Source organism: Pelmatolapia mariae, linkage group LG14 (genome assembly GCF_036321145.2).
Source record: "Pelmatolapia mariae isolate MD_Pm_ZW linkage group LG14, Pm_UMD_F_2, whole genome shotgun sequence".
NCBI lineage: Eukaryota > Metazoa > Chordata > Actinopteri > Cichliformes > Cichlidae > Pelmatolapia > Pelmatolapia mariae.
Genome location: NC_086239.1, coordinates 38,339,622 through 38,483,800, shown reverse-complemented (window position 1 = coordinate 38,483,800; position 144,179 = coordinate 38,339,622). Strand labels below are relative to the sequence as shown.

At 43.1% G+C, this 144,179-nt stretch overlaps 5 protein-coding genes across 7 annotated transcripts in view; 4 read left to right on the top strand and 1 right to left on the bottom strand.

Moving 5' to 3' along the window:
• si:ch211-137a8.4 (neurofilament heavy polypeptide) overlaps positions 1–37,740 on the top strand; it is a 40,183-nt gene extending 2,443 nt beyond the window's left edge. Inside the window, exons 2-4 of the mRNA XM_063492426.1 lie at positions 28,758–30,334; positions 32,208–32,735; positions 36,857–37,740. Coding sequence (XP_063348496.1) covers positions 28,972–30,334; positions 32,208–32,735; positions 36,857–36,879 — 1,914 coding nt within the window. The 5' untranslated portion in view covers positions 28,758–28,971 and the 3' untranslated portion in view covers positions 36,880–37,740. The remainder of the gene's footprint in view (positions 1–28,757; positions 30,335–32,207; positions 32,736–36,856) is intronic.
• A 19,436-nt stretch (positions 37,741–57,176) lies between these two features.
• On the bottom strand, positions 57,177–79,719 carry zgc:162698 (Transmembrane protein 87A-like). 2 transcript variants are annotated; one of them, XM_063492713.1, is made up of 21 exons: positions 79,396–79,719; positions 73,392–73,464; positions 72,844–72,938; positions 71,283–71,387; positions 71,118–71,174; positions 70,818–70,871; positions 69,736–69,774; positions 69,513–69,633; positions 68,677–68,738; positions 68,387–68,570; positions 68,202–68,301; positions 64,410–64,503; positions 62,876–62,944; positions 62,376–62,484; positions 62,238–62,296; positions 61,988–62,091; positions 61,827–61,900; positions 61,348–61,409; positions 60,671–60,723; positions 60,551–60,581; positions 57,177–57,754 (listed from the first exon to the last, which is right to left on the bottom strand). In XM_063492713.1, the coding sequence occupies exons 1-21, from the start codon at positions 79,531–79,533 to the stop codon at positions 57,713–57,715; spliced, it is 1,725 nt and encodes a 574-aa protein (XP_063348783.1). In that variant the 5' UTR covers positions 79,534–79,719; the 3' UTR covers positions 57,177–57,712. The 2 variants fall into 2 exon arrangements, with proteins under 2 accessions (XP_063348783.1, XP_063348781.1); XM_063492711.1 differs by lacking the exon at positions 62,876–62,944 and adding an exon at positions 64,264–64,338 and having other exon boundaries at positions 79,396–79,713.
• Positions 79,720–81,854: 2,135 nt separating this feature from the next.
• On the top strand, positions 81,855–91,520 carry LOC134641214 (calpain small subunit 1). 2 transcript variants are annotated; one of them, XM_063493504.1, is made up of 11 exons: positions 81,855–81,986; positions 83,506–83,564; positions 83,648–83,684; positions 84,084–84,176; positions 87,662–87,719; positions 87,854–87,918; positions 88,069–88,137; positions 88,235–88,313; positions 88,489–88,605; positions 90,336–90,394; positions 91,201–91,520. In XM_063493504.1, exons 2-11 carry the CDS (start codon positions 83,518–83,520, stop codon positions 91,225–91,227), a joined length of 651 nt encoding a protein of 216 aa, XP_063349574.1. In that variant the 5' UTR covers positions 81,855–81,986; positions 83,506–83,517; the 3' UTR covers positions 91,228–91,520. The 2 variants fall into 2 exon arrangements, with proteins under 2 accessions (XP_063349574.1, XP_063349575.1); XM_063493505.1 differs by lacking the exons at positions 81,855–81,986; positions 83,506–83,564; positions 83,648–83,684; positions 84,084–84,176 and adding an exon at positions 84,299–84,571.
• A 7,440-nt stretch (positions 91,521–98,960) lies between these two features.
• Positions 98,961–109,158, top strand: zgc:101731 (SNARE_SNAP25N and SNARE_SNAP23C domain-containing protein). Its single transcript, XM_063493725.1, has 7 exons — positions 98,961–99,044; positions 102,815–102,856; positions 104,382–104,430; positions 105,902–106,013; positions 106,977–107,123; positions 107,400–107,544; positions 109,093–109,158. The coding sequence occupies exons 1-7, from the start codon at positions 98,961–98,963 to the stop codon at positions 109,156–109,158; spliced, it is 645 nt and encodes a 214-aa protein (XP_063349795.1).
• Positions 109,159–110,514: 1,356 nt separating this feature from the next.
• Positions 110,515–121,995, top strand: LOC134641516 (uncharacterized). Its single transcript, XM_063493972.1, has 7 exons — positions 110,515–110,730; positions 114,281–114,550; positions 115,252–115,346; positions 115,794–115,950; positions 117,068–117,247; positions 117,520–117,567; positions 118,072–121,995. Exons 2-7 carry the CDS (start codon positions 114,409–114,411, stop codon positions 118,962–118,964), a joined length of 1,515 nt encoding a protein of 504 aa, XP_063350042.1. The 5' UTR covers positions 110,515–110,730; positions 114,281–114,408; the 3' UTR covers positions 118,965–121,995.
• The last annotated feature ends 22,184 nt before the right edge of the window (positions 121,996–144,179 follow it).

Here is a 144,179-nt window from a genome sequence, read left to right as displayed (position 1 = left end):
CACACAGGATAAAATATAGATAGTTGTGGTCTAACGCACATGTAGGGTTATTTTATCTGCTTGGAAAGTCTGACGTCATACATTTACGGGTCCAAACGCTCCTTCAGGTCCTAAAATCAAACCAACCCTGAGACAGCACTCCAAATCCTTTCAGCTCCCTCTGACTGAAAGATGCTAAAAAAGAAGAAATTAAAGCATACAGCTGTGCTACAACTCTGCAGTATTTTTATGTGATTTGCTCAACACTGTTGCCTATTGTTACACCCATTTTTATGTATTTTAGGGTGCCGTCAGGTGGTCTGGTGCACTGCTCCTAGCTAAATGGCGCTAGGAGCACCGAGTGTCTCCTCGTTCAGTCAGACGGTTCAAGTCTGAAATGACTGATTTGTCACAGCAGCAGATTAAATTTAGAGTTTGGTGTTTAGACTCCGGGCATGCTGTTTTTTTATGATGGATGTAAACATTGGTGCATGATGAGTAAACGTCTGCCTGGAGGCTACAGGTGGATGCTGGGGTGGTGGAGGGGTTGAAACAAGTCTGAGAGGAAACTTTCAGTGTGAGTGTTTTTGGAGTTGTGATGAAAGTGAAGTGTGTTGTAACACAAGGCAGTATTTTCTCTGTATTTTGTACTAAATTTAGCTTCCATAAGTTTATTAAATACATTCAGTTTTAGTTTAGTTTTTAATAGATTATTAGATTATATATTGGTATTTATCAGGGAAAAAATGTAGTAGATACTTTAGTCTGAATATTATTCATATAAACTGAATTCTCACATAGTTTCTCCTGATTCTGTTATATTTTTCTTTATATTTCTTATTTAATTTAAATGATACTCTTCTTATTACACATTGTTTAGTTTTATTTTGTTCAGCTTAAATGTTTTTAACACCTTTAGTTTAGTTTCAGTTAAATAGATTAACCTTCCTCACACAAATGTGTCAGTATATCCGTCCAACATCTATAGATTTATTGATTTTAGCGCCTGATATTTACCTGATGTTGCCTGGATTTTGTGGCTTTATAATATTTGCACATTACATAAAGAAAGAAGTAGAAGTGGAAAAACTAGAAAACCAAAATAAACATAAATAATCAGAGCTCAACAGTCAAAGTTAAAATATCAGCATCCAACCCAAACTCATAGTATTTACATTTACAGGTTTAGTTTGCTTTTGCCGATGGGAGGAAACTGTTGTACATACCAGTATGAATAATTCTGCAGAATATTTGTAAGTTTGCTGATATGGTTAAAGAATAAAACTGATGTCAGAATCTGACATTTATCACATACATTTTTCATGAGATAAATGTTTAAAGATCTGAAAAAGCTAAAAGGCTGCAGTTTGGTGTTTTTACATAACGATCAAAGGGAGGAAAAATGTCGCCATTAGCTTTGGTTGTTTTAAACATCGATGCTGGGACAGAATTCATAGTAAACACTGATTCATTGACGCACAGAAGATGGAAATCTGGACTAGAGCCCAGTGTTTTAATCGGTATTGGCCTTGTCCACTGACATCGGCACAGAATAAAACGGCATTTACTGAAGTCAGAAGCCGATGTCTGTTGCGTTACATCAGTTTTTCACCAAATTAATGGCATTTAGTAATTATTTATGATTAAGATTTCTCTGTTTGTCTGCAGGAAAGGGGGATAAATAATAATCACTAATAGAGAGAGAGAGATCGGTGTCAGCTATTGGTCCAGTTGTGATGTCACACCCAGTTCTGATTTTTCTTACAAAAATCTGTGTATAACATGTCGAACGTTTAGTTTGACCTTTGACCCTAGGCTGCTCATCGTTGCACAGTCAGTATAACGTTTAAAAACATGACATATTTTAAGTTTTGACTCAGTACCAACACGATATGGTCACCTTCAGCACACACGCAGTCCCAGCTTGTGTCAAAAAGAAGACTAATTAGCTGATAAGCAAAGGTTAATGGGCTGAATGATGAATGGGAGATAAATGAACGACCGCAGGAGACGAGAAGACGGGACGACAAAGATGAACGATAGACAAAAAAGACAAATTATTGTTGGGGTTAAAATGGCGAAAGTAAGAAGAGAAATGGGCAGGAAGCAATGACGAGGAGAAAAAGGATGGATGATGGCTTATAAGTGGAGGAACATGCATAAAGGAAAGGAGAGACCGATGCAGAGGATGGCACGGCAAATTAAAGAGAAAAAGAAGAAAAGGGTAAGAATGAGGAGAAGAAATGAGGTTAAGAAGGAGAAAGAAGGCACAAAAGGAAACAGGAAGATGTTAACATAGAAAGATGGAGCAGAAGGATATTAGGAGCCAAAGAGACAGTGAGGAAAGGAGTGAAGAAATAAGAGAAGCGAAGGGTAATAAATGGAAGGAAGGGAGGAATGAGATGTGGTGAAGGAGGTCGCATTTAAAGGAAAATTAAAGGAGACAAAATAGTTGAGGTTGATAATGATTAATCAGTGAATGAAATATAAAGAAGATAAAAAGGAAAATGACAGAAGTTTTGTGGGAACCCAGGAGGTAGTGTTCAGCATCACGTATCGCAGCTAACCGCGAACAATCAGCGAGGAAAATGGATGTATAGATGCCGAACGCGGTGAACGCAATGGGAGAGCAGAGGAGGGGATTGTTTGGTGACGTACAGCGTGTTTCCTCTGGTCATGCGTGGATCATGTGGTCGTTTTAAATTCAGTGAAATGCACAACCAGCATGTGCAAAGTCTTCGCTTTACTGTCATGCAAGACTACGATGAATCCACGAGTTTCTCCGTATATGCTCATCTTTATTGTTAAAAGGTCACATGTTTAGCATCGATGGGAAATCATTGGGATACGGCTGCACCCTGATTTCTGATTAGCTTAGTCATGCTCATTTTTTTAAATTTCTCACCTTACAGCGTGTGTTTTTTTTTTTTTTTTTTTCCCAGTATGTTTGATTTATGTACTGCTCTGCATGTCTGCAGCGTGTATCTGCAGCATCGCTCTGGTAGGTCAGAAAAAGAGTTTATGATGTGAAGTGTCTGACCAGCGCTGCATTTCTGGGTTGGATGCTGGTTGATTGATATGTTAGCTTATGCATTGCTCATTTTTTGGTATTAGCATTGTGATTGCGAACTAGTTGGCACATCACATACTCCCCCTGAAGTGTGACATGATGATAGCTTTTGTCAGACTGTGTCTTAGCAAAGGTGCCAGCTGACACAGCAGCATTGGATGCAGGGAGACCTACAAGGTGCACAGTGGAAAACTGTAGTAGTGGTGAGGAAGCTTTGGCTCTAAAAACTGCCTGGTCAGGTGGAGGAAACAGTACTGGGTTAGATTGTAATGTTGTAGGCTGCATATAAGAATTGGACATAAACATTAGAGGACCTGCATTAGCTTCATTTTTCAGTCAAAAAGGTTGCTGTTTGATTCAAATCTGCCCCTTTGATGAAAAATGATGAGTTTGGAATGACCGCCCTGTCACCTTAACTCCCCAGAATGAGAATGGGCTGGTTAGCAACTTAAGGTGAAGACGCAGCTCGACTCAGTGTCGTCTGAGCTGTGCTGCAGATTCCAGCGTGTGCTGCAGACAAGTTAAAGTTAAAGAGTTAAAAACACTGAAGTGAATGGACAACGGATGTGACAGCGCCATTTCTAAAGCACTCCAGTCATAAGGGTTTTATATTGGCACATACTGGATGACACATACACTGAGGTGTCTGGATTTGGGCTATAAATAAACTGGATTTTCAAAGCTAAAGAATATATGAGTAAGGAAATATTTAACTTAATTTAACTAAAGTCCAAACACAATGTCTTTAAGGAATGCTCTGCTGCATTTTGTTCACATTTCTCTGAGAATTTAACATTTTAAGAAGAGTTAAAATCTTTTGAAGAGATAACATTAGACCACCACCCATTTTTTCTATACATAAAGACATTTCCATGATAAATTGATGTAGAAAAGGTACAGAATTAACCAGAAATGCTCAAACCTTCTTTTAATAATCACCCCCCTTGTTTCTTTGAATATTTTTGGTTGTTGAGAATGGTCATCCAACAAAACAAGTGATTTGGGAAAGTTTTGAGATGTTACAGAACAAACTGGGAATAACTAAAAACAACAGCAACCTGCACCTCCGCAGCGAGTTTTGGCTCGTCGAGGTGGCTGTTGACTTGCATATGTTTGTGTGTTGATGCTGAATGGCTGATATGAAGAGATTATTTGACCAGAAAATAAAATGTGGAGGAAAAAAAGAAAACCTCTGCTGGAAAGACTTAAGAGATAACATCAAATCGGTATTAAGCTACGCAGACAGATAGCGCTGCCATGGATAAAATATTTAGCTGGATTTCCAAATCAGCCTTTTCCCCCCACATTACTCTGAGAGTGTGTGTGTGTGTGTCTCCCCCCAAATCCTACCCAGCATGCCTGCGGAAAACAGGGTCAGGCCGGAGAAAAAAGAGAACGAGAGCGAGCACATGATGGGCAGATAAAGGCTCGTCTGTGTCAGAGGGAGAAGAGAGCGAGGAGGAGGAGGAGGGCAGGACGATGAAGGGGCCTCTCTGTTGAAGGAGGGAGTTCAGGCTCTATAGAAATCTCCCATGGCGGACAGAAACAAGGCATTTAGTCTGTGAGTCGGCCTCTGGAACGCCATAATAGGCTCTTATAATGATGCCACTATGGACAGGGACGAGAAAACACAGAATGTCCCTTTAAACTGAGCTTTTGGTGTGAAATGCCTGTAGTGTGAAGGAGGTGGATGAGCTGTTGGAGGGCCTGCAGTAACATGGACTCTCTGTTAAAGTCGACTTATCCTGCTTTTTCTTACTTCATGGGCAAAGTTTTAAATACTGAGGTCAGAGTATGTACACGTAATCCCTGAAACCGAAGGTCAGACTTCTCTCTGCTCCCAGTGCTCAGTTTCACACAGTGTTTTTTACTCTTAGATGTCACAGACAGCGGATTTCCTCAATATGGTCATCTCAGGCAGAGAAGCCCCGCCCACCTGCAGTATAGACTTGCTTACGAGGGGCAGCCAATGAAAGGAAAATATGTCAGATTTTTCTCCCAGGATTCAAAGTTTAGAAAAATATGTGAGTTATTAATTATGGGTGCCTAATGAATGGGTTTTAAGAATGCATGGTGAGTAAAAAGTGGATTGAAAGAAAATGATTATAATCCCAAAGGAGAATACAGTCTGAGGAAAAACATAAATCTACCCAGATTAAATTTATCTGTAAGTGCATCAAAGAAAATTTGCTGATTAATTTCATGAGTTGTGCTGAAATAACACTGAGTGAAGAAAAAATCTTAAACCATTAAACCATTAAATAAACCGAATATGCTTTTCTCTGTGATTTTTGTGAGGCACAGCCAATCAGAAGACAGTCGGCTTAAAGGAGGAGGAGCTAAAACAGCTTGTTTTAAATAGAATGAACTGAGTTCACTCAGAACTGAGAAGGATTATTTTGAACTGTGAATCATGCAGAGTTACTCTATTAGGACTTCCAAGCATTGTTTGGGGATTTTGGTTAATGCTCACACGTGAGTTCTCATATATTCACTTAATGAGCAACTGGTCTCTTTGGAAGAGAACTTAATTGGAAGTTAATAAGTGTTAATTGGAAATGTTATAGGTTTGCAAAAATTACATATTAAGTTTGGATTCATGTGTTGAACCTTGAATATAAATCATTCTGTCATTAAAGAAGAGAAGCAGGGCTGATGGTTAGGGAAACTTGCCTATTGTTCAGAAAATGTGGGAAGTAGTTTCACAGTTGGAATTACAGTGGATGTTTTTCATTGTCCACGATGCATCTGTGCTTCCACTCGCCCACGCTTCCTTCACGCCAAGCTTCAAACAGAAGATGCTGTCGTTTTGGTCTTTTCTGCAGCTTCGAATTTGAAGATAAAATAAAAGGCTGACTTCTGAGAGAACGTCACATCTGTACAGCCTGGATTTCATTTTGACTTCTATAAAGAAAAACCTTTATTCTTCTCAGACTGTCAACAAATATCTGACCAGACAGAGGAAAATTCCTTCTTCCCAACTAGTGAATGATATGTTTTATTAGGACGAGCAGACAGCAGCTTCAGATCCAGGTATCCGTTTATATGAAGTCAGGAAATATCCCGACTTATTATCAGTCACGTATTTCCTATTTAATTCAATTCAGTTTGGTTTAATTTACACAGCACCAAATCACAACAACAGTCGCCTCGAGGCGCTTTACATTGTAAAGTAGACCCTACAATAATACATACAGAGAAAAACCCAACAATCACATGACCCCCTGTGAGCAAGCACTTCCAGGTGTGCCTTAAGATTTTATGACATATTCATTATAATGCATTTTAAAGATAATGATATATGTATAGAAAACATTGTTTAAATTACTTCTGTCAGAGGGACGTTTGGTCTGTTGGTTCACTGTTGGATGGTGGGAATTATGGGAGGGTAACACACATGCTCTGACCCACAAATAAGGTGCAGATGATCCACTGCCTAAAGAATAGAAGAATAGGAAAAGGTCACCAACATGTAGCCACACATCTGAAAGCATATTGATTTGCTCTCCTGATATTTAGACTGTAGTATTGATATTTTAACCTTTGTAAGTCCACTAAAATGGAATATAAATGCTTTGATCTGACATTTGAATGGGATATCAGTCCGATCCTGACTTAAAAAGTTGGTTCAATTGACATTATTTGACTTCGTCACCTCGGATCAGCTCCTCTGTGAGGAGCAGTAAAGGGAGGTAAACTCCGAGTCAGAGGAGGAAAGTCAATAACAGCAGTTTCCTAATGACTCTCAAACTGAGTTGAAATCAAACTATCACAAGTAAATTTGTTGAATAAGATTAAAATATTTTTGTCCTATCATTCCTAGTCTCTGCTTCACAGTCAGGGTTACAGCTTTTTAATTTGACACCATTATTACAGAACCCAGCATGAGCAGATACCAGAAGCAAAGGTATCAGTATTGGACCTGGGAAAAAAATTGGATTGGTGCATCTCTAACTTGGACACCAAACATCCTTTCTGAAAGAAACTTTGCCTATTCATAGGAGGGCTGAATCTGAACCAGACACAGGAAGATTGTTAATTAGACTGTGTCAGAATGTGAGGTGATGCAGGCAAAGAGGAAGGCATCAAATTTTGCATATGTGAGTACTGGTGTGATATGGTCAGAAAAGGTTTCACCTTTGTTGTGTCAGAGTTTAAAATATTTACAAATGATTAACAGCAAAGACGGAAAACACCGGGTCCAAATTTCAAGAGGGTCCATGCAGAGTGTTTGAGTCGGCCTTTTGGGTTATTGAAGACATTTCAGCTCTCCTGTGAAGGACTTCATCAGCTTCTAAAGCTGAAGATGCCGTTCGGATGAAACTTTTGCAGAGGACGTAAGAAGTCACCCAGTTTGTCATGAGTCAAGCATATTAGCCCATCATGACCTGCATGAGCCTACATACATATGTCTACAAGGAGAACCTCACACAGCTCTAACAGATCAATACAAACAATGAGCCGACAGCTCCGATGTTTCTTTTTTTTCTCCCAGACTGTGTGTTCATACTCTCCGGGTGTGGTGCAGGTAAAATAAAACTCCTGATTTCAGCTTGTGAGAGAACCAGGAAGTAAAAACAGACCTTAAACTCTGACTTCACTGTGCATGGACACTTTGGCCTCTGAGACTTCCTCCACTTGGCTAAATTAATGAATAACTTTCTCAAACAGAAACCTTCACTGTAGTTCTTCGGTTAAAATGTAAACCGTGCTGTTAATCAAGCTGCAAGTGAAACAGCAGAGTCCAAAGTTACAGCGGTGCCCCGGGGATATAAATTAATCTTAAATACTGTCCTTACTCCTTGCTTGGCATCAGCCCAAATTAGTCTGGATTAGGACTGCTGTCTCCATCCATCTTAAGATAGTGTGACAGAGACTTCCCCCTTTTAGGTTTTACTGGCTGTCAGAAGATTTCAGAGTTCAGACTCTAATGTCTGTGCCATCTCCAAAAACGGCATTTTTCTTTTAGTGGGTGCACAACAGTAAAGGTAATTATTCAGTTAGCTTTACTGGTATTCAGTTATTCAATTCCATATTTTTATTCATGGACTCTACCAGAGCAGCTTTGCATTATTCACTGTTCAAAATAATCCTTGTGTGTCTTGTACTCGGTCTATGTGCAACCACTCAATTCATCTTCTGTCTGAAAGAAGTTGTTCTAGTCCCTCCCCCTTTTGGGATAACTTTTTTCTGATTGGCGGTTCCATTTGTGCCTGAGATGACCATATTAGGGATATCCCCTCTCTATGACATCATATAGAACCAAAAGTCAAAAAAACAGTTATAAATTGAGTGTTTAGAGCAGCTTGAGCTTTTCGCTCACTGGGATTGTTTTCATGTTAACCTTTATGTTTAATATGAGAGTTGACAAGTGGAACAAGATGCATATCTCCATAAACGGCTGATAAAACCAAGCTTCTACTTGGCCTCCACCAACTTGGCTGAATGCTCTGTTTGTGCACTGTGCAGTAACAGTAACTTTGACTAGTTTTGATCATTTTAAATGGAGGCACAAGGCTTTTATATCTACATACCCGCCAGTCCAGACAACAGTGTGGTTGAGCTGATGTATCAGTGTGTCCCGACAGCTAATATGCAACAAAAAGTCATTATGTCCGATGTTCTTCGCCTTTCTCAACAGAACTCCAACTGGAACTGATTTAAACACAGAATGACTTAAAGTTGCAGCTTTTCAACCTCTAAGTGTCGAATCACTGCAAAAAATAAACGCAGCACGACACAGATTTCTGTGCCATGGGTCTGAGTCTGGACACTGGTGACATTAGTTTGACTCCACTGTGGCCTTTTCTGCTGCTACCAGGGTCACAGCTGCCACAGAGGACTTCACGTTCATGTCCTCTGAAAGTTTCTGGCAAAGCGAAAATGATCCATCGAGGTTTTTAAAGATGGTGAAACATGATTAAACAAAAGGCATTTTAGTGTTGTCTGCTAGGATAATGCGCCTGGCTTTGAAGACGAGCCCCTTCTCACCAACTTTTAACCAACCTGCAGGCCCAAAAAAGGAAGCAAACACTGAAGTGCAGTTTCTCTAATGACCACTAGAGGCTGCCTCCAAATCTTCAAAATGCTGCCCTTCGGCCTTCTAGTAGTTGCACCTGTGGTATCAATTGAAAGTCCTAGGGAACCTTAACACAGCTGAAGTGCTAAAGTTCAAAGTAATCCTTATTTATCATCACATTAAAGGCTTTAATGGACCTTCATGAACTGCTGTGAGAGTTTGTTGGAATGAACCTGCTGCACAAATTTTCAAGCAAGCTGAGCAAGGGTCACATGTCAGATGATTTTTGGAAACATTTCGGAGCAATTGTGTTTGTTAGACTTGATTTTGATTAAACCAGCAGAAACTGCTGGTTCTGCTGCAAATCCATTTAAACAAGTTTTTATGTCGTCCTCACACAGGCAAACCTGTGTGAGGACACTGTGTGTGGTCTCTGCTGATCCTGCAGATGGATCTTTTTTTTTTTTTTTTTTTTTTTTTTTTTTTGTTTTTTGTCTGTCCCATTTGGATCTTTAGCCATCAGAATTGTTGTCTGAAGACCAACAAGGATACCAAATGGATTTATTTTGCCAAATGGATCATCATGGCATTGCTGTATTGGTCCATTTGATCAAACTTTGTTGTTATTATTTATTTTATTTTCAGTTGTTACAGATGGGACAGACATGATTGGGGGATAGAAAAGGGAGAAAGAAAGAGAGGAAGGAAAAGAAAAACAGAAGGGAAGAGGGACAGTGAGAAAGGGCACTTACAAAGACAAAGAGAGAGAAAAAAAATCTCCTGGATCACCTGTTGAGAGAAAAAGAAGAGAAAACAAGCAAAAAAAACCCAAAACAAAACAAAGCAACATACTAAACACAACACCATCACGTTAATCTAGCTAAGTGTGAACAGCAGTAAATACTAAATATTGAATGTTGTTGTGCAGCACGCAGGACAGACAGCGCACAATGTGCTTTGAAGTAGCAGCTAAGAAAGGTGTAGTTTATGTCTACGAACAGTGAACATCCATGTGCACACCCGTGTGGATCAGCGCGCTTGTATACAAAAGGTTTCCCCATGTAATGGTCTGCTAGAGGGTGTGGAGGGCCATAGCCCCGTCCCCCAGGGCATGAAGCAGGCATGGAGGAGATCCAGGCTCCAGACATCCAGAGGCCCCAGAGTGTGGGAGTCCAAGGAGTACCACCGGAGGGGCATCCGTGCCACCCTCCTGGGAAGGGCTGGGGAGATCCCCAGACGAGGGGTCACCCAGTAGCCACGGAGCAGAAGCCAGAGGGGGCTGCACCGGCGTGCCCGCCGGCTCTGCCGGCAGCCAGCTGTGCCAGAGTGAACCGAGCTGCAGGCCCCGAGGCCGGAGGCCCGAGGGCCCCCTTTGCCCCGGAAGAGGCCTGACCGAGCGACAGGCACCAGGCCCCGCCAAGTAGCCACCGGGAGTGAGCTGGTGCATACCTGAGCGCCCAGCCCCGGACACCAAGAACCACCAATGCACCGACCCCTGAGGGCATCAGTTACCGGCAGGGAGTGTGGTGAGGGGAGATAGGCCTCCACACTTTGGAGGGCCTGGGAGTTCCCAGGGAGGTGGAGTCTAAGACCTGACCTGACATATAGACACAGACAAGCAGGCACACACAGACACAAACATGCTTTCCCACCCTCATGCACACATATACAAACACTCAGCACTCACCCGACGTAGGGATAGACATACATGGACATGTACACACAATCACACTCCCCAAACATACTCTATACCCCGGGTCCAGGTACCCTCACCCCCAGAGGGATGCAGATGGATCTAACATGCTTAAAGCACGTGCCGTGTCATTTGAAACTTTATGGCTCAGCGAAATCGTCCTGTCTCTTGACCCTCTGCACTCCGTGGTCAGAGATGAAGATTAGTGTCAGAGCCAGACACCTGCCTGGAGTTGAACTGTTTTACCTTCGGCAGACAGGGTGGAGGTGACGGTGGTCCCGCGGCCCCGCCGTGCATCAGGGAAGCTTTTACATCAGAGAGCTTGTTTCATGGTTTTAATTTTAACGGCAATAAGGTCTGCGCTCAGTGGCTGTAAGGCTGGTGGTGGGGTATAAGAATAAGTCGCAGATTATTCCATTTCTGTCCTTTCTACTTCAGGTTCACCAGAGGCTTTAAAAAAAGATGGTGGTCTGGGTTAAAACAAACCCCGTGTCACAAACCTAATCGTCTGTATGTACGTGTGGTTACACACGTATACAGGTGACATGCAAAACAGCACTAGCGTAGCTTTTTAAGAGCCAGTCTTCTTCATAGACGTGGCCTTTTCAGTTCAGTTTTATTTACATAGCACCAAATCACAACAGCAGTCACCTCACGGTGCTTTACACTGTAAGGTAAAGAACCTGTAATAATGCAGAGAAAACCCCAACAATAAAAAAGGGGCTTCTATTGAGCAAGTCAACAGCGGGACAGAAAAACTCCCTTTTAACGGGATACACCTCTGACTGAACCAGGCTCAGGGAGTCATCTGCTGCGGGACAAAGGACACAAAACATATTCTCTCATATCTTCATTTTCTTTGGTAAAACGTTGGCTCTGCTGTGCAAAACTGGCCCTGCCTTCCTGGATTTGATTATTTCTCACTGAGAGGTGTTGCTATCAAATCCAACAACCTTGAGTTTCAGGGCAAACTGTTTAACATGTCAGCATTCGGGGGATATTTACCCTCTTTTGTGGGCTCTTTTAAACTGAAGGATGAATCAGGAGGACAGCGGTGTCTTGTTTTTCTCTGCTCTTGTAGTGGTTGAATGGGTTGCTGTGTTGTTATTGCATCACTGCAGATGTCACGGCCCTGTGGAGACTTAACACTGTACGTGTGATCTGTTTTTAATCCACAGTAGTAATGTGTTTTTCCTCTCTCTCTCTCTTTATCTGCCTTGTAGCTACTCTCCTTTTTGCAGCTCTTTGGCAGATTGAGCTGAATTGAAGGTTTTTTTTATTCAGCGTTGTGCCCTCATTACCATGCAGACCTATATTTTCAAAATACAATTCCCTAATTATCCGTGCTGTCGTAGTTCTGCATCAGGAGCAGGAGGGGTGCTCTGAAAAGGCTTTCATGTGCAGCGCAGTGAGGGTCCCTTTATTCTCAACTCCTTCATCAAAAAAGAAAGAAAGATTTGTGTGTGCTGGTTCAGATGAGAGCGTTTGTTCCTGGTTATTCAGGGAAAGAAAGAGCAGGAAGTCTCGCATTTTTGGGAGGATTGTTGAAGAACTGCAGCTGGTTTTTTTTATTTTTTTTTAAAGGACCACCTATGAAAGTACAAATGAACAAGGGCCCAGCCAGCGGTGCATTACAGTGGATGGATGGCACTAATAATTGATAACGGTTAACTCATTGGCCATGCTTCTTCTTCTAAAGCTGCTCCTATAAATGCAACACCCTGAGAACTTTCTCATTTTCCTGACACGGGTGGATGCAAGGCTAGAAGATGAGCAGCCAACTGTCCTGCATGGTGGTGTGACCCTTTAAAGGTTACCCAGAATGCATTTTTTGAGGTGAAAACAGATTAAATTGGGTGACAATGCTTGTTTCTATTCCTTTGCAGACATTAGGGGCCAGATTTACTAAACGGGGCAAAATATCACAAAAAGCCCAAATAGTTGTGATTTTTGGGGGATTTACAGAAAGTGTGCCGTTGTCTAAATCCAGGTACAGTCAGTTCACTTCAATATCAACAAATAAGTATTTAAATCAGTCTGCACACTGGATTTAAATATTCTTCCCCTGATATTTCGCAGCTTGAGAAAGGAAGTCCCAGAAACACACATCCAACAGGGTCAGCTGCAGAAAGCTCTGAATTCTCAGCTCTTACAGTCTTGTAGCTGCGCTGTCTTTGTAAATACAAACTTCTGCTTTTTGTCCTGGCACAGTACGTTAGGAAATCCTAAACATTGTTCTTGTTGAAACTGCGTTTCAAACCAACAGTGTGCTCCTCTGGTATTCACATGAGAAAGCCCTTCTGGGTTTCCTGTTGCTTTTCATTCTTGCTGTTGAATTTACAGACAGGACATCACCACACATATTCTTACAGTCAAATATTCAAAAACAAAGGGGAGATAAAGACATAAATGGAGGCAACTCTCAGACAGCAGCAGAGAGACAGAGATGTGTGGTCCCATGGGCTGAATCCAGTTTAAATTGGCTGCTTTCCTAGCTCAGGATTAGACCTGGGCTTAATACCTTTACACTAAAAGGCCTTTCCTGTTCTCTCCGAGGGCAATCTGCTGCAGGAACACAACCAGCTTTTAATCCACAACAACAACAACAACAAGTGCGTGGCTGAAGCTGGCGGAGGCGAATCGCACCACGACGAGCTCAAAGTCTAGTTTAAAAAAATAACAGAAATCTGGGAAATTATTAGACAGAGTAAATCGGTTCTTATGCAAACGAGGAAGTGGTTTCTGTTTCTGGCAGCCATCTTTGTTTTGGTCAAGGAAGGTGCAGCTTATGGGGAGCTTTCAAGTTCTTTAACAACAACCGGATACAGGAGACTGGTGCCAATTAGATAACTTCATTGACACAGACTGAATCAAGAACTGGTCTAAAAGCAGATTATTTCTTCTTCTATGGTTCTTTAATGTGAAGGTGCTGTTTTCCTCGCTGGTAACCGGAGTATCTTTGGATTTTGGTTGGATAAAATGGAGAATCTGAAGACTCCAGTTTGTTTTTATTTGATTTTATGATTGTGTCATGCAAAAACACCACCATGTCCAACTGTAAAAACCCCCCAAGACACAATCAAGAAGAAACTGCAGCCATGCTATGAATTTTACAGAGTACTCACACAACCTGCATGTTTTTAAATCTGATGATTTTATGGGTAAGAGGAAGGATTCCTGTTACAGACCATTATCTTATTAAGAACTTGCTATAACGTCACGTTCATGGCTGAAGTTTTACTTGATCCAAGTACGTTTGTTATGTTGTTAAAAAATATTTCAACAAGTTCTCTTAAAACAAGTCAATAACTTTATCCTAATTATGTTTCATTTTAAATTATTAACACACTGTAGCAGAGCAGTAATGTTGCTGCGATTCACGCTCAGCTCCCAGGCGACCTGTGAATCCTCCAAAAAAATAAAGACTTGCTGTTTTACGTGCTTTAAATGTTCACATTCATACACTCGTGGGCAGCAGCCTACAGTTAATTGCATTACTGACTAGTGACGTGAACTAGCCTTCGAAACATTTCAGAATCGTACGAAGCAAGCGAGCTATGCTGAGCTGAAGTCCGAGTACCGGAGGAAGCTGTGCAGTAAAGCTGCAGCAGTGCAAACTGGAATATGATTGAATTTTTATGTTTTCATTTGATAACTCAGAAAATGTATATTTACACTTTTCTGTTTGGTCCTAATTGGCTGTTAAGCCTGTTTGAACATGGATTAGAAAATGTGTTTGTCTCTTTCTTGCCCGTTTATCGCAGAGAATATTGAATCTGCATTTCACGTTGATCTTGATCTCCACGTCTCCATCTTCAGGCCCTCGTCTGAATCGCAGCAACTGAGCTGGTTTTTTGCTGTTATAATTTTAGTGGTTGTGATGTTTGTGAAGCGGGCAGCACTCAGTTATTTTGCAGGTGAGCAAAATGATGTCAAGTCCTGCTGTTATGTGAGCGTGCTCAGAGCCTGAGGCCCGGGTTAGCAAAGAAAGCCGATGCTCATGTTTGGGGTGCCGTCATCTTTGACTGGGTTTTAGATTTCAGCAGCAAACCAGTGTTTGAAATTATTACTGAATATATTACCAAAATTATTCAGACTAATTATCATAAACAAATAGTTTCAAATGTATTAAATTAACCAGTAATGCTAATCCAACCAAAGCAGACCTTCAGACAGCAGAGGCAGGGTTCACTTTCTGTTCAGACTTACAGGAAACACCTTTGAGAAGCCTCCTTACCTGTCCTTAAACCCTTCCCACTGTAAAATCAGCTCCTGGCTTTACAATCAATTAAAATCTGCTGCTTTGTGTTTTGCTTTGATCTGATTGGCTCACAGTCTGACAGTATGGTGGCCAGCAGGGACAAACTTTACAGCCGGCAAGGAACAAAGAAGTAATTAGTCTCAATCAAGTAATCAAGGTTATCAGAGCAGGTTCTGTGTTTCTGATTGAATTAAAATTCTTCTGTCATGTGTTGGGACGCGGTGTGGGATTTTTAGGCTCTGATTAATCCACCAAATGCTCTGATGTTACCTGCCGACACACGAAACCAGGCAAAATGAACTCCTGAGGTAAAGTCCTTGTTCTTGTTCAAATAATCCATTCGGTGGAGGTTTGCAGGTAAAGCAGAGGACACGAGATGTTCCCGACGCTCTAAGGCGTGAACGTGACAGCGCAGAACGGACGCTTTGGGCTGAGAATGAAAGTGTGCAGCAGGTGGAGAAACTCCGTCAGAAGTTCTCTAAAACCCTCCGAACAGATCTGTGATATTTCACCGAGTGCTTGGCCTCGCACCAGGGAACCATTGATTAGATTTTCATAGTGATTTGTGTCCGGGGTTTGCTCTGTAGCTATGAAGGGAGGCTTTTTGGTTTCAGTTTCCCTGGTCCTGTTTTCTTCACTGATAGAATCAGTGAAGAAATATGGCTCAAGTGTTTGGGTGCAACAGTAAGCTGGGTATTTGTGAAGCGTGATACGTTTGCTGCTCTGAAGCCAGAAATGAAATGACCACATGTGTGCCGGAGCCGGTTTTATACACACTGAAGACGGCACACTTCTACTCCGGCCGCTGGTTTAAGCCCAGGTAGCTTCGCTCTACGGTAGCTTTCAGTCGTTGTGGACTACTTCTATATTTTCTGTCTTGTTTAACAAGTGGACAAAACAACACTTTTATTCTGTTTAATATAATAAAAATGAAAAACAGTTTTCAGTTCTTTATCTGTGGTGAAAACACAGAACAGTTTCTTTCTTCCACGTGATCCCAGCATCCTCCTCCGTCACACCAACCCTCAGCACGTCCTCCATCACTACATCCATCAGTCTTCTCTGAGGTCTTCTTCTTTCCCTCCTGCCCAGCTGGAGTCCGGTATATCCTCTCTCCCTCCTCCGCACATATCCAAACCATCTCAGTCTCTCTGACTTTGAGCCGTCCCTGTGATGGACTCATTTCTGATCCCGTCCATCGTGGTCATTCCTAATAAAAATCTGGACATCTTCAGCGCTGCCTCCCGTCTTTCCGTCAGTGCCGCCATCTCCAAACCTTCCCTTTCCTTTTCTTGCTGCCAGTCACAAATCACCCGCTCCACCCTGCCTGCATGCTCTTCTTATCTGAATTAAAAAATTCAGTTTTCCATTATTTAATATTTTATCTATAATGAAAACAGAGGAAACTGTCTGGTGTTTGATGATGGATGCATGGTTAAAAATGTACACCTTTTTATTTAATGGAATACTAATACCATTAAATCCCACCTCATCCTTGGGTTTTTAATGGTATGCGTGGAGTAAAAATACAAACCTATACAAGCCTGTGATGATACGAGGTTTTTGCATGAGGGACAAATCCACAGCCTTTAATTTTGACTTTACATGTTCCCTCTGTAATCTGTCATCCTCAGGCTGTTGATTCAGCAGGCGCCGGAAATTTGTTATCAAATGAGGTTGAATTGGTTTTGTCTGTACAGCGTTCATCATATTAAAGACAGAGTTTTCTGTTATGTTATCAAGGTTAGTTCCTGATTTTTGCCACTTTTAATGCATCACGCTGTGTAAAGGCTGCTGTCCTGGGAAACGTCCCTCCCTGATCATCTCTCTGTCGTCGTCTTCCAGCTGTTTGTCTGAAGGCTGCTCAGTTAAATTGTGAATGCTTTTGCCTTCGTCTCAGCCGCTATGCTCGGCCTCCGTCTCAGAGGTCACAGGTTCAATTCCCTCGGCAGCTACTGTGTCCTGGAGGAAGATTTCGGCTCTTTATCGCTGTAATTCTGTCAGCTCTGTAAAGTGGACCTTTTCCTGCAGGCCTGGTTTCATTTAATGGTTTTTATTACAAAGCGCTGCAGACTGCTGGAGTTCAGGGCTCGATATTTCATGAGTATAACCTCACATCACCTGGAATGTCACCTTCACTGGCACTTTCACACAGTGAAGCTTATCGCTGTTGCATGACTTAACCTGTGAATGTATGCTTTCAATGATTTCTAAGTACATTTCATATATACTTTGTCATACTTTCACTAATCCAAACTGTTGTGGAAATAGTAAAAGTAAATGAAAGCGAAGGTTTGCTTTGTTATCTGTTATACTGTTACACGTCTGGTTCCTCACAAAGTTTCAAGAAATCAAACAAAGGTTTTTTTCCCTGACCCTGCAACCTGATATCTTAGACAGTGGATTTTACTAATATGGTCATCTGAGACCCAGAAGCCCCGCCCACCTGTTTTTCAGACTGGGCAGCCAATCAGAAAAAAGCTGGCTTTCACTAAGGGCATGTTTTATAAGAAGCTTCTGCTTTTTTTTTATCAGAAAGTTTATTTTTTCTACCCCAACATATCCACTGGACAGTAACGAGTCTGCACCACATGATTCTGAAATGTTTTCCAATGAAGTTACTCTGCTGGTGTCAAACTGAGTAAGCAGAGGTTTTTACTGCTAAGTGTGTGATAACTGTTGAAGAGCCGTGTGCTAACGTCGCGCTGTCAGACTGGGCTTTTGTCACTTTGGACTGAATAGAAGTGTGGTGTTTGTGAGCAGCAGGAATTGTGGCCTTCAGCTGTTGGAGATGTTTGTGTTTGTGTGTCAGACATTTTGCTTCACATGCAGCTCAAACCAAATTACAGTAATTTAATTTGCTGTAAAACCAGAAATAAAATTAGGTCAGGGGTAAAATCTACTCAATTACTAACAGAATTATGTAAATTAGCAGTGTGATGGGTAAAATGGTGGCGCAGATCTCTTATTTTTGCTGTTGTTCCCTTTAACAATAACTAACCTCCACAAAAGCTTCCAAGTGATTCCTCTGTAAAGCGGGCGACTGCTGAGTCAGTTATTGGACAGGAGCCTGTGTTTCCATGTCATTTGTGACTTACTAAATAGATTACCCACAAATCCTCTCTGATCAGACGTTGAGCTGTGGACCATCTTTGTCACCGATAACTAAACAATAACCAGACAAATAAGAGAGCGCGTGACGAGCACCTGTATAAATATATTTAAAAATCAAAGGCAAGTTGTAAAGTCCATAAAGGAGAGTCTTCAATGATCAGCATGTTATTTGTTGAGATTATACTTTTGAGATTGTCCAACATAATGTCCCGGGGACCGAAAATGAATAAATAAAACTTTATGTTAGGGCTGCAGCCTTCAACTATTACAGTAATTCAGTATTATTTATTCTATCAATGAATGAGAAAGCAATAATAACTATTAAAAAGAGAAACACAAGCCTTTTAACATCAATTAAATAGTTTAACTGCACATAATAGCTGTTAAAAGCAACTAAACCTTTTGTTGTTACTTAATATTTTTGAAAGAGAACATTTTCTTAAATGCAAAAATAATGACAAATGCAGTAAAATGAAATGGCCATTACTTTGTCTTCTTGGAGAGCTTTCTTACTAATGCAGGAAAGCATTCCAGGCGTTCGACTGTTTTCCTGGTAGGAGGCTGTTGTACCTCATGAATGGGCTAGATTGCTGTGTGCTTTTATGCGTGTGTGTGTGTGTATATATCATGAATATTTTATATTAATCTAAAAATTGCAAATAATGTTACTAAAGCCTTAAATGAATCCAGTGCACCCCGTGCCCCCCTTTAGATGCTCCCCTGATTATTGGAGGTATGACAGCGATGGAAAGTGGGACGGCTGCTGGCAGCCTGATTTAAACACGTAACAGTTCATCTACATACATGCACTTATATTCTACTGTAGGTTTACTGCAGAGTTTTCACTGTGTAAAACAAACAGTAACGTGTACACAGACTCAGCCTTGACATTAAACTAGTTACAAGGTGACAACTGAGTCGTTTGCATCAAGTTTTGTTTGTTTTTTCTTTTTTTAAATAGCTGAGTAATTCAAGTCACGCGACGAGTCGTTGGAGCCTTTTTTATATACTCAGCGCTAGCTTTATGTATAACATTAGAACATACTGTAGATTTATGTTGACTGTTTAATCTGTGACAGCTTTATAATAAATGTGAAGGCTACACCGCGCCCTCTTTAGATTCCCTCCTGCATGCTGCTGTCTTCTAGAAAAAGAGAGGAAGGACATCTGTATTCTTACGTTTACAAAAAATAAGATCAATTTAAACTAAACCAGCAGTTTATCTGAATAAGCAGAAGTTTAGTTTCAAGTTTTACTTCAGGGTTGCCGTCTCTATAAAAGAAAGCAGTGCTGAATGTGAAGCGGCTCCACCAGAACGGACAGCTTCATCTCCACTGCTGCTGTGTTATCAACCTTTCTGCTGAGCAAAACTAGGACTGTTTGAATCTTAGGATATGTCCTGGTCACACATGTGCCCCTCAATACATGTAACGGTCCATCTGGTTCAAATGTGAGCGAAACGCTGTACGGCCCTGAATCATCAGCGTCGGCTTCCTGCTGTGTTTTCTGCTTCACTAAGAACAGTCTCTTTATTTCATTAACCTCAGGCATTTCCTTTAATGTGACAGTAGGAAAATCTACTTATTAACAATGAAACTCTACTTAAACTTAAATTGGACGTTGAATTTTAATTTTATATAGCACCAAATTAGAACAACAGTCACCTTATATTGTAGTGAAAGGTACAGACTTGGTTATGCAGACAAATCAAATCATAATCAGCAATCAAACGACTAAACATTTGGCGACAGTGGGAAGGAAAAAAACTCCCTTTTAACAGGAAGCAACCTTTGGCAGAACGAGGCACAGTGGGCGGAGCCATCTCCTGCAACAGGGTGGGTGTGGACTGAGATTGCTATGCCTACTTAGGTGTTGCAGGTTGGAAAATGTCTTGAAAGTAAAAGCTGGTTTAGTCTTTGTGGGCAGTATTTGTGTTGTTGATCATGTTCATACAGATCAGAACAGAATCGGAGTGAATGGTAGCTGCAGTAAACCATATTTTTGTGGGGATATCGTTACTGGAAGTAAAAGTATCCATGAGCGCTTCAGTTCCTCAGATAACCATCAGTGGGTTTAACCCTCTAAAGCCGGTCGGAGCGGGCACGCTCCGTTTTGCATAACTATTTTTAAACCCCTGTAGACCTGCAACCACGTAAGCTAGCGCAATAAATTTTTTTGCATATGAAACCGGAGGAGTTGTACTTACATCTTATGCCATCAGCTTGCCCTAGGTCACGGTTTCCTTCCACATATAGCTTTGCAAAAATTGCATGAAAAGCACTTGCAGCAACAAAAACATAATATTCCAGAAACAGGCTTTGCCGATCCGATCAGCTGTTCGTAACACTTCCTAGGTTGGAATAGACGTCAGCGCGAACTATCGCATGCCCGCCATTACCTGCCCGAAACCGGAAGTGACGTCATTTTCGCGGAAATGTAGTTTTTTTTACCTTCAGGGCCTTATAAGCCTATACTGGTGTTTTTAAAAGTTATGTTTGACTTTATGACTTTCTGTGTCGTTTCTGGGATGCTTAGAACTCAAATTGCACTGCTAGAAATAGTTTATTTTGATGCATATGCTGTTTTTTTGCAAATTTGCATTATAATATTTATTTTCATTTTTTCTGCAGTATATAAAAATTGGTGTATTTCAAAAATAAAACTATGAAGACACTCAAAATGAATTTCCTATTGTTGCAAACTATTTTGTGCAACTTTTTTGTATTTACAGTTTTGAGGGATAAGCCTCTTAAATTTCTCTAATTAGAAATATATGTTAAAAAAACAAAAACGATTTTAAATTTGTTTTGTAGTTTTGCATTTAATGCATACATATTATTAAAACTTGGGCTATAATGGTTGTATTGATGTATAGCAACTTGAAATGCTCCCAAAAATGGCACTACAGCATGTAAAAATATAATATAAGCTCTGGCGGACTTGGTTCTATGGTAGGTCTTAAAGGGTTAAATGTGGAGCTTGACAGTGAGTGTGAAACCTGCGAAGGGTTAGATGAGGAAGTTGAGTGGTGTATTTGTGTGTGGATGCAGCACTGAGTGTTTTTATGTGTCCATGTTGATATCAGGAAGGTGTGAAGAGGAGGGCTATTATCGCAGTGTGAAGTGGAAAACTGTGATTGGCCATTCTGACGCTTCCCCATTGACCCCCATTATAGCTGCATTAACGGGCGTCCTGCAGGATTAGATTGCCATCACAGAGGGTGAAAACACATGCAGCTGGAAATGCACCCGAGAGACGCCGAAGGCCCTCGCATGATGACAAAGTTATCTGCGCCAGCGAGGGTTTACCTCCAGAACTTTCAAACTTTCTAATATGAACAGAGTAAATCTCTGCAGACAGGTGAGAAGGGAGACAATGGTATTCACTGGTACATAAATACTGGTATATAAATATTAGATTTCTGCTTCAGTTGGCGTAGATGATGGATTAAATGTTCCCTTTCTGTCAGGTAATCTACAAAATGTACATACTGAACATGGACAGAGCCACTGATTAGCAAAGTCCAACCTCTGACTCCTTAACTGAGCATTTTCACAGCCGCCATGTTTGTTTTGTGGTAATCTAAACCAAAATGTATAAAATGAGGATCATGTTGTTTTAAATAAGACTTGAAACCACCAGCTGAAACCATAAACCAGGTTTTACATAAACCTTCTTTGGCTTATTCATTGATTTGGACTGGTTAGCGTGAGCGTCTTACTGCTTTCAGTTCGAGTCACATGGTTTTCTCCTTTCCTGCTCTCAGTCTCACTGCGAGCACACCTCCATGCACACAGAGTGGAGCAGACAGGAGAAGTGAAATGATTTTAATCACAGTGAAGATGCAAGAAAACCTGTTAGCATATTAGTGTGAAATGCTTTCTAACTGCTGATGCTTTGCTGTTAGCTTCCGTCATGCAGTGTTAGCTCTCCTCTCACCTACAGCATAATCATATAAAGCTACAGAGGCAAAATTGATTCATCTTTTGTGTGGAAACGCGTTTAAATGTTGTGTCCGGCTATCTTGCCCTAACCCTAACTGTGCATCGAGTTGGCTCTGAAATAATAAAGATGTTTGTTGCAAGTTGCCAAAGACTCATGGAAAACAAATCAAGTAAATTGCTAGTGAACACTACGCAGCTTTCAGATGTATTCATTAAAATGTTTTCTCATTACGCTGATAAAAATGAATTCATTACATCCTCCCAAACTGTATTTGCTGTTCCAAATTGGTAGTTCATGAATTAAAAATATGCTTCAGCTCGCAGCAGTGTTGCTGTGTTTACGGTTACAATACAAAGAGGTATCGAGTCTCATGCGTCTCACTCAGTCAGTGTTGTGCTTTGACTCCACATATTATACACATCCTAAGCTCTGACTGTGCAGCTGTGCTTTTGCTTTCCGTTGGAATTGAAGTGCAGTTGTGTGCTTTCGGTCTTTTGCATGAAGTTAAACTTTGACTCCCGGCCGTACAGTGCTCACAGACAGACTGCATCATACTGAGTGTGCCTGTACCAGCCCGCGTAGAAGGTGACTCATCCCAGCTGCTTCATGTGCCTAAAATGTATTATTATCGACAATGCTCAACTTAACTCACAGCTGCACAAACGCAACACATCTTGTTGGCCCTTTGAGTCTTCACTTGACCTTGACAAACTACACCACATCCACTCCCTTCGTTTAAACCTTTCCAAGATGCCGGCATCACGATAGCAGTCATTGCTCATGTTAAACGAAGACGGTCGTTTTCTCGTACCAGTCAGCAGTGTAATCAAAATAGATTTCATTTTTTTCTTCATCTTTTCATATTTCCCCAAGACCTCAGAGCAGAACGAGGCAATGACAGCAGATATGATATTTATAAAGTCGGGAACAATATTTTAAAAAGAGACGCTGGGGTGAGGTGGGCTGCAAAGCTGGTTGCAGATGTGACTGTAGGTTAAATGAACATAAATAGATCCCAACTGTAGCAGGTCTGAACCAACACTATGGTCGATTCCATTCTCTTTACTTCATTTGACCAAATTTTAATTATTTCTTCAAATACTTTCAGGAGAGACGAGCTTCAGGACTCTTCTCAGTTTCCAGAACTTGTGGTGTTGAGTTTTTACGCAGTGGTGTGGAGGTGGATTGCCAAGCGGCTTGCAGAAGCAAATGTAGGTGGTCTTAAGCATCTTGGCTCAGTGTCCTATATGATATTTGCCATTGATATGTCTAGAAGGAAGTCAGCTAAACCACCAGATGATGTGGGCTGGTACCAGATGAGATCAGCTGATCTGCCGGGCTTGACTTCATGGCCTGCCTGAGTGAAGGTTATCCTTGATTGAATCAATTAGATTTTAAATGTTGCTGAAATGTGTGGCTGACTCCTACTTCCTGTGGCAAAAATTGAGGACATCAGCATTTAAATGTATCATTTGACTAGTTATGGGGACATGTGCTCGGCTCTGTTACAATAAATAAAAATGGTGAATTTGGGTCTAACAATCAGAAAGATGAATATAAAGCTGATAAACCGGGAGAGATGAAGACTGACAAACAGGTTGGAGGAAAAAGATCAAGTCAGAGATGGAGAGACAGATGGAGACATGGGAAGGTGAACGAGAACAAACGTGATACAAAAGATGCCGAAAGAAGAAGTTGGCATCACAAAAGACACGAAGGCAAAAACGAGACAGTGACGGAGATGGCAGGAGAGACGGAAAGAGTGAGAGGAATAACTGAATGTGGCTGAGAGGAAAAAGGAAGGAGGATGAATTAAAGTGAAAAGGAAGAGACAGAAGAGAACACAGCATGAAAGGAGAGGCAAAAACACCCAAAGACAAAGATTTAATGAGAGGGAGAGAATAAAGACGAGTGCAAGAAGAGAGAGGAAAACAAACGAGAACGAAAGAGACAGACGAGAAAAAACCAGACGGACGGAGGTGAATGGTAAGAGGCAAACGAACAGAAAGAGACGATTCACAATCAGCCCATGTCTGCGCCACTCCTCCTCCTCCTCTTCCTCCCCTTCCTCGCTCCCTCCCTCCATTTTGTCGTCGTCCTCTGTCTGATGCTGTTCCAACACCTCGGGGCTTCAGCCTCACATCCACCATCCAAATGCTCCTCTGCTGCAGCGTAATCAGACGCCAGCAAGAAACACAACAAAAACACAATCCATCCAAAATAAAGAGCGACTGAAACAAAGACCCGGCTCGTCTCATGTGGGCGAACGTGCCTCAAACATCGAGGTAGAACCCAGCAGAAAGTTGGATCAACTGATGCTATAATGTCTGTTTAAAGCTGCAGTGATGAGGATTTCTATTCTCCTGTGTCACCGTGCGATTAATCCTTAAATCCTGTTTAATGAATCCGTGGTTGAGATGATCGGTCACCTCTAATTCACAGCAGAGCAACTTTTTCTCACCGGTCCTGTTTTATTTAAAGCACTTGTCCGCTCTCTGAAGGCCTTGGCTGAATGCCGATGTTCAGTGTTCTTTGAATCAGTTTATTAAAAATGTAAAAAACGGTCTGTTAGGTTATGTCAGTTTTGAAGCTCAGCGTTACGGCAAATGAGGAGCGTGACGAGACGAGTTTCAGACTTTGTTAGAAGCTTTAAAGACGGGATTGAAACGGCTTTCAGATGCAAACATGAAGGGTTACCCCAAACCCTAAGTTGGCATCCACTCTCTGGTCTGCTTAAACAATCAATAAATAACAATTAATGTGTGGCCCAGGTGTGCCCCACATCTGCATTTTGGTAAGTATTGAGACCTTTGTGCCAGACCTCACTCACGCAGGTAGATCCTGTAAACCATCAAGTCCAGCTCCTGACTTTTTAGGGCTTGTCGGACCCTCGTGATACCTGCTGTATTCCAGCTCATGAAATCTAGGGTAGGGGTACGTACCATAACCTCATGTCATGTCACTAAACACATAAATAACCCTGTAGGCTAGAACACAAAACCAGTGGCTGACACTATTACTCTTTGTTTAAAGATGAGTCCAGTGGATTTGATTCGATCCAAAGAACATCCCTAAAATCCTACAGGTCTGATTCTTTGGTAGATTTTGTAAGACTCACTTAAATGATTAATAATGATCAATATTAAAGTGAAAACAGCCAAAACAAAGCAGCCTGCAATGGAAAAACAGATGGTGGTGCCAGTGTCCATCAGTCTGCATGACTTGTTGTACTTTGGCATAAATCAGCGGCGCACCAATGAAATTATTCTATTTTTCATCCTGCAAAAACACAGAACTGAAATGACATATCGAAGTAAAATGGACCCGAGTCGACGCTTGCTTGGGAAGTATTTTGATGAAACCAAGCCCATCGGCGTCTGAATTATTGATAAGCAGAATATTTGATCAAGAGCTTCTTAATCTCTGTCCAAACTCAGCTGCTAATGTGATGTTTCCAAACAGTCTGAGCGAACGCGTCGCCAGATGAATGAAAGAAGCAAACAAATCAATTATTGGAAGAACGGGACCCAAGATGGCTGATATTTGAAAACCGTGATAAAGTCCAGTGAGCTGGAGTTAAATCAGTCAGCTCCAGCTGGGGGGGGGGGAATAGTATAAAGGTGAATGCATGTGCTGAGCGTCATGTGGCTGCTAGCCTAATTTGTGTTTATTTCGGCTAAATGACGCAGTGATTTTAATATTGTGTGATAGCGGAGGTGTATATGTGTTTCTATCCCTAGGCTACGCACATTCATAGCTGTAAACCAGAGGCAGGAACAACCTTCAGGGGGTCAGAAACAAGCCACATGGTCACATTTATTTCTGTGAATGCTTTTATTTTGTCTCTTGGATTTTAACTCTAATGTTGTTGCTTTTTCCAGCCACTTCATATAATTTGTGTATATTTTTTGTTTTTATTAAATGCTGCCCTTCTTTAAAACTCACCAAATAAATGAATAATAGCCAGTCAGGCCCATTCGTGTGCTTGACATTGGTAAAGGTGAAAAAATATTCACCATTTGAGCTTCCAGATTCAATAACTGAGACATGAAATGATACAAAACCTCTTTCTGACTGCGGTAAAGTCCAGTACAGCATGAAAAATACGAGTAAGAAGTGACCATTGTGGCTAAGGCAGCCACGGCTATAAAAGTATTTATTCAAATATATTTTTGCATAATTCAGGGCAGTTTTTATTCATTCATTGTCATTGCCCAACTGTACGGCCCAACCCCACAGCTGTACACACAGTCTGGTGTCAAGCTTCCTAGCTGGATAATTTTGATGTCGATTGTTACAGCTGAGGCTGGAACAAGGTTGATTGCTCCCTCTCGGTTAAGTTGTTGTCCCAAGCAAGGAGCTGAAGTATCTTGAGTTCTTGTTAATGAGTGATGGGAAGGTGCAAGACTGACGGACTGACGTGCTGCCCGGAGTTCGCAGTCAGTATATTTGTGGCAACGAGAGAACTGAGCTGAGCTCACACATGACCACCAGCTGTGGGTCGTGGCCAAAAGAGTATAATCTCAGATAAGAGTGGAAGAAAGGAGCTTCCTCTGAAGGGCGTGAAAGTGACTCTGAAGGAGATGGTAAGAGGAGATCCGGGCATCTCTGCTGAGACTGCTGCAAGCAGCAAAAAAATGATGCATGGATGGAGCACTTCGACGCCGTCCTGTGTCGCCACAATCTTTTATTACAACAATTAGTTTAACAAAAAAGGGCTTTTATCACCCACTCTCACCAAACCTTTGAAGCGTCAACACTGGCAGGCATGAATATATAAACGAGTGAGTCGGTCAGCCCGGGACACAGCACTTTGGTGCAAAGCCACATAATGTTGGTATCAAATGTCACAGCCAAGATAGTAAAGATAACACATGTCATTTAGATGTGGCACTATATAATTGTAAAATTTAGTCAGCTTTGTAGCCTTTGATCTCCTATCAGGACTTTCTCGTGGTCGCAGGGAGCTCTTTGCTCTTCCCACAGATTTCCTTTCGTTCGTATTTCCTCCGAGCAATGTCAGCAAGGTCTGTCGCAGGTGTGCAAATGTGCACACATCATTCAGTAACTCCTCTCTGTGATTGCCTTCCGTTATATCTGAGAGCCCTCGTGGTTTTTTGCTGCATTGTTTTGTTTCTAGTTATTGTTTCTGCATAATGACGGGGTTTCACTTTTTGTGTGCGTAGGTATGAAATTGAACTTGATTTGAACTAAAACCAGCAGCAGTTTATGTCTTTCATTTCTAGAGTAAGATGGTTGTAACAACGTGCAAAGGTAAAAGCAGTGCTGTAAAATTAGTGATTGGGGTGGATGGGTAAACCAAGCGTCTAACACAAGAAACGCTTCGTATCGTCCTCACCGGGATTTATTTATGTAAATCCAAATCTTTACTACAGAGGTGTTGAACAACAAATCAGACGGCCCGTAAATCTGCCTCTCGCGCCGCTCAGCCATCAAGGGATAATGAGCGCAAGTCATCCATCCCATCAGCAAGCCAGAAAGACAGGCAGTCGACCAGTAAGCCATCCAGTTGGCCGGTCAGTCAGTTGTGGCAACAGCATAGTGCGAGATTATCTGGAGCATGTGATGTATGTGTTTACACCTCGCTCCCTCCGTCTGCCTCTCCTCTGTGTGATTGTCTCTCCACCTGAGTGCCTCTCCATCGGCGTCTCTCTGCCTCCTCCAGTCTGACTCACTCTTTTCACCTTCTCCTCTGAGAGTGTGCGACTGTGTGCACTAAACGTCTGGACTCTCAGAGCTGAAAATTACTCTGCGTTGGCACTCGTGCACACGTGTGTGTGTGTGTGTGTGTGTGTGTGTGAGATTCATTGATCTGCTGATTCATTCATTAAACTGTCAAAATGTGTTACAACCGAGGAATGTTTGGAAGCAGCAGTCTGGTCGTGTTTTATAGTTTTCCTCAATGAAAACAAACCACACCAGCAGCACACTGATCTCACCAGCAGGTGTTTTATTTTATTTATGTTTGCAGTGTCTAATTGGTGCCACGTACCAAACTTATAAAATACGCGATGATTACCCAAAATGTACTTTTTGACCTTTTTTTTTATCATATTATCATAAAACAGATGAAACAGCTGAGTCAGTGCTTGTGTTCTTATACATCATAGAAGAACACAATTGGTGTCAATTTATTATTGAAACTAACATCCCGTCCCACTATCCTGTGATACTGATGGGGTTATTAAAAAAATAACAAATCGTGCTGAACGACAACAAGCAAAGCAACAAATGCGTTACAAGAACCTGTGAGCGCGACACCGAGGCCTTCCACTTCTGTGTAGGTTTTGCATTTCATCCTTTTCGAGGTGTGTTGCGTGTATTTATATCTTTGTGTGGACCAAAAATTGCAAGTTTACTGTACTTATAGGGACCAAAATCCCAGTCGCACAAGTTTGAAGGCATTTTTGAGACAAAATGTGTGGTTTTAGTGTCAGGGTTACAGTTAGGTTATGGTTAGGGTAAGGTTGGTGTGTGTGTGTGACTGATTAGGAAACATACCTCTATTTTGTGTCCTGCTGAGATTTCTTATCATGTTACACTTCATTCCTCATTCGGTGCACAGTCCAGACCAGACTCATTGAGCTCCTATGGTGTTGCTTCAGACTATTAACCATCTGTCTCTCGCTCTCTCTCCCTTTTTTTCCTCCTGCAGGAGTTTGGAGGTCTAGTAGGATGCTGAGTATCTTTCCTCCTCGCCACTGCTCTCAACCCTGCTCTCCATGACCTGAGAGCGCCACCACAGCGGGAGGAACGAAACACTAGAGAGAGAGAGAGAGAGAGAGAGAGGAGGACAGAAGGCCAGGGAAGAAAGGCAGGCCGGAAGGAAGAGACTTTTTTGTTGTTATTGTTTGGTTTCCCTTTCTGAGATGGCGGCAACGGAGGCCAGCACAGCACCAGTGGTCCAGGAAGATGGAAAAAGCACCGAAAATAAGCCAGCAGAGGTGGAGCAAGCGGCCAAAAACACCAACACGAGCTCAGAGACTGTCAAAGACGAGGCTGTCGATAAAGACGGCACAGCCGTCAACAGCGAGGTTGTCGAAAACAAAGAGACTGTGAATAACGACACAGCGGTGGCGGACACAGTGGGAACTGAGGAGGGGGGAGCCGCGGCAGCAGGCGAGGATGCGCCGCCGCCTCAGAGCTCCGAAAACACCACTTCCTCTGAACCCAAGACCTCGTTCCTGGACTCCTTCCTCAACAAGAGTGGCCTGGGAAAGGTGATGGGTGGAAGGAAGAAGAAAGAGCAGAGCGCCCCCGCGGCTGGAGGCGAGGAGGGCGCAGCTGAAGGAGGGGAGAAAGAGGCCGACAAAGGAGGGGAGGAAGCTGCAGCAGCAGCACCGGAGGGAGGAGCAGAAGGAGGTGCAGAAGGCGAGGCAGCGACAGAGAAGGCTGCGGAAAATGGAGAGAAGGAAGACGAGAAGAAAGCGGAGAAGGGCAAACCAGCGGAGGCGAAATCCACAGTTCGAGATTTGATCAGGAGGCCTGTGGCGAGAATCTTCTCCCATCGCAGCACTGAGAAGAAGGAGGGCGCCGCTGCAGAGCCCCAGAAACCAGTAAAGGTCCGGTCCAAGTCCCTGGACCGGCTGGAGGATCCCGAAGCACTTAACACCACTGCAGACTCCATCGTAGAGGAAGGAGGAGCAGCGGGAGGTGCAGAAGGGGAACAGAAAGCCTCGGCCTCTTCGGCAACCACTAAGCACATGAAGCGCTGGCACTCCTTCAAGAAGCTCATGGCTCAGAAGGCACACAAGAAGACTGGAGGTGGTGAGGATGGGAAAGAGGAAGGAGCAGAGGGAGAAGGAGGTGGCGGAGACTCCTCCACACTTGACTCCAAAGAGTCAGGCCAGAAGAGGTGGAAGCTCAAACGCTCCTGGACCTTCCAGGGCTTGAAGAGGGACACCTCCATGTCCGGCATCAGCGGCAAGGCCAAGGGCTCCGACAAAGACTCCGCTGAACACGCCAAGCCCGAGGAGCCTGCAGGAGGAGCTGAGGGAGGAGAGGAAGCAGCTAAGGCAGAGGGAGGAGCAGAGGAGGGCAAGACAGAGGGAGGGGAGGAGAAGGACAAAGCAGAGGGAGGCGAGGAGGAGAAGGCGGCAGCAGCAGGTGGAACGGTGACACAACACGCCAACGAGATCTGGACCTCCTTCAAGAAGCGGGTCATCCCCAAGAGCAAACGCGCCAACACGGAGTGCCACCCTGGAGGCGAGGAGGAGGCGCCTGCGGCCTCAGGTGGGTCAACGCAGAGTCGAGCGCGTGAACATAACTGGTCTTTATGAAGTCTTCATCTGACCTCAGTCACCCTGACGCCAGCCAGTCAAAGCAGTCGCAACCGTCTTTATCCAGGCTGTCTGTGAAGCATGTGCAGGTCCAGTGGCTGCAGGTGTGTAACCACATTCTGCATGTATGTGACCGTTAATGTGGGAGGAGCCAAGGCTGATAACGTTAGCCACACTCGGCAGACTCTTGCTTTAATTTAGGCGTGTTTTACACATAAATGCAGCCTTTTAACGGCTTCAACTCACACATCACTCACACTCGCACATCAAGATGTTCTTCTAAAGGACAGGGTGTGAGCATCCGTACATGACGAGCAACCATGTTGGTGGTTGTTACGCTCATCAACTCTTGAAACTTTAGAGGTTCCTCTTTAAAATCCCTCCATCCATCCATTCACTTCTGCTCATCCAGTTTTTAAAATTATAACCAAATGAAACTCATTTAATATCTCGCCAATTATCACATGATCTGCACTGGGGGTTTTGCCTTTAGATTGAGAATCGCTGCACTTTGGGCGTCGTCATTTCCAGGTTTCTGCTTCATGATCTTTTGGAGGAAGTTAAAGTGAACAGAGATGTATTAAGAGTCTGACTGCAGGTCTTAAGCGTTGCTGTCTTTTTGTCAGCGCTACAGTTGGACACCGTTTAAAAATTCAGCTTCTGAAGCCGGCAGCTTGTTTGCACTCGTTTCAGTCTGTCGCTGTCCACCGAGTACACGCAGGAGTTAAAGGCTTGCTAACTCTGGGGGAGGTAATGTAATTGAACATTGTCCTAAATAAAATATTCAACGGGTGATGTGAAATTCAAATTACAGCATAGCTTAGGTCAACAGAAGAGACTAAATTAAGCTTTACTTTCTGCTCTTTCTGCACACAAAAACACAGCAGAGTGAAAATGGGACGTTCTCTCTGAGAGGAGATTTGTTCCTTTAATGGCTCAGAAAATATTCCACCTTCTTTGGTTCAGAGTTGAAATTTCATGTTGTAATTTTAAAAATCTCAAGGTTGTTCTTGTTTTTTTGCTTTAAGATAAGAAACACTTTATTTATTGGGAAACATGGCAGCCCAAATATTCACCACAACCTGAAATGACATGATGTCATTGTTATCCAAAAGGGCTTCTTCCTGTTCCTGCATTTCACAATAAAGTACCTCAACAGAAACAGTGTAATGATCCTTAACGTAGAAGAAGGAAAATCTTAAAAAAGAAACCAAACTACAGAAATATCAGAAGCACTTTACAAAATAGACAGGACAGCTTATCTTTGGTTTTACTACTTATCAACTGTTTTCTTAAAAAGGAAATGAATATTTGTCTTTTTGTTTGAAGAATGTGATTGAATGAATTTCATGAATGTTTGCCAAGTGTAAGAAAGGACCACATTAGCAAAAATTAATGAAATCATAAAACAAGAAGAAAGGGATGTATTTGATAGGACCTGATATAATAAGGACGTATACGCGTTTTTGCACATGCGCAGAAAAAATCAGTTCCTGGTACCGCCTACAGCCTTCAGTGTAATTAGATTAAATGTTGGCACCCCGCTGGGCGAGCGGCGGTGTGAATACGATAACGTGAGAATGAGGCTACATGGGATTTTTACATTGATGCTGTAGGTGGAGCTACTAAAAATCTCGGACAAGTTAGAAGCTTAGAGATGTGGACCTCAAGGACGAGGTCACACTAATCAATAAATTTGTTTCTAGTAATATAAATATTTGCTAACACTTGATAAACACTTCTTCCACTCACCCGCTGTAATCCTGTGCGACTAATTGATGTGCACCCTGATGAACTTTAACCTCAAACACTTTTTTCCACTCCAGGTGAGGAAGGCACCACAGAGGACGGCAAAGACGGAAAGTCGGCCAAAGCCAAGCGCTCACATTTTGGCCGTGCGGTTTCCCTGAAGAACTTCATCATGCGGAAGGGCAAGTCCACCAGTGTGGACACGGGCGAGGGCGCCAAGGAGGAGGAGGCCGCAGAGGGAGGAGAGGCAGCGGCGGCGACAGAGGAGGGAGGCGCTGACGGCGAAGCTGCCGCAGCGACCGCAGAGGCCAACGACAAAGATGCAGCAACAGCAGCTGAGAAGACACCAGCGGAGGAGAGTGGAGCGGAGGTGGCGAAGGAGCCGGAGAAGGAGCCGGAGAAGACAACGGCCGAAGCTCCGGTGACCAACGGGGAGAACGGCTGCTCCAACGGCACAGAGGAGGAGAACGCCACACATAATCACCAGGAGGAGGAGGAGGAAAAGACGACGGGGAGCAGCCCCATGAAGAAGAGCAAGGAGGCGGGAGGGGTGAAAGATGAGGCCAACGCCAAGATCATCAACGCCACGGCGGCCGTGAACAGCGGTGAGTTAGAGCACGCCGACTGGGACTCTGACGAGCCTCAGAACAGCAGCAGCAGCAAAGACGGAGAAGCTAACGGCAAACGCCAAGAAGCGCTAACAAACGATAGCAATAAACATGCCGCACACAGGGACCACCAGATGCAGATAGCATTAGCTGTTAGCGGGGAGAAGGGGGAAGGGCAGGGGGAGGCGGAGTCTCCGCAGAATGGAGGTTGTCACGATGCTGAAGATTCACATGACCAGAGAGAGGAGGGAGAGGAGGGTGAGGAGGAGGAAATGAGGAAGAGGGATCTAAGAGAGGCGGCCGTGGTCATTGTTCAAAACGTGATGTCAGCAGCAACCGACCAATTAGAGAAGGAGCTGTGTGTGGACAATGGGTTAAACGGGTGCTATGATGCCGACGCCAGATACTAGGAACACACACGCGTGATACAGTGAAATGTGACAATGTAAAGTAACACACACGTTAGCACAGATTAGCATAGACGTGGTGATCATGGAGCTGTGAGGGGAGGAGCATATCTTTGTGCAACGACTGAAAGCAGGAGGAGGAGCAGTCTCCTCAAATGTCACAAATACAAAAAAATCTGATTCAGAATGAAAACAAATGAAAAGCAGGAAAACAGCTGCCTGCAGAGAAGCGGGGAGATCCATTAACTCAACAACTGACGCCTACAGGCGCTCCAGAGTTTAGCACTGATGTAAACTGAACTTTGTCTGCGGCCGAGGTGACTTAACAAACATGCAGTTACTGAATTTGAAACAGGATTTCCTTTGAATTTTGAAATTCAATAAGAAGACATGATTTGAAAGAATTGAATCTAATTTATTTAGTTTAAGTAATAATTTTTTTGCTGATTAGACTCAGATGAAGCTCCACAGCAGAGTCCTGATGAAAGATTGGCCTGGAGCAGAGTCATGAAGACTTGGCTGAGTTTAATAGTGTGGTCAGAAGAGATGATGTATAGTCTAGCAGCTCAAACACCTGAGAGCGCAGGTAGATGAGTGAATACAGATGTTTCTTACTGAACCTGTACAATAAGAGGTTAAAGAGCTGGAGGTGGTGGGAGAAGTTTAGACCTGGAATAGGTGGATGTGTTTGACTGTGAAGCCCCAATCCAGCCAGCTGCTGGCCTCCGTGGTGACAGAGACCTGCACCGCAGCTGGGGTAAAATCTAGCTTATGGTCACCGTTTGTGTTACACTCTATGATATCACCACAGCTCTGTAACACTGGCGCTCGACTCACTGCAGTCTCCTGCTGAAATACAGGTGTGACAGCAAACTCGAGCTGCTGATTTTGGGACTGATGGTTCAAAGCTGTTTGAAAGGTTACCACTTCACCCCGCCTGCATTCAGTCGTTAAGCTAAGCTAGGCTAACCGTGACCAGCTCCATATTCAGCCCACGCACTGACTGACGCTGTTTACCTGTACGTTGAAAGGTGCACGCACAGAACCACACACTGTATTTATAGGCATGCCAGCTTTTCTGGGCGATCGCTCGGTAAACATAACGCAGTTCTTCCTGAATCCCTTTAAGTAAGTCGTAGAGTAGATGTTTGCTCAGCAGCGAATCACCTGCGAGTGTTCAGCAGAGAGAGAGAGTTCATGCACAGATGAGCAGCAAAAAGCTTTCAACAGTGACCGGGACTCAGGTGGCGAGCGCGGGAGGAAGCCGGCTGCTCGTGGACTTGTATGAAAATGTAAATATCAGATTATCTGCTCTGCGGCACATCCTGTTAGAGCTAATTTGATGTTGAAGTCGCTTTGGTAGGTTTTGACCCATACACGAGAGGATCGAGGACAGGCAGGAGGAAGTGTGACGATGGAGGTGAAATTTAGCATCTCCTGACATTTGGAGCCTTTTCTCTTCTTTACATGGGGGCGGTCTGCTCCGTGGACTTGCTCTTTTCCTTCCTGTTCCCACCACTTCCCCCGTTCCCACCAGGGAGCCGGCAGGAGCTGCTGGACGCTGAGCAGTAGGAGGTGAAGTGCCTGCGAACCAGAAGGTGCTCTGTTTCCTCCTCCATTATTTATCACTTTCAGCCTCCTCTTCATTCAAGCGCTACGTGAGGCTCGGTGTCCAGCGAGCGCCTCGCTTTGATCTCTTGCAGCCCGGCAGATGCTCGCAGAGAGGATCGCAGCTCCTCCTGCTGCTGCTGTGCAGTTCACGGGGAGTCTCTTTGAAGCTCCAAGTCTTTTGCTAAAATGAGCTCGGTTTAACGGCCAGTGTTTAGGACAGTGTGCCGAGCTGTCTGCGACACCAGCAGCTGGGCTCTGCTGAAACGCTCAGTAAAGGGTTTTTATTTGGTGGCACAAAGAACAAAGAACCAGCATGGAAATAAATGCCATACCAAAACACATGAAAATTTCAGCTCTAATAATTAGTTCAGGTTTTTGGATGAAGCATCTAAAATTTCACTCAGCAAAACTGGAGCTCAGACTTCATGGACAGTCTGCTAGCATGAATGACCTCACAGCAGCCATATTATTGGTCACATGATGCCATTAAAAATACTCCAAAAGGCTCCAACAGCACAAACGCGACCCAGAGGTCCAGTTCAGGGACTCCAGTTAGCTGAGGGGAAGTCTAGCAGACCACTAGCACCACAAGCGGCCTGTGTCACCGTCCACCTGTCAGTCAAAGAGGCCACGCCCCTAACCCCTAATTGGTGGTGAAACCAGTATCTGTATCAGGCTGTAAACGTGCTTCTTTCTGATGTAAAGTTGCACATTTTAACACCGACTCTGTTTTTGGCACTTCGGTGTTGTGCTTTCAGTTTCCATCCCTATAACTGGCTGCTTGGTTGACATACTTGTGGAGCTTCCAACTGAAAATGCTGCAGCAATTTGGCAGCTTTTTAAGGCTCAGTATGTGATAAGCAGAGAAGGTGAGAGGTTTGGAAACCAAATAAATATCTAGTTATGATGTGGCACAGCTCTTGGAGAAAGAGTCAAATGTCTTTACATCTGTAGTAACAGAATTACCATGTTTGTGCATTTAAACCTCCTTTCTTCTCCGGCCAGTACAGAATTGGCTTCTCTGTTATTTTCCATATGGATGCTGTGCAAGTCCAAGCTGCCGAAATGATCGATAACGCAGGAAGATTAATTTGTGGAAACTATCAAGTTCAGTGCATGAAGTGTTATTGTAACCGTCACTGCATTGATAATATAAAAAACTGACACTTCTTTTGGGTCTGAAGTGAAGCCAGTGCACAAGTGCCTTAAACCTGCATTCTTTCTAATGACCAGCAGGGGGCTGCAGCTCACACTTTGGGAATCAGTGATGCAGAAATGTTTTAAAAGCTTTTTAACGTTGTCAAAATAAAGCAAGGAGTTGATTTAGTAAATTATGGCCACGTTGGACTCAGAAAAGGATGTTAATCCAATGAGCTCGCTCACTCATCACATCCGGTCTCAAAACGCAGAGATGGTGACGGTGAAAAACGTCTCGAGGCGTTAAACAGGACTTGATGTGCTGAGTCCGTCTTTCGTATGTGTGCTGGATTCGGATCAGATTTCATACCGTGCTGACTCGCGGCTCCATCTTGTGGTTCAAACTGGAATTACATGAAAACGCAGCTCCGTGATCGCACAAGCTTCTGTGCATCCTGCTGGTAGTTTTACACGAATCACATTTAAGGCACCGGTTTTGTCACAGCGCTTCGACCTCTGACCTCGATCCTCCGGTGGCTCCTAGCTCTCACTAGTTATAGTTGAGACAGCAACGGGAGAGAAAAGCTGGGTATGGACAGACTTTCCTCCCTCGCTCGCTCTCGGAGGTTTTTCCGTCTGAGCGAGGCAAAGACAGACTGCAGTGGGTGGTCGGGTTTATTTACTAGAGGGCAAACCTCCTCCTCAAGGTCAAGAGCACAAAGAGCACAAGCACAGGTAGAGTAGCTGTCACGTGATCCTCCATGATGTGACGACTCATTGTTGTCCTCGTCAGCTGTTGTTGTGTTGTGTTGTTCTGTTCTGTGTGCGTCCTGCGAGACCAACCTCCTCGTACTAAACCACTGAACACACGTGCAGCATTTAACCCTTTTATGTGACTGTTGCTTCTTCTTTTTTCCAATTTTTTAATCCTTTTTTTCGATCTCTTCTGTTATCATTTACCAGACAAAAAGGCGGGAAACGTGTGAGGCCACACAAAGAGGATTAGAACTGCCCGGGATTCGCTGAGCAAGGAGCTCTGAGCCCCACCCCCCCAACTCCTCCAACTTCCTTGTCCTCTTATTTCCTCCCCGTCCTCCTCCTCTCTCCCTTCATCCCTCCCAATAAATGGAGTAATCACATGTTATCAAACCAACATGGTGAGAAACGAGAGACGGAGAGAAAGATGCAATTCATGTAGATGAGAAGAAAAATGATTACTCGGAAAGCAATAATTCAAGCCCTTCTTTTTGTCCATCCATCCTTCATCCATCCATCCTTCATCCATCCACCCCCCCTCTGTCCGATACAAACATCCAGTCTTTTCTTTTCTTAATCCTTTCTTTGCTTGTCTGTGAGATTTTATATTGTCTACGAGAGAAAATGAAGAATAAAAAATGAAAATTGAGACATTCCACTTTACTCCCCCTTCTCTTCCCGAAGCTCTACCGACTCCTGATTGGTGGATTACATTAAAAAAAAGAGAGAGAGAGAAAAAGACTGTTAGTTTTATATCGACGGCCATTTTGGTTTGTAGTCCCCCTCTCCTCCTCCTCCTCTTCCTCCTCTTCTTCTTCTTCCCCATCTTTGCCCCCCGTAGATATTTGACAGTACAGCAGGACCATGTTGCTTCCATATATAAACCGCCCCGAGGACTGCCACTTCCCCACCAACACTGCAATGTCTTCAGCTCTGTGTGTTTAATGTTTTTAGACTGTTATATTGTGTACATGAATTTAAAACAAAGAAAAAAAAAAAAAGAAAATCCATCACTGAATATTAAAGTCAAACTGTTTCTTTTTGTTTGTTTGTTTTGTTCCCGTTTGGTTTAAATTCTTCTTTTGTTTTTATTTTTTAAAAACATCTTCTCACTGTTACCGACGATTATGCTGTAATTAAAATAATAATAATGATGTTTTGTTGGTCCAAGTTTTCACATGTCCGCTAGCAAATTGTCAAGAAAAAAAATAGTACAATAAAGACTAAAATCTAACAACTAAACTGGAGGTTTCTATTTTTATCTGCACGCCTGAAGGCTCGTATGGTTTGGGGGGAGGGCGGGGCGATATGCTGAAATATGATTGGGCGCTCGTTAATCTGCATATCGATAATCTCATCCTTTTACGTAACGGGTGGAATAATACGAGATTTCTTTGTATTAAAGTAGATCTGCGTGTATTATCTGGCAGCAGGCGGCTGCTGCTTCCTGTGGACGGTCCAGGACGTCCATATGCCGGACGCTGGTGTCGCACAGGTGGATCAAAACTTTATAAAGGACTCAGCGACCTCTGCAGCATCTTCATTTTAAATAAAGGATCACGTTTGTACAAGTAGAGTGAAAGCAGTCCACGCTGTCAGTAGCCATTTAGCGTATTCATTTTAGTACTAGTTAATGAAGTTGTGCAAAGTTTAACTGTCACGTTCCCTCAGTTACACATAAGGGCCTGATAATGCCTGAAATCCAGAAACAATACACATCAAAACGTAGGATGAAGCAAGAATGCAGATCATAAAATAATGTTTGTTCATGAACAACAGAAGCAGAATGAATGTGTTTTATATAAACATGTGCCTTAAACTCATCAGGTACCTACACAACAGGTGAGGGTTTGCAGGAACTGATACCATCACACAACAGGAAACTGAGGCTAGTTCACGATCTTATCATTTGGGGGTTGATACCCATTCTCAGGGTGGGGGTGATGGCGTCTCCCCCCTGACCTGCCGTCCTGGCTCCTCCTTGCCGTAGCGTGATGTACCTCATCAATCTCTAGCCATGAGAGCGGTCCCCTCCTCCAAACAGCTGGAATTGAACTTGCAACTCCCACTCCAAAGGCATGTAGTCTTACTACTACACTATCCAGTAGGATCCAGTCGGGTTCACCCTGAGGGAAAACTAAAGGACATAAATGTAATTTTCCATGACTGATGCTGGATTGTGATAACTGCAATAAAATGCAGGCTTTGGTGTTTTAAAGCAGGAATCATTACTGAAATCATTTTAGCTCCATTCACTCTCATCATCGAGGATTTGGTTCTGCTGAGTTTCAGCCAATATCTGAGCAACATTTATAAAAGAAAGTGGAATGTCCGAGCAGCAGTATAGATCCCCTTTGTAAGAAAAGCATTTGACTTGCCTGATGTTGTTACTCCTAAATCAAATAGGTCTCAAAGGGTGGAGGGGAGGGGCTAAGAGACGAGGGCCGTGCAACAGAAAAAACGCGTTCTGTATATATTTAGAAGGTTTACTGATGGAGATTAGAGAGTCGAGCTTCGAGTGTCCGGGTGAAGGTCCGCGGGCCAAACGTTGACACTCACGGCAGCAGTAATAACACATGTCTCGCCATCTGTGAAGTGTGTGATGATGATAATTCCCCGCTGTCAGTTAAAATCGGCAGCATACTGTCTCGCTGTCAGGCCAAATCTCTGGGATTATGTTATTACAGCCATAATGTGGGAGTACAGTAGCCGAGCGTGCACGCACACACACACACACACACACGGAAACACCCTGAGGAAAACTGCTGCTTTGTCATTTAAAGACATCTTAATGGACAGCGTGTGATAATACCCGCTCATGTTGGGAACAGCTCTGAATAGCAGATGGAGAGGATGTCGGAATAACAGCTCGGTGGTTAAAGTTGTCTTTTTCTGGGTTCAGGTCAAAGACGGAAAAAACCAGGCCGAACAGACGGATTACAAATCGGGATTATAACGTAGAGACACCAGCTGCTAATTACAGAGCAACACCTACATGAACGGGGCCCACAGGCCTCTGCTTTTAGGATTAAAGTAACATCAGTGCACAGACTAACATCCAGGCTCCAGCAGCCGTCCTCTGAACAAGTTTGGACAAATTCTATTCTTCATTTCATTAAAGACAGATAACGTAATCCAAATTTGAATGTTTTATTTAAAGAAACCCTTTCTGCTCATGCTCAGTGCCAGTTTTTCATTCTTGGAGTCTGGAGCAGCTTTGCATGATTCACAGTTTGAAACTAATTGAGGCTTTACTGGCTTTTTAAAAGTGGAAAATATTCTTTTGTGTACTTGGACACAAATTCTTTAGCTTTCTTAGTTCGGACTCTGCTAGAGCAGCTTTGCATAAGTCCTTGTTCAAAACAAACCTTTATCTTATTCTGAGGCTCGGTGTAACTTTTTAGTTCATTGTCCGGGTTCTCTGCGCTAACTGTGCCAGAATAAAATAGAAATAGCAGACAGCAGGAATAAATGACATACAGTGTAAATATATACAATCAAGGAGGAAACAAAATAGTTGTGCTCAGAGGCGAATAAAGTCTGTGTGGGAGTGGCCTGAGTGATGATTCGTGGGTGGGTGGAGAGGGGTGGGGTTTGTTAGCAGTCTGATGGCCCAGGGGAGGAAGCTGTTAGTGAGTCTGGAGGTGTGGGACCAGACTGACCTCAGGTGCACCGGGTCAAACAGGCGGTGGGCGGGGATGCCAGGGCTCACCTGTGATGGGCCTGGTTTACCTGAGACAGGAGGATGGCGATGGTCCAGGTTAGAGCAGGGGGATATGACCAAAAATATTTATCACGATATACATTTGAAAATTTGCGATAGCGATATAACTGACGATATAATTGACACTAGACAAAATACTTTACAACTCCACAACTTTATTAGTGCAAAAAAACCATCAGTGTATTTTCACTTAAACAAGCAGCTGTTTTTTATGTGCATTAAAGTTATATGAAAAATTTTACAGTGCAAATGCAAATTCCTTGCTGACAGTTTAACCAAAAGGTTAAACGACATATCCTCAGCATAACTATCACTTCTACCTCTTCTTAAAGTCAATAAAGAGTTCTTTTACTGATGGCATGAAGTTGGCTTTAATGTTAGTTGTAAGGTCTTGGGGTTGTTACAGCTTCACCTTGATCACAAACTACGCCACCGTCGAACTAAAACATAACATAAAATTCAATGAAATAGTAAGACGAGTGAAATAGAGACATAAAATGATCTATATATACATACAAACATACCTCGCTGGCTCACCCATGCCTTGAGGCAGAAATGAGCACTTTACAGATACTTTTAAGAAACAACTTTCTCTGAATTAAATTGGCTTCTCTTGCTTCAACTTGCCATGCTCACACATCAACATGGGCGTGCATCTCCCTCACGTGCACCAGTGGAACCAACATGCAGTACAATAGTTCCTAAATGAGAATTTTCACAATAAATGACCTAATGGCATATAAAATATGCATAGTGCAAAACAAAATACATTAACTGAAAGTAAGGCAGTAAAAACAACCATGTATAATATCCACAAAACTTAAAAAGAGGTTATACACACGCAATACGGTAATAACAGGGGTCGACAACCCCGGGCACGACCATAGCTGGACTGTGATTTTTCGTTTTTATGGGTCGATGATTTTTATTTTATTATTTTTATTATTTTTTTTTAGTAACGGTACAAACAATGAGAGGTGGTGGATTGTCCAGATGCTGGCAGATGTGTAAAAATAACTCAGTTGTTTGGTGGTGGCTGTGGCGGAGCTTCCACCGAGGCCAACAGGTGGATGAGAGTAAGGGGATGCAGGAGGAGGAGAGACCCGAGGCGGCCGCCTGTCCGAGTGTCAGGTGAACTGAACTTCAGGTAAGAAGTTATGACCTGCAGTCTGTCTGGGTCAGATATAAACCAAGTTTAGGTGGAGTTTATTTTCGTTGTGCTGACTTTTTACAGTCAGTTACAATCAGTGTTGGGGAGTAACGGAATACATGTACCGCCGTTACGTATTTAAAATACAAAATATGAGTAACTGTATTCCGTTACAGTTACCGTTTAAAAAGGTGGTATTCAGAATACAGTTACTTTGTTGAAATAAATGGATTACACGGCGGTATTTTCCTGTTTCATATTGTCGCGGGTCAGGACTGTTTGGGTTTGTTTGACAGCTACGTTCTGTTGTTCCAGGCGGCAGTGTTACGGTTGCCATGGTTACAGGGTGACGCTCTCTCTGCGACTGTGTGTTTCCTGGGTGAGAGAGCGCTTTTTTGTTGTTGTTGCTGTGCTAAGCTAATAGGCAGAATGCTACAGGCATAGCCCTAAAGAATGTAGCCTCATGGGCAGTGTAGTCCGTGCTGCAGGGAGAATGGACTGCCATACACGTTATGTGTCTGTGAGCGAGGGAGGGAGAGAAAGGAGAGTGGAAAAGTACGAGTTATCATCAAGCAGAAAGGGAGCTGGAAGCATGTAAATATAATCAGTGGCGGTCCTAGCCTGTTTGGCGCCCGGGCGAACACGCCCTCTGGCCATTTCTTCTTGGAGGAACTGTAACCCACATAATTTCCTTAGGGATTAAGAAAGTATTCTGATTCTTAATGTTTTAGGATACATGACCTGCCATTATCCAATGACACATCTGCTTACATGTATCTTTTGCTCGTTTCTCCTTGTAGGAGCCATAATTAAATGTATTGAATTTTAATGATCACTGGGTTTTCATTTGTTTGGTTGCTATGGTGATGTGTAACGGGAGTCACGTGGGTGCTAGCGGTGACATTAAGAGGGCCTTGTCAGTCTGTCTTTCAGTGGTCCGAACTGTGATGTTTGAATCGCGAGCCGATCACATTGCTCTGTAAACTTTTCAAGCACTTTAACAAGCAAGCAATTGCACCTCTCGCATTATTGCGTAAAGTTGACAGCGCGTCAGGCAAATAGGCAGGCTCCATCCCCGGCCTCTAGCGACTGTGGAAGTCGCTACACTCCTCCTCTTCTTTTTAAACTTTAAAAACGGGTTGTGTGTGAGACTTTAAATCAACAAAATATAAAATATACATTTTAAATTGTTATTGATCCCTTTACCCCGAGTCCTAAAGTGTATATTTATTTTCTTACTCTTCTTATATTTATTGTTTGTTTACTTGCACTGCTGTAACTGGAGCCTCGTCGTCTCGTCTCTCTATATACTGGATTGTATGTAGCGGAGATGACAAAGTTTACTTTGACTTCAGCAGCGAGCAGGCGCACCGAGGGCTCTCGCGCTCACTTTTCCCGTATAGAATTTCGAAAAAACATCGGTGCAAATTATAAGTCTGTATCATAATGTCTGCTGTTTTCGTGTTGTTGGTTTGTTTTTATTTTGTTTTATTTTGCGAGTTGGTTATTAGACGCTGCTCCAGCCAGCCAGAGAATCCCCCGCCGCCCCGCCCTCTCCTCCCTGTGCCGCAAGCAGCAGGCGCACCTCGCAAACGGAGGGCGCCCTTACTCCCAGCAAATGGGCGATAGAAAACCGATCGGTGCCTATGCCATCCCCAATATGCGCTGGCTGATGTCGGGGCAGCATGAGTACGAGCAATTTTTTTTTTTGCCGATGCCCGTGATGCTGCCCTCCACCACGATGCCGCCCTGGGCAACCGCCCATGTCGCCCGTATCTAAAACCGCTACTGAATATAATAATAACCACTGCAGCCAAGAAGAGTGCCTGACGAGCCCAGTTGTAAGTAAGCTATTAAGACTCGACTGTACGCTGTGTTCGTGTTTTCCTCCCAAACAATAAGTTCCGTTGGAGCAGCCTTTCAACGCCTCTCTCTGTCTCAAAGTTGACCCAGACAACAAAGTAAAGCTATTTTTCGGCTACGAGCCCGACACGGAACCCGACGTGTTAGCCAGAGGTCCCTTTACTACGGTTCGGAGCCGCGGACCTTCAGTAATAGTAATAAATCACAGCAATAGTACATTCACGTAGTTGTAAAAAGCATGATAATATATTAAGTAATCCAAAGTATTCAGAATACGTTACTCTCACTGAGTAACGTAACGGAATACGTTACAAAATACATTTTGGGGCATGTATTCTGTAATCTGTAGTGGAATACATTTTAAAAGTAACCTTCCCAACGCTGGTTACAATAACTCGTACTGCGTACTAGCTAGCATGACGGAGTTTCTATACAGCTGGGTGGGTGCTATGATGTTACTGATAGTGAACTTTATTTTATTCATAAGGTTAGTTAGTAGAGTTGCCAACTAGTGATGGTAAATTTGATTCTTTTTACTGAATCGAGTTTGAATGAGTCACTCACCAAAGTGAATTGGGATTTTTGAGTCATTTGAGTCAGCGGTCCTCAACCCCCGGGCCTCGGACCGGTACCGGTCCATGAGTCGTTTGGTACCGGGCCGCGAGAGTTGAGGCTCAGGTGTGAAATGTATGGTTTTCAGGGTTTTTATTGGTTTTCAGCATTATTTTGTTGTCGTTTTTATCGTTAACTCGGTTTTCCTGTGTCTTTTCACGTGTGTTATGAATAAATCTTCTTTTTTCCGGTACCGGTACTAGTTTTATTTTGTTGTATTTATCCGCGACACCTTAAAGGCCGGTCCGTGAAAATATTGTCAGGCATAAACCGGTCCGTGGCGCAAAAAAGGTTGGGGACCGCTGATTTGAGTCACTGAGTCAGTTGACCAGAGAGTGCAAAAAATGTACATTTTCACTCAAACTTAATTTGTTTCTCTTTTCATATATATCCTACTGCTAAGATGATTAATTCTAAAAGAAAACAACTATTTTTTAGAGCAAAAAAGAGCAAAAAAAATTCTAAAGGGAACATTTATTTTGTTTATTTTTATTTTATTAGTATTTTCCTTAAATCTGTCAAATATATATTTTCTCATCTAAATGTCCACTGAGCTGTGAGCCAGGGGGCGGTAATGTGCCTTAACATTGGTTGCCAACCAAGAAGAAGAAGCTGTGTGCCAAGAGGGAGGGGGTGAGTGAGTGAGTGATTCGATCGCACTATGATTCAGCACAGGAGGGAGGGGGTGAGTGAGTCCTGAGTGATTCGTTCGCGCTATGATTCAGCACTAACAGCAACAGGGATGAGTCAGTGAGTCAGTTGGGCTTGTGAATCATGATTCATGAGTCAGTAAAGTGATTCTCGAGTATTGAACAATTCGTTCATGATTCGCACATCACTATTGCCAACCGTCCCGTACAAAACGGAATCGTCCCGCATTCAGAGAAAATATTACACGTTTCATATTGAGCTGAGAAGGAACACAGTTTGTTCCGGACTTCAGCTAGAATGGAAAAAGACACAAAGCTGGATTTATTCTGTCGTTACGCTGCAGCTGCCTCTTCTTCTTCCCTCATTCTCTCCCCTTCCTCTCCTGTTGCTACTTCAATCATGAAACTGATCACTGATCAGCTGATCAGCTTTTCTCTCTTGTTTGTTTATCGCCCACTTTGCGCCAGAAAGAGGAAACCAGCAGATGTCGCACTAAACAACAGCAGCACGTTTAAGCTTGATCAGCTGTTGTTAGAATTTATTTAATATTAATTTCTAGTATCAGCTGATGTTTGCAGGAGCCACAGCTGTAAAAGCTGCGCGCGTGCACAATTGCGCACTGCTGGCACGGTCTCTGCACACAGAAAATCTGCATTGCGCACAAAATTTTTTTAACCTGAATTGAAATTAAAATTAATACTTTAACAATTCTGTTTTGCAGTGTTAGTCAGTAAGTGACTGGCTGCTCCTGTATGGGATTAGAACGATGCCACCTTATCCCATAGTCCAGCCAATGATGCGATTCACATTCGTATATGCGCAGCTAAATCAACGTGGTTGACAGGCTATGACAGCGTCCTTATGTGCCGACACCGGTGTTTTAGCTAGCAAAGCGGCGTGGCTGATGTGGAGTGAAGCCACGTTAATGACAACGTGTACAACTATTGGAGATGTGAGCAGGACAGACGGAACAATTGACGGAGAAAGTGTGGACTTTATACCAGTTTTTAAATTGTGTTGATAGGCCACGTAAAACCAGAGTTATGATAAAAATATCTGCAATGTTTGGTTTTCTTCCTGAATACTATCATTGTTTATATTTACTGCGGGAAGAAACGGTAAAAACGGCGTTTTATAAGGAAAACTACGGTGGCCCTGAGAGGCCAGACGGACTGCAACTTCAGAAAACACTTGCAAAAAGAAAAATGCTGCAAAAAGAAAAACGCTGCAAAAAGAAAACCGCTGCATTGCAACTTCAAGAAAACCGCTGCACTGCAACTTCAGAAAACACCTGCAAAAAGAAAAACGCTGCAAAAAGAAAAACGCTGCAAAAGCACACAAAACACAACGGAAATAGGAAAAAACACAATGGAAATGTTTCTGGGGAGACAATAACCCGACAGACCAGTTGCACGAACCAAAACATGCTAACAAGTGCACTGGGACTGGGAGACACTTCAAAGAAGTGGAGGAGAGGTAAATGTGTTGTAATCATATGATTTTAATAATACTACAGATATCTGGAATATACATACATGTTTTGGTTCATGCAACTGGTCCGTCAGGTTATTGTCTCCCCAGAAACATTTCCATTGTGTTTTGTGTGCTTTTGCAGCGTTTTTCTTTTTGCAGCGTTTTTCTTTTTGCAGGTGTTTTCTGAAGTTGCAGTGCAGCATTTTTCTTTTTGCAGCGTTTTTCTTTTTGCAGTGTTTTTCTTTTTGCAGCATTTTTCTTTTTGCAAGTGTTTTCTGAAGTTGCAGTCCGTTTGGCCTCTCAGGGCCACCGTAGAAAACGCCCAAAAGCGCTCTCCGCCTGTGAGCAAAACCAAAACCAAAAAAACCCCACCCTTTCCTATTGGTGGAAAAATGTACCATGTCGACCAATCAAAATATGATATGGCAACATGGCATTTAGTTGTTTAGGAAGGGGGAAGTTTTAGGAGTGACGGCGGTGTTTTGAGATGTGAGAGATTTGCGACGTTTAGCGCATATCTTGTGTAGTTAGTGTGTAGTGTAGTCAATAGTTTTGTTGTGTGTGTCAGAACAATGAGGCGACTGCTGAATGTTACAGGTGTTACAGGCAGTGTTGGGAAGGTTACTTTTAAAATGTATTCCATTACAGAATACCGAATACATGCCCCAAAATGTATTCTGTAACGTATTCCGTTACGTTACTCAATGAGGGTAACGTATTCTGAATACTTTGGATTACTTAATATATTATCATGCTGTTTACAACTACGTGAATGTACTATTGCTGTGATTTATTACTGTTACTGAAGGTCCGCGGCTCCGAACCGTAGTAAAGGGACCTCTGGCTAACACGTCGGGTTCGTGTCGGGCTCGTAGCTAAAAACTAGCTTTACTTTGTTGTCTGGGTCAACTTTGCTAGCGAGAGACAGAGAGAGGCGTTGAAAGGCTGCTCCAACGGAACTTATTTTTTCCGGAGGAAAACACGAACACAGTGTACAGTCGAGTCTTAATAGCTTACTTACAGCTGGGCTCGTCAGGCACTCTTCTTGGCTGCGGTGGTTATTATTATATTTACATGCTTCCAGCTCCCGTTTTTGCTCCATGACAGCTCGGACTTTTCCTTTCTCTCCCTCCCTCGCTCACAGACACATAACGTGTATGGTAGTCCATTCTCCCTGCAGCACAGACTACACTGCCCATGAGGCTACATTCTTTAGGGCCATGCCTGTAGCATTCTGCCTTTTAGCTTAGCACAACAACAACAACAAAAAAGCGCTCTCTCACCCAGGAAACACGCAGAGAGAGAGAGCGTCACCCTGTAACCATGGCAACCGTAACGCTGCCGCCTGGAACAACAGAACATAGCTGTCAAACAAAACCCAAACAGTCCTGACCCGCCACAATATGAAACAGGAAAGTACCGCCGTGTAATCCATTTATTTCAACAAAGTAACTGTATTCTGAATACCACCTTTTTAAACGGTAACTGTAACGGAATACAGTTACTCATATTTTGTATTCTAAATACGTAACGGCGGTACATGTATTCCGTTACTCCCCAACACTGGTTACAGGAGAGATACATCTCCTGTTGTCAGGCCTGCAGGTATCAGGCTGTTGTTCTCCTTTATCTCATAGTGGACAGAAATTATTTTTTGGAGTGGTACAAATAATTTGTGTGGCATCAAATTTGATGCCACACAAATGGCATTACCTAAAAATGCATTGGCTGCATTTTTAGGTAAACAGCTGCAAAAAACTTTGTTGTTTGCAAAACTCAGTTACTTTTTTGAAGAAGTAACTATATAATTAATTGCCCAACATTGGTCATTATATACTGTATCTTGCAGACAGAGTTACAGGACTCTTTCCCAGACCACAGACTCAGACTCATAATACTAGTCAGAGCTTTGCTTCCTTTGCTTCCGGCGCCGCTCCGAGCTGGCAGCCAGTATCAGCAGCTCCGACCTGACCGAGTCCCTTTTTCTCTTTAATATATGTTCCTCTGTTGTTTTTGTGTTTTTTGTTTTTGTTTTTCTATTGTGGAGTGCTGTCCCCCACAATGGAGCTCAGAATTCTATGTACAATGGTATTCTTTATCACATTTTTTACGGCGTCTTTGTCCGGAGAGCGCGTGGAGGTCCGACCTCCCATTGTTTACAGCAGGGATCAGCTGTTAGCCCTCGGAGCCTCCGCTGCCATGCCTACCGCCGAGCAAGCTAACATCCCCCGCGAAGTGAGGAGGAAGAGATGCGGTACTCGGGCCGGGATCGGGCGTCGCAGTAAAGTTAGGAGGTACCGGCCAGCGATTCCATCTATTATTATGGGGAATGTGAGATCTCTCCCCAATAAAGTAGACGAACTGGCAGCCCTTACCCGACATCAGAGGGGCTACAGGGAGTGCAGCCTGATGTGCTTCACAGAGTCGTGGCTAACTGCGCTAACTCCGGACTCACATGTAAACATGGATGGTTTTCATCTGATCCGGGCCGACAGAACAACGGAGAGTGGTAAGAAGAGAGGAGGGGGTCTGGCTGTGTTTGTGAACGATAGATGGTGTAACTCTGGGCATTTATCTATCAAAGAGACGCTATGCTGTAAGGACATTGAGCTGCTAGCGGTTAGCATGAGACCGTACTATCTACCGCGAGAGTTTACACACGTGATTATGATAGCTGTGTATGTCCCGCCCTCTGCTAGCGCTGCAGCAGCCTGTGAGATCCTGCACACTGCAACCAGCAGACTCCAAACACAGCACCCTCAGGCCCTTTTCCTGATCTCTGGGGACTTTAATCACATCTCCCTGTCCTCCACTCTCCCCACCTTCACCCAGTATGTTACCTGCCACACCAGAGACAATAAAACATTGGACTTATTGTATGCCAACACCAAGGAGGCATACAGCTCATCACCTCTCCCTCCCCTGGGGGGCTCAGATCACAATCTGGTTCATCTCCAGCCTGTGTATAAACCTCTAGTACACAGAGAACCAGTAGTGAAACGCACAGTAAGGAAATGGTCGGCAGAGACTGAAGAGGCCCTGAGGGACTGTTTCCGTTCTACTGTGTGGGACAACCTCTGCAGCCCCCTGGAGGATGACCTCAACAGCATCACAGACGGCATTACGGATTACATGAACTTCTGTGTGGACAACACCGTACCCATCAAAAAGGTACGGTGTTTTTCTAACAACAAGCCATGGATAAATCCTGAAATTAAGGCTCTCCTCAAGGAGAAGAAGAGAGTCTTTAGAGCTGGAGACAAACAGGAGCTGAGAGTTGTTCAGAAGAAGCTGAAATGGAAGATAAGGCAAGGAAAGGAAAACTACAGGAGGAAGATGGAAGAGCAGCTGCAACAGGACAACATCAGAGGGGTTTGGAACAGCCTGAAGACAATCTCAGGACAAAAACCAACCCCCCAGGCTGCAGGAGACTTGGGGTGGGTGAATGACCTAAATAAATATTTTAATAGGTTTGATCAACCACCCACCCCTCCCACAGCATCGTCCCCCCTGCTGCAATCTCCTTCATCTTCAGGGACTGCCTGTCCTTCATCTCAGGACTTCACACCTCTCAGCTTCACACCTCCCAGCTCCCAGTCATTACACCCACCCCCGGCTTCTGTGGACTCCAACATACACACCCCTCCCCCAAAACCCCCTCTCTCCATCTCAGCACTTCAAGTGAGGAACGAGCTTCGCAAGATCAAGTTGCGTAAGGCTGCAGGTCCAGATGGCGTCAGCTCCAGACTCCTGAGGTGCTGCGCAGATGAACTGTGTGGCATCCTAGGTTATCTGTTCAACCTGAGCCTGTCACTGGGGAAAGTACCACAGCTGTGGAAGACCTCCTGTGTGGTACCGGTACCAAAGACCTCCCATCCCAAGGACATCAGCAGCTACAGGCCGGTAGCCCTGACATCGCATCTGATGAAGACCCTCGAGAGGTTGGTTCTAAACCATCTGCGCCCCCTGGTGAGGTCTTCATTGGATCCGCTGCAGTTTGCTTACCAGCCTGGCATCGGGGTGGAGGACGCCATCATCTACCTCCTGCACCGAGCTCTGACTCACCTGGAGAAGCCTGGAAGCACTGTGAGGATCATGTTCTTTGATTTCTCCAGTGCTTTCAACACCATCCAGCCACGACTTCTGAGGGACAAGCTGGAGCTATCGGGAGTGGACCACCACATGTCCCAGTGGATACTGGACTACCTCACAGAACGTCCACAGTATGTGAGGTCACAGGGCTGTGTCTCTGACACGCTGGTCTGCAGTACGGGGGCCCCACAGGGAACTGTGCTGGCACCGTTCCTCTTCACCCTCTACACAGCAGACGTCACCATCAACTCCCCACGCTGCCACCTACAGAACTTCTCTGACGACTCTGCCATAGTCGGCCTCATCACAGGTGAGGACGACTCGGAGTACAGACAGTGGACTCTGGACTTTGTGGACTGGTGTCAGCAGAACCACCTGCTGATCAACGCCGGAAAAACCAAGGAGTTGGTGGTGGACTTCCGGAGACGCAGACCCACCACACTGACACCGGTGAACATCCAGGGAGTGGACATTGAGATAGTGGACTCTTATAGGTACCTGGGTGTTCACCTGAATAATAAACTGGACTGGAGCCACAACACTGATGCTCTTTACAGGAAGGGTCAGAGCAGACTCTACCTGCTGAGGCGGCTAAGGTCATTTGGAGTACAGGGAGCGCTTTTAAAGACCTTCTATGACTCTGTGGTGGCATCTGTCATTTTTTACAGTGTGGTATGTTGGAGCAGCGGTTTATCGGCAGCTGAAAGGAAGAGTTTGGATAAACTCATCAGGAAGGCCAGCTCTGTTCTGGGATGCACCCTGGACCCAGTGCAGGTGGTAGGAGACAGAAGGACTCTGGCCAAAATAACATCTCTGATGGACAGAGTCTCCCACCCCATGCATGTAAATGTTGCTGAACTGCAGAGCTCCTTCAGTGACAGACTGCTGCATCCTAGATGCATGAAGGAGCGTTTCCGCAGGTCCTTCCTCCCTGTAGCTGTCAGACTGTACAATCAGAACTGCTCCCAACAAACACAGATGTCTACATCAGCGCTGTAACAACTTCTACTGTTATAACTTGCACATTACCTTTCTCAGCTTATATATACACTAACTTATTGGAAGTTACATGTCTACTTTTTAATGCACAGGTACAATAAACAATCTGCACTTTTCTAATTATTCTAAATATTCTTAACTATTTAAACATCTTTCAGTATCCTGCTCCGTTTGCACACTATGTGTACGCTAATTTAAGCAACTGTACAGTACTCTGCTCTGGTAACTATTGTCCATGATGTAAATATGTAAAAATTGTGCTTCTGTTCTGTGTCCTGCTCTGTTTGTATATGTGTGTTTTTGCTGCTGATACAACCAAATTTCCCCTTGTGGGACAATTAAAGGATTATTCTATTCTATTCTATTCTAGCTTTACAAAAAAAAAAAAAAAGAAAGCTGTGTTTTCAAATTTGGAGTTCAAGTTATTTTTACTTCCAATAGTGTTAACATACTACACAGGTCATGAACAAAATTTATTTAAATTTTCATTGTAAGTGGGCTAAAGCAGTTTAAAAGTCGTCTAACATAAATGTAAATGCTGTAATTTGATTATTTTAATAAACCATGTAACTTGGATGGATTCGATGCTGTCGTGACCACAGTCCACACGTCTGCTGTTGCTCACAGTGGTCCAAGGGACCGCTCAGGGAGTTTGTGTGTTCACTCACACACATGAAAAATTAGAGAGAACATTGGTCATGATGTCGGTTTGGATATCTGGTGAGAGGGAAACATGAAGATGAAACCAGGAGATGTCCTTACTGAATCATCAGAGCTGAACAGGTGATGGAGAAACAGGTTTACCTTTTAGGTGACATGAATGAGTTGAAGGGAAGTTATGAACTGTTTCTGAGAGACAAATAACACCAGGATCCTTTTCTGTGTAGCTGACAGCTGGTAACTGTGCAGGGGCGGGTCTAGCAAAGTTTTGCCAGGGGGCCAGGTAGGGCATTAACAGGGAAAGGGGGGCACAAAGAAATACTTTCTTATTCTCATTTAAAATGTCTCGCTTTTAATAAATAATTATCTGAATCTTACAACCAAAGTTTTTATCTGATGTAAAATGCATAGAAATCATACGTATACCAACAAGACTGTACATCACTGTCACAACAGTGTTTGTTTTCATTCAAAGGCTTTATGGCTTTAATACCTGGTGGGCCGGTCTCTAGTCAAAATGCCCGGGCCATTTTTTTGTCCCAGTCCAGCCCTGGGCACAACACGCAGGGAGTTAATCTGAGAAGGTGCATTAAAAAATAAATGGCCGGGCCAGCGGTGCACATCGCAAATTAGCTCGCATAGACACATTAGTTGTGCCGCTTCTTAATGACGGTATCTTAGGTAACAACCCCAACTATCAGATTCAGCTTGTAATTGGCTAAAAATAACTTAGCCTACCGGTGAGAGGGACGTTGCTAGCTGGCAGTTTTTTCAAGCGATGTTGAAATTTCCACCTTCCGACACTTCAAATGCTTCAGGAGCTGTCTGCTCAGCGCAGCATCAGCACTGCGGAAATACACGGATACATCCGTAGACTGAGACAGAATTCACAATGGGTTTTCGGGACTTTCAGGTGTATGGACCAATGTTTTCTTTTCTGATCAAACCAGAAAGCTTTAATGAGCAGCTGGATTTGTCTCGCATTAACTGGCTGAGTTAATGCCAGTTAATGTGACATCGAAATGCAGCTGATTGAACTGAAAAGCTCGACTCTGTGGGGGTCAAAGTTTGCAGAACTACGAACACAGCTGGAATCCACAGCTGTGCGTGTTCATGGAGCTTGCATTTTCACCTGCTGGACATCACTACCTGACAAGTTTAACTGTCTTCAGAACATTGCAGAGGCCTTATTGACAGTATTTGGCTCTACATATCTGTGTGAGCAGATTTTCTCTCACATGAGTGTCCTCAGGTCTGAATGCTGGACACTCGGAGACCTGTGTCTCTGAGTGGGAGACCAGAGATCACATTAACATGTGTATCCCTGTATTAACAGACATGCCATATTGGCCCAGTTTATTTTTCTTATCATTGTTGTGAGGAGACCATAAATAGCATTTTTATTTTCTCTTGTACAGTTCATTTGCTGTTATGGATACAAAGTGTCTTTTTTTGTTTCTAAATAGCTGATAACTATTCGCTGATGTATCACTCCGCGAGGCTCCTGCCTACGATAGCCGTAATGCTTCGACAATCCATCAAGCTGTGCGGCTTCGTAGCTTAGCAAAGTCGTACTGAAACATTTGACAGATTTTCGAGCGCCATGTACCACGTAAAATCGTTTCGAGGTCAGTAAACACAACCAGAATTCATACATAAGGCACACGGGATTATAAGGGGCACTGTCGATTTTCAGAAAAATCAATGGATTGATTTTAAGTGTGCCGTATTTTCCAAAAAACACGGTAATAACGACGGCCCGCTAGCATGCTCTACATGCTTCTATAGTGCTTTGTTGTGTATCTGACGGACGAAAGCTAAGCCAGTTCCACACCACTGAAGTTTTCGCATTTTTACAAACCAGTTCTGGTTCATCTGTTTCATTCAACGATCTGCTTTCGCCCTTCTCATTCTCTGTCGCCGCCATGCTTTGTCTGCAGTGTGCGTATGAAAACAAAGGCACTGCGCATGCGCGTTTTACCAATATTCTATCGCGATATTTCATTTTCTTATCGTTGCCCAACATTATACCGTTATTACCGTGAACGGTATGATATGGCCCAGCCCTACTCCAGGTGAGATCATATTCCACCTGTTCTCCATTTACAGTGAGAGTTGAGTGGACCTGTCTGTGCCTGCTGACGTCCATTATGAGACGTTCAGCTTCAGGTTATTCTCTTTGCAGCAGCGGGACAAGTTCTCTACCTCCACCCTGTACGCTGTCTCATCTCCATCAGAGATGAACCCAACCACGGTGGTGTCATTGACATAGTTGGTGATGACGTTGGTTGAGTGGGCTGGTGTGCAGTCACAGGTGCACAGTAGGGGGCAGAGAACGCAGCTCTGCAGGGATCCGGGAGGTGCGGGCCGAGTTTGTTTGGAAGATCCAGGAGCAGATGGTGGTGGTGGCATCCTCCATGGAGGACTACCCGGTTATCCCCCTCGAGGGAGGGGAGTAGACGGGTAGTCTGTTCTGTATAAAAGTCATTAGACAACCAATCAGAACAACCAATAAAGCCAATAAACAATAAATGTCATAAGATGCAAATATCAATAAACACATACGAATTGAAATATGTGTGTAAAATCAGAATTTAGGGGCACACAAAGCTCATAATTTACTTTTTATTAACAACTTCTGATTTTTTTTACAAAGCAAACAGCAAAATTATTTTACAGACTGAAGTGGAAAACAAAGTTGCTCCCCAACATCACTGCTGATATAAAAACACACTTTTTTAATCGCCGCAGACGACTCTGAGCGACTCCTGCGTCCACAGTTCAGCAGGAACAGATGTTTGGTTTTTACTTTTCATCTAAATTTAACGGCCCCGTAATCACACTCTGCTGCGCGAACGCTGCGCCACATACTCCAGTGTAATGCTCAAAGCCTGCATTACATGGATTTTATTTATGTGACGCACTTTTCATCTGTAACAGCTGCTGCTCGCTGGATTTAAAATGAGACAATGCTCGCTGTCAGACCCGTCTTATCTGCTCAGGATTTGCTGTAGGTCCACTTTATGAGAGCAGCTGCATTATGTAAGAAAACACAAAACACTGAATATGACTCGGGATCAGCAGCCCTCCAAAATAAAAGTCCAGCCTCAAACCTCACTGAGAAAAAGCTGAAAGTGGAGCTGATTTCTGTGAAAGCGAGCGAGCGCTGCAGGCTGATGGGAGCGGGTAGCACACAGGGAGAGTTTTCCTGCAGCTGATCCGGGCGATTCATGGAGCATTTAGTCCATCCAGACAAGTCAGCGTCAACACTTTAACTGAAACACACACACACACACAGGGCTGTGTCAGGAGTGTGTGTGCCTGAGAGAGAAGACACTGCAGGCAGCCGAACAGACAGATAAAAAGATGGTGCAAAGTTTGAATATGAGACATTTTCCCGGGGCTGAAGCACAGACTGGATATCTGGAAACAGGAAGAAGCCTCCAGGGTTTCTTCCTGTTAAAAGGGAGTTTTTCCTTCCCACTGTCGCCAAAGTGCTTGCTCATAGGGGGTCATGTGATTGTTGGGTTTATCTATTTATGTATTATTGTAGGGTCTACCTTACAATATAAAGCACCTTGAGGTGACTGTTGTTGTGATTTGGAGCTGTATAAATAAAACTGAATTGAATATAAAAGATGGATGCAGCCATTGTGACATCACTCATTAGCCAAGTCCTCCAAAAGCTGCAGTTCCTCCAGGGTCCACTCGAGGCTCCAAAAGTGAGTCAGCGGCAGTTTCGTTTCAAACACTTTGCCTTTAAAAAAAAAAAAATTCTCTTATGCAGTGAAGACTAACCAGAGGTAATTTTACCGGCAAACAAATCAATTTGAAATATACTGAAAGAATCCTCAGAGACCGACTTCCTGCAACTATACAGGAACAATCTGCTGACAATCTGTGCACCTTCCAGCATGATGGAGCTCCATGTCACAAAACAAACATGATCTGAAGTTCGCAGAAATCTTGAAACTTTGGATTCATGGGCAGGAAAATTCCCGTATCGTAATCTGACCCAGAATCTTTGGTCGGTGGTTGGACGAGGAGAAGCCGACAAAGCGACCAACAGGCTGAAACACTGATCGGGCAAGAATGGATCTAACAAGTCGTGACAGTGAACCAAGTGTGGTGACTGAACTGGTTTTTACACTGCACACTAAAGGGCTTCATCCAGCGTGTCTCACTGACACAAGCACCGTTTCTAACATTCACACTGCCGTGGATGCATCTGAGAGCACCTTGGGGTTCGGTGTCTTGCACAGGAATACTCTGGCATGCAGACTATAAACCTTCCAGGTAGATGACCATAAATTTGTCGATACAACCAGAGTTTGGAGAATTTACTACTTTGGTGTGTCTGAGTATTCGCCAGGTTCTTTTAGACTTGTAAAAAAATCTGACAGGGGCTCCACGGGGCTGTGATACATACATTCAGTTGGCAGGAGAAAGGTCGCTGGGTCAAGCCAGAGCCACAATTCCCCAGTAAGGTTGCATCAGGAAGGGAATCCAGCGTAAATCTGCAAAATCAAACCACCTGCTGTGAAACCCTTATGGCAGAGGACCAGCAGAACTAGCTTTAAACTTCTCACAGTCTGACAGAAAACACTAAAAGGAGCCGAAACAAGTAAATCGACAAGTTAAAAACTGCCACAGGCAGCTTCACCCTGGCACCCAGGCTAATTCCAGTCCCTGAACTGGACCTCTGGACCCAGTCTGTACTGTTGGAGCCTTTTTAATGACATCATCTGACCAATGATATGGCTGCCGTGAGGTTACTGTAGTAACCGTGAAGTCTGAGTGAAAGTCGAGGACTTTATTTGGATGTGACTCAGCGCTAATTAGCAGGTGTCTGTGATGTGAGCGTGTTAGCCATGTTAGCTAATAATGCGGCACCTCAGCTCTCATCCAAATACAGTCCCCGCTGGCTCCAAACAGACAACATGGCTGCCAAAGCGCCAACATTTATGAAAGCATCGTTTATATACAGTCTATGATTTTACCCCCAGCCAGACTCTGAGGTCTGATTTTTGGCATTATGATCGAAGAATAAACCTAAATTATCACTAAAACCAAAGACAGACCGCGCCGTTTCGTTTTTCTGCTCATTTCTGTGCAGTAACGAAACCCTGTGCGTCGGGGTCTCGTCGCACGTTTTACGGCATCTGAACCGGAACCTGCAGAACGCGTCAAACTCAAACAAGCCGTCTCAGCACAGGAAGGACGTTAAGTTATGAATTAATAATGAGAATTAAACAAGCTGCACGAAAACACAAAACTGGCATGAAAGACAAACTTCAGCTTCATCAGAAATACTCGATGTTTACTCACATTTTACTTTTATGATTCACAATTTAAGTCTCTGCAGGTTGAAGAAATCAAAACACAAATTTTTCATTCATCTTAAAAAAACCAAACAAACCAAAAAAGCCTCCAAAACCCACTGCAGTGACAACGCAGAGTGACGAGAAAACCTGCGCGTGTAAACGTGAAAAATCCAACAAGCACAAAACATTTAACGTTAAATCTGTCAAAATATACTGTTTGTGTATGCAGAGTATACAGAGAGAGGCGTATAAGTACAAACAGGAAATAAAAAGAACCAAATAAAAGGATCTGAGCATCGCTGCCGCTCGACTCTGCTCCCAGCGTATGTACAGGTCAAGGCTTACAAAGCTCATAAGTTCAGGGATGAAATCACACGTCGACAGTGAGCTCTCGCTCCCATCGGTTCACTCCTTCATCCATCGCTTCATCTCTCCCTCCTCCTCGTCACGTGGGCGTACCTCTTGGTGATGCCACAGTCTCTTGGTTTTTTTTAAAAAAGCTCCTCTTTTGTGCTTTACTCCATCTTGGACATCTCAAACTTCGTCGTCATCGTTTCCTGCAACAGAAAACACACCAGCACGTTTATAGTTTCAGGAGCTTTAACCGAAGTGAGAAGGTGAAGTTTGCGCAGGGCTGAATAATGAATGAAGCTGCCCACAGACTGTTGAAGCGTCCACCTTAGAGCAGACGCACGGCCTCAGAGCTCCTGAAAATCATCGATATCATATCTTACAGAAAGGCAGATTTAGGAAGGATTTACATCCTTTTGACTCGATGCTGGAATATCGCCTGCAGGCTGTTCCACTCCTGCATCGCCACACGGGGAATTTTGTGCTTTTTTAAAATTACTGGAGTTGACCTCGCTGAAATTTGCAGCTTTTGCAGACTCAGCCCGGCGAGCTGAACTGAACCCTTTGGTGGTTCTGGTCCCACGTGACCCCCTGCTTTATGTTCTCAAGCAGTCAAAATGTTTCCACAGCAGGACAGTGGAGCTCAGCGTGGACGTAAACAGCGATGGTCCTGAGTGGATCTACAGCCTAAACGTTCTGCTCAGAACCGGCCTTTCTGACAGCACAGCTCGGTGTACTCTCTGAGAGACAAACTGCAGAGGTCAGCACCATTTACAAATATTAAAAAGCTCTTTTACATCAGGTTATTTCAGGCTGAGGGATTAAGGAAGGTCAGAGAGCAGCTTCTGTCTTCACCTCCGTGTTTTCATGAGAGACACTGAAGAGCGCCGAGCGTTTCAAACAAAGCAGGAATCTTCACACGCTGGCTCGGCTGCCAGAATCCAGGTTAACAGGATTTATTCAGGTAGCAAAACAACACAAAGTGGCAGGGTGACGGCAGGTGAGGCAGAATTTCCTCCTCAATCGTGATGAATTGCGTAATTTACCATAACAGGCAGGTTAGGTTCAGATTCAGCCCTCATTTATCTCTTAAATAACAAGGACGCGTTACATAATCTACCAAAAGGAGGTGACGAGCAGGGAGTTAAAGGCATTATTTCCCCTTAATTTAACCCTTTGATGAGCCGGCTTCATTACGTACACGTCCATTATCCTCGCTGGCAGAACGCAGCCCGCTCGCCCTGCGGGGAACACAGAGCGTGTGCACACTTCATATCTTCTGTGGGTTTTAATACCCCTCTGCGTTCATATGGCCGCTTATGTAAGAAATTGATTTTACATAAGAGGCACTTTGTTGATTGCCGGACGCCTTAAAGAGGCTCGGTTTGGAGACGAGAGAGTAAATAATTTGGAAAATGGTTTGAATGAACAGCCAACAGAGGACACGAGGAAAAACACAAACGGATATTAAAACGAGCGCAGCGTCTGCTGGACGTCAGTCTGAGGCCGCTCCGGAGGATTTTTACTGATCACACAAACAATGATGAGAAAAAATACAAATATGTGTTTTTGTTTTTATTCAGAGGATCATTAACAGCTGCAGCACACACACACACACACACACACACACACACACACACACACACACACACCCCGTGTGTCTGTCGCGTCACATCTTTCTGCTCACCATGACAACACAGAGGACGATAAACAACAGTATGACGTACCCAGCAGCACAGGGTGTCTACTGTGGGTCTGCTGCCCCCTGCTGCTCATAAGCTGTGTGTGTGTGTGTGAGTACCTGTCTAGACATCTTTGTGGGGACTAAAAATTGGAACGTTACTAAACTTGTGGGGACCAACAGTGACTTATGAGGACAAAAGTGGCCGCCCTCACGAGTCTGAAGGCATTTTTGAGACTCAAAATGTGGTTTTAGAGTCAGGGTTACAGTTAGGTTAGGGAAAGGTCCAGGCTGAGGGTTAGGATTAAACATTCATATCTGATGGTTAGGGTTAGCAGCTAGGGAAAGCATTATGTAAATTAGATGTCCTCACAAACAAAACATGAAAACGAGAATGTGTGTGTGTGTTTCTCAATAAGTTCGAGTTTATTCACTGAGCTCTTCGAGTAAACTCAGTAAGACTGCAGGTGAAAACAGTTTGACACTTTGTGGTCTCCAGAGGGAGATCCAGCCAAACCACCACAGCTTTCCTTCACAAATTAATATAAAGTGATAATGATAACGTGGAGTTTCAGGGTGAATCACAGGTCCAGAAATGAAAACACTATTTAAACCCTGCGGCTTCGTTCCACTGTTTCAGTTTCTCTTTTAAATGCAAATATATCTAATATGTTAAAGTTGATTTTAAAACCAAAGTCGAAAAGGCCTCTATAATAGAAACATAGTTTATCATAGAAACATCTGCTTGACTTTGGACCTGATCCCAGAGGAGTTGGGCACCTTGTCCTCTAAAGTATAAAAGATGTGACTTTTAAAAATGATATATTCCTGTGGATTTCAAAGTGGAAAAGAAACAGTTTATTGACTATAAATGACCTCTGATGGCTCAAATGCGATACCTCGCAGCCCATGAGGGGACCCACACTCTCTGGGGACCTTTCGGGCCTTCTCATGTCCAGAGACACTTCCTGCATTTCTCTTTAACGCAGATAAACAGACCCAGGTGGTAAAGCTGCGTGCTGCTTAACTTTGTTGTAATGTTGTTGTTACTTGCAGGTTATTGTCAGTAACGATGATGTCTCATTTATTATTTATCTGTTAGCGGCCTCAAACACAATTTTCAAACTGTGATAAAGTTTAAACTTAAATAACTTTGGTAGTTTAAAAAAAAAAAAATCTAAACCATCAACTGGTAAGATCCCAGTGAGTCTACTCCGGGTACCATTTGTGCCTTTGTGCTCCAAATTCTCCACAGTGACGGATAAAGTTTCATTTTACGTTTGAAGTGACGTCAAATTTTTCCAGTGAAGTGAAAGTTTACCTCGTCAGAGTCCAGCAGGGGCGGCAGGGCGCTGCGAGGAAGAGAAAACACTTTCAGTGTCAGGTTTCTGATTTACAATAATCAGCAGATTCACACTGATTAACGTTCGTGATGACTTACACATCTGCCATAGATGACGGGATGTTCTCCTCAACCCACTTCAGGTCCTCATCCTAAGGAGATTAAACATGAGGGATGATGCTACATGATGCAAATAGAAGATTTTCCTTTGAACACTAAACATGGGTTCATCAGCTGTTACAGAAACTGTGATTGAATACAGTAAAATAAGCAGCTACGATCACTGAACAATAATCAGTTTAGTAAAAACTTTGGTGAGTAAAGTTAAAAAAAAGGATATAAAATAAGAAAAAGAAGTTTTAGTTTCTAATCCATTCAACGGATCCTAAAAAATTAAGATAACGCTGGAGGACCAAAAGCTGCAGTTCCTCTGACGTCCACCGGAGGCTCCAGCTGCAGACGGTCATGTTAAAACTTTACAGCACAAATGAAGCACGTTTACAGCCTGATACAAAGAAATACGCTTTTGTCTCCACAGCTAATTTCCTCCTTCATTACTGTAATTTTTTTAAATAAATCATTAGTTTGCATTTTATTTAGCAGCTTTTCTGGACTGTGTTTGTGCTGTTGGTGCCTTTAGGACCATTTTAATGCCACAATCTGACCAGTAACACGGCTGCTGCGAGGTTCCTGTACAAACAGATCATCCAAATGCTCTGTGACCAAACCACTAACACTGGCTGATGTCTGGCGGTGTTCGGATTCCTCTGACTCACCACTTTGTTAGCTTTGGCTGAGCCGTTGGCCTCATTCTTCATGCCCCTCATCTTCATCCCCTCTGGAGACACAAAGGGGTGAAAAACAAACAAACCGTGAGAAAAATAATAAAACGTAGATGATCATTTACCAGAGGTACCTCACACATGTGCAGCATGGCTCCTGTTCCAATGATGGAAACATATTTAACATCGTTAACGTGTTAAAAATGAGTTTCTAATAATGAGGTAACAGCTGCTCTTCAAAGCTCTTGTTAATGAGGAGCATCCAATCAGAAAAAGGCTGGCTTAAAGGGCTAAAAGCTAAAACAGCTCGCCTTAGACGGAGGATGAACTGAGCCAGAGTATCAGATAACGGATTATTATGAATAGTGAATCATGGAGCTGAAGAATAAACCGAACGAATCCATTTTAATGGATTCATTTCATCTCAGGTTAAACAGAAAGAGGAGAGAAGTGAGGCAGGTGTGCATTCTGACCAAAAGCGTCGTTCATCATGGGCTCCTTCTCCTCTTCATCGCTCTCTTCATCCACCAGAGGACTGAAGGCGTACCTGTTACAGACACAGAGGACACGGCTTTACTTTACAGACACAAACTGGAGACTGGAGATTAAAAAAAACCCCAAAACAGCATCCTACCTCTGGTTATTGGCTGACGGTCGCCATAGAAACATAATGACCAATAGGATGATGGAGAACAAGAAACGCCAGAAAGCGTCATCTATCCACAGCTCCCTCCAGTCCTGCAGGGAGAGAGAGAGAGAGAGAGAGATTCAGCAGTTCATTCAGCAATATTTTCCAATGAATTTTACCAACCAAATGAAAGCAAGATGAAAGAGAGAGAAGCTGGAGAGCAGCTTTAACTGAATCCAAGCGCTGAAGTACTTACAGACTGACATTTGGACATCCTGAAGGTCTTCGTGGTCCAGATGATGAAGATGACCGACGCTAAAAAGCACACAAACATCACAGCCTTAAAACAAGGACCTGAAAATAAAATGTTAAACACAAAGAGAACTTTAAATACCTATGACAGCAAAGATGAGCGTGTTGGTGAAGTGTCTGTAGAGCGAGAGCTTCACCACGTTCCTCCTGAGGCGCAGCAGCTTCATCGTCTGAATCAGGCTCACAAAGATGTGACGACACGGTCAAGGAACTTCACCAAGAGGAACACGGAAACCTTTCATGCAACATTCACTTCACACGCAGGACAATTTAATACTTTAACTCTGTCCCACTCAGCTAACATCCACTTCCTCCCTGCACTGCACAGGTAGGAACAACCCAACAGCAGACGCACCTGTCTGATTTTCTCTGTGCCGATCACACTTTCAGTTCTCCTGGTGCTTCAGGGTAACTCTCAAAACGGACCCTCTGATGTTTAAGGACACCTCTGATTCAAGGGTCCATGTATCAGTTAGCTCTGGCTAAATATGTAACAAAGCAGCAAGGTAGAAACAAGTGAAAAAGAAAGGGAGAGAAAGCCAAACTTTCACTAGAAAGGGGGGAAGGTGCAGCGGCGGATATCCACCAGCAGAGGGTAGAGTCGAGCACAGCCAGAGGAATAGCAGCCAGGAGCACTACATCATCTTCAGCCTGGAGAGGGAAAGAAAAGGAAGACAGGAGAAGACACGGAGGATGAGGCGAAGGAGACAAAATGAAGAGGAAGAGGAGAGACGCAAGAAAGCAGGAAGGGAAGGAAAAGAACGGAGGAAGTAAACAGAAAAGAGAAGGATGAGAGGAAGAAGAGAAATGCACACACAGCCCACCCACATGCAGCACAGCGAACAGCTTCTGTTCAGTCTAAACGGTTTGTTTTGCTCATCAGGGTGCAGCAGGTGGGTGGAGTTTATTCATCATCCCTCATGTCGCTCCATCATCGGATATTTTAGTGGGTCGGACGCATTTACATCCCCCAGCAGGGAAAAACAAACAAGAGGACCCGGTGTGTTCAGAGATTTATCGCCCTGTGGCGGCTGCAGCTGAAACAGCCGCTTCGTTTGGACTTTAAATTTCGACTTAAATGTGTCATAAAATATTAAGAAAGTCAGCTGAATTCTGTGGGTTTTTTTGCTTTGCTGAATTTTTTATTATAAATTCAGTTTTTACTTTAATTTATGCTTATTTTAGTTTATTGGATGGTCCATTTTTACCTCATTGACGTTTTCATTTTGCTTATTGTTATTTCTATCTGATTGGACTATTTTCAGCTATTTCTTATACGTCTGGTGTGTTTTACTTCATTTTGACTGCTGTAACTTTTCCCCCAACAGTCGAAGACTTTTGGTGACTTGGTGACCTGCCACTGACGAGGGCTCAGGCTTCTAAATAAAATAAAATCTTGTAAGAAAAGTGGTTTGTCCAAGAAAAGGCATGAAACAGGAAAAAGAAACCTTCACTGCCGATGCTCCCTGGATGCATTTGACACCCAGTTTAGCTCCATGTAGTTCAAACGAGCAGAGCAGAAACATTTGGGGCTCAGCTTTAAGCCTGCAGAGATTTGCAGGACCGAACCAAAGCTTTGGCACGGAGCTCGCAGCTTTGAGCCGTCCACTCAAACCAATTATGCACTGACACCTCGCTCTGACATTTCAAATAAATTAACGTTCCTAATGGAAGCTAACACGGCCACAACAGGTGCAAAAGAGACTCTTGTCTGCATTAAATTAAGAAAAACCCTCGGTATGATTCATTTCAATACTCTCCTCCCAAAACGATGACTCTGAGAGGAAAACTCCTACAAACACAAAAAGATGCCTCCCCACTCCGATGCCTCTTTATTAAATCCTGACAGTGTGGTTATGAATACATTTTTCAGTGATTTATGTGCACTTATGTGTGACGGATTTTAATTAGTTTTCAAAAAATTAATTAAGCGTGAGAGGATGATTCTCTAAATACATGTTAAAGGATATCCACCAGACAACACAGGAATCAGTGAAGGCCAGCACTATGTCACACAAAAATCTACTGCTGGTGTCTGCTCGATCCTGCAGAGAAAAACATGTCAGACACACACACACACACACACATAGAGTACTGCAGTGCTCTTGGGACTCACAGCGTTGACTCTTAAGATTCCCTCGATGATGGAGAAGATCAGGTAGAGCAGACCAACGCCAACGACTCTGTGCAGCAGAGCACCGAGTCTCGGCCTGCAGGAGAGAAACGAGAAACGTCACTCTGTGTGTGTGAACTGTATCTGGAGATAATGACCGCTATATAAAGTGAGTTGGATCAGGTGGCAAGGGATGGCGCTGGACAGACCTGTCACGCCAAAATGTATAGTGAGGGTGTGTTGGTAACGCCTAGCAGAGGCCCCAGACCGCGAGATCTTCAACGCACACCTCTGGCAGAGCTTCAACAGCATTCTGAGGGAGACTGGGGACATTGAGTCCGGATGGACCATGTTCAGCATCTCCACTGTCGAAGCCGCTGCACTGAGCTGCGGCCGCAAGGTGGTTGGTGCCTGTCGTGGTGGTAACCCCCGCACCAAATGGTGGACACCAGATGTGAAGGGAGGCACCAAGCTGAAGGGGGAGGCCGCTAATAGGTACTGACAGGCCAAGCGGAACACGGCTCGGGCAGTGGCTGAAGCAAAAACTCAGGTGTGGGAGGAGAGGTCATGGAAAAAGTCTTTTGGACTGCCTCGAAGAGATTCTGGCAAACCGTCAGGCGACTCAGGAGGGGAAAGCGGTGCTATATAGTGCGCACTGTATAGTGCGGGCGGAGCGCGCTGCTGACTTTGCCTTAGAAAATCGTTGGGCGGTGGAAGGAATACTTCAAGGACCTCCTTAATCCCACTGGCACGTCTTCTGCTGCCTCTGCTTCCGTGGAGGAAGCAGAGTCTGGGCGAAGGGGATGACCTGCCAATCTCTGGGGGCGAGGTCACTGAGGCAGTTAACTCCTTGGTGACAGAGCCCCTGGGGTGGATGAGGTCCGCCCTGAGTTCCAGAGTATCAACCTCAGCCAGAGGTTGATACTCCTCTACAATGTTGCATGGAGATCAGGGGCGGTACCTCTGGATTGGCAGACCGGGATGATGGTTCCCACCTTTAAGAAAGGTGACCAGAGGGTAAATGGACTGATTCTTATATAGCGCTTTTCTACTCTCCTGGAGTACTCAAAGCGCTGTATACAACACGCCACAAAAACCCATACACACAAGCACTCTATGCTTTGTCAGTGCTAACTAACATACACTCATACGCATTCATACTCCGATGGGAGTATGAATGCATCGGAGAGCAAGTGGGGGTTAGTATTCGGCATGCAGACAGGATATTCGGCATGCAGACAGGAGCCAGGGATCGAACCACCAACCGATCAACAGATGGCCTGCTCTACCTCCTGAGCTACCCCAGTTGTGTTCCAACTACAGGGGGATCACACTCCTCGGCCTCCCTGGGAAAGTCTATGCCAGGGTGCTGGAAAGCAGAGTTAGTCCATTAGTCTAACCTCGGATACACGAGGAACAATGCGGTTTTCATCCTGGTCATAGATCACTGGACCAGCTCTTTACCCTCACAAGGATACTTGAGGGTGCATGGGAGTTTGCCCACCAATCTCCATGTGTTTTATGGACTTGGAGAAGGCATTCGACCGTGTCCCTCGGGGGGTCCTGTGGGGGGTGCTCAGGGAGTATGGAGTGTCTGGCCCATTGCTACGGGCCATTCAGTCCCTATACAACCATTGCAAGAGATTGGTCCACATATCGGCAATAAGTCAGACTTGATCCTGGTGGGTGATAGGCTCCACCAGGGCTGCCCTTTGTCACCGATTCTGTTCATAATTTTTATTGACATGATTTCTAGTTGCAGCCAAGTAGCGGAAGGCTTTCACTTGGGTGGTCTCAGAATCTCATCTCTGCTTTTCGCAGATGATGTGGTTCTGTTGGTTTGACGACCTCCAGCTCGCTCTGGAATGGTTTGTAGCCGAGTGTGAAGCAGCGGGAATGAGAATCAGCACCTCCAAATCTGAGGCCATGGTCCTCAGCCAGAAAAGGGTGGAGTGCCCACTCCGGGTCAGGGACGATTCCTGCCCCAAGTGGAGGAGTTTAAGCATCTTGGGGTCTTGTTTACGAGTGACGGGAGAAGGGAGCGGGAAATCGACAGACGGATTGGGCAGCGGCCGCAGTGATGCAGAAGCTGCACCGGTCTGTTGTGGTGAAGAGAGAGCTGAGTATAAAAGCGAAGCTCTCAATTTACCGGTCGATCTACGTCCCTACCCTCAACTATGGCCACGAGCTGTGGGTAGTGACCAAAAGAACGAAGATCGCCGATACAAGCGGCAGAAATGAGCTTCCTCTGAAGGGTGGCTGGCCTCTCCCTTAGAGATAGGGTGAGTACGGCCATCCAGGAGGGGCTCAGAGTAGAGCCACTGCCCCTTCACATCGAAAGGAGCCAGTTGAGGTGTTTCGGGCATTTGACAAAGACGCCTCCTGGATGCCTCGTTCCATGCATGTCCCACCGGGATGAGGCCCCGGGGCAGACCCAGGACACACTGGAGAGATTATATCTCTTGGCTGGCCTGGGAACATCTTGGTCTTCCCCCGGACAAGCTGGAGGAGGTGGCTGGGGAAAGGGAGGTCTGGGCTTCTCTGCTTAGGCTTCTCTGCTTAGGCTTCTATGCCCGCGAACCCGTCCCGGATAAGCAGAAGGAGATGGATGGATGGAATCAGAAACACTTTCAGTGGATCTCAAAGTTCTTTCAGTTCGCCGCTTGACTGCATTTCCACAGTGGTAACATTAATAGAAATCTATGGGAGGATTCCCCAACTGCAAACATGGCGGTTATCCCTTAAACCGCGAAACACAAGCAAGTTCTGGGATCTGCTACAGAGACTCTTATCTTCCTCCTTGTTTAAAGCTGGAATCAAACTTTTTTTGTTTAGTGAATGAAATTTAAAAAATGCAAAGAAAATACTTTTGACATGACATCGATTCTGAGCCAGGTAAAAAAAACAACAACCTGTAACCCAATCATGTAGCCGCACTGATCTGAGGATGGAGTTTTGCACCATTTCTTTTTGGGTTATCTAACTTTACTTGATGCATGATATAAATTTTAATGGAGTCCGTTCAGTCCTCTGGTTGGATCAGCAGAACTGACGATAGCATCAGCGGTCTGCATTTAAAAGTAATGTCATGTGACGCTGCACGCTGCACAGAACAGAACAGAACAGGGAGGAAATCGTATTTTTGAGCAAAGTCAGCAAAATGTTTTGATTATTTTATGAGACTTGACTGGAGACTCAACACAAGCAATTATTATATCCTATTATTATGTAACTAAAGGTAAGACTTTCTCCTTTACGTAGAGGATTCAAAATAATACGAAGCACTCTGGATCGAAGTGACACCATCGCATAAGAGCCTCAAACCTGCACTCTTTCTAAAGACCAGCAGGGGGCTCCTCTGGTTCCAAAGACTTCTGATTACATAGAACAGGGTTTCCCAACCTTTTGGAGCCACAGCACATATTTCACATTAGTACAATCACATAGGACACCACCAGACAAAAATGTCACAAAAAGCTTTTTTTTTCCCAGTACAACTTTTTTGCAACAACAACAAAAAAATTTCCAGGCCTAAATTAACATTTATGGTATTTTTCTACGATGATGCTGGGCTACAGCTCCATCTGGTGGCAAACGGGTGCATAACATTACCGGCACTAGGCTCGTAAATCTGCTAACTGGCTTCAGCGAAGCTGCTGGGTTTTTAACTACACAGCTGGAGGTTTTCAGACACATCAGCCTCAGAGTTGGTCCTTCCTTCTCCTACAGAGGAGGTTCTCACAGTGGGAACATATAAAGCACCCGCCAACCGTCAGTAACAGCTGTGAAACTCACTTGACGATGCCGTATCCCAGACTGGCGATGATCACCAGCACTCTGGCCAGAGTCCTCTTCACTGCAGAGAGCACCTCAGCAAACACCACCGCCCCGGTGACTGCAGGAGGACACGTGACACAGGATATTCATCACAGCTCTGTCGCGCACCACGTGGGCCACCGCCTGTGTGTGTCTGCATCTACCTGACACGCCTTCATCTCTGAGGCTCTGGAACTCGGCATAGTAAACGGCTTTCTCCAACATGCCCAGGAAGATGACGCCTCCGATCCAGAACTGAATCCGGAGCAGGTCCCTCCAGTAACACGCAGACAGAACCAACCACAGCACAGCGAGCAGCACGTACACGATGCACATCACCATGTAGAACTGGAAGAAAGGAACGATAGGAAGTAAATGACTTATTGCTGCATTTTAAATACCTGAGCAAATAAATATCATTTTAATTTCTCTGCGTGCGCGTGTTTGCTCTTACCATCATCAGAGGCCATTCGGACGCTGATATAAAGCCATGTGGACCCTTCATACTGATCTGGACTGTAAATACAAACAGAGTGGGTATCAGACGGAGACTAAAAGCATTATCTAAAGTAGCCTCTGCTCACTGAACATCAGAGCAGAGACCATCCAACTCCTCTCAACATAGCTCCATGTTACAGTCCTCTACTCAACCAATCAGCCTCCATTAGCAAATGCAAAAAACAAACAAAACCCCCAAAAAACAGGCAGAATCAGCCTCACTCTAAAACAAACTGAAGGACATAAAGGTCATTTTATTTCAGTTTGGACATGTTATGGACGCTGGATTTGAGAAAAACCAAATCAAAGGTGTTCTTTTGTTGTACAGAAGCAGGTTTAAATGGTTGTTTTTCACCAGTTTAGTTTCATTTACACCAGGGGTGTCCAACTCCAGGCCTCGAGGGCCGGTGTCCTGCAGGTTTTAGATGTCCTTGATCCATCACAGCTGATTTAACCCTGGAGAACCCATGGGGTCAAATTTGACCCCATGGTTTCCCTAGAAAACCAATGAGGTCGGCTCTGACCCCATGGGTTCTCCAGGGTTAAATGGCTAAATGACCTCCTCAACATGTCTTGTAGTTCTCCAGAGGCCTGGTAATGAACTAATCATTTGATTCAGGTGTGTTGACCCAGGGTGAGATCTAAAACCTGCAGGACACCGGCCCTCGATGCCTGGAGTTCAACACCCCTGGATTTACGCTTTTGATTGAGGACCAGCTCTCGACTAACTAATCCTGAGACTAATGCAGACAGCTGTCTGTGTTTGTGTTTTATGTATGAGCGTGCACTGACGCTTCAGATTCCATTGACTGTTGGGATCAGACAGCTGGCTCTTGTCTTCGATTTTGAGGATGAACATGTAGGGTCCGTCATCCCAGCTCCGAGCCACCGCATCGAAACCAAGATTCCCAGCCTGAGCAACAGCGGAGAGAGAGCAGCTTTTACATCAATTTAAAGAAGCCTCCATCTGGATATCCTGGGATCACAAGATAATCTTTCAGGAATAGCAGCTGACCTGTTTTTGATCTTTGTTGGTTTCGTTCGTCTTCGCTGGCTGTGAGACAAAGAAGAACAATGTTAGTTAAACAGACTCAAACACTCGAGAAGAAAAAAAATCTATGGATTTAAAATAACCAGAATAACTTTAATCAGTGACGTGACCAATAACAAAGTCCATCCACATCTGTTCTCCTACATTATTCTACATTATATCTTCAAATCTTACATGACTCATACAGAGCTCTTTTAATATTGACAGATCATATAAGTGGCACACCTGCTCTAACAGAGGTGCTTCTATTGTTGCTAATGACACCTGTGCTGTTTCCACTGTGAAAAACCAAAATATCTGACATCCAAAACAAAAAATCTAAAAAATGTAATATACTTTAAAAAGTGCCTGAACAAAATTCTATCACTTAAAATATGACAAAGCAAATACTGTAAGAACACCGCAGTGACTTCATCCCATGAAGCGTTTCATAATTTGGTCTAAAACATGCACAACATTGACATCATTTCCTGTTCTTCCATTAACTGAAGACAACAGATAAGCAAACACACAAATCAGAACATCACAAAGCTTTGTTTGCTGCCAAAGCAGAGAAAGTAAAGGTACTTTCAGCTGCTCCCACTATTATTTAAATTTATTATCAACATAATTTCCTTAAATGTGAAAGAGCCCTGGTTCCAGACCGGGCAGAGACACAAACCCAGGCTCAGAGGGGCACAAACTAGTGTAGACCTCATACTGATCCTAGATGAGGAACAGGAGCGTGGGGTTAGAAAGGGCGTGAGGTAGGGTGCACAATCTGTGACAAATCAAATGTGTGGAGGGTGAAGCTGAGAGCAGCAGCTGTTTTTACAAGCGTGGAAAGAGGTTATCTCAGCTTCTGCTGTTCATTATTTTGCACATAAACGTCCCTGAAATTCAACTGTTGGTCTGACACTGTGTATTTATTCAGGCATGCAATTACATTTCCTGCATGCTCCCCTTTATGCTCAGTGAATGTGCATTCATATCTTTGTGGGGACCAAAATCCTTGTTCCCACAAGATATGAATACCCAACGCGCGTGCGTGTGCATGATGTGCTCACCTTTGGCTGTGGAACCTCTCTCTTTCGTTTCCCTGAAGCTTTTTCTGTGCTTGGCTGAAATACAAACAGCAGCTTAAACCAACCGGACAAACCAGAAAGTGTGTGTGAGCAAAGCGACCATGATGATTCTCATCAGACCTGCAGAGCATGTAAAACACTCGCAGTCTGAGACACACCTCAAAGGGTCAAACTGAGAGTACAGTCAGTACACAGAGCTGAAGCTAGCTGAAGAGACAAAGGGCCGTAGTGCTTCAGGTGTTTGGATTTTTTGATTGTGAAGAACAGAATAAAAAAGCTCACCTGTGCCTGCTGCAGTGGTTTCAGCGGATGTATCAGCTCAGATTGATTCAGGTTGAACTGAGTCATAAAACAAACACGCCCGTGTTAGCGTTCAATCACCACACAGACACTTCATTCAGTATTTGCACTGTCTATGTGTGTGTGTGTGCGCGTGTTTGTGTTCACCTTCTGGCCACAGTGGATTTTATCATACTTGTGTGAAGAATAGAACCCAGTTCCTCCTTCTCTCTTGACGTCGGGCGACATGAAATAGGTTTGAGCCCACTTTTCCTGCAGATGGCACACATGTGATCATTTGACATGTTGGATCCTGAGACAAGACTCAGTGTTGTCACACTTATAGCAATCCGAGGATTATGAGTATAAAAAAACAAACAACTAAAACTGTGGTTTTTGTTCATTGCATTTCAGTGGGAAAGCAACTAGATGACAGAAAAAACAAAATGAAACGTGAAAACTGAATCCTGATTATTTGGGAACGCTCCTGTGTGGAGTGTAAACAGAAGGAGAGCAGGACAGACGCAGCGAGGCCCAAAGGTTTGGGGTAGGGACACCGTTTTTGTAGTCTTCACCCGCAGACCATCAGACTACACGTATATGTGGGGTGTGTGTGTCAAATCAAGCATATCAACATTCTCTGAGGTTTGCAACACTTCCTGTTGGAGAAGTGTTGCATCAACTCGTCTGCAGCAGAGCCAAAGTTTTACTGCCCTTCAAAAAAAGCATTGTGTTTGTATTTTAAAACATGAATGCAAATTAACTAATAGAATATATTCTTTCACTTTAAGTCAGAATGTTATGACATCCTGGAAATAAATATGTCTTATGCACCCCATACCCACCTTTAGATTCACCCCTGCTTCTTGCAGGTATCACTGCCGTAGACAGTTTATCATATCAGAAGAAGTTTACAGCTCATCTGCATATTTTAATGCAACTTCTGTAATTTTTCTCTGTGTGGATGAAGCATCTACAGAGTTCTCCTTCCTTCATGCTGAAGCTGGTGGATCAGGTGCTTTGCTTTAAAGGTGACGACAGGAACAAGCGCTGATCGCTTGGATCACCTCTGCTTCCTCGCTGTGTTTCTGTGTGTGTTTGTGTGTGACTCCACATTAACGTGCTTGCTCATAGGGGGTCACATGATTGTTGGGTTTTTCTCTGTACATATTATTGTAGGGTCTACCTTAAAATATAAAGCGCCTTGAGGCGACTGTTGTTGTGATTTGGTGCTACATGAATAAAACTGAATTGAATTAAACAATGACAACATCATCCTCACTGCTGATGTTGTGTTATCAGTGTTGCTGTTGAGAAACTGGAGCCTGTGTGGTCAGAGCCATAAATAAAGCACTAATGCAAAAAATGTGCATCGAGGATCCATTTTTTGGGTCAAGTTATATATCACCTCTTTACTAATCCTCTCCCATTATTTTTATTATTCAATGAATAATGGTTGGAGTTAATACGTCTGTTAAACCCTTAAAGCTGAACGTCTGACTCGGAGTAGTGCACAAAGGCAAAACTGTCCACAAACTTCCAACCCTAACTGTTAATCAATAATGATGTTCTTATTCGGACTCTGTGTTTTTGAGCGTCTGTGTGCGACAAAGTTAAATGTTAAAAAAAAATACTCAGATCATCTGTAGAAGTTTACAGGAGTCCAAAACATGGAAGTAGCGAATACTCCAAATAAGCAGTTTCCAGAGAAGAAAGCAGAGCGTCTTACGTCCAGGTTGAAGACTTCGTCATTGCAGCGCGAACTCCTCAGATACCAGGAAATGTCCAGGCTCAGGGGAGACGAGATGCAGTCTTTTGATACAACTGCACACACAAACAAACCAAATTAACTCACTTCTAGGCCACAATGCTGTTCCACTTGTTATTTTCTTTATTTCACTTCATAAATTTAACCTGACTGTTTCTGTCCCAGTGTTTCTGAACCAATGCTCAAAGTCAGCTTTCTTCTGATTGGCTGTCCTTCATTAACAAAACATTTGAAGAGTGGGTGGGTGGAGCTTCTGTCCTCTCAGACAGACACACAGGTAAACCTGAAAGTGTCTGCCTACATTTAATATGAACATATGATATGTTCTGTAAAATAAAGTTTAATAAGTCCACTTTAAGTAAGCTTTTTGTTTCAGAGACATTACAGTTTCTGCTTCTGCCTGCACAGCAAACATAAACTGGACTTGTCTCAGTGCTCGCAGACAAACCCAAACTTTATTATCCAACTCTGTAAAATAAAGATTTAACAAAGAAGAAACATCTGCTTACATTTGAGACTGATCATGCTGTTATTGAACAGAGTTTTACTGTAGAAGAAGTACATCTCCTTCTTCAGGGGATCCTGAAACAAACAAAAAAAAATCCATTTTTAATCTCTGACAGTTAATAAAGTCACAACTAGGGCTGCCACAAACGATTATTTTGATAGTTGACTAGTCACCGATTATTTTTGCAATTAGTCGACTCATCAGATCATGTGTCCATTGGAAGTAAAACGTAACGCTTATTGCACCAGCAGCATCTGCTCTTATATAACTATTATTAGCTTACAGCTTTCAGTGTTTAAGGTATGTGCTAACTAAAAATAAAGACAAGATGACAGTTTATTAAACTTTTTAATGACATTTGCAGATTGTCTCGGTGGAGTTTAATAAACTCGGCCGTCTGTTCTTTCTATCTAAAATATAACAGGACACCGGAGTAAACTCTCGACCATCTCACACTTCTGTTTAATCAGTTTTCTGTTTGACGTTTATTCAGCTGTGTGAAAATTATAACTTTAATCTCAGCCACGCCGATTTTTCAGTAAAACAAAGCCAAACAATAATATTTTTAAGTTATCTAAGTGACTTCTATATCATGTTTAACCTGAGTAGGCACAGACCGCGGGGGATCTGAAAACCATGTGCCGGGAGTTCGCTGTTCTCGCCGGCTCTAGTGAGGCTTGAACCCCGGCTAGCTACGAGCTGGTGGGTAACAGACGTCTCCGTCTGTTTCGTCCACATTGTCGTGTTTGTCGGGGAGAAAACTTACAAACATACAGTACAGCACTAGAGTCACACTGCTAGCGATTGATGTAGCGATTCTGTACTGTACAGGAGAGACGGCACGGAGGAGATCAACAACGATCTACAGCCGATCAGGACGCACAACACAATGCGCTTTAAAAAAAAAAAAAAAAAAAAAAAAAAGCATGCAAAATTGCACTAAAAAAAAAAATCAGCAAAACAGCGAGACCACGAAAGATGAACTGTGTTACAGCGAGGGACCGCTGTAATTGTGAAGATAAGTCACAACATACCCTTCATAAATACTAACATGTAGAGACCCTGACCAGCAATCATTCATGTATTTTTTATATCCTGTGGTTTTTAAACACTTTCATCACTTGGTCAGGACTACATATCTGTTTTATTATGTTCTGATGTGAAAAACCTCACAGCTAACACAAGGTGGGCTTTGTTTTTACATGACTTGTAAAATGTGTTGAAGGGTCACATTTGCTGTGAGACTTGAATCTAAGTTTTTAATTATTATCTTTACTCATCTCCTGGGAGACTAAAGCCTGTAACCTGTAGGTTTATTGTTTGTCTTTGTAAGCAGTCCCAGTCCGATATCTCCAGCTGCCCACAAACACAGTGACCTCGATCCAGCCGTGGTCCCTCCCTAAAGTGGATAAATTCAGGGTTTTTCTGCATACAAGTTCCACCAAAGGAAAATCACCAGGACTGTGATAAAACTATTTTTCGCTATACTCCTAAAAACACTCATTTGCAGCCCCCCTGTGTGAAGCATTAAAGGAAATATAAATTTCAGCCCCTGAGCTGGGAGATTAAATGCCTGTTATCGTGTTTCTCGCTGTTAACCAATGATCTGAGGCCCTCGCTTTGGCAGTTGATAATAACATCAGTGGTTCATGTTCCTGTTTTTGGAAACGTGGCTTACAATGTTCGGGAACTTTGTGTATTTAATTCCACACCACTGCTGGTTGTGCAGATTAAAAACAGTGGTACAGTGTTGTCTTTGTGTATCAGCTTTGATATTAACCCGCAGCGTTGATGAGTCTGGTTTATCATTAACCTTCATACTGTAAGTCTGGTTTTCCAGTGCACAGTCACAGCTTTACAGTCTTCTGCAGACTAATGCATGTAACAAACACTGGCCCACCAAACAGATATGCACAGAATGTGGACAGACTGTGCTTACAGCCCAACCAATGCAGGATTTCTAAGACCCACAGCGATTAAAAATCTGATCTATCAGCAGATATTTTTTCCTTTAACTTTCTAGGACCTGGCGTTCACATATGTGGACATCACATTTTGGGTTGTCTACACCAAAATACAACATTTTGCTCTACAAGGGCCTGATATCCACTTACGAGGACATTATACTCCCACTGTTCTATCGAAATTTACAACACATGTCCTCATATGTGGCTCTCATTTTTCTCAGAAACAAAAATCAGGTAAAAAAAAAAATAAAAAAATCAGGTAGTTCTTTGTTTTTACGTTCATCAGGTCCCAATCAGCCCAAATAGCAAAGAGAAAATAAAAATGCGTCACATGAAAGAGTTCAGGTCTTAGGAGGTTAAGACACACAAAACTTTGTCTCCTCATACATGTCCTGCAACACCCTCTCATACTTCTCTGTCACTTCCTCATGCAGTTCTTCTGCATCTGCTTTTCTGGCTCCACAGACTCAAACATCACATCTGTGGAGCTGTTTCTCAGCATGAAGCCATACTGCTGCTCACTGATTATCACCTCTCTCTAACCTGCTTATGACTCTTTCCCATACTTCTTATTGTTTTGTCTCATCAACTGTATTGCACTGTAGTTACTGCAGCTCTGTGCATCACGCTTGTCCTTAAAAAGTACCAGCACCACTTCTGGATTCCTCAGGCATCCTCTGGTCCTGCAAGTCCTGCATTCAGTAATGTATATACCTTTACATATTGTACATATATTTATTACTTTTTAGATTAGCCATTTTTATATTTTGCTTGTTTTACATTATTGTATTTTGCACAACTCTGTTGCTTGTGAAGCTCGCACACAAGAATTTCACTCACATGTACTGTACCAGTGTACCTGCACATGTGATGTGACAATAAAAGTGATTTGATTTGATTTGATTTGAGACTGTGTTGAACAGTCTGGTTAAAAATAATAATAATAATAATACATTTTATTTATAGGCGCCTTTCAGACCCTCAAGGTCACCTTACAGTAACACGTAAAGAATACCATAAAAACATAAGAAAAATGTATATATAGCAAACATGGTAAGATAAATTTAGACATAAACAGTCATAAAAGTATAAAAACAAATATAAAAACTGAGCAAGGTAAAAATGGCTTAAGTCAGATCAAGTGTATGCAATTCTAAACAAATGAGTTTTGAGTAGTGATTTAAAAGTGGTGAGACAGTGTGTGGTCCGTAGAGCAAGTGGAAGTGCATTCAAAGTCTCGGGGCAGAACAACTAAAGGCTCTGAGTCCCACGGTGTGGAAGTGCATCCAAAGTCTCGGGGCAGAACAACTAAAGGCTCTGAGTCCCACGGTGTGGAAGTGCATCCAAAGTCTCGGGGCAGAACAACTAAAGGCTCTGAGTCCCACGGTATTCAGGCGAGCAGGTGGAACAGACAGAAGGGAAGCTGAAGAAGAGCGGAGTGTACGAAGGGGTGAGTATGTATGGAGAAGATCAGATAGATATGGAGGAGCGAGGTTATGAAGCGCTTTGAAAGTGAGAAGCAGGATCTTGAAATTGACACGGAGGTGAACTGGGAGCCAATGGAGCTGTTTAAGAACAGGTGTTATATGTTCAGCGGATCTAGTTCTGGAAATAATACGAGCAGCTGTATTTTGAACCAACTGCAATTTATGGAGGGATTTATGAGGTAAACCATAGAGAAGAGAATTACAGTAATCCAGACGAGATGTGACAAGAGCATTGACAAGTATGGCGGTACTGTGTGGTGTGAGTGAGGGACGAAGACGGTTAATATTACGGAGATGAAAGTAGGAAGACCGAGTGATATTATTTATATGTGCTGTGAAGGACAGAGTGCTAACGAGGATGACACCAAGACTCTTAACCTGAGGGGAGGGTGTGACGACAGAGTTATCAATGGATAACGAAAGACTGGTTGGAACTGTAGTCAGTTTTGATCTGGTGCCTATTAAAATTAATTCTGTTTTATTGCCATTAAGTTTAAGAAAGTTGTGAGTAAACCAGACCTTGATTTCACTTAAACAGTCAGAAATGGATGTGGGTGGGAGAGTAGCTGTGGGTTTGGAGGATAGGTAGAGCTGGGTGTCATCTGCGTAGCAGTGAAACTGGATGTTATGCTTCCTAAAAATATTACCTAGGGGTAGGAGATAGATGATAAAAAGTAAAGGACCCAGGACAGAGCCTTGGGGTACACCGGAATTAACTGGAGTAGATACTGATCTGTGAGGGAGTAATTGAACAAACTGTGAGCGGCCAGAGAGATAAGAAGTAAACCAGGCGAGTACTGTACCATTGATGCCAATAGATGCTAATCTGTGAAGGTGGGAGATAGTGTCAAAAGCTGCTGTAAGGTCAAGGAGAATGAGGATGGATATAAGTCCAGAATCAGCTGCAAGCAAAAGATCATTGGTGATTTTTACTAGGGCTGTTTCTGTACTGTGACATGAACGGAAGCCGGACTGAAACTGTTCGTACAAGTTATTTCCAATGAGATGATGATGAACCTGTGCAGCCACTATCTTTTCAAGAAGTTTTGCTAGGAAAGGGAGATTTGAAATTGGCCTGAAATTATTTAGATTGGAGGGATCTGAACCATTCTTTTTCAGTATTGGAGTTATTATTGCAGTTTTAAGAGAAGAAGGAACAGAACCAGATATAAGAGAGGAGTGTACGATATTAGCAATCAGTGGGGCAAGAGACGGGAATGAGAGTTTAACAAGATTTGTCAGCAGTGGATCAAGTTTACATGATGATGACTTTAAGTTAGTAATTATGGAAGATAGCTGAGTTATTGTGGGAAGTTCAAAATTGGATAGAGAGGATGACAGCGGAGAAGGACAAAAAATGCAGATAGAACAATTGACCATTTCAAGGACGAGGGCAATTGTTGATGAAGATTCTCAATCTTGGTGTAAAACAAGTCCATAAATTCGTTGCAAACTGTGGCAGAGTGTGTATGTATGGCAAAGGTATCTGGGGGTTTAACAATATTATGCAATGTAGAAAACAAAGTGCGAGTGTTTCCTTCAGTGGATTCAATAACAGAGGTGTAGTAAGCAGATTTAGCATGATGAATAGCTTCTTTATAGTGTTGTATATGACTGAGATACATGTCCTTGTGAATAGTAAGTCCTGTTTTCCTGGAGAGACGTTCCAGGCGGCGTCCAGTAGCTTTAAGTTGGCGAAGTTCAGATGAGTACCATGGCGCAGAGCGAGAGAAAGAAACAGTTCGAGTTTTTTGGGGAGCCAAGGTATCTAAGAGGTTGATAAGTTCATTGTTATAGTGAGATACCAGGTCGTCTATAGAAGCTGAGGCATCAATGGTAGGTAAATTATTAATGCCATGGGAAAGAGCTGATAGATCAATGCCCCTAATATTTCTAAAAGTAATTGAGCGGTTTTGTTTATTTTTGTATAGTGGGAGACTAGTATTGAATAAAACTCATTTATGGTCTGAAAAAGGCATGTCCAATACAGCACAATTCTTAGGGGTGACACCAATACAGCAAACAAGATCCAAAATGTGTCCTTTGCCTGCTGCCCTCCACATGTGTCATCTGAAGCGTCCACTTTTGCAGTCTTCAAAGCTGCCGTCACTTCCTCCTTAGTAATCCTCTTCCTGAGTCACCAACTATCCTCCAGTCTTTCTTCATTCATGATAACTCAAACACACACGTTAAATCACATATTACCGGCATCAGATGAGCGGCTGGTTTCGTCCTGTTTCACATATATGCGCGTTACTGGTGTGATTTTATTGATATCAAACGCCTTTATGGCGCAGCTGGTTATCACAGGATCGTTCGTGTTGAGTAACGCGCCACTTGCACACTTTCACTTTAGCTAACGTTAGCCGTTAGCGGCGTAACGATTATGGCGCAGCGCAAGCAGAGCGGTATTTTTAGCGGCTGCTTCGCCCGAATTTCCGCTGAAACACTTTTTATCTGCTCAAAGCTCCTCTCCTCTCCAACCCGTTCATCACAGAACCTAAACGAACCAGCACAGAATCACAGCGGGAGGTACGAGCAGGAAACTCACGCTATTGATGTCCAGGTCCCACTTCCCCTGTTCCGACACGGCCGCCACCGGCCAGCTCGCTTCCGCCAGCATCAGCAGGACCAGAGCCCAGCACCGGAGTCCCGGACCGGTCCGACCCGGACCCGCGAAGCTCGCCATTTGAGCCAACAGGAAAACGAGACCAACAGCAGCAGCAAAGCCTCCACGACAACTCAAAACAACCTCCTGAACACTTCCTGCTTCCGGGTGACGTGACACGTAGCGCAATGACTCTTCGGGGAGACAAAATAAAATAAAATAAAATAAAATAAATGAATTTGTATTGTTTCTTTTCAAGAACGCGTTGTTGTTTAGGACAGGGGAGATCTTTTTTTTTTACTCATCCGACAACATTATTAATGAAATCGTAATAAAATAAATAAATTAAAAGTTAGAAATTAAGAGAAATGACTACAAGAGAACGTAAAACATCCAAACTAACTGGTAGCGACACCCACTACAGGGCAGCCACAGGCGTTGTTGTTGTTGTTGTTGTTTTACACGTGTCACTGCAGTTCTTTACTTTCACCACTGGAGGGCAGTGAAAACTCTTTCATTACAGTTTTGTTAAACAGCCCATTGGTTCATTTTCCTTACAGACACTGGATTGCCCAATCAGATCTCTATAATTCGACCGGCTGTGCGCTCAGCAACTTGTAGACAAAGTTTGGTGTGACAATCTCCTCATCAAAAAACACTAAGGCTCTCAACACTGTTAACATCTGTAACCGTTTGAAACTGCTAACTTGATTTTGGCTCTTTCAAACTTTTGTTTATTTATGTTCCCCTTAATTTATTTTATTTTTGTACTCACTTTTGTTTCACTGTCCCTGTCACTCTCATTGTTCCTCATTGTAATACCACAATGTCATCTTCTATGTGATTCCTGTTCTACCTAATTGTATGTCTAAAATGTGATAAATAAAGTTTATAAAAAAAAAGTTTGGTGTGGAAAAAGTTGTGAGAAGGTGGAGCTGAAAGCTAAGAGAAAACAATACAAAGAAACTAAAAATAGATGCAGTAAAATGTGTCAAATTAACGACACGTTAGCTGTCGGTGCTGCTGCACCCTGAACAGTAGTACCAACAACAACCAGTAACTGATAGCAACCAGGCCTCTCAGTGACAACAGGCTGGAGCTGCACCGGCTCTGGAGAAGCGAGAAACATCCGGTTGTACCGCATGAAGAAGTCATTTATGCGAGGTTTACACTTCATGTTATCACCGCCAAAGGATACAGACATAGTTTTAAAACGCACAATCATAAAAATGAAGAAAATAAGTGTGATAAAACATAATCAATTTATTAATTAATCAGAAAATACAATCAAATAAATAAAATGCTATTTTCTGCTAAACTTCCTCCTTAAAAACCAAAAACTTAGATAAAATAAAACAAATGCAATCAACTATCAACAATACAATAATATAAAATAAATATTTATAAAATACAAACACAAAGTAAAATAATACAAAATAATTAAATTATAAATGCATTAAAAATTAATAACTAAAGTCAAATGAAAAGAACAAAAATAAATCAAATCATAAAACCTAATAAAATACATAAACAGCAGAGGATTCATCTAAACAACTGTAGAATAATTCAGTTTATTTCAATCCACACTTCTCTGCTTCAGAGTAAATAATGATACTGATGCCTTTAATAATGTCTCTGTAAACATGTGTTTATGAGGAAGTCTTTGTCATGATGTCAGCTGTAGTAACATCAGTAATGATGTGATCTTCAGTTCTCGAAGCTGAGACTCAAACTGAGCTCCACAGAGAGGATGGAGCTGTCAGAGGAGGCGTTTAAAGGTGGGAGACGTAAAACAGGTCAGCCAGCTCTTTAACAGACACGCCCACTGAAACAGGAAAGATGGAACATATCTGAAATATTTCTGGCAGTAATCAGCTGATGGATCAGTGGCTAGAATTTTCCTTTTATATCCCACCTTCTGTGAGCTTGTCCAACATTATCTTTTCCTGAAATCTGAAAAGTTCCAGGTCTGAAGTCTGTGAGTCAAAAGAAACGCAGACAACATATACCAGGTTATCAGAGGATAATAAACCCCCCACATTATTTCACATCATGTCGAATATAAAAACATTAACGTGTTCATCTGTCCCGGGCAGGAAAGGCTGACCATGTCCACAGCAACACTAAGGTAAGCTGTGGACTTAAACGATGCTCAGTTGGACCCAAAGTGTGTCAGGATAATATCCCTCACACCATCACTCCACCAGCAGCCTGACGTGCGTTTACAGACAGGCTGAATCCACGCTTCCAAACTGATCGTTGAAACTCATCAGAACAGCTAATATGAGGTAAGGTCTCTTCTGTTGGTGATGAGTCATCTGACCTGTGGGCCCCTGAACGCACCACGTATTTGAACTCTAGAGGGCGCTAGGATCTGGCGGCCTGCCCGTGCATATGTGCGTGTGTTTGGGGAGGGGTTGATGACGCATTGAAAAAGAACGCTGTCAGTGGGCTCGCCCTGCAGTTCCTGCGTGTCCGTGTTCCCCGCAGTCCGTGATCGTCTCTGCCTCCGTCTGTCCTCAGCTGAAGCTTCTGTAAGTACCATAAAGCTCCTCTGTGTCCTGTGTGCTGGCTTTGCCTCAGCTGTGTAAAAGTGCAGAATTTTGCATGCTGTCCCACCCACCCGGTGGAAATTTACAAAACAAGGTTAAAGTGGAGAAAACAACCCAGCGCGGTCAGAACACGGAGGCATGTAAAGATTACTGAGGGTGAGATAAGACAGGAGCTGTGAGCCTTCAGTACCGACGGAGCCTCCTCCCACCGCTGACCCTGCGCTTTATTTAAGAAAACATGGCACAAAATGGACAAGTGTGTGTGTGTGTGTGTGTGTGTGTGTGTGTGTGTGTGTGTGTGTGTGTGTGTGTGTGTGTGAGAGAGAGAGAGCGAGAGCGTTACTAATATGTTTAATACTCTTGTTTGAATGAATCCGTTTTAGCATCCAAATACACTTAAAGTACTCGTACTCAGTCTGCATAATCGTTTAGTACATTGACAAGTTACTACATGAATTACTGATTCATTAATATTTGATTATCGGTTAATTTGTTCAGATTACTCAGACTGGAAAATTGTGAATTCCCTTTAAAAAAAGAAGAAAAATGTCTTTTATATTTGATTAATGAGCTGTGACTTTAATTCGTCTGAGAAAGCTAAATAAAGCGAATCCAGCGGTGGGAGGGATGCTGGGCTTAATGGAACGGGATGTCCTGAAAACTATTCCAGACACAATCATTTAATTTGAATAATAATTGTTGATTTTGTTGTTTTAATAATCTCTGAGAGCCAAAATGAGCTCAGTGGATAAACTACATTTACTTATGAACTGCTCCAGCTTCAGGTATAATAATAAGCACTGTGTCTTTGCAAGAGTCAGCAAAATAAGAAGTTACAAAAGCTTTAAAGTAGAATAACATAGAAATACTTGAGTGAAGTACAAGTACACTAAAATATTAGATCAGTAAAATGCTTGAGTACATGTACTTGGTTAGATTCCAGCACAGGTCTTATTCATAGTCTCATCGAGTTGTAACTGTAAGACTGACAGTACTCCAGCAGCGTTTCATGTTGAGTTCATATTCATATTTCAGGAGGGGTGGTGCCACCCTGTCTCCCCTCTCTGGACACGGCCCTGCCTCTGAATGCAGTTTGGAGCCTGATGTGTTAGTTGAAAATATTTAAAGCATGTAATTGAATGAATCAGTGTTTCTTCTCTTCATATGATTATTTCTCCATGATGATGTTATTAATATGAAAATGGGCTATTATCAGAAGTATATAATCATATTATATTATCATATAGTTATCATATTATTATTATTATGATAATAGTTATTATCTATGACATCATACTGATCAAAGAGTATAAAAATGTGACTGAGTTAACTCTGTCAGCTTTAATGAAACGTTCGTTAAACTTCTGAGTGAGTTCGCAGGTCTTCAGTCAGTGGTTTCTGTCTCAAAATCAGTGTTTGGTTCATTTAAAGCCAGAAACGGTGAAAAACCTCCCGCAGATTTCACGTATTAGTGTCAATTAAAGTCTTTGGTATTTTTCAGATCGACGCCAAAATGTTTCTGTTGAAAGGAGTGATCGGGAGCGTCATCAAATCTGTGACGTGAGCACACTTTTTCTATCAGTTTCTACTCCGAGTATTTATGCTAAGCTAGGCTAACCGATCCTGTGATTTCGTCCCCACAGCGACATCGACCCGTCTCAGTTCATGCCGTCAGACCCTGTAAGTACTCTGTGTAAAGTCTGTCCTAATGCAGCCCTCCAACATTTCTAATGAAAGCACAGGTAGATTTGCGTCAATGAGAAATGGGAAAAATAGATCCCAGATCAAATTTCTGGGCCTGGGTTGTGTGCAGCACCTGAATGTCAATGAACAAGTTTTAATATTTAATGTAGCAGAAATAGAAAGATTTTTTGTCTTGTTCCTATTAACAACTGATGACACACAATGGATAACCCTGAGCTTATGTGCATCGCTTGAACCTTGAACTGTGTGACTGAAGCGACGCCCTCTCAGTGGAAGATTTTATGTGCAAACAAACACACAAACTGTCTGAACGCAGTTGGAGGGAGGAATGTGTGTGAGTGTGTGACCTAACAGAAGCTTCTTCTCTGTGTGCAGCCTCCTCCCCGCAGACCTCTGAATTTGGCTGGGGCCAATGAGAGCGAAGAGGAGAAACAGTTTCGGAGGGTTTTCCAACAGCTGGCTGGAGATGTGAGTGCACGATATTCACGTTTGAATCCTGAACGCTCTCCCGCCTGTGTCCTGATGTTCTTCTCTTTAAACCAGGCTTAAAGCATTATTGGGGGCGTGGCCTCTTTGACTAAACTTTTAAAGTCACTGGGGTGTCTGCACAAAGATCAGCAGCACATGCCCCTTAAATCAGCTTGTTCTGGTGGGTAGAAAGTGTATAGACTGGGTAACACTTGTGTACTCCGTGTTTGTGATCTGGTGCCTGTTTGGAGCATTTTTAGTAAAAACGGTGAAGGAGGACCTGCAGAGGGTTGGCGTGACAGAGGAGGACGGTAGAGATGGAGGCAGATGCTCTGCTGTGGTGACCCCTAATAGAAGACCTATTAACCCTGATGGGTGAAGTATAAGTAGTCAAGGTGAGAAAATGGACAGGTGACCGGATAGACAGGATGAGGGTTGGAGTATGAAAAGCAGGCAGACAGGTGTGGTGAGGTATGACGGCTCAGGTGAAACACAGACACTGACTGAGAGAGAGAGAGAGCCTACAGCAAAAATCAGTTTTGCTGCCGACTGTGCACAGCTGCATGTTTAGCATCTGTGCTAGCAGCATGCTACAGTACGATGCGCTGCTTGCTGTGAACCAGGAAGAGCTCCTGTGTATTTTTACTGGCTTGTAAAGCTGTGAAGCAGCCTTGTTGACAGGGGTGTGGGAAAAAGTGGGACTTTCAGAGCTTGTTCTGTTCATAAATATCTCATAACATTGTAGAAAGGCCTTTTCTGGATATCGGACCTTTAACAGAAAAATAAAAACTGTGTGCAATGAGCTCGAACCAGCTCAACAGCTCTGGAGTTTTCACAGCAATGAACTAACTGTCAGTTTGCACATGTAAACTTCAACCGCCTGTTTTTGACCCGTGAAACGAGAAACTCCTGTAGCAGGGCGCGGCTGTACGCTCAAGTATCATCCCTCACAATAAGGACAGACATGTTTTCTATGTGCTCTGCAGGTCGTATACAATAGAAGCATGTGTGTAAATGGGTGGGTGTGGTTTGCTTTATCTGTGCATGCATTTACACTAGGAAAATACTAAACGCACTTACAGTGCTTCCATCTGTATTGCTGACTAGAGAATGCGGTATAGAAGCAGGAAAACTACAATATCAGGAATCAATTGTGTGTCGTGTAAATCTGCTGTCACAGAGTCCAAAGATAAAAACACAGAGCTGGAAATGAGGAGCTTTAAAGAGTCGCAATTTGGTCAGGTCTCAGGAACACAAGGGGAAGCCGACTCTGTGCGGTTGGTTGTGTGTGAGTCCCCGAGTCATGTGGGCCCCTGACTGTAAACCAGGAGCAGATGTGCTTGGATGTTACAGCTGCAGGTTGAAATCGCTGCACCCAAAGCCACGCAGTGCAGCACTGAGACGTCCTCGCGCCATTACAGCCAACCAGGAATGATCGTTATTGGTCAGATGATGTCATTAAAAATGCTCCAACAGCACAAACACAGTGCAGGTCAGGGACTCCAACTAGCAGCTACAGCCGCCTGTGTCGCCATCCACCTGTCAGAGGCCACGCCCCTAATAATGCACACTTTAAGCCTTAGTACAGTTTAAATGGGTGAACTCTAAATACATTCAGCCCCTGTACCTGAAGGGGAAATTATCTATGGAGACCAAAACTTCCAAACCAAAGAATCAAAGATGACTGTGAAAAAATAAAGAGAGCTGGAGGAAACTGTAAATTACCCTTAACACCACTGACTTCAACGTGATGAGGTGAAGAGTATTTCCTACTTTTTTATCAAAGCGAATGTGTGTGTATTGGTGTGTTTCCAGCCACTGACCTCACCGTATCCATGTCAGAGAGCCTTAAATATGATTTGCAGGTTTGTAAATGAAGTTAGTGAGAGCAGAGAAACCTCCAGAGCTGTTGTTATTGTGCACTAGTGATTTTATAGATTGTCTTTAATGTGCTTCTTCCTGGTCCTGCTGCACAGTCTACACTTCCACTCTGAGATGTGCTTTCTTTGGTTATCAGAATTTTGCTTTATTATATTGTAATTACAGTGGAGTGGCCTTGTAAGTGAAAGCTCCCTCTGGGTCCCTCTGGGACTGGATCAGGAAATGCCACCGGTGTAAAATTCAGCCAAATCAAACATGGAGCCGCACTCCGTGGAAGGCTTGGTGAATAAAGGAGCAGCTTTTTTCCTGCTTTTTAATTACAGCGTGCGGTTCTGTCACAGACATAAACAGTGAACTCGTTCAGTGAATCCTCTGACAAACATGTGGAAACTGCAGTTCGCTGCAGGGCGTGTTACACAGAGAACTCCCTCTTTGCATTCCTGCCATTGTCTGGCAGAGCCGCAGTCATGCTGTGTGTGTGTGTGTTTCTTCTACTCATCTGATGGGCGTGTGCACCAGTTAGACCAGAACACAGCCGGTTCTCGGCTAAACCAACAGCAGTAATAACTGCTGTGACAGAAGCTTGTAGTAAAGTATGCTCCTCCCATTTGCTTCAGGTGGGTGGAGTCAGGAGGCTGTGAAAGGTGGAGTACTTTCTGGAAATTTCCTTTCACAAGGTAAAAAAAAAAAAAAATAAATAAAAATTCAGCAGCAGTTTAGTTTAGGGTGCCTAAGGGGAGCCCATCAGGTGACCGGGGCTGATGCAGTCGATGAGTTTGCAAAGCATGAAAGAGGCGGGAAAGTTGAGAACAGGCCTGGTTTTATCTGAAGAGAAGGAAGACATCAGACACAGCTGTAATAAAGCCAGAAAGGAAAAGGAAGAAAGGATTTCCGTTATGAAGCTTAATGTTGGGCCCAGATGTGATGAACACCTGCAGCTTTGTTAGGTCTGCAGGGCCACCTTATAAGGGCCAGTATACTTGCTGTAACACATACTGGGCCCACCTCGTTATCTTTGGCTCACAGAACAGTTTTCAGTGCCATAACTGCCAAAAATGCTCCTTATTCAGTACAGTATTTGTCACGTGTGGTTTGTTCGTACTTTTTTATATTTCTATGTAAATAGTGGAAAAATGAAGTAAAAAGAAGAAGGAAAAGAGATTGAAGTGACTCAAGTGGCCGTGACTAAGAGTTTAGAGCTTCAGAGAAAGCTCGGGAAACATCACAGCTCACTGCTGGATGAACATTTGATTCGAAGTCGAGGTTTGTGAGCCGATCGCCAGCATGTGAAAATAAATCTATCCTGCTCACCCCGTGGCCTTGCAGCTCAGCTCACAGCTACAGGGTTTCATCGCGTGAAGAAAAAAAAGAGTTTTTGAGGAAGCCGCGTCCGGAGACTTTTAGCGCTGCTTCTCTGTGTTTTGGTTGTGTGTTGTTGGCAACAGTGACTGCAGTGAGTCAGATGCTCTAAAAAGATCGAAGGCTTTGGTTTGAGTCATTCTGTGAGGCTGTGACTCACTCTGTTTTCAGGGGACTTCCTGTGTGGAGAACTCATACGCTCTGTGTGTGTGTGTGTGTGTGTGTGTGTGTGTGTGTGTCTCCAGGACATGGAGGTGAGCCCCAATGAACTGATGAACATCTTGAATAAAGTGGTCTGCAAACGTGAGTCTGGTTTCCTTCTGCAGCTCTCATTAAATTGTTCTTATTGTTATTTTCTAGTTTCAGTGTTTTGTGTGTGTTTGCAGTAAATTTGTATTTTAACTAAGCTGAACTGAAGTTGTGGATCTCTCGTTCAGATGGGAAGCTGAAGACCGACGGCTTCAGCGCTGAGTCCTGCAGGAGTATGGTTGCTGTGATGGATGTATCCTTCCACAAAACATAGTGCAGACTGAACACACAGTAATCTCAGTGGTTGCAGAATTAGTAGCAGCAGATCAGAAAATCAACCGTCAGGTTCTCAGTGAGTTCTGCTTGTGTTGCTGAGTTTGACCTTTGACCTGGCTCCCATCAGAGTGACAGCACAGGAAAACTGGGCTTCCATGAGTTCAAGTACCTCTGGAATAACATCAAGAGATGGCAGGTCGGTTCACAGAGAGCAGCCGTGCAGACGGACTCTGACGGTTTCCACGCTGGTTTTATGTTTGTGTTGTTTATTATTTGTTGTGTCTTGTTTTCAGGCCATCTACGTTAACTATGACGCCGATCACTCAGGTGTGATCAGCGCTAGCGAGCTGCCTGGTGCCTTCAAGGCTGCAGGTAAGAAATGCTGCTCTGTGTGTGTGTGTGTGTGTGTGTGTGTGTGTTCATACATTTGTTGGGACCAAAAACTGGATGTTCACTGTACTTGTGGGAACCAAAGACGTCTCAGTGTGTGTAGTTTCATACTAAGTTTCATACTAAGTGTGTGTGTGTCTGTGTGTGTGTTTTGCAGGCTTCCCACTGAATGACCAGCTCTACAAGATGATTATCCGTCGCTATAGTGATGACAACGGCGACATGGACTTTGACAATTTCATTGGCTGCCTGGTGCGACTGGACGCCATGTGCAGTGAGTCTCTCTTCACCCTCTGATTTCAGATATGTGTGCACTCGGCTGTCTGACCGTCTTATTTTCAGCTTTACGTTTCTGAATACGTAAAGTTTCTTAGTTTGTATAATGATGTGTTTAAGGTGTTTTCTGAATTTTCCTCACCGGTGAAAGGCTGTACATGCTGTACATGACGTGTTGTCCCTATTTCTTTGTCTTCTCCCTTACGCATAATAGAAGTTGTTAGTGTATCTCCAGTGTGTTGCTGCCTGGGGTGTGGTGAATCCATCTGCACGAGTCTATTCTCAGAGGAGAGACAAACCCAGCCTCAGGGGGTCAAAGCTATTGTAGCTAGTGGACCAATCACAAGCCCAGATAAACAGGAGGGCTGTGTTAAAGTTCACAACTGTGCTATAGGGCTTTGGAGTTGACGTCACGCCACAGTGCATTGTGGGATCACGGCGCCATGTCAGAAGGCCACAAATCAAAACAAACACACTGTGTTGGAAGCAGGACTGCCAGAACCATGCTTAAAATCAGCGCAAAAGACAAAGGGCTGTATCGCAACCGACTGCGCCCAGACGCCAAGAAACGGTACATGGAAAAAATAGCGTGCATCGGTAATGTGGACCCGTATGAAAAAAGGCAGTGGAGTAGAAACCCAGACGGCCTACCACCATTGTCCTATCCCGATATGGTCGCGTACCTTGTCTGTGGAGTCAGCGCATACACGGCGAATCATTTTCGGAATTATAAATCCCTGGAGGCGCACATCTAATTCACAAACGGTTGGGTACAAGATTTGGCCGTTTTTAAGCCTCCACGTTGTGAGTACGTTGACCATATGACCAAGATACAGCCAGAGGTTGCCAGCTGTGCGTTGCCATGTAAATAGTTTGCATTTCATGTGTATGTACTTGCTAAGTACATGTCAACAGATCTTGAATAAAAAAAAATAAACATACTTTTCTTTTCTGTTTCATATTTCATATGCTGGTTTGCCTGCAATAATGCCAAATAATACGCTACTCCGTCAACATGACGTGGTTCTGCAGCATCACACATTAGGATGTTTTATCTAATTATCTATGACCTCAGCGCATTCAAAATAACACTAAAAGCATATTAAGAGAGATATGAATTTATTTAGAACTCACCGGAAAGAAAATGCCGCGAGCAAACCAACAAAAAATTGGGGATGGCAGAGAACTCGATATCCGCTCGTCTGACCGCCGCAATCCAAGCCTGACGTCTTCGTTTAGTAATATCGGATACATGAGATCCCTCCCGTTGCCTCCAGGAGGGGAAACGATGAAAAGAGAGCCAATTTTCCAGCTTCTTGCCTTCCTTATCGTGTGATCTCACGTTGCAACACAGCAACGTTAGTGTGTTGCTGTGGCGTCTGGGCGTACGAACCATAGCTGACACTTCCGTGTGCTTTCTTTGGCCTACTGTCATGGCGGGAGGGGGCGTGGCCCCGCTCCCGTGACATCACGCTCCAAAGCCCTATACCAAAACATGTGGATCCGTCCACTGTGGCAGTCCCCTGGAAACAAGGGACCAGCCTGAAGCACCTAGTTCATCTCTAACCCACACCAAACTCCTCCTCCCTCCTCATCCACCCGAGAAACAAAAAGCACAGGAGAAAAAATCTTTCTATCAATTTAAAATGCACAACCAGTCTGTGTGTGTGTGTGTGTGTGTGTGTGTGTGTGTGTGTGTGTGTGTGTGTGTGTGTGTGTGTGTTGCAGGAGCGTTCAAGACGCTGGATAAGGACAACAGCGGCACCATCGATCTGGACATCAAGGAGGTAAAACCCAGATTGGTTCACTTCAGAATGTTTTCTAATTCTCTCGATTCTCAAGTTTAAACACTGAATGGACGAGTGTGGTAAAAGTAGGAACGTGTGTGACAGTTCACAGGGGAAAAGATTCAAACACAGGAGACGAGGGTGAATCAAATTCATCAAGGGGCAGGGAAGCAAAATGGGTGGGGGTCAGGTCAAAGGCCAAAGATTAGAAATGCACGGAAACAGAAGTCTGAAGCAGGAAAAGAAAACATGATTAATATTTTTGAAATGATATGGAGCAGAAAAAAACATGCGGTGGAGAAGGATTTACTGACTGTGAACCACAGAAAAAAACCCTAAATACCAAAGTGCCTTAAACCTGTATTCTTTCTAATATCCACTAGGGGGCGACATTTCTTCTTCTTCCAGAAAAAGTAACAACTTCATTGATTGGGTTATGGTCTCAGTCTCTAGTTTCAAGTCTTATTGAGCAAAGCAGCCTTTTGATTTCGTAATTCTGGCCTGATGATGTCCAGAATGGACAACAAGTCTGAAGGTGTACCTTACTGCGGGCCTCTGAGTGCACAGTCTCCCTCAGTTACTCAGTCAGAAATGCTCAGCTCGAGGCTCAGTGAGCAGTAATGGCCACATCGTTCGTTTTTATACAGCCTGGCCTGGTTGGAAATGAACTTGAATCGCACAGAAGTCTGTAGGAAAACATCGGGCAGCTTCTGGGGTGACAATTGGACTGAAACTATAAAACTGAGGAGGACAGAGGACTGCTTGTGGTCACATGTAAACACTGACGGTCTCTTTCTTCCTCACAGTGGCTTCAGCTGACGATGTATTCGTGAGGCGATGGAGGGAAGCCTCTCCACAGCTTCTGTTCTCACCTCTCACACCTCGCACCTTCTCCTTCCTCTCACTCAACCCGCAATGCGCAGTTATCATCTTCATCTCTGTAACGGGACCAAAACGCCGGCACTGAGCAGACACGAAGGGAAAGCTCGTGCTGCCGTTGCACTCTCCGGCGCTACGTGTGTTAAAGATTTCTGTTCTCTTGTCTCTACATGAATTTTATTAGGCTGAAAGTTTGATGAAACTGAGTCTGAATGTTTGAAAGAATAAACTGACACAGCTGATGCTACAGGTGTCCTTTTCTCTGAGTTTTCATGCACGCTTTATCCTCGTTCATGCACGTGACCACATGTGATGTTACACTCATTCTTCTGATCGGGAATATTTTTTACTGCATCACATTTCAAAGCTTAACTTCAGCCTGCCGAGGTTCTTCTGCAGCCCCTGAACCTTTAGTGGCGGCTCTGCTCATCTCGCAAGTGAAAGATGAAATATTGCTTTTACGTTCTCATTCATTCATTTTGACTTTTAAAGACACTTTACAACACCTTACTTGTTGAGCTTGATTCTTTCATCTGAATGTGAGATACGAGACGGGCTCAGAACCATGACTGTTTTATTCTTTCACTTAAAATTACCAAAAAATGTTCACAGTTTAAGCTAAGTTACAAAACCTGAGTTGAAATGTGGTTCAGAAAATGTGTTGACGAATCCTAAAGGATTTTATTGTACAGAAACCAAAAGGATGATCGGCTTATGGATCCTAATGGTGTAACTTATCCTGCAAGTTTAACCTGTAAGATGCAAAACATTCAAAAGGTTTGACATTTTCTCTTCAGCTTATTTGTTACCCAGTGCAGTACCGTCAGAGCCCACCAGGGGACTTCAGCCGCACACTATTCAGTCCAGTGTTGCCAACTTAGCGACTTTGTCGCTATATTTAGCGAGTTTTCAGACCCCCTAGCGACTTTTTTTCTAAAAAAAGTCGCTAAAAAAGACGTGAAAGCGCGTATCGCTTTTACTCTCAACAAGCAGCGGGTGCTGTAACGCAGTCAGTTCTTCTTTTACTCTTTTACTCTTATGCTGTTTTGTGGATCACAAGGTTTAAAACTACTTATAAACACACACACACAAAGTAACTCCACCAGAGTGCCTATTTCGGGTCACTTTTGCCGGTCCAAGCCCGGGTAAAGGAGCAGGGTTGGAATTGTGACATTAAAAAAAGCAATAATTGCTAAAAGAAATTTAATTTGTAGTTCTAAATAAACTCTAAATGCATTTAGGACGTTTTTTACTCACTTTATGTCTCTTCCACGCTGTTATTTCTCTCTCCAACAACATAGGTTACAATTATATTAGCATGACCAATTATGCAAATTAGGTGATGACGTCATTTAGCGACTTCTAGCGACTTTTAGGACAACCAATAGCGATTTTCCTTACTGAGGAGTTGGCAACACTGATTCAGTCCATACTCGGTCACACCATGAAAGGTTGCTAAAGAGAGGGTGAGAGCGCCTCTGGCAGATGTCTGGAAAAAAAAGCTTTATGAAAACTGTTTTTACACAGTCTTCAACTTCAGTTTGAATTTGGTTAAAAGTGGAGGGTCGGTCTCTGTCGTCGACACCTGAGGTCCACACAGCTCATTAGGAAATGATGAATTTGATGTTCAGAGAAACACCATGTGACAAACACCACTTGACTGACATTTAGACAAGTATAAGCACTATTTTGGTCATGTTTAAAAAATGATGAGCGCCTGTGTGGCTGTTTGATCACAACTATTTTACAAACATGTCATTAAAAAAAAGTCAAATGTTTGAAACACCGCTCAAACCACTGAACGTGATATACATGTCTGCTAAACTTTCACCTTTAAACCAACTTCATCCCAGTTTTAGGCTTCAGTCATGTCCAATGAGCCATTTAGACACCTTTGGGGCCTCGAACAGACAGGTTTGTTCAGCGGATAAACGGATAAAGTGAAATCAAATGAGAAAAACACCATCACTATGACGTCATTAAGAGAGCATTAACACGTGGGGGGTAATGTGTTTGACAAACGTAGGAAGGATGCAGATTTCAGGGCGGCAGCTTCAAAACAATCAAAGCAGGATTCAAACTGTTAATTATAAAAATAGTTGTTTTTTTCTAAAGTTTGCTAAACTGTCAGGATGCGAGCAGAGCTTCCTGCTGACCAGCGCTGAATACACACCCATCGTTTACCCTTAAACATGTCACTGGTTCCTCCACCTTCAGCTGCGTCCTTGTGGTGGAGAGAGGCGTTCAAAGCCGCTGCTCTCTGACGTCACGCTCACAGAGAAAGTTTTATTGAGGGGCGGGGCCTGTGCGGAGGAGGGGAGCGGTGATGCTGAGGAGGAGTAACCGAGGAAGAGCAACAGGTTTCAGTGTGCTGATGGGTTCACGAGGACAGAGCACGAGCGTATGAAGAGGACCGAATGAAAGGTACGGAACACAGGTTCGTATGGATGTTATCTCTGAAAAGAGGCAGCTTTAAAAAAAACTGTTTTTATTTCAAATGTAAAAGTTGGTCATCAGCGTGACCCAGAGGTGGGAAGTAACGAAGTAGAATTTCCAGGTATCTCTACTTAACTTGAGCGTTTATTTTTCTTGTTACTTTTTACTTTTACTCCCCACATTTTTAAACAAATATCTCTACTTTTACTCTTTACGTTTTAAAACAGACCCGTTACTTTAAGTTCATTCATATTGTGTGTGCTCGGTGTTAAACCGGGCCGGTGTTCCAGATTAACTGGTGTCACAGGTTAACTGGTGAAAGTCAAACAGGCAATAAAAACTAAATATTTCATCTGTGACATTTGTGAGATTAATCCAAACAGACTCCGTCTTTTTGCTCTTGAACAATCAAATATTAAAAACTGTCGCGAGTGTACATGGTGATATTCTCACGCACGAAAACGGCAAACAAATATACGTCACCACGCCGATTCACAGGGCAGCACGAGTCAGCGATGAGGAGAATCCTGTCTTCGTTATCATCCCCATCACTCCGTGTCAGCCTCACAGCTAAGGCTGCAGTTTCATTCGTGTACACGTAAATGAACTGCCATAGCCTGTGACCAGGTGAGCCTGTGGCACACACCTGCACCTGGCTGTCACCACAGAACCAGAGGTAGCCGCAAGAAATCACAATGGGGTCAAAAAAAAAAAAAAAAAACAGTAGAGGAACAAAAGACAGCATGGTACCCGGATGTTTGATTTAAAAAAAAAAAAATCCAAAGAGCATTTTTGTGGTAAACTTACAAGAGTGACGTCACTATATGAGGGAAGCAGCTGCTCAGAACAGGTTGTACCATATGGAAAGTCTTCTTTTACCTAAATTCGATCCCAGGCTCATCTTCTAAAATAATTTTTTTAATGTAGTCGTGAAAAAGATTTTGAATTGATATTAATGCTCTAAACTGACCAGAACAAACAGTCGTACTGAAGAAAAGGAGATTTGGCTTTAAATTGTGACACTTGGAGTGGGTGTAAAACAGATTTCAAGTTTTCTACAGATCCTGAAACTATCACACGACAATCTCATCTACTTAAAAAGTTGTAAATGGTCAAAAATGTTGGGAATAATAATTAAAAAACATTAAATTTCAGCCCGCCTCTGTCCTCTGAGGGCTGTTAATGCAGAAATTATGAAGGTAAAGTCTTTCATGGCTTCATTAAACATGTTAAAGCTGATTGTGACGGGGTCAGGTGGGCAGCACTGATTTGTCATGGAAAGAGCCAATATTTAAGGAGGAATAATTAGTTTAGTGTTGAAAAATGGCTCAGAAAACACAGATTTTCAGACTCATCTGGAGCCCAGGACAAAAACAGATTTACCACATGAAAAAAGATTTGTGCTGAATTTCAGTTTTTCAAAGTGGTAAAACAAATATTTAGACTCTTTAGTAAAATTCACAATCCCCCTTAAATAATAGTAAAAAGTTGTAATATGAAAATATGGATCATAGTTATGGATTTGAGCTGGAGAAGATTTTAATGACTTGTATAGTGCAGGTATCTTTATCTATAGTAATACTGTGTAGTACATTAATACATCATATTTTGGGGGATGTGCCGTGTGATGTCCCGCCCACTTTTGGGCACTCCTGAACATGAATGTTCATTATTATGCCTGTGATTAGGAAGCAGTGCCAAAGCCTGCATGTTTGTGTGTGTTGGTTATTTGTGAATGAGAACATTTCTGGTCTCTGGTGACTCTTAGCTAAGCGTGCATCACTTTAACGTGACAGCTGGAGAAGATACTGGTGATGATAGTCAAGCTAAAGGAGGTGAATCTGTCAAGTGTTACAGAAAATCCAGTTTACAGTCGACCTGATGAACATCAGCCTTTAAAAGCTGAACACAGTCGTTTTCTTCTCTGTGTTGTGTCACAGACTGAATACCTCTGTCTATTTTAGCAGTTTCATTTTGTAGACTAAAAGATTTATCAGTTTATGGTGCATAATATTTAAAACTGATTTTTTTAATATCAAGTGCATTCTCTTTTACTAAAGAGCATCGTGGCTCATTTTTTCTTTTCTTCTTTCTTGTTGTTCCTCTTCTTTATTCCAGCAGGTGGTGATTAGTGGTTAGGGCTAATTATGATGCTGCAGCCTGATCACACAAAGAGAAGTGTGTGTGTGTGTGTGTGTGTCTCTGTGTGTGTGTGTGTGTGTGTGTGTGTGTGTGTGAGGACTCAACACCTGGTTAGAAGCTGACATTGTGTGGACTCCTAATTACAGAGGAGGCAGTTGTTGTAAGAGTGAGCAGGGATTCGTTTTAGGCGCTTGTGAGAGCCGACGGCCGCACTGCATTCATGCAGATACTGTAACACTTTATAACTGAATTGTGGTCTTTTCTAAAGAGCCTTTGTGGGAGTTGTGTGAAGACCGTGTGTCTTGCCATCACAAGAATAACATCCAGTGAAAGAGGATGGAAATTCCTACCATTTCATATTTGAATGATATATGCAGAGGGAATGATCTGAGCAGGAAACAACGGGAAAGCAGGTTATAAGAAATATTCTTCAGGCTCAGAGTGTGTGATGTCATCACTCTACAGGGCAAACTGAAACTGGAGGTAAAACACAGAAGCAGAAAACACAGATTCACTCATATGAGCTTTGTTTTAGATGAAAATAATTTTGACTTGATATTAATGCCCAAACCTGATCACAGAAATAAGTCGTGCTTAAGAAAAGCAGATTCAGAGTGGATGTAAAACTGATTTTAGCTTTTAACAGCACTTAAACCTGAAAATGTTGTGTGAATATATCTCCTCTCCTTCAAAAGTTATAAGAGCTCCAAAGGCTGAAAATATAACTAAAAAGCACCCAGTTTCAGACCCACCCCTGTGCCCTATAAGGGCCTGTTTCTGTGAATATATAAGTGAGTAATGACTCTGATTCCCCCCCCGGATTAACCGGAGGGGGTGGCTGGGGAAAGGGCGGTCTGGGTGTCTCTGCTCAGACCTGCGTGACTTAGACCTGGATCAGCAGCAGAAACTATGGATGAATTTAAGAAGAATGACGACAGGGACAAGAAGGAACCCGACAGTGTGCTTCAGTGCTTTTTACTGGCACACATTAAATGACTTATTCAGACTAAGCTAACCTGAGAGTTCATCCTTCTTCCTGTTTGGCCATTTGAATTGCTTGTGGTTTTAGCTGAAGATGATTTTAGTGTAATTTAGTGTGTTAGGTGTTTATGAAGAGCAGTGAATCATAAATAAGCTAGCCTTTAAGTAAGTAAGTAAGTAAAATTTTATTTATATAGCACATTTCTAGATAAAAGATCACAAAGTGCTTCACAAGGTATAAAACAGAAGCAGTCCAAAAGTTAACAAAATGCAATTCTAAAAAGATGTGTTTTTAGCTGTTTTTTAAAAGTAATCAATGAGTCTGCAGATCTTAAGTTCTGAGGAAGACAGTTCCACAGTCTGGCGGCCACAGTGGCAAAAGCTCTATCACCCTTGGTTTTCAGCCTAGTATGCTGAATAACAAGTAGGCCCTGATCACAAGACCTCAGGGACCTACTAGGGACATAAGGCTGTAACAGTTCAATGATATAGGCTGGTGCTTGTCCTTGAAGAGCTTTAAATGTCAGAACCAGTATCTTAAAATGGACTCTGAATTCAACGGGGAGCCAGTGCAGCTGTATAAGCAACGGTGTCACATGAGAGTATTTAGATGTTCTTGTCAGAAGCGTTGCTGCAGCATTTTGGACAATCTGCAGGCGCTCCAGGGAGTTTTTGTTTAGACATGTAAACAGTGAATTACAGTAGTCCAATCGTGATGAAATGAATGCATGAATAACAATCTCCAGTTCAGTGTGAGATACTATGGGGCTCAGTTTAGAAATGTTTCTTAAATGATAGAAGCAGGACCGAACCAGAGATTTGACGTGAACGTCCAGGGTAAGAGCAGAATCAAAGGTTACCCCGAGGTTCCTGATAGACGATTTCACAAATGTTGAAAGAGGACCAAGAGCATTCATTATGTTAGGTACATGTCTGTCTGGAGCACATACAAGGACTTCAGTCTTTTCTTCATTAAGTTGGAGGAAGTTGTCAGCCATCCAACCTTTGATGGTTTCTAAGCACACATTTAGAATCTGCAGCTTAGAAACATCTTCAGGTTTAAAAGACATATATAGCTGGATGTCGTCTGCATAGCAGTGGTAGCGAATGTCCTCAAAAGGGCTCAAAACATGCTGGAGAGGAAGTAAATATATTAAAAACAATAAAGGCCCCAGCACAGAACCTTGTGGCACACCATAGGACAGGGACGTAGAAGATGACCTGAACTTAGAGACCGCCACAGAAAAGTATCGTTCATAGAGATACGAGGAGAACCACTCTAAGGCAGACCCAGATACACCAACCCAGTATTTCAGCCTTTCAAGCAACATGTAATGGTCAACGGTGTCAAAGGCTGACGTGAGGTCCAACATTAGGAGTACAGAACACTTTCCCGCATCGTTTTGCATCAGAATGTCACTGGAAACTCTAAGAAGGGCTGTTTCAGTAGAATGAGCTCTACGAAAGCCAGACTGAAATTTGTCAAAGAGATTATGTTTGTCTAAAACTGCTGTAAGCTGCTTAGCCACAACCTTCTCTAATATCTTAGCAATTAACGGTATTTTTGAGATTGGTCTGTAATTGCTAGTGAGAGATGGGTCCAGCATAGGCTTTTTTAACAGGGGGTGTATAACAGCCTTAATGGCTGGAGGAAGGAGCTAAGAGAGCTTGTTTTAGACAAGAGACGCTGCATCAAAGCCCGTGTTAGTCAAAGAAGGATTATTCTGAACTCTGGATGTTGCAGAACTATTCTTTTAATAGGAAATGAGTATTATGGGTCCCCTTGACCTTGAAGTATCACATTCATGTGTGCAAAAGGCTGCTGCAGCTGATGTTTTGAGTGCTAACTGGCTGACTGTTGACAGTTACAGTAACTGCCATTAAAACGAAACAGTCTGTTGGAACTAAAAGTAACTGCTTCTTAAAAAATAAATTTGGTTATCCTGAAGCGTGTTTGTGTAAGCGAGAGCCTGTGCTGCGTGTCTGCCTGGCGTCTGTCTGCTCGAGTCTATTGTCAGTCATGAAAAATAATCATGGCCTCACTCTCACCCTCTCCAGCTGTTAAAAACACCTGATGCTGCAGTCTGATCCGCTCACCTGGGACTGAACACACACACACAAAACACACATGGCTGCTAACGCATGTTCAGACCCGCCCATCCTCACAGAGCAGGAGGAGTTACAGAGAAGAGCCAATCAGGTCACAGATGAGGTAAGAGGATTATGATGGTAAATAAGTGTTTTATTAATTATTAACAACCACACATAGAAATGGCCGTTTACTTGTTACCCTTGTATCCAGTGCACATTAACCTGATAACAGCTGTTGGCTCACATGTTTGTGTAATTTACCTACTTTTCTCATGCCTAAAACCCCTCCTGTGATTTAAACCGTCAACGACGGTCCTTCACCATTTTCAGTCTTAAGCCTTTTCTCCCTGACTGAAAGAAGATTTTTGGTCTGCATTTCATCTCACCACGTCCTTAGTTTCCTTTGACTGGACAAAATATGTGCTGCAGACATGAAATATACATCCCCCTTTTTAAATGTTACTTACAAATTTGTCACAAATCATGTCCATGAGCATGAACAAATATTTTTGTTTTTCATGGCTGTCTCACGACCCGGCTGTAAATCCAGGAGCAGGAAGTCAACAAACTTGACAACATAAATGAAGGTTTGGAGGAAAATGGAAGCGTTTGGAATTCTGGTTGTCTAAGAAATGATATTGTCGTTTATAAAAAGTGAAATAATTTCTTGATATCTTTTAACCTCTTTTGTCCCAACGTAAAAACTTCTTGTATAAGAACTAAAGGACCAAACAAATTTGTTCTAGTTGTGTCTGTGTAGCATATGGCTAAAACACAACCATATCTGTGAAGTGTATAACTCGAGCTGTGGTCTCTCTGTGGAGGCGGAAGGATTTCCTCAGCTCCACTAACCTCTAAATGTGGACACAGATTAGTTCATGTGAGACAGCACATCTGAAACATCAGGTTCAAGGACATGAAATTCATTTCCAGAATCACAAATGAATAAATTAGACGTTTGGAGTATTTCACAGACTGCCTTGAAACAGCAGTGGGATTTAAGTGATTCTACTTAAAAATAAAAATGTATTATTTCTTTTTTTATATAGTGAATTTTATCAGGGATGCCAAATATTTCCTTTCAGTGCAGCCCACCATATGGAGAGCAAAAATTGCAAAGAAAGAGGGTCTATAATACACTTTACACTGTATTTTGCTTAAGGAAACATTATGTTGCAAGTCATTAATAATGAATCAGACTCCATACCATGACCAGTTATGGAGTATGGAGCTCCATACTGAGCCTGGGCTGTCTTTGGGCTCTAGGCTGGCTTCAGAAAAAGAAAAAGTTTGAATAATCCATACAGAGAAAAACCCAAGAATCATATGACGCCCTATGAGCAAGCACTTTGGCGACAGTGAGAAGGAAAAACTCCCTTTTAACAGGAAGAAACCTCCGACAGAGCCAGGCTCAGGCCGTAAAAAGACATGGATAAAGACATGCTGTGGAAGAGAGCCTGAGATTAATAACAAGTATGATTCAATGCAGAGAGGTTTATTAACACATAGTGAGTGAAGAAGAAACACCCAATGCATCATGGGAATCCCCCAGCAGCCTACACCTACTGCACCATAACTAAGGGAGGATTCAGGGTCACCTGATCCAGCCCTAACTATATGCTTTAGCAAAAAGGAAAGTTTTAGATCTAATCTTAAAAGCAGAGATAGTTTTCAACAGTTACCTCAAGGAGCATTTTGTTGCATGACCTTACAATCCTACACTATATCATCAAACTGAATTCCCAGTTCCAGATGTTATAGCTCCTCCCCCTTTAAGGCCATCTTCCCTTTCTTCTGACTGGCTGCTCCTGTAAACAGAAAACAAGATGAGGATATTGGGCCATATCCACTTATCCCCCGTCTGCAGTAGAAAAAAGATGTGAAACTAAGCCAAGCCTGAATGTTCGGCTCATGGGAATTACGCAGATTCATCTTCTCCTTTGACACTTTTGCCATGTTTCATATGAACATGGTTTTACATGTGCGTTACCCTTCAGCTAACTCGGCCTAAAGAACAGATCATGAAAGTGACAGACCAGAACAGTGTAGTCGGGTATTTCCTTTGCCAACACATTTTTGAGGCTGGCAAGGAGTGGAGAAAAATACAATCTAGCAGTGGTTATATGGACAGGAGCGAGTCACAACAGCATCCTCAGCTTATACCCCGGAGAGCGTGTCACACTCTGTGTGTCAGTCAGAGAAGCCTAATGAGGATAATTATAATTAGAGCATCTCAGCAATAAAACCAAGAATTCATAATAAACAAACTGGCAAGAAGAGTGACGCAAACTACTACACAACCTGCTGAGCCACAGAGGACACAGCCCTGCCTGAGGGGAGGGCCTCTTCAAGGGCACATGGCTCACCTGGTTGCCTTGGAGACAGCTGGTCTCCAGGTGCAACTGTCTGAGCTCATACATTCAGTGGGGGTAGTGTTGAACACACACACACACACACACACACACACACACACACACACACACACACACACACACACACACACACACACACACACACACACACACACACACACACACACACTCCCTGGTGTTTAAAGGCTACTGCAGGTCAGAGGCGTGTGTCACCTCATCATCCCATCAGTGGGGAAATCCCAGAGGACTGACATGATATTTACACAACACACACAGACACACACACAGACACACAGCTAGGGGTAGATAAACAGGCAGCTAGCAGTTTCTGTGCATGACTGATGTAGACTGTATCCTCCTACTGTAACCTATAATAACTCCTTAATGACATAAAGACAATTTTGATAGAAAGTTAAAAGTTCTTTTAACTAGAAACGACTTTCTAAACACATCAGATATCTTACTTGTTCCTGCTCCCATGTGTCACCCTTTACATTTGGAGCTCAAACTATGACGTATTCCACAATACTGATGCTCAGAGATGGTTACTGAACAATAGTGAGGAACAAGAACAAGTTGTAGCTTTGGATTTTCACACTTGGTGCGAGTGTAAAATGAGTTTGACTGCATTTTTGACAGAGCTTAAATGTGTTTTTACACACTCAAGCTTAATATTAAAATCTATAATATTAACTTACTACCAGCTGCTGTCATTGTTCAGCTGATGATAAGAAATTGCATCAATATCTGGTATAATGGAGGACGAGGTCTATCTCACCCCTGTAGGCGGCCATGGGTGCTCTACCACAGCGGTGCCCAACTTTTTTGCGCATGGACCGGTTTAGGTCCCACAGTATTTTCACGGACCGGCCTCTAAGGTGTCCCGGATAAATACAACAAAATAAAACCAGTACTGGTACCAAAAAGAAATAAGATTTAGTCATAACACACGGGAAAAGACCCAGGGAAACCGAGTTAACGATAAAAACGATAACAAAATAACGATGAAAACTGATAAAAACCTGGTATCAAACGACTCACGGACCGGTACCGGTCTGTGGCCCAGGGGTTGGGGACCACTGCCCTACCAGAGGCCTGGAAGCTTGAGGTTCCTGTGTAGTGTGTGTTTAAGGTGGTGATCCACACCACTGACAGGACCATTAAGACCACCCTCCCCACTCTGCAGGACAGCTACATGAAACGATTCACCTGCATTGTCTGCTGAATGAGGAGAAGCTTCTGACCTCAGACCATCACACTGTTAAATCAGACTGAAGGACCTCCAAGACTCAGAGTCACTCTTGCACTTCTGTTATTGTCGCACCGTTTCTTATGTTGGTTGGATGCATTTAATGTATTTCTTTAAATAATGTGTAGCTGCAGAAGGGAATTTAAGGACTTCACTGTAGGTTATACTAAACTTTAACTGTTTGTATAACTAAGAACAAAATTAAAGCTACAAAAATGACTTGATGAGCACGCAGTTCTTAAATATTGAAGCAGTGATTTTGTCTTTCAGTCACTGGAGAGCACGCGGCGGATGGTTCAGTTGGTTGAGGAGGTACACACACACACACACACACACACACACACACACACACACACACACACTCTCTCTCTCTCTCTCTCTCTCTCTCTCTCTCTCTCTCTCTCTCTCTCGTTTTCATATCTCAGTGAGGACATCTAATTGACATAATGCTTTTCCTAGCCTCTTACCCTAACCATCAAAAATGAATGGCTAACCATAACTTAACTGTAACGCTGACACTGAAACCACATTCTGACTCTCAAAAATATCTTCACACTCGTGGGGAAGTCATTTTTGTCCCCATAAGACACACACACACAATATAATCTAGCAATAAGAACCAAAGAACCCCACAGTGATGAGTGATGAAGCACACAAACCTCACTGTGAACTTTATCATCATCATCTGTAAATTAGCCTCCTGTGTTTCCGCTGTTGTTTTCCACATGAGGAAATGGCCAGAGATCCATGTCAGGATGACTCTAACAAAGACGGATGCAGTATTATGATTAAGTTTAAGCTCCTGGAAAATGATTTTGGACAAACGACAGCCGGGAGAGCAGAACAGTGAGGAAAGCAGGAAAGGACGTTTTTTCATTACTCCATAATGCACAGCATTCATGTCAAGTGCTTATACGTTCTTTTTCCATAACAGCCGTTTGTTTACTTTTAGTCACTGTGATCAGGATCGAGGTCATGTGATCTTACTGCAGATAAACAGTTTAGGCAGTCTTACCTTGTTGGCTTTTTACTATAAATCTAAAATAGAGAGAATTTAAAGAAGTGAGCAGGAGCTCAGTGGATCGCCACATGGTATCTGTAGCAAACGTCTTTAAATTGTCTCCAAAAGTTGAATCTGTTCATCTGGACGTAGCGTTTTGTGGGAGAAACGTTTCGTCACTCATCCAAGTGACTTCTTCAGTCTCAGCTGACTGCAGGTTTCCCCAATCTTATAAACAGTACATTTGCATAATGACTGAAACCAGCCCACTGAAGGAACAATGGGCTGTGAGGTCAGTTCCTTAATCTTAATTATGCAAATTCTCATGACCATTGATCAACAATCACTGACCAAAACCCATTGATCAAAGACCACTGATCAATGGCCATGAGTCCCATTCACAGAGAGTTGGGGAATGGCTGCAATCACAGCATTGTAAGATGGTGACAGATGGACCCTTAGGCCCCTCCTCGATTCAGAGATGGTCTTTCCCTTTTCACGTAAATGGCCTCCTTGACTCCGCGCTCAAACCAGCGTTCCTCCCTGTCCAGGATGTGTACATCCTCATCCTTGAAAGAGTGTCCACTGGCCTGTAGGTGTAAATAGACTGCAGGTGTAAATAGACTGCATCTTGGATGAGTGACGAAACGTTTCTCCCACAAAACGCTACGTCCAGATGAACAGATTCAACTTTTGGAGATTTACTTTCCTGGATGATTGAGAATGCATCAAGACGTCTTTAAATTGATTTCCATATCTGCAATAAAAACCTGTTTGGAAACGATGCGTCGCTGGGGTTCCTGTCAGTAACGGGTTTTTATGTGTTCCCTCCTCCAGAGTAAAGATGTTGGGATCAGGACTGTGGTGATGTTGGATGAACAAGGAGGTAAACAGGTTTTACTTGGCTTAAATGTAAAGACTTATCTTGACCATAAAATTTGAAATTTGCTGTTTTTTTTGTTCCTCAGAAATTTGTTTATTCTTAAATTTCTTAAATATCAGTTTTTTTTCTCATAATTTAGCCTTTTTGTGTCAATATGTCAGATTTTTTTTTTCTGTCATAAATTTGCTAGAGTGTTTCTTTTCATGTATATCCTACTCTGTTTGTGTAAATTTGCTGGTCCCTGATTTGAGCTTTTGATTTGGAAGGCTTGCCAGTACACATTGTGTAAACATGCCCATCTCTGTATTGATCTCTGCTCCTGCTGTGGCAACACCATAAAACTCCCGTTCTAACAGAGCAGTTGGAGCGTATTGAGGAGGGTATGGACTCCATCAACAGGGACATGAGAGAGGCAGAGAAGAATCTGACAGACATGGCCCAGTGCTGTGGCCTTTGTATCTGGCCACTCAGGAAGTAGGTCCAGGAATCTGCGTCTTTATCCAAACGGGCCCTAAAAAGCCTTGTACTGGTGCCCAGTTCCATTAAATGTGTTGCAGTGTTTATCATATGTGATTAGATTATCAGACTCCTTCAGCAGTGATAATTGTGATCAATCGTCATCGTCATAATAATCAGGGACTTAAATTACTCGATAAGCCATCTTGAGTGAGTGATGTCACTCTCTGCTCGTTTCCTTTTGCCCAAATGTTAGACTCAAAGTTTTTTTTAATTTAATAATTAGTTTTAATTGATCGATTAAGAAGAAAATAATGCCAAAAGACAGGTTTTACTAATAGATGTTCTGTGAATCAAGATCTGAATGATATATATGAACAAACTATTTGGTAAAAGCCTTCAGGATGTGAATAACTACATGTTTGGTGTTTCTGAAGTAGAGATTTTTTGGCTTGAAGGATCAGAAAAATCTAATTTATAGACAAAGGCCTGTAAAAATGAACTCGATATAACAGATAAGCTCTGCATCTCTTGCATCTGATGTCTGTTTATAGCAGAACGGTGACAATGAAGAGTTTTCTAACTGCATGTGGACTAAATAAAACCTAAATTTGGATTTAGAAGACACATTTGTATAAATGTTTCTTAAAATCTTCTTTAAAAGAAGCACAGATGCAGAAACATCCTTCGTACATAGCCCGAGAGAAGTAAACAGAATGGAAGTGGGCACCGAGGTCAAAGGTCATCGGCTCTGCACCGTTTGGTCCAGTGTGCTGTTGGCATTTAGCGCAGCGTGGTGGTGTTCTGTTTCACGTTTCTGGTGGCTGGTTTTTCAGTTCATCTGTGCAGCCGCGTGGAAATACTTTGTGATTTTTTTCTTTCCTTTTTTTTTCTTTTATTCCACCTCCCTCCTCCTCTCTTCTCCCTCCATTCTTCTCGTTACGTTCAACCTTATTTCCTGCTTTCTTTCACCTTTGCTCTTCCTTCCTTCATCCTGCTCCGCTGCTTCCTCTCATAGAGCAGTTGGAGCGAATAGAGGAGGGCTTGGATCAGATCAACTCTGATATGAAGGAGGCAGAGAAAAACCTGACTGACCTGGGCAAGTGCTGTGGTCTCTGCTCCTGTGATAAGTAGGTGGAGGTGTGTGTGGCATGTGTGTGAGTGTGTGTTTGTCTGTAAACATTATTCAGAGGTAAGTATGTGAGATGTAGTCATAAAATTATGGGAATCTATTTGTAAAAAACTAAATTATACCTGATTCACAGCCCTGGGCCACGTTTACTGCAGCAGCTTCACCACAAACCTCAGATTTATACAAAAGGCACTTTTCCACCATATCAAAACGATCTATCAGCTCAGTCCTGATATTATAATATTTAAAAAAATATTAATAGAGTTGAATTCGTCCTGTAAGGTCAGACTGCAACATTCAAACACCATCACAATGAGCAGCCATCTTATTCACCAGTTTTTTCTGGCGATTTCACGTTTTCAGGGCTCAGCGTTGGTGTTATGACTGCTGCCGTGTTGGTTTTTGGCACCAGAAGTGACTATATTTGTAGTTTTTGGCACTTCTATGCCCAGACGTTACTCACAAAGAGAGAAAACCAAACATAGCAGGAAAGCTAAACTGAGTGTTCTTCTTAAAGAAACCACTCTGAAGTGCAGATCTAAATGTGTTATAGTTCTTGTTTTTTATGGGCAGAGACCCCAAACGCACTGATCAGGATGATCCCAGTGATACCAGTGAGCACTGGAGGTAAAATAGATGTTTCCAGTAAGGTGCTTTAACATACAGCGCGACGCTGACAAGGAGCAAATAGCCTCCTGAGATTTAAACATGAGAAAACTCTTCAGATTTGGTTCATTAGTTGCTTTTAGCTTTTGCTGTCGGCTTGCTTTGCTGCTCTGATTTGCTCTGAAGTAGTCCAGCGCCATGTTTGTCGTGTTTTATGGTATAAATGGACCCTTGGTGTACCCGTACTGTAGCTGCAGGAGCAGTATGGGTACGCTGTGGTTCTCACGTTTCACGTTTAACAGACTTCACTCATTAAAATCGACATCCATGGGGTCATTGTCTCTTTCTCTTCCAGGCTAAAGGCTTTTGAGGAGAGTGGGGCATACAAGGCAGTTTGGGGCGGAGCCTCAACCCAGGATGGCGTTGTAGCCAATCAGCCGCCGTCGTCTCGGGTCGTGGATGAGAGAGAGCAGATGATTATGAGTGGAGGATACATACGAAGGTAGGGAGAGAGTGACACACAGAGTTTAGTGGAGTGTGTTATTGTGGCAGCTGCATGCACGGTGTGTGTGTCTGAGTGTGTGTGTGTGTGTGTCTGTGTGTGTGTGTGTGTGTGTGTGTGTGTGTGTGTGTGTGTGTGTGTTTGCTCTTCTTTACAGCAAACTGACATCTAATACTTAAGCCATCACACACAGGCAGCTGGTCAAACACAAACACAAAAACTTGCACACATCTTTGCAGCATTAATGTTTTCCTGCTTTATTCCTGCCCGTGTCAGGGTGACCGGCGACGCCCGCGAGGACGAGATGGAGGAGAACCTGGCTCATGTGGGCAGCATCGTCGGAAATCTGAAGAGCATGGCCCTGGACATTGGCAATGAGCTGGAAACACAGAATTCCCAGATCGACCGCATACAGGGCAAGGTACCGCTGTCCTGGTCTGCATGTAGGAGACCTCAGTGTGTACCAGTCAAATAAAATTCATTTCACCAGACTCCGTTAAATGTAACAATTTAAGGGCGCTGGTTTAGCTCACTGGGATGAACGTGCGACCATATGCCGGGTTTGAATCCGACCTGTAGCCTTTGCCGCATGCCTTCCCCTCTGCTTTCATGTCACTCTTTACTGTATCGCTCAAATAAAGCCAGATAAAGAGTAATAATTCACATTGTACCCGTGTAAGAAAATTATGTGGAAAATGTACATGTAGCTGAAATAGTCGATGATTACTTTTACAAGACTCTCAAAGCACCTTGTAGTAAACTCAGGTAGGGATTCGGAAGAGTAGGAAGCCAAGGAAGACATTAAGCTCTTAACTCCCACCAGGTCAGGGTTAGAGTTGGATTTTGTTTTAGCCACATGATGAATAGACACATTTTACAAAACTGGAGGACTTTACATAAAAGCTTTTCCTTTGACATGTTCTAGACAGGTGAAACTCTGTGAAAACAGCCACACCTTGAACATGCCAGCAAACCTCAGACTCCTGTATCTGGTTTGGCATCCAGTTCTCTAAGAACCCAGTTAAAAAATAGCATGGAGCTCATGTAAAAGACAGCGTTATAAAGAGAAGAAGCACTAACAATGGTAAACAGTCAAACAAAAGGGCAATAGCTTCTCAAGACTATACTTGAATAAAAGCAACTGAAAATAGGTTCATCTTTAAAGTTGATTTCACAGGTTCTTATGTAGGAGGGCAGACTATTCCAGAGTCTGGAAGCAATGAGAGCGTGGCCTGGTCACCGTTAGGGGAGAAGGGGAGAATTCCCAGAAGTTGTTGGGATAATGATCTCTGTGATATGGAGGCAAAATAGGCAGTTAACAGACCTGAGCAGCCATAAACAGGAGTGACGTGCTGTCTTTTCTTTGTCCAGTTAAAAGTCAAGCTGCTGTACGTTGAACTATGTGAAATAGAGAGTGAGAGTGGAATTAGGCAATCTTATATACAGAGTTGCAGTAGACCAGCTGAGAGGTAGGTAAGGGGTGGATAGCTGTTTCCAGATCCTTTAATCAGATGGAAGACGGAGTTCTGTGAGTTTCACACTGATCTTTCTGGGATCTTAGTGAGGAGAGAAAAGGGGAATTATGGCAGTTCATCTCAGGCTTGTGCCCAGAGAGGGAGATGAATGAAATCAATAATGTGACTTTTTACCTGACAGAAGCAGTTTGTGCTCTTCCCTTTGAGTCAGAGATGAAAGCAGCACAGGAACTTGTGCTAACAGCACTAAAGCTAAGAATTCTTATCTATGAACAGTTCCTTCTGAGCACGAGGTGTTTGATTATATTCACCCTACTGTGTGTTGTTGGACTGTAGAGCTTGCTGAGCCTTTTTTGGAAGGCCTTCCTTTGATTATCCAGTGCAATTAAGCAAACCTGAAAGTGAAAGATAGATGGAGAGCACAGCTGTTTGTGCCTGCCTACCACATTCTTGTTAACACTTCCTTGTTCTTTCTTTTTTCCCATCCTCTGCAGGCTAATCTCAACGTAACCCGAATCAGCGCTGCCAACCAGAAGGCTACCAACCTCATGAAACGATAGAAGTGCTCTTCCAGTCTTTTTCTATTAAACTGTGCTTTTGCGTGCCGTGCCAATATGCTGACCCTGTTATTTTAAACCTCCCATTACTCACTTTTGACAGTGAAATGTGCTGTAAAACTCATCTAGAGGCCGTAAGTCCATTATTTTTACTAGTGGGTCTAAAGTGGAGCTCTTTATTCCGTAACCCGTATTTTAACATTCCTGTTTGTTCCCCAGATATCCTAATAGAAAGTCGTAGTTTTGTTTATTTGTATAAAATGTGACCTATGATTATTATAAGTCAGTTTGCAATGCAATGTACGCTCTGTTTTACCCCTCAGCGTGGCCTCCTTTAGCTCTTGGGAACCTTTAATGGTCCCTGTGGGGAAAATTTGGGTCACTCCAGCAGCACCATCACTGCCAGCAGTAGCAGTAGAGAGCACAATCACACAAATACGTCAATTTGTGTGAAGAGCGGCTGTCCCTGCTGTGGTGTTATGAAACATGAGCCCATACATCGCCTTTTCCATCTGCCGGACGGACAGGGGAATAACGGCATCTGTGCAGCAAAATATTCTGAAAAGCAACCAGTCCAGTCCCAAATTACACAACCCTGTTCTTCCACTTTCTCCCAAATCTGCCACTGTGGATGAAACACGTATGTGACGGCGCCCTCTGTCGGCCCAGCCGGGTATTGCCCAGAAGAAGGAAATACGTATTTCGCCACAATGGAGGATCTCTGGCGACACCAAGCGGACGCAAGCGGAACATGCATTCTTCCTGGCCTCTCCCATCTTCCTTCTGTCTCCATATTGATAGAAAATGGTGGTGACACCAAGTGACGTTGTTGCTGATTTTAGGACCCTGTCTCTCAGTCGTGCACATCAAAGGTTTGCTGACAATGCCAAAAGTCACCATATCCTAAATGATTTGTACTTAATGTCTGTGTTTGTAATGTTAGCCAATCAGGGAGATCTTTAAGTAAACTATGCTGTACTTTTATTAGCTGCTAGGTTTCAAATCGTTCATTGGGTAATTTGGGGGATTTAGAAGCTGTTTTTTGTTTAATTATTTACTGATGAGTAATATAGTACAAAACATATAAGTGTAGATGATGCTGACCTATGTTGACCTAAAAAGGCCTTCATGTGCGTAACTACAAGGTAACTACTACAGCTGAGGATCACTTGTGTGTGTTTGCGACGATAAAATGTTAAAATATGAACGTAATGAATAAAAAAAAAATGTGCGCAGGAATATGGCGTACGTGATTTTGGGACTAATTAATTATGTGAGGCGGGAGGAGGGGCTGTGAGGGTGATGGTAGTCATTAAATATTCACCGTGTGGCTGAACGTGCAGACTTCGTGAGTTTGGTGACTGATGTGTTGGGAATGGGAGTGACTGGTGCATACCGCGTCTGCGGCACATGGGGGCGCGCAGCGGCCTGAAAATGTTGCGCGTTCGAGGAAGAAGAAGGAAAAAAAACCACACGCGCTGCGTGAATAGAGTCTGCGCAATTCGCTTGTTCTCGTCACTCCGAACTTTCGGGAGAACCACGAAGGAAGGAGGGGAGAACAGCGCCATTTGCCTGGTAATTATTTACAGCATATGCGGCCTTTTAAAAAAACACTGCACGTCACGCGGAATCCGCAATAGCAGCCCGCACGGGCGGCGTTTTCGCGCAAAACGTACGAACGTGCTACAGTGCGAAATAAAAGCGTAGCGCCGAGCTAGCAGGCGTCTCCTCCAGCTCGGACACCGAGAGTTGGAGCGCAAAGACACTGCACAGCTCCGCTTGTAATGTTCGCGATAATCCGGCTCGTGGTTACGGAAATTCGCAGGATTCGCACGTCTCGTCGTTTTCACGCAGCAGCGGTTCAGCCCCGCGTAGCTAACAGACGCGGAGGAGTCGTCGGGTGGGCAGCTCCCCGTGTGAACCATCGGGCACGAGCTCAACAAAGACACAGCACGGTCGCAGCTGATTGGTTCGCGTGGGCCACGTGGCCTGGTAGAACGCAATGTTTATCAGGTATTTAATGAGATCTGGAACATTAGTACGCTCTCGTAGATGTTTACAGCCAGCCAATCAGCGGCGGTTCGAACTCCGTGACGTAAACAGAATTCAACAGATTAACCAAAAGAAACAAAGTAACTAAAAAAAAGCACTTTAGAAGGATGGCTGCACTGACATGGTTACTTACTTTGTAACTACTTGATATATGGATACACACATACACGTGTATGTAGAGGAATTTCCTACACACACGTGTGGATGTCTTTAGGTTTCCTCAGAAAGTAGAAAAAGAATAATTTCTCAAAGACAGGAAAACAGTCATCTATCCGTGTTCGTGTATGTTAAAGTCCAGCCAGGAGGGGGCAGTATAGGGACACGAGCTGAAGGAAAAACGAGATGTTCTCGTCCACAGCCATGAAAGCGGCCCCTGTCCAACACTGCAGGTGGTTTTCCTGAAATCTGCACTAGCTGTTTATGGTTCAGTCAGCCTGAAACCAGTACACTGTCTGCTACGCGTGCAGCACTTTTTGTATGTGTTGCTAATTAAAATTAAGTTTTCACAACATAAAATCCAGTTCTCAGAAGTCTTGTGTGTCAAAGGAGGAGACGGAGACACTCGTAGGTTCGGTTCAGCTGCACAGCTGTCGCTCAGGTGATAACATCTGTATAGTCCAGTTTTATATGAATTCATCGCAGTCGCTAAATTTGAATGCGATTTGTATCATAGATAGGAATAGTTTTGTTTAGACCCTTTTTTTTTTAAAAGTATGCAAAAGGATTTTTGAGAACGTAATTCTGTAACCTTTAAATTGTGAGCTGCAGGTACATTTAAAAGTGCAAGTGGATGACTGGACTCCCTGCTTCTGCAGTCATTTTTTAAATTGGGAACATACTTGAAACATGCATGAAATATTTATGAAACTGTATGAAGAAAGTTTTGTCTCACAACTTGTAAAAAAAAAATTGCCAAATTTTATATTCGTCACTTCAAAAATATTTGTTTCAGTGGATCAGTTTGTGCCGCTGGGACCAGAAAATTGGTCCAGTGAATAAAAATGTTTTGATTTTTTTCTTTTTTCTGAAGAATTTTAATGGTTTCACAGACTTGAACAAGACCTCACAATAGGGAAAAAACCCCCCAATATTGCTCAGTTTCCTACAGAAAGACTGCTCACTCCACAGCTTGGTAGCTTGTAATATGAACGTATTAGGTGTACCAGTGCTCTAAATGCTCATTCTAAACTTGAGTGGGCAGATATACTTGGCTTGCCATTAACATACAAAGCTTGGAGGAATGGGACTGCTATCACTTCCCGTGATCCAAGACAGTAGTTACGCCTCTTTTCCGCTGGTATCTACTCGTCTTGACTCGGTTGTTAGGTTTTTCCATTAGGTATTAGTACCTGGTACTGGTTACTTTTTTAGTACCTGTTCAGTGGGGGTTGCAAGTAGGGTTGGGTTTAAAAAATTGATTTTCCGATTCAAATCGATTTCAGTTTGAATAATGCGATATGGATTCATTAAATCCTGAGTCGACTTAAATATAAATGTATTTTTCCAGAAATGCCAGAATCTCAGGTTAAAGCTAACAAAACTATTTCAACAACCACCAACAGCTAAAAGAGAAAACGATTAAAAAGCAGGTAATCCGATAAAGATGTAAACCCGACGGCACGCACAGTTTACTGAACCAGCAACAAAAGAAGATCAAAACCGCTTCACGTTTAGAAACATCGTCATGGATACACTCTTATTTTGGCAGTTTTGCTTCCACCACGATAAAATTACACTTCCTGCACAGCTCTCTCTCTCAGTGTACTCAGAAACCAGTTTACCATCAAAAATCTGTTTTCTGCACCAATCTACCGTTGTGTACAGCGCTGTCTGCCACACATGAACTCTGACAAGAAAGCCTCATTTCTGTTCAATCCTGAAGAAATGTAAACTTTTACAAATGATGTCAAATTGCAAAACTTTCAGCTGTGTCTCTCATCAAACCTCTGTAACTTTGCTCTGCTTCACTTCAGAAGCATCAGGTAATGTTCACCTGTTGATTCATGGTTTTCTTCAGTTTTTTTTTCTACTGCAGAATATTTTAAGGTTTTCTGCTATAAAAAGCCAGAACAGGAGAATCTCCTTCGTGTTTTTGTGTTTTATCCTCAGTTACTTTGACACAAAGGCATCTGCTCACACCTCTGATGAAGTCTCACAGTGTCAGCTTTGTTTTTATACATAGATATAAAATATGGATGTACGGATAAATGATCAGAATTATAATATTTCTGACTGAGTCAAAATCAAATTGAATCAAATCGGCACCTTGTGAATCAGAATTGAATCGGTCATGGAAATCCTTGACGATAACCAGCCCTAGTTGCAAAAATGTGACGTCAACAGGCTGTGGCGTTGCTCGATGAGTCATGAGATTGTCTCCTTCAAAGAAATCAAAACCGCCATTTTTGAATCTCGGCCACAAATAGCCACACAGCATCCAACACTCTGGTCCCCGAGTCTGACAGAAAGCCACAGACTGAGCAGCAGGTGTAGCATCACCTCGAAATCCTCCATTTTTGTGTTTGTGTCATATAAACATGACATCACAAGACTTTCAGCCACGTTACTTTGATGACCACATGCACATTTAGGTGGTACTCGTTTGCAATGTAAATCGACTGATCAGTCAAATCGAGTCGGCACAAGTGGGAACGAGTCATGGAGTCCATCCTACCCAGGCCTGCATGACAGCATGGGAAAATATGAGACAGGAAGCACCACCACTAGCTGATTAGCAATGACTGAATTTTCAGAATAAGTGTTTAGTGTAACTCAATGATGTTATTATCTTACATGGATTAAATCTCACATTAGTCAAAATGTACTCATGTGTTTATGCTGAAATTTAAAGTTATTTTGTATAAAATTAAAAGATAAACTTTGATCTGCACAGAAGCTTATTAAGGAGCTTATTTAGAGCAATAATAAGTAATAGTTTTTAAACAGTGAAATATTTTGTATGCTTATGAAGCAGAGATTCTATTTCTGCCTGCTTATAGTTTATTTTATCACAGTGTTTTTTCCTCCATATTTCATTTCTTTCATTGTTTTTTCCTTTGTGTTTTTTCTGCAGGTCCTGTGCAGTCAGCCAGGCGTGTCTAGTCCCGACTGGCAGCTGGATCAGGATCGGCTAGTCGTGGAGGGCGGTGAATTTGGACTCGGTCTCTGTTTTAGTGGGCCGTCCGAAGCAGCGGTGGAGCAATGTCAGCCACGTGGCGTGAGGATGATGAGGAGCTGAGGGTGGGAGGAGTAAAAGGAGCATTGAAAGCCAAACCGAGGTTCTCCTTCACTGAGGTCAAGCTGCTGCTGGAGGCGGTGAAGAGGAACAGATACATCATCCTCAGTGAGTAGGAATAGAAAAGTAGATTATTTCTTTTCTATTTAGGAGGAAAGTCTTCGAGGAGCTGTTTGTAATAAAACATGCGCCATTGAGGCCATTCTGGTACGACCTATTGACCGTCCTGTTGGTCATGTTTATCATGCGAGTGTTGAGCTCCTCAAATCTCTCATCACATAGGCCGATGGACGCCAGCTTCACCACCTTGGGCTGCATTTGGTGACAGTGATCTGTATTCTCCTGCAAAATGCACTCCAGCCGACTGGCAGCAGGTGGAGAGCTGCTTCTGATGCTGCTATGTCGCCCTGCTCAGAGAGGCTGCAGTCAGAATCCCTCCATCCTTTTGTTTTTGTCATCACGGAGTTTGGGCAGTTAAAACACATCCGAGGGACATTTTTTAATATTGTTTAGTTCAGGAACCACAGATACAATCCAAAGCTGTGGAAACACTGGCCTCACTCAGCAAGTTGATTCTTGAAAGAAATTTCAAGTGAAACTGATTGTGGTGTTGAGAACTTGAGTCAGATGTCAAACATAACATTTGATTTTATTGTGAAGTTACAGGATGTTTTACTGGTCAGTCTGCTCTCATTCTGTTTTTAGTGCACTGTGCTTTTAAAGATCCTTACCAGCAGAGGGAGCACGTGGGTCACGTTTTACAGCACTGCTGCGATTTAATACTTGAGACTGATTCGTTCTCTCTGTAGGGAAGTTTAACCAAGGTGTGTCGGCTGAAACGAAGAAACAGACATGGGTCGAGATCACCAATCAGATCAACGGTCTGGGAGAAAATCACAGAGAGGTTTGTTTTACATCATTCTCAGCTCCAGAAAGTCCTTCAAAAGATGATTAGTGAAGTTAGAACAGTTCAGAAAAGTCCTGATCTGTCCTTCAAAGTTTTGTTTTTCTGCATTACGTTATTAATTTATTCAAAGTCATGTAAAAAGAATCAGTTCTCCCAGATGAGCGAATTAATAGATAAGGCCATTCAGTCCTGCCACACCATGCTGCCCTCTGCTGTTTGAACACAAAGGCTGTATAAAACCTATAAAACCTTTGCCAATTATATTCCTACCAAACTTAATAATCACATAAGCTGAAAGTCTTCACTTCAGGATGCGATAGATTTATTTTTTTATCGTTTGTGCTTCATAAACGGATTGTAGTTTAATAACTTGCAGCAGTTGCAGGCAGTGTGATGGATGGGATATGTCACTCAGCACTCCTCAAAGGTTTCGTTTCCACTCAGGTGCGTCAGATCATGAAGAAGTGGGCAGACCTCAAATGTGATGGGAAGCGACGTATTGCAGCGCTGCGGGGTCCCAACGGCACAACCCTGAGGAAGAAGAAACTGGGCCCCGTGGAGAGGATGGTCCATAAGATACTGATGATGAGTCCTAGAGGAGGTGAGGCGAGGCATAGAGCAACACGGGGTTTTATCAGATTGTCCATTTTCTGTCTTGGAAAGGTTTCTGAGTGAAGTGACCCAGAAGTATAAGAGTTTCAGCCACGATAAGAGCTGTTCAACTCTCCAAATCCGAAGGAAAGGCGCTTCGCTGCTGCCTCCTTTGACAAAGGATGCACTAAAACCCATCCTTTAGGAAAGGAAACAAGATGATGCCATCCAGCCCGTAATGCAAACACGTGTTAGTTTCTGTATTTTAAATTTATAAATTCTGTAATGTAATTGTCCTTTTTACCTCATAAAAGGCTGATCAGTCTCACCCCAAGCTGCCGTCACGTCACTGCACGCGTTGGCGTTTCAACCAGACCTCATTTTTGTTTGTTTTTCAGAAATTTGTCTCGACTTCACAGGTTTCTCCTGTTTTTTTTCTCACCGTGCCACTCAGCTGTCAGTGACCCAGCACCTGCTAGTGAGGTGATCTGTTGTTCGACAGCTTCACGGTGCATTAACGCCACCTTCTGGCAGCAGAGATGCTCTGCATCCTGCTAGGTGGCTGTAAAAGCTGGTCTAAATTCGAGCAGCTGATTTTATAACTGACTCGAGTTACAGCGTTGTGCATCACTGACACTGGTGTATATTTCATATTGCTGTGGATTCAGTGTGTGTGTTCTGTTCTGTTGTTTATTTTATTACAGATTTAATGTGCTGTGTACACAGACTGTGGTTAGAAAGTGTTTTTATCAGCCTGCTGGGGGCTGTGTACTTCCTGGGTCAAGTGCTAAAAGTCTAGAGAAGCGTTGCACTCAGCACCGCCCCTAGAGGCTAAGGAAAACACTGTATGCACAAACTGACCTGAACTAAGTAATCTGTCTGATGTATTCTTTGCTGCTCATGTGTGAAAAGCTGCAGCTGGAAGCTGATCACATTACTGGCAGCCAATCAGCAGATGCGCTCTGTTCGCTGCCTCTCAAAGGAATTTCACTTCGCAGGATGGCGCTGCATTGTTAGCGTGGTCAGTGTAAAACTGAGAGAGGTTAAAAAAGGTATCAGATATATCTATGACGATCCGTCCAGTCAGAGTATCAGAATTGACTCAGATTTCATGTGTTGGTTTTCAGACGGCGACAGCGATCTGGACCTGGGAGAAGACGACGACTTCTCAAAGATGTGCAGTAAAGGGCTACCCTGCAACAGTTCCCCCTACTCCTACCTCAGTCTGACAGACGGCACTCACACTTTATCAGGAGGACCCTCTTTTGACCTTTCACCTCTCTCCTCACCTGAAAAAGAACTTGGCGGTGAGTAAAGAAAAAGCTCAGGCAGCTCGATCGAGGGTTATTTGGACCAGACTCTGAGGTGTAAACCAAGGAGCTTCAGGGTCCTGTTTTACATTTAATATAAATATGAAACGGTTGGTTGTGAGACGCAGACTGATCTCCCGTCGTCACCGACGTACAAATCGATTGTTTAAGAAGAAAAAAAAAAAGTTCTTATATCCAGTTCAGATGTCAAAGCCTTTATCTCTGAGGCCTTCTTGGACATTTTCATGACGTTCTCATGTTTTTTACAGGAGATCCTTTCCACTCCTCGTCTGACTTTGACCTGGGTGATGATGGAGGTAAGGACACTGTTGATACTTATTTTTTTAAACCATGCAGTCCAACTTTTGGCTGCAAGTGTTAAAAATGATCCATAATGTGCATTTAAAGTAATATGAATCAGGCATGACGTGGGTGTTTGAACAAGAAAGTGAAAATGTTGTGAGTTCCTGTAAACTTCCTGCTTTCATTTGGCACAAGCATGAATGTCATACCTGAGCCTCGGCCATAATCTGATGGAGGCAGTGAAGTGAGGAATAAGTAATGAAAACCCTGAACATTCATCTTCTAGATTTGTGCATTCCTAATAAAAGCAGGCTTCCTGTAAAATGTGGAGAAACAAAAACGGTTTACTGCGTGCAGAAATACGATGCAAACATCTCAACGGTGCGGTTTCTTCTGTCCTCGTTTTATCTGGTGACAGCATTAATGACAGTAATGAGAGTTTGAATCACCCTGCATGTTTCAGTGCTGCTCCTTTAAAGAATAAACTGCACAAAGATCCTCCTGTTTGTCTTTCACAGAACACATGATGGATTTTGATGAAAACGACGACTCCATGTTCTCCTACCCTTCCTCCATCCGGCCACCCCCCACCTCCCTCGATCCTCTGCCCGATAACGCCCTGATGAGGGTGAAGCCCGTCTACACGTACTCCCGAAGCAGCAACGGCCAGATCCAAACCATCCAGAACAACTCCTCCTCCAGCAGACCTCCACCCGGACCTTCCTCCTCCTCAGTGGCTTCCACGTCCTCTGGCTTTCCTTTGGCTTCTGATTCAGAAGCTGCTTCATCCTCTGTTGTCCCTCCACCATCACGGTCCCCCAGCACCTCCAACAGACCTGGCTCCACCCTCCCTGCTCCCTCTCCATTCCCTCCTCCATCATCTTCCTCTGCACCTGCTGCAGCCAATGGGGCTTCCTCTCACCCTCGACCTTCTACCTCAATTCCACCACCTGCAGCTTCCTCCACTTCTCAATCCTCCGCTGTCTCAACAGTCACCTCTGCCACTATTTCTTCTTCTTCTAAAAGCCAGCCTCCTCCCTCCTCCAACTTTCCACGCAGTACTCCCCCCACCTTAGGCTCAAACCTATCGGACCCCCTCCCAGCTGGAGCGTCCTCACGCAGGTCACACGAGCAGGTCGCCCAGGTGGCGTCTCAAAGCCTGCAGCAGCAGCGGGCCAGCAGGATGCTCCTGACCTCGGTGTCTCAGTCTCTGGAGACGTTGGCTCAATCGGTCCAGCTGCTCGTGGAGAGCCAGCAGGAGTTTGTGCAGGAGTCCCTGCAGCTCCAGCGGGAGACCGTGGACATCCTGAGGGATTTCTCCAATACTGCACTAACCATGCTGAGAGACAAGGCCAGCAGCGGGCAGCTGGCCCACCATCACCACCGACATCATCCCGCCTCGCACTTCTGAAACCCAGCGGGAGAAACGACAGGTTTGAGCAGTGCGAGGAGCTTCTCATCAGTCGGGAGTCTTTCTGGTCGGTGTTCCTGTTTGTTGGTCTCAGCCGCTGGACACAAAAGCTGCTTTCCACTGGTGACTCGAGCACACGCAGATTTAGGCCCAGAGCTCAATTTTATTTATGTGCCTAAATCCTGTTTTGTTTTTTCCCTTTCTCTAGTTTTATTTGTGTCAAATTCTAAAAGTTTTCCACACTGTAATAATCAGCATTTCTGATGGTGCTGAGCTGCTGTAGTCTCACAACCGCCGTGAATATTTCCACACAAACCCAGAGTGACCGAGCGCATTTACAGGAGATGATACACTACGTGGTGCAAGGACACAATCTGCAGTTTGATAATACTGCTTCCTGTGTGGACTGGGACATGAGAGGAGAATACAGAACACTAACCCTGCATCTGATCTCCAGAGCGAGGCTCAAGAGTCACGGCGCTCTTAAACTCAGACTGGCTCCTTTTCAGTTTCCTGAAACACCAGAGGAGTAACACCTGGGGACAGGTGGGACAGGTGCTTCATGTCTGTAGTAAATTAGAATAAATTGTTGAGCGGAAGGAACCTGTTTTGTTGGGGTTACTGCTGAATTTCGCTGCTGCTGATGAAACTTTAGCTGTAATTGACCAATAGATGAACTGAATCCCTTTTCCTCATTAAAAACAAACAGTTCTATTTTGGTAATCTGTGTAATCTGCTTACAAAATGCATTCATGCACGAAATCAGATAAACTTCACTGTAGACACAAACCAAAAAACACAAACAACAAATCCAGACCGTGCAGTATAATAAAGTACCTAAAACAGGAGGCAGCAGATATTAACGACTGATTCACAAACTGGTTCACTTTAACCCAGTCAGGGTCTAAGCAGCTGTGCAGTTTTCAATAGTAAGCTCCGCCTTTTATTGAACAAAGCTATAAAATTGCAAATGTGCAACCTAACAGTATCCAAAGTGTATATTTCCTGACTGTAAACCATCGTGGGAGGCCTAACTGCTGCAGGTGACCGTGACGTTGCATCATAATGTAAATGGGAAAAACAAATGTGGCTTGAGCTGACAGAGTCTCTAATATCTTTATAAATTTACTTTTGCAGCCTGGGGCACCTTCTTAGTGTGCTTCTTGAAACTAAAATAAATCAGATATTGTAGCTCTGAAACTTGTGCTGTGGCTCACACGTGAATTTTTAACTTATTTGCCTGTTTTAAGGACGGAGAAAAGCAAAGTTTCACGAAACTTTAAGAAGTCCAGTCGCTTTTCTTTCCAGACTCTTTAGAGTAGTGTGACCTGGATGACTGAGAACCTTCACAGATATAATGCCTTGCACTTAGGGAGGAATACCCTTCAACTGGAGTATGAAAAGGAATCAAGGAAACTAGCGGATTATAGAAACCATCTCCGTTTCAACCTAAGATACAGACAAAGCAGACTTTTTTCCAAGAGTTTGCACCTTGGATCCACGGTGAGGGGACACAGAATGGCGTTGTTTCTGTGGAGAGCACAAAACCAACTTCTAGGTGAAAGGATGAGGCGGGTCCATTTCACTATAGATGCACTCCACAACAAGATCAGATTCTGCAGGAACTCAAATCAAACCCTTACTCTCTCCTATGTTAGAAGACATTTTTGGGTTTGTGGACAAGGCTAAGCTCACATTTAAGGAAAAGAAAGACAACTCCAAAAATTCCATACTTTCCTAACAAAAACTTATATTTCCCAGTCTAGACAATACAAACAAGAACAGGAAGACGTCACAGCGGAGGACAGTCAGGAAAAATGGGTGAAGAACTTTTCAGGCAGGACTCTCACTGAAGCTGAACAGAAGATGCTAGCCAAAGGACTCTGTTTTTGCCATTTCTCCACAACAGCTGCCCGTAGTGGATGTCATCACAGCCAAGGAAACCGCCATAAGGATTAATAAAGTAACAACCCCAAGCAGCACATCAGGGTGAAGGTTTCAGCCACCCTCTCCAGTACAAAAGTTCCTCCATCTAAACTCACGATACGAGAAAAGAAGGCAGTCACGTCGCTGAGCAAAGACCAAATTCAAGAAACTTTAAGAAATCCATCCACTTTTCTTTCCAAGCTCCTTAAAGACTGTTTTCTAAATGCTGGGTGTCCCCTCTGTAAACCTGCACCAGGACGCGGCTGTAGTCCATTTATATTTAAACAAACAGAAGTGGGCTGAGGACAGAACCCTGTGGAACACCTGTCAGAGGTTAAAAGGGGTTACTTTTCATTATTGGAGAACAACATCACGTTTCCCAATTAGATAAGATTTAAACTTAATTTTTCTAATAAAATCCTGCAGTAAGCTTAGAAAATTCATATCATGGTTTAATGTGTCAGATGCCTTTTTAAGATGGAGAAAAACCACACGATTGAAGTTGTTCAATCAGAAGTGACCGTCTCTGTGGAATAATGAGCTTTCTGATTATTCCACTGATTCCCACTTTAGATGCAAAGGTTAGTAAGTTACCAAAATATCTGATGTCTTTAAGAAGGCTTTACTTCCTGTGTCAGGGCACATTAACGCTGTAGAGACGGTGCCCACAGTGTTTTCGCTGTGGGGTGGTTATCACCTTTATCTGTCATTTAAAAGGTGGAACTGGGAGGCATCAGCAGCACAGCTGCAGCTTAAACAGGTGAGAACTTGAGCCTCCTCGTGCCAAAGCTCACTTCCTGTTAGACGTCTACTATCAACTATTCTTCACTGTAGCCCAGATTTAATTTAGATAACAGGACAGTGGTGACATCAGTCGTGCCCGGTATTTAGATGTTTCCTATGGAGTTATTGTGGATTTAAATCCCAACTACAAAGATTTAAACGTCTGAATGTCTGCATTTCCAGCCGGTTGTTGGCAGATGCTGTAAATCTTATTTAATGTAGTTCAAAATCCTGCTTTCTTTAAACTTTGCATTCCCAGGGACTGTTGAAACCTTTACTCGATTTTCTCCTTGACATAAACCAGTGAATAGAGTTGAGTTGATGAACAATATTAATAAACTGTCTTGAGCAGAAGATTAATTTTATACTGTATTATTACTCTTCCATTTTCTGGAAAATAAAGACCGAGCTTCCACCTTAACCATCACTTTAAAGTGAGGATGATCTGGACACTGGCTCAGTCACACATCGGCACTGAATCAGTGCGTGCCTTGATGAATATTCCAGGCAGTCAAACATCTCTGGTAAATTTCTCGTCAGCCGTCGTGGCTTTTGCACGAAGAAGTTATTCTCTCTTCTGCAAGAGTTTGTTTCACAAACATCAAACTTCTTTGCTTATACTGGTTTTCCATCTCCATGTGATTGTAGTTTATTCTGGTGTCCACTCAGTTTTTCAAACTGCTGCTGTACCAGAACAAAACACCTACTGTGGCTTTTTAAGTGGTATAGATGTAAAATAATGTCGGCCACAAGTAGAGTTGATGGACCAAAAAAATCCAAAATGAATAAAAGCAAAGAATAAACAAAACAAGAAATTCAAGAAACATCCAACAGAACCAGGCGGATAAAATAAAAACTATAAATGATTTTTTTTTTAACCATGCTGTGTTAAACGTTAACATGTTAAAATATTTAACTTTACAGCAGAAATAAACATTTACAGCCGACTATAGAAAACAGCTTTTATTTTTTAATTAGGTGACGTATAGCTTGCTCTGCAGAGTAGACCGACTGAGACGTCTGCTTCAGTTTTAGTCGGTGAAATTCTTGCATTTTGTAATTCTGTTGCTTATCACTAATTAGCTGGTGTTTGTCTGTGCATTCTCCAAAACAACAAATCTTGAAAATGTCGAGATCAGAAAGCAGCGGGCGTGGATGTGAGTATTCTGAATATTCAGTCTGTAACAGGGCATCAAACTCGTTTTACACTGTGGGCCACATAAAGCCCAATTTGATCTAATCTTACTTAATAACCTGTAAAAAAAAAAAAAAAAAATAGGCACAAACATTAAGGATGAAATTTGTAAAACTACAGAAAAATCCCAGTCAGCTCATTGCCTAAAACAGAACTTCTCTTAATTTTTTTTTTTTTATAATACTGTGGACCAGCTGCAAAAAATAGAGGCTTTATTATTTAATGAAATATTGTCAATAAAAAACAAACAAAAAAACTCTTTCTATCATAAAATGACTTGTCTTTTATTTACTTTAGTGTATGGCAGGTTATCAGTGACATCTTTGTCAGTAAGACGATTTAAAACTGACCGAACTTTATCGCCTTCTTTGGAATTTTAGTTTTTTGGCAGCTTCCAGTCGGCCGGATGAGGCCCTCTGGTGGTCTGGTACTGTGTGTTTGACATCCATATCTATAGTATGCAGCACAAAGTTCAAGCAATACGTTTTTAAGGACAAGGTTGTTGAACTAGGGAAGATGTAACAGATGATCCGGGCAGAGCGAGTGGGAGGCAGGAGAACAGAAGAGAGTCTCAAACAGAAATAAATATGAACACATGGACTCATCACTGAACTACAATAAAACTCGAGCGGTAGTTTGGTGACATCAAGGTGAGATTGTACTGAACGCAGCCTGAAAACTGAAGACCCAGATTACAGACTGCAACAACGTCAGGTGTTTGAAATCAGTCGTGCTGAACAGTTTATTTTGACCTTTGTTTCTTTGGATTATAAAAGTCTGCCAGCGTGGACCACTGCTGTCCTTGTGTTTATTCATCAGAGATCTGTCTGTTAGAGCCTGAATATTCAATTCAGTTCAGGCCCTACAGTAATACAGAGAAAATCGACCCTCCACGTGTTAACAGTGGGAAGAAAAAACTCCCTTTTATCAGGAAGAAACCTCCGACAGAACCAGGATCGAGGCGAGGAGGCCATCTGCAAAAATCTGCCTTGACATAAGAAGGAAATAAGTTCTAACAGTGACCAGAAGAAAACCACTCCTCTCACACTGGAGATGTGGTACACAAGAATTTATCTTTTCCAAGTGGATTAGTGGGCTGGGAGTGGGAAGCCCAGGACACCACGGTCAGAGTTATCAGATCATCTTGGTTATAGACGGGAAAAGGTGGTTCACTCAGAGGAATGACATCATCAGTCTTGCATCTTGTTAAGAAAGAGTTTTCAGCTACTGTAACACTCTCCGCTAACACAAGGCCCAGTGTTGGCGGGGAGAGACTTCCCTCCTGGGAATGTTCCTCCTCTCCAGGTCCTCCATGCTTCCACCAGGCTGGCCACTTCCTTATTGCACAGTGTCCCACGCAGCAGTTCCTACCAGCAGTTCCCAGTGCAGTTCTTTTATTAAATACTGCACACATGACCCTATTAAAAATGGCCTGTATTTTATATAGCGCCTTACTAGTCCCTAAGGACCCCAAAGCGCTTTACATATCCAGTCATTCACCCATTCACGCACACATTCACACACTGGTGATGGCAAGCTACGTTGGATAAAATGGATCCTCCTTCCAATGATGAGTAGATTGTTTTTAAAAAAACAGAAGCAGCCAGTCTCAACACCGGTTTCTCCTATTTCCCCTTTATGGAGAAGGGCCGCAAACCCACAACATTCATCTACCCCGCTACTCGACTCCAAATAGCTAGCAGCTGGATTAGAGTAGAATTTCAACTTCCACATATCTGAAAACACTGATCCAGTGTTTGGTGGGAGATTGGGAGATGGCTTAGTGGGTCAGCATTCAGCAGCGATGGAGCACTGGTACCAGTACAGACCTTACTGCACGCATCGGTAAATGGCAGATGTGACTGCTGTAACCACAGATTCAGTTTTCAGTCAGTGAACATTCATTTATTCTCAAACAGGCTGCTGATTAGATTTTTACTGCCACAGCAGTTTTTAATTTCAAACAGGGAGGTCCTTACAGAGCGTGTACAGACATGCAGCCCTGACTATACATGTTAGCTTATTTTCCTAATAATAAATCAATGTGCACAAAAGCACAGGTGAATGACCAGTCAGCTTCCTCTGAAACGTTTGTAGAAGATTCTGCGGAGCTCAGTTGGACAATGAAAGGGTTTCTACAGAAGCCAAAAAACAGTTGCTGTGAAAATAATTGTTAAAACTGCATTCACTTAAACCTAGAGACACGTCAGTGACCCTGGCAACCACTGGTTGCTAGGGAAAAGTGTGTATTCCACAACCCGTTGTTGAGTGGTTGCTGGGTGTCGGTAGACAAACTGGCTGTTGGCAGGTTGCTGTGCTCGCCTATAGTTTGTATGTCTTGTCTGCAAATACTTGCAAACTGGTCACCAAGTGTTAGTGAAACTGTGAAAAGTACGACTCAAACAAGAAATGGAGAGTGTGACCTTCAAAGTAAAAGCTGTGTCCTCTGAATCATGTTAGTTTTACGTTGAAGGCGAACGCTCTCCATTTCTTGTTTGATTTGTACTTTCTTGGCGAGCAGTTGGAGAGTGTTTGTAGACAAGTCAACATCTTCCATACAAACCACAGGTGACGATCACTGTTTGCTACTGACCACACCAGTCAAAGAGGGTTTCAGTGTAGCAACCAGTTAAGGTCATTATTCCCTAGTGACTAGTGGTTACCAAACAGCATCTAGGCTTGTGACACTGAGGCCTTAAATCAGGGGTGAGGGAACTCCAGGCCTCAAAGGCTGGTGTCCTGCAGGTTTTAGATATGTCCTGATTTAAAGGTCTTGAAGTTCTCCAGAGGCCTGGTAATGAACTAATCATATGATGCAGATGTGTTGACCCAGGACGATATCTAAAACCTGCAGGACACCGGCCCTTGAGGCACCTTAGCTGTTGGATTTGGGAGGGAGGATCTAGTTACCATTTTATTTACTGGATTCGCTGACAAAATGCTAAAACCACTGTGTTTGTATTTTAATCTTTTAGCTTAATTACTGCTAAAAGTAGTTGAGCAGTCAAACAAGAGCACTGGGGACATGACCCTGTAGAATCAGTACCATCAGAGTGGGGCGCCTTTGTTGACCATAATTTCAGAATTTAAACAGGAGATAGTTTTAAAGGATGCATCATTGTAAGGAATCCCAAAGGGCATCAGAGAGAATTAACCTTATAAACCCGAGGCTGTACTGGATTAGAACTAGATTCTTTTCCTTTGATGCAAAAACATGATGTATTACTTATTTGATTGGGGAAAAGTGTAGGAAAGTGGTCCAAGTACGTAGTTCTTTTCTTTAAACTTGGTGACAGATTCTGTTTCTTCTTTGCTCTTTTCTGCAAAGTTGTTCAAATGAGTTCCCTGCAGATGAGTATTTTTGGAAAATTGGGGGGAAATAGGGACCCAGAAGTCAGTACTGGGGATATGAGTGTTGAGGCAGATGAACAGAAAAGTGCTTTAGTAGCAGCTTTTTCCAGTACGAGCGGTTAGATATTACTTTTCCTTCAGGAGGCACACAGTGGTCGAGATAACAAGGCAGATTGATGCTTGTGTAGAAGGGTCAGCATATCTTTCATCATGGGACCCATTTCAGTGCCCGAGGAAGCTGTCGAGAGCAAAGAGGCGTTAGCCGGGGCTGAGAAGGAAGATTGTTTTATTCCTGAAATGAATAACTCTAATTTGGGTGGTTGGAGCTTCACAGGAAACCTGCAGTAGGTGTTTATTGAGAAATAAGAGCCACAAGACATATGGATGCTCCTCCGGCTGTTCGGGAGTGTCAGAGGCAGCAGATGGGGAGTCCTTTTCTTCCAAGTACTGATCCAGTTGGAATGAGGGCTCATCTGGTGGCTCTATCACACCTGCTGAGGTGTGATAGAGCCACCACAGCTGTACTGATTAAACATGCAGCTACACACATTTCTGTCAGAAATCTGGTTTTGTGTTAATGTAAAAAGCAAACAGGGCAGGAAACTGTGTGGCTAGGGTTGTGAGGAACATGCATGAGTTTGTGCAGCTTGCTAGCTAACAGCAAACCACAGGCTGTAACTTTTAAACGTTCTTAGCAAGACCGCCGTTGTTGTTCTCACACTCAAGATAAAGAACCCAAGCAGAGAAGAAGCACTGTGTGTCCTGTATGTGAGGTCAGCCTCGCCCACCTCTCTGCCTGAACGGGGACCCGGTGTGAGCTGGGCCGTCCGTCTTTAATCCCAGGAAGGTTATAAAAAGATGAATCAATGGCTCTGTCTGAAAATACCCTCTCAGCTACTCAGTGACTGTATTAAAGTTTTGAAATTTTGAACCACGCAGGGACAAATTTTACATATCCTCAACCAAATCTTCCCTTTTTTAAAATGATCTATCAAATATCTAAGGTTCATATTAAACATGGCCACAGTTTCAAACGATGGTGTCAGTGTATGTTCCAGTAATCCCAGTGAAACAAATGCTCAGGCTGCAATTTTTTCTGGTCTTGACTTTGTATGACACAGCACCCGTCCATCTGATGTGCCAAACCTACTTGTTAAGGGCAGCCAATCCAGTGAAAGCTAGCTTACAGAAGCAGCCAATGTTTATATAATAAAGATTGTTTTATATCATTTTACAGTTAGTTTTCTTAGATTTGTACTGTACATATGTAAAATTTTTGCACTCAAGTTACAAGGCCCTCACTATGTGCCTGTGATTCTGTTCATGTGGACGTAGCGTTTTCAGTGGGAGAAACGTTTCGTCGCTGTACCCTTAGGCCCCTCCCCGATTCAGAGATGATCTTTCCCTTTTCACGTAAATGGCCTCCTTGACTCCGCCCTCAAACCAGCGTTCCTCCCTGTCCAGGATGTGCACATCCTCATCATTGAAAGAGTGTCCACTGGCCTGTAGGTGTAAATAGACTGTGGAGTCCTGGCCTGACGAGGTGGCTCTTCCGTGTTGTGCCATCTGCCTCGCCAGAGGTTGATTGGTTTCAGATAAGATAAGATAAGATAAGATAACCTTTATTAGTCCCACACGTGGGAAATTTGTTTTGTCACAGCAGGAAGTGGACAGTGCAAAAGTTATGAAGGACACTTACAATAAAATAAAATAAGAATAAATACAGTACACAACTGTACAGAATAGAATAAAAATAGAATACTATATACAGTAGAATAAAATAGAATAAAATGTACAATAGGATAAAAATAGAATACAAATGCTATATACAACAGAGTGAAAAATACAACGGTGCCAGAAAGATTATTGCACATTAGTGTTATTGCACATTTGTGGATGTGTGTGTTGATCAGTTAAAGTCTTTGTTGTGGAGTCTGACAGCAGTGGGGAGGAAAGACCTGCGAAATCTCTCCGTCCCACACTGTGGGTGCCGCAGTCTCCCACTGAAGGAGCTGCTCAGTGCTGTCACAGTCTCATGCATGGGGTGGGAGATGTTGTCCAGCAGGGATGACAGCTTAGCCACCATTCTCCTGTCACTCACAACCTCCACTGGGTCCAGAGGGCATCCTAGAACAGAGCTGGCCCTTCGGATCAGCCTGTTCAGTCTCTTCCTGTCCCCAGCAGAGATGCTGCCGCCCCAGCAGACCACACCATAAAAGATGGCTGAGGCCACCACAGAGTCATAGAAGGTCTTCAGGAGTGGGCCCTCCACTCCAAACGACCTGAGTCTCCGCAGCAGGTACAGCCTGCTCTGCCCTTTCCTGTAGAGGGCGTCTGAGTTATGAGTCCAGTCCAGTTTGTTGTTCAGATGAACACCAAGGTACCTGTAGCTGTCCACAGCCTCAATGTCCATACCTTGGATGTTCAGTGGTTGCAGTGGAGGATGTTTGTGCCTGCGGAAGTCTACCACCAGCTCCTTGGTTTTACTGGCATTGATCTGGAGGTAGTTCAGCTGGCACCAGTCCACAAAGTCCTGAGTCAGTCCTCTGTACTCCTTGTCGTCCCCATCAGTGATGAGGCCGACTATAGCAGAGTCATCAGAGAACTTCTGCAGGAAGCACTGGGTGGAGTTGTGGGAGAAGTCTGCAGTGTAGATGGTGAAGAGGAATGGAGCCAGAACCGTTCCCTGTGGGGCCCCCGTACTGCAGACGACCCTGTCCGACACACAGCCCTGAGTCCTCACATACTGTGGTCGGTCGGTGAGGTAGTCCAAAATCCAGGTAGTGAGGTGATGGTCCACTCCAGAGTTCTCCAGCTTGTCCTTCAGAACCGAGGGAAGAATAGTGTTGAAGGCACTGGAGAAATCAAAGAACATGATTCTCACAGTGCTCCCAGCGGTCTCCAGGTGAGCGAGGGAGCGATGTAGGAGGTGAATGACGGCATCATCCGCTCCAATGCCAGGCTGGTAGGCAAACTGAAGTGGGTCCAGTGATGAGCTCACCAGGCGCCGAAGCTGAGCCAGGACCAGCCGCTCCAGGGTCTTCATCAGGTGGGATGTCAGAGCCACCGGCCTGTATGCTTCCCCGATGTATAAAACCTGCCTGTGACACTAAGTTTAACTGTGTTATTTATTGTAGGCTGTATTCTCCCAGTGATAAACAGAATCAACGTTCTGGGACTATTTTTCTTCTGTATCCTGCAGCTCACCAGGTCGTCCACCCACCTGCGGCTTCAAGTCAAGCTCGCTCACAGAGACTGCAGCCTTTCTTGCCATAAAACTGGATCAGGACCTATGACTTGAGTCGAATACATCAAAAATCGTATAGAGTTTTGGCTAAAAAAACAACCCAAACCAGACTTTGAAACATAAAATTTATATGCAAATTGGAAATGGTCAATCAGAACATTCACGGTGGAATGACACGTCTTTGTCCTTCATGTACACAATGTGTAAAACGTATGTTGGACTAATCTACCCTCAGATCTCTCGCTCTCCCCGTCTCCTGCCTTTCAACCTTTGTATTCATTTTCATTTGGAAAATCCGATAAAACCAACAGTCGTCCTTTCCCCTCTTCTAAAACAGATAACTCAGATTTTGTGAATTTAAGGCATTGATAAACTTGCCTCATTGGACTCACTGATAAACCTTTTCTTTCAACAGAAATGCTAATAATCAATCACTCCACCACTCTCTCTCTCTCATCTTTGAAAATGATAAGCAGGGTCTCTCTGCTCCAAACAGTGATAAAGTCTCCTGCTACTTTCCTTTGAAATGTTCAGAAAACAAAATGTTCCTCTTGAATTCTTCACAGGCTCGCTGACAGACTCCATGTTTTAATAATTCACTTTGTTTCTTTATCTTCCTCCAGCCTCCATTTGTTCCTTATTGTCTTCATCTTCTGTATTTGGTGGAGACAGAAAAGACGAAATGAGATTTCTTTTCTTTAAATCCGTCATTTCCGCCTGTGACACCTCCCTCGACAAACCGCTGATAATACAAAATTAAACCAAATTATGATGCTCATTCAAAGCTGGTGAGTAACTTGTGTCCTTTGTGGGTTTCTGATAACACTACTTTACAACATATCAAATAATTAACTGGATTATTTTTCTGTTCAAAGTCAATACGCTGTATGACATTTACAAAATTATTCTCCAGCTGGATCTTGAACAGAAGACGCTGATTTTTATACAGTCATTCCCAAAAATCTGTCGCAATGACGCACAACTCTCAATGCAGCACCCTGTGCACTAGTTGAAATGGAGCTTTATGATTTCAGACTTTAACAAATGTCATAAAGTCCAGATTGTTGTAGTGCTGCTCACACCCTGTTATGTCAGGTACAATCATGCCTCTGTCACATCAGTATCCAGTTTTTTCAAACGTGGAAAATCCACTGACACAAGATTTCACAAATGCAAAACGTGTGAAATAATGAAAATAACCCAGCATGTCTGTGGTATTATAACTGATCTAACTGACCACTCAGCGACTGAAAGCCACACTCAAGTGTTCTAACCATTCATGGCCAATAACTGGGTTTCCTGGGAGAAGCTGCCTGGATGACATCAAGTTTTCTACGTCTATATTCAGACAAACATGAGGTTATTGTACTAGAAGACCACATTTTCCCTATAATAACTTTTCTGCATTGGCTCCCTGTTAAATCCAGATTTGGATTCATAATCCTTCTCCTCACATGCAAACGCTTTAATAATCAGGTCCGGTCATAACTTAACATCCATTACCTTAGCACACCTCGCTGTTGCGGTCCCCTGGAGTATTTAAAAGTACAATGGGAGGCAGAGCCTTCAGCTTTCAGGCCCCTCTTCTGTGGAAGCAGCTCCCAGTTTGGGTTCAGAGGACACACGCCGTCTCTATGTTTTAGTTTAGGCTTCAAACTTTCCCTTTGCTAGAGCTTTTAGTTAGAGCTGCATCAGGTGAACCCAAATGGACTTCCCATGATGCACTTGTACTCCATCCTCCTGTTTTCACTCCCCATGCTTTTAAACACCACATAAAGCTTTTTGAAACAACAAAAGCAACTGGAGCTGAAAATGAAACCAATGCTGAAATAGCACAAATGTTAGTATAAATAAAAATGAGTTGTGCTGAAGTTGTTGACCAGCATAGGCCTACTTTAATATAGTCTACATTTTTTATGTTTTCCAAGTAAAATCAATACAGGTGCTCATCTGGGTGTGGTACCAGGGTAACTGTTCATTCAGATGAAACCGTAACTCCTAACTCTTTCTCTGATCACCTATTTGAAATTTTAATGCAGTCTATTACACAGCACAGCTGTCGTCTTTAATGAACATGATATCGTAGGATTGGAAATAAATAGCTCATTGCTTCAAGCACACTCTAAAGTGTGTGATGTCTATGTGTTTTGAGCTATTAAGGTTAGGGTTTCGGTCTCATGGGCTGAACTTTCAAAGCTGAGACCGACAGCTAAATTCTTAATCCAGGCCTCCTAGCATGTGTTGCTAAGTCCATCCAACTTGTTCTGCTGGGAGAACGTGCTGCAGAACGATGAGAAAACACACAGTCATCCCTCCGCATCAAGTACTGCTTTTTTGTCAGATGCTGCTGGCCTTGCAGTCATGCATTTATTACATTATGGGATTATGAGAAACTAGAATATATAACTGTCCTTCTTTAAAGTGGATGTTAGGAAGATGGAGGGTGGGTGGATGGAGTTAGTCACAGGTTTATCAGCCAGGAGACCGTGGTTTATGTCCCCTTTGAGTAGTTTCCTTTTGTGCATTCACATGCTGCTTGGTTGTTTAAAAGCCTGTAGAGTCCTTTTACAACCATCAACATGTCAACAGTTATAAGTGATTATTGCCATAACTTGGCACCTGTGCATGTCACACAGTGGTGGTTTGGCTGTTCAGAAGCTAAGGAGATGGTGGCTACTGCTAATGCCCCAACAAAGACTAAAACAACTAAAGTCCCTCTGCTGAGTGAAGATGCTTTTTCACTGCAGGGGAAAGCTAACATCAGCTGCCCAAACCACCTCTGGCTGCACAACACAGGCAGAGTGTTGACCTGGGAAAGCACCTGAGGTTCACAGATCCTGCTGCTACAACACTGAGACCAGTCATGGAGCTGAGCGTCCAAGCATTCATTCCCTTCAAACTTGCAGCATCAAGGAGTAGAAATGGGAATTGATAAGACCTTAGTGATTCGGACACTTATTGCTTCAGTTCCTCACTGATTCCCATTGGCTCCACTTTGAGAATCACCACCATTTAAGCAGCATATCGTTGCACTCCTGCAAACTAATTGCATGCGTGTAGTCAAATGTTTGTAGATGTTGGAGGCATTTCCCCTCTTTGTTGTGCTCAGTGTTGGGGTTGTTACTCACAAAAAGTAATCTATTACACAGAACACTTTTCTGAAAAGTAATGCAGGAGCAGGAGAAAGTAATTTGTTACACTACTTGTTTCATTAATTTCGCATTTCCCTGTAAAGTGACCTGAAACATGTTGTCTCATAATAACAATATAAATCTAAAGGTTACGCTCACACACACCAACACATCCTAATGAGGGCACACATAAGATTTTTCTTTAAGTATTTATTTAATATGAACACAAAGCTGACAGCACAAAGCAAAGATGAAAACCAGCACATGGAGAGTTTAAAGCAGTCGCCATGGTGATTCTAAAAACATGGGTAGGTAGCAATGGAGGCTGAAGCCGGACTGCAGTAAAAGTAAATGTATTGTCCATATCCACACTGCAGACTGCGCCACTATTTTCCTCTTCCAGGCACACGAACTGAAATCAGCTGATTGTAGCAAAAGTGGGAGCAGAATCGATCCCTACACCGGTTCTCAATTCCCACCCCAACTGAGGAAGGCAAAGAGAGGAGGTGTAAACTGAGCGAATGAAAACACGCAGAAGCAAACGGTGAACCCAACTGGTTTTCCTGGGTCATGGAGACAAAATTACCCCCAAACATCCCTGATGATCTGTCCAGGTGCATCAAGATGATGTATGTTCAAAGAAATGAGCACTGATGATGAAAGACGCACACAGATTGTGGATATTTATTCAATTCCCTTAGGCTGAATGTTTGCATACACAACTTGTCTCTCTCTCCCTGTGTGTGTGTGTGTGTGTGTGTGTGTGTTGGATTGCCACTAAACAAACAACAATCAGCTAGCAGGTTGTTGCCTGCAGGCAGCTTGTTGTAAAGTCAATACCTGTGAAATTGAGAGTCATCATTTTGCTGCAAGTATTTTATCTCCACTGACACAAAGAAACAAAATGACTTCATAATGTGTGTACAAGGCAAAACAGAACACACACACACACACACACACACACACACACACACACACACACACACACACACACACACACACACACACACACACACACACACACACACACACACAGGCAAGACAAAATTTGTTGCTTTGAAGCTGATTAAAATCAAAAGTATGTGCACTTGTTAAAACTACACACTGGAGTTGTTTACATTTTTTGCCAGCTTCACTGATTGTGTTTTGTGTACCTTCTGCTTTACATGGATCTATTATAAGGTTCATTTCTGAACTTAATTACTTTTGCATTTTTTTTACTTGGATTGGAGGCGCGCGTTTCTCTCCTTGTGTTTGTGTTGTTTTTGTTTTGATCTTATTTCCTAATTTTGTTATGACAGATAGAAATGTAATTATTAGCATTCTGATTTAAGGAAACACGTGTGCTGCTCTCAAGTATTTGTTGGGAGAGCATATTATAGATGTTTTCACATAAGAAAATATGAGGAGTTAAGCTGGGCTCTTGTCCAAATTTGTCCTTCTCCGTGTAGCCCACCACAGGAGAGTGTTTGTATCCCACGAGTTCACACTAGTGGAAATATATGAGGATGCTACATCGGTTGAACTTGCAGAAGGAAGGAACCAGACAGAAACCCTCTGAGCTGAGAAATGAAGCCAGCAGGGAAGTGGCAAAAGCTGCAGTTCTTCTAATGTCCACTTCAGGCTGAATGCAAGAGTGAGTCCGTCCCTACAGACTCTCATGCATAAACACGTCTACAGCCTGCTATAAAAGCAGATTCGGCCTGACAGTTTGCACCTTCGTTACAGCTGTGCAAGGTCAGATGTTTTTATGACTCACCCATGTGACTGATGGGTATTCTGAGAAACACCTGAGAGTGTGTTTGTTCTTCTTTTTGATCATTTATTCAATTTTAGTTTCTGTTATGACCATTAGAGGCTTTTAGATGTTATTAACACTTACAGTTAGGTCCATATATATTTGGACACTGACACAAGTTTTATTTTTTTGCTTGTTTACTGAAACATATTCCAGTTATAGTTAAATAATGGACATGGACATAATGTGCAGACTCTCAGCTTTTATTTGAGGGTATCCACACTCAAATAGGATGAAAGGGTTAGAAGTTTCAGCTCCTTAACATGTGCCACCATCTTTTTAAAGTGATTAAAAGTAATTAGAAAATTGACTCAAAGACTATTTCATGGGCTTTTCTTATGTTATTATCGATTAAGCAGATAAAAAGCCTGGAGCGGGATTAAGGTGTGGTGCTTTGCTGTGAACAGACAACATATGGTCAAAGTAGCACTCCATGCAGGTGAAGAAAGCCATCAGAGAAATGGCTACAGTATTAGGAGTGGCAAAATCTTCAGTTTAGTATATCCTGAGAAAGAAAGGAAGCACTGATGAACTCTGCAACGCACAAACACCCAGACGTCCATGGAAGACAACAGTGGTGGATGAATGCAGAATCATTTCCATACTAATAAGAAACCCATTCACAACACCAGGAGGAAGGTGTATCGATATCCAAGTCTACAGTAAATAGAAGACTGCATGAAAGTAGATGCAGAGAGTTCAGTGCAAGATGCTAACCATTCATAAGCCTCAAGAACAGAAAGGCTAGATTGGCTAATAAACATCCAAAGAAGCCAGCATAGTTCTAGTAAAGCATGCTTTGGACAGATGAAACTGAGATCAACCTCTACCAGAATGATGGCAAGACAAAGGTATGGTGAAAGCGTGGAACATCTCATGATCCCAAGCATACACATCATCTGTAAAGCACGGCGGAGGCAGTGTGATGGCTGCCGTCTCACCGGGACGCTAGTGTTTATTGATGACACAGGACAGAAGCAGCCGAATGAAGTCAGAGGTGTTCAGAGACATCAAATCCAGGTAAACGTACAGTGGTAACATAAAGAACCAAAAATGAACCAAAATGATGACTCTGTTCCCTCTGCTCTAAATCTCATTCATGCGACTTGAATCCTTTCACATCTCCACCCAATCAGAGACCCCCATCCAAGTCTCCACCTGCTTCATCTCTATTTCCTGTCATTGTTGGGGTCCACCTTGATACACAGCGTCGTTGGACCTATCGGGCTAATTGCTGCAGTTATCACTCAAACTGCACTTTAGAGCTCAGGTCTTTCAAATGCTCTCTCTTTAGTGGAATACAGTAGTTACAAAGCTGTGCTGACTGAAAGGAAAGCTATTCGTGCCATGTACCCATAAAAAGGAGGTTATTGATATTTTGCTATGTGAGTGAACTGGGTGCTGAAACAGGTTAGAATAAGCAATCGTCTCAGGTAATCCAGAAATATATACTTTACATAACCATTTAATGAGTCCTTACTGAACTGCTTCACAGTGTTATACAGCTTCGTGCATGTGGTCCGATGAAGTAAGAGAGGGAAATAAAACTGAGGAAAAAGTGACTCAGATCAGAAAAAAGGGGGAGAGGAGAGAAAGAGCGGCGCACTCAATCTATAACCAGACACCGTACACATCACTGCTGAGCTGTGACTCCACATGAACCTCTGCTTTTCTTCCACATAATTGGCTTCTAAAACAAAGCAGAGGTCTGGAGGTCATCTAACATCATTTATTATACAAGCAGATGCAGACTCTCTGGATATTCACTTTGTGTTTTCAAACTGGTATTCAAGACATCAGAGAATGAGTTTGCATCTCTCTGCAGGATAGCTGTTATCTGTTTGTGTGTTGTTGTTTGGGGGGCAGAGTTCCTGCATTATGCAAGAGGTGGGTGATGAACCCTCACGAGAGGGCGGCTGAGCTGAGCTGAGACACTCCGTGACCCGTTTTAGGAGAGCATGCATTATACAGCACCGGTCCTCCGACTTCTTCTCTTGTCTAAGCTGCTGCAGTGCTGAAAACATCTTTTAAAAAAAGTGTCTGTCACTGGGGAATCAGTCCAACCCTCAGCTGTTGTACTGCTGTACTCCCCCACTCATGTCCTAAAATACTCGCTTCAGTCACAACAACTCATCCTGAAAGCTGTCTCGTCTACTGCCTCCCCAAAATTCTCCTGTGTCTCCCAGTTCTCCTAAACTCCCCTCTCCTGGCTCACTGTAAAACCTCGTGTCAAGTCTGAAAAGCTAATGTTGGTCACGCCTCACATGCGTTCTGCAGGTTCAAGCTTAGTTTTTATTCTTCACCACATTTAATATGAGTGTCTCTTTTATTCAAAAATGAGAACAGAAACACAAAAATAAAATGGGAGAAAACCAGAATTGTTTATATGTAAGAAATCTAAAAGCAAGCACTAACATTTAATTTTAACTTGTTATAACTTAACTTTTTTTTAGCTGCTGTTGAGCTGCAGAAGTTCCCCTCCTGACAAGGTTGGAGTTTGAATTCACTTCATCAAATTCAAACTTCCAGACTGACAGAACTTTGCTAATGGTTGATTTGTGGAACCACATTTTTGCAGATCAGAATGTAAACTGGAAATTCTGAGGTGTTTAGGGAGAGAGTTCACCAAAATAATGTGTTGGAAGCAAAACAAATGATTACTATAGCTGGTGCTTTTTGTTTGAGTTGTACTTTTTTGTGTAAGTAACACCTGGCAGAAGGAGGCAAACAGTTTTCAGTTTTATTTGTCATATGCAAGTTAGCACAGGGTCAACATTGCAATGAAATGCATTTGACGAGCAGCAGACAGTAACTCAGCAGTATAGTAAGTAAAAAATAGTAAGAGCAAAATGTTTATAATTTATAGTAAAAAGTTAACAGGATAAATATATATATAGAAATATATGTACACACTTGTGAATTGATAAAGGAAATCTTAGATAGGAATGTAATGTGTGTGTGTGTGTGTGTGTGTGTGTGGGGGGGGGGGGGGGGGGGTCAATGGGATATTGCACATGAGATAAAGAAATGTCACTGCCACTGTGTTAAAGTCAAAATGAATGGAGACCAACAAAAAGCCAAACATCCCTCTTCCACAGTCCCAGAACTGCAGTCAAACCAGGAGACAGCTGCAGGAGGCAGTATGTGGCGCATACTCAGGTAACTTTGCGGCTTTCACTGTGATAATTATTTTATGGTGAGTATGGATACATGCTCCTCTAAGATCCATAAAATGACATGTGGTGTGCCTCAAGGGTCGGTTTTAGGCCCTGTACTTTTTAATTTATATATGCTCCCTCTTGGCGGCGTCATCAGGAGGCATGGAGTGAACTTCCACAGTTACGCTGATGATACTCAGCTGTATATCTCCGTGTCTCCTGATGACGCCAGACCAATGGATGCCCTTTTTAACTGTATTGTAGATATAAAATCTTGGATGGCAGAAAACTTTTTACAGCTTAACCAGGACAAAACTGAAGTTTTAATCTTCGGTCCTGAGGCTCAGAGAGAGAAACTCTTGTCTAAATTACAGGCATTTTCACTATGCCCTTCACTACAAGTGAAAAACCTGGGTGTTATTTTTGACTCTGAGCTTGGTTTTATCCCACATATTAAACATGTAACCAAAATTGGATTTTATCATCTAAAAAATATAGCCAGAGTCCGCCCTATTCTCTCTCGGGCCAACACGGAGATGTTGATGCATGCTTTTATTACCAGTCGCATTGATTATTGTAATGCGCTGCTCTCTGGTCTCCCCAAAAAGAATATTTCACCTTTGCAACTTTTGCAAAACTCTGCAGCTCGTGTGCTGACGAAGACCAGAGGGCGGGCCCACATTACACCGGTTTTACAATCGCTGCATTGGCTCCCCGTGTGTTTCAGGATCGATTTTAAAGTTCTTTTATTGGTTTTTAAATGTCTTAATGGTCTTGGGCCTTCTTATCTTTCAGATCTGCTTTTACCATACGAACCCTCGCGGACCCTGAGGTCCTCTGGTACTGGCCTTTTGATTGTCCCTAAAGTCAGGACACATACTCACGGAGAGGCAGCTTTTCAGTCGTATGGTCCTCGACTGTGGAACAGCCTGCCGGAGGAGCTCAGGGCCGCAGAGAACGTTCATGTTTTTAAAAACAGGCTCAAGACCCACCTTTTTAATTTAGCTTTTAACTAACGCTTATTTATTTAATGCTTATTTATTCTATCCTGTTATTCTATTTATATTATTCATTTAGTTTTACCTAATATTTACTGATTTTATTCTTATTCATTTTTTATCTTCTTACTCTGTTTATACTTATATTTATATTATATCCCACTCTTATTTATTTTATCTTTTTATCCTGTTTATATTCTTATTAGGTCATATCTCCAGTGTTTCCTCGGAGGGGGTTCTCTGCACCGGGGCTGTGATCGACCGTGGCTGCTGGGGCCCTGTGGGTCCTCTGAGCCTGGCTGGGGGGCTTCTTAGCCTCCCTCCTGCTGTGTGCCCAGCCTGGAGGCTGCGGTCTGTGACCGGCTCCCGGTGCAGACAGCTCCCTGTGATAGTGTTTCCTCACTTGGCTAATACGTACCCAGCCCAATTTTACTCTTTAGGTGTGTGTGTGTGTATGTGTGTATGTGGGGGTGGGGGGGTGGGGGGATGTGTGTATCATGACCGCTTCTGTTAATGACAGTGCGGGGAATGAGTGGGAGGGTGAGGTGGGCTGCTTTTAACCATGTAAAGCACTTTGTGCTACAGTTTGTATGAAAAGTGCTTTATAAATAAAGATTGATTGATTGATTGATTGATTGATAAAGGTGGTTCACTTCTTACTGTGGTACATTGCCATGGTAACTCAAAGATGCTGGACTTGCTTTGTAGTTTGGGTGAATAAAGCTGCTGTGCTCACAGGCAGAGCCGTGTACCACAATTAGAGACACGCCCCCTCTCCATGTATCAAGAGTAGAAAAAAAACACCTTAAACTGATATTTACAGCAGGAGTGGGAACTCCAGGCCTCAAAGGCCGGCGTCCTGCAGGTTTTAGATACGACCCTGGGTCAACACACCTGACAGAATATAAGACAGCATCTTCTGAGTTTCTGGAGGAACTGATTTTGAAGAACACAAAGAAGGTGTCACTGAGGACAAAACGCCTCCAGTTTAGGTAACTTGATTAATATTTGGTGAAGCCATAAACATCAGCTAATACCTGCCTGGCCTTTTTAACCAAGCTGACAGCAGCATGTGGATGACAGAATTGAAAGTGTATCCTGATATAATCCCTTTAGAAATCCTTTCTCGCTGTCACCTTGGCTCTTTTCTAATTTTAAAAGTCGTCTTTGTTATTACTCCTCTTTCCTAGTTCACTCAGAGGTTGCTCACATCACTGCTGGTTTACTGAGATAATGACTTACTGAATATATTTAGCCTTTGCATGACCAGACATGCCTTTCTGAGTCTGAGGGTTCATCCACCTCAGCCAGGCTCAATGATATTTTATGTGAATATGACTGTGTGATGTCTATTTTGGCCTGTCAGCAACACAGATGCTTTTCCTAAAACACACACACAAAAATCAAACAGGCAGCGAGAAAAAGTTGAAGAGCCATGCCAGCTTCATACAGTGATGTGACAAAAGTGCATGTGCCAGGATGAAGATGTGCTGAAATATATTGGCAGCTTTTGGTTTTATGTTTGGATAATACGAAAAAGTGTGCCACCCTTAGCTAATAGCATCAGTCCATATCTGCCTGCACACTTCTCACTCTTCCTGGGACCATCGTGATCTCTGAGGGCTCACAGTCGAGGCCTCCCTCCTCATTCATCCAGCATCCTGGCATACAGGATGTTACACAGCACTACTGCACGATCCCTTCATCTGATTTACATCACTTTACAACCTCAAATGTCATCCCGGTCATTTTGCTCTCTGTGCTTCAGGTTTAATTTGCAGAAGCTGGGTAACAGAAATCGTACATGTCATTTGGTTTCATAACCTCCAACATTTGAATATTTGGCCATATTTAGATTTTCCTTTTCATGTCTTCTGTTTAAAATGGTCAGACTAAACTGGTAACACAAGCAGCAGGTACACAAGCACTGGCTGAACTTTGAAGGGAAGACCAGGATCCTACCTCTTCTATTATCTTGTATCCTCCGAAGTCATGACACAAATCAAGTGACGTTTTCATGATTGACAGATAGACCGTCCTGTGGAGGGATCATCCTCTCCCCAGCCACCACCTTTAGCTCTTCTGAGGTGTATGTAAGCCAGGTATGACTCAGGTTCTCCTCTCAGGCCGCCTGAACTGGCTCCTTTCGATGGACCTCCTGAATGACTCGAGTTCCTCACCCCATCTCTGAGCCTACACAGCCTTCTGCAGAAGCTCATTTCCTGCGCTTGTATTGGTGATCTCGGTCTTTGAAAACTGTCCCAGAGACACAGACCCTGAGTCCAATGATGGAATAGCCTGCAACAGTGGTCTCGATACCCAGCACTCCCGAAGAGCCAGCCACAGGAGAACCTGCAGTTGAATCCAAACTGTACCAGAAAGAAAGACTAAACAAGCTGGAGATTAGTCAGATGATCTAAAACAATCCTTACTTTGTTACAATGATGCTCTCGCTTTATTAATATCTGCAGTTAGCTAGTTTGCCAGCTAAATTACACAATAACAGTTAAATTGAGCAAAAATCTTTGCTCATATTTTAAATGCACGTGTTTTGTTATTTAGCACATCTACTAAAAGCTAGGACTAAAAGAAATTAAGATTTTATTATGATGTCCAATAAAGAATTTTAAGACTGGACACATTTAAATCGAACTAAATTTGAATGCTTCCCTGTTATTTTTTCTTCATCACTTCTTTAGTCAGAGGTCAAAGCAGATAATTGTTAAATTGGTCTGATTATCTCTTTTCCTCCAGCTTGTTCACTTCCTACCAGGCATCAGCTAATGGGGCCCAGAATGAGGTTTTTGTGATACTTTGTAACACACACACAAAATACACAGATCTGTAACAGATTTGGAGAGAAACCATGCTTTCCTCCAACCAGACTAACTCCTTCCATTTATCTCTGTCTGGAGGCCACTCCAGTTAATGATGCAGGACGTTTCCTAACGAGGTGCTTTAATGAGCTGACCTAACAATGAGGCATCCCTTCAGTCTGATGGCCTCGGCTCTGCTCTGCCGGGCCTGACGTCATTTCTCGTCTTCGCGTCAGAAAGCAACATAGCGTGCAGTCCAGTCATCCTTCAGTCTCTGTGGGCAGGACTGATGACTTTTCGTCTCGCTGACCGGCACAGAATCGTTCCAACATGTCAGCGCTGTGACCTTAGAGCTCAAAGAAGTGTGCATGGGACGGAGCAGTCACTGGTTTAAAGTGGATAAATCTGAGCAACTTTGTGTGTCTGTTGTGTCTCTGCACGAAGCCCCGAGTGAACCCTATGCTTACACTAAAACCTTGCTGCCTTCGACAGAAATACAAGCCTGTTAAACCAGTCATATTTTATTAAGGCACTGTTGCAGCTGTTGGTTGTAAGCAACCTGGACGAGATGAAGCTGCTCTCTCGTACGGGAAGAGGCAAGGATATCGTGTTTAGCTCTGCACTGAGTACAGATCTGACAATTTGGCCAAGTGTGTAATCATCTGTAGATTAGTCACATTCCCATCCCACATTTGAATTTTCTGGACACAGCGGTGTTTCTGTTCAGAGGAATAATAAATGTAAGGGTCTGAGTGTGCGTGTTTGGTCAGGGCAGGGCACTTTCCCACTGGAAGCTAAAAAACAGACATCAGTTCAAACCTAACATAGTGAAAGCAATCCCTCTCCTCCTGTCTTAAGGCGCCGGTCAACCCACCAGGATGATCGCTTTGCTCACCGCCGTCTTGTCTCACAGTCACTTGTGTTTATATACCCCATAAAGGTGCAGGAAGCTGCGGCAGTATTGTCCTGAACGATAGGTGTTGCCACTCAGAAAACATTACCATATAAGTGCTGATGTAGGAGAAGAAGAAATCAAAACCGAAAGACAAGACTTTGAAATCTCCCTCTGTACATCTGGATGTCTCTGTATTGTACACTTGAATCATACAGCCCTTACTTTGTTATGATGAGGCTATTGTAGACCTGTGTCTTCAACTTAGCTGGGGCAACCACAACGCACCAGAGCGCACCACACGCCACAAAGACTGTGCTGTGCAACACATGATGTGACATGAGAGCATAATGGCTCCATCCTATCAATTCTGTTTACATTATACATGCTTCCCTTAGGCAGTATCATTAGAAGACATAGCATACATTTTCACTGCTATGCTGATGACACCCAGCTCTATCTGTCCATGAAGCCAGATAACACACACCAATTAGTTAAACTGCAGGAATGTCTTAAAGACATAAAGACCTGGATGGCCGCTAACTTTCTGCTTCTTAATTCAGATCAAACTGAGGTTATTGTACTCGGCCCTGAAAATCTTAGAAATATGGTATCTAACCAGATTCTTACTCTGGATGGCATTACCTTGGCCTCCAGTAACACTGTGAGGAACCTTGGAGTCATTTTTGACCAGGACATGTACTTCAACGCACATATTAAACAAATATGTAAGACTGCTTTCTTCCATTTGTGCAACATCTCTAAAGTTAGAAATATCCTGTCTCAGAGTGACGCTGAAAAGCTAGTTCATGCATTTATTACTTCTAGGCTGGACTACTGTAATTCATTATTATCAGGATGTCCTAAAAACTCCCTGAAAAGCCTTCAGTTAATCCAAAATGCTGCAGCAAGAGTCCTGACAGGGACTAGAAAGAGAGAGCAGATTTCTCCTGTATTGGCTTCCCTTCATTGGCTTCCTGTTAAATCCAGAATTCAAAATCCTGCTGCTCACATACAAGGTCTTAAATAATCAGGCCCCATCTTATCTTAATGACCTTGTAGTACCATATCACCCTATTAGAGCACTTCGCTCTCACACTGCAGGCTTACTTGTTGTTCCTAGAGTATTTAAAAGTAGAATGGGAGGGAGAGCCTTCAGTTTTCAGGCCCCTCTTCTGTGGAACCAGCTTCCAGTTTGGATTCAGGAGACAGACACTATCTCTACTTTTAAGATTAGGCTTCAAACTTTCCATTTTGCTAAAGCATATAGTTAGGGCTGGACCAGGTGACCCTGAATCCTCCCTTAGTTATGCTGCAATAGACGTAGGCTGCCGGGGGATTCCCATGATGCAAAGTGCTTGCTCATAGGGGGTCATATGATTGTTGTGTTTTTCTCTGTATGTATTATTGTAGGATCTACTGTACAATATAAAGCGCCTTGAGGCGACTGTTGTGATTTGGCACTATATAAATAAAATTGAATTGAACTGAATTATCAGCATCCTGTCCCGTGACGGCTCTCCTGTTGCTCATTTGCATCAGTTTTGTAAATTCTGCCATCTTCTGGCTGCAGGTGGTGCCTGTCTCTGTGAGCGAGCTTGACTTGAAGCTGCTGGAATCTGCAACTTTTTTTACTTTCCTTGTTCCATTAACAACAGCTAGACCTGTGAAGCTGAGAGGCAAGCTACTTTCTTTGGTTGTCATTCTCACCGTTAACCCGAGGTCTCTGACCGAACACTGATGGGAGAAGGAGCATGCTGCGGTCTGCGTTCACTACAGTCACACTGCAAACATATGATTTTATATAATATGATGCATTACATCAGATTACAGCAGAAATATTCATCTATTTATCACTGATGGACATTTTTCTGCAGAATAATTCATTTTTAGATATTTTAAAAAACATTGCTCCTATTA

Coding starts and splice junctions, on each gene's coding strand:
- zgc:162698 (XM_063492711.1), bottom strand. CDS start 79,533: ATGGCGAGCTTCGCGGGTCCGGGTCGGACCGGTCCGGGACTCCGGTGC. Junction 69,775..70,817: donor GAGAGGTTCCACAGCCAAAG/GTGAGCACATCA, acceptor TTTGTCTCACAG/CCAGCGAAGACGAACGAAAC. Junction 62,092..62,237: donor GGATGTCCAAATGTCAGTCT/GTAAGTACTTCA, acceptor CTCTCCCTGCAG/GACTGGAGGGAGCTGTGGAT.
- LOC134641214 (XM_063493504.1), top strand. CDS start 83,518: ATGTTTCTGTTGAAAGGAGTGATCGGGAGCGTCATCAAATCTGTGAC. Junction 83,685..84,083: donor AGTTCATGCCGTCAGACCCT/GTAAGTACTCTG, acceptor CTCTGTGTGCAG/CCTCCTCCCCGCAGACCTCT. Junction 84,177..87,661: donor TCCAACAGCTGGCTGGAGAT/GTGAGTGCACGA, acceptor GTGTGTCTCCAG/GACATGGAGGTGAGCCCCAA.
- zgc:101731 (XM_063493725.1), top strand. CDS start 98,961: ATGGCTGCTAACGCATGTTCAGACCCGCCCATCCTCACAGAGCAGGAG. Junction 99,045..102,814: donor CCAATCAGGTCACAGATGAG/GTAAGAGGATTA, acceptor TTTGTCTTTCAG/TCACTGGAGAGCACGCGGCG. Junction 107,124..107,399: donor AGTGGAGGATACATACGAAG/GTAGGGAGAGAG, acceptor TGCCCGTGTCAG/GGTGACCGGCGACGCCCGCG.
- LOC134641516 (XM_063493972.1), top strand. CDS start 114,409: ATGTCAGCCACGTGGCGTGAGGATGATGAGGAGCTGAGGGTGGGAGGA. Junction 114,551..115,251: donor GAACAGATACATCATCCTCA/GTGAGTAGGAAT, acceptor TTCTCTCTGTAG/GGAAGTTTAACCAAGGTGTG. Junction 115,347..115,793: donor TGGGAGAAAATCACAGAGAG/GTTTGTTTTACA, acceptor GTTTCCACTCAG/GTGCGTCAGATCATGAAGAA.